This window comes from Panthera pardus, unplaced genomic scaffold (assembly GCF_024362965.1).
Source record: "Panthera pardus isolate Hobbes unplaced genomic scaffold, ASM2436296v1 HiC_scaffold_22, whole genome shotgun sequence".
Classification (NCBI taxonomy): domain Eukaryota; kingdom Metazoa; phylum Chordata; class Mammalia; order Carnivora; family Felidae; genus Panthera; species Panthera pardus.
The window spans coordinates 43,056,926-43,201,104 of record NW_026526788.1 but is presented as its reverse complement, the minus strand read 5'-3'; positions in this window follow the sequence as shown (position 1 = coordinate 43,201,104).

Below are 144,179 nucleotides of genomic sequence, written 5' to 3'. Positions count from 1 at the left end.
AACTGGTGGGCAGCCCTCAGAGCTGATGTTAGGAATGGGATACTCCAGATATTAGAAAGATGGCCGAATCAGGCAGTGGAGCTCTCGGTGACAGAGGAGCTGTGTGGTGCAGAGCCACCTTGTGCAAAACTGGGAGGGTGTGCCATTTCTGTATTAGTTGGTATCTGATTTTTATGTGCAAGTGTTAGTGTGTCTGTGAGAAGGCCAGCTGTCTCCACTGGTACAGGACAAAAAGAGTTACTTTAGTTTGGGCATACTAAAAAGACAGGGAGAACACTGCAGAGGGTAACTAGGAAGCTTCTTGTAGGGTGCTTCTTGAGATGATCCTTAAGGATGAAAAGAATTTAATTTGGTCAAGAGCACGCAGAAGTTATGCATATTTGTGAGAAGAAGTGTTCAAAAAAGTAACCTAGTCACAGGAGGTAACCCGAACCGGCTTGCAGAGAACTTCAAATATTATTGGTGTAATTAATGTGGGGGTAAGTGCCCATGGATCAAACTGGAAATGCAAAGCCAGAGCTGGCTCCGTGCTCCAGGAGCATTCCATGCTTCCTGCTGAAAGAGAAGGAGCCAGGCCATCCGTGTTGGAACTCCGTGTTCTAGGTCAGTCCTCAGGGAGGGTGACTCAGTGCCCTGCCACCTGACTGCCCTGGGAATTAGGGCAGGACAGCTCCTGCAGGTGGAGAGATGAGAGGCTCAGCAGGAGTAGGCAAGGCAGGACTGGCTGGCTTCTGTAATCGCCTCAGTGGGGTGTATCCAGCTTGTTAAAATGCAGGTTGAATTAAGCTCGAGGCGTTATCTCCTTTCTGTCCTCTGATCCTGGGTTAACTTTCTTCAATTACTGCAAGAGATAAGAAAAAGCTCAAATGAGAGAGAGGTGGGTGGAGGCCAGCGCCTCTTCACCCCACTAAGAAGGAAATGGAGAGGGAAGAAGAAGGGCCTTGGGGAAGTGGATGCACTCCTGAGCAAATTAAAATCAACAAATTGGCCAAACTCTGGGATGTGCTCATTATGTCTGCTTGAGACAGGAATTTCCAGGTACATGAGCATTCACCAATGACCTCCAGAGATCAGCTGGGTCATTCCTACCTACTGGAAACTTTTACTTAAAATTTATGTCTTAAAAAATAACCTTTTTTTCTTATTATTCAAGAAATATATGCATTGTAGAATCTTTGGGAAAGAGAAAAATATTGAAATCATCCATAATACCTCACTTGGCAATAACCAGTGTTAAGATTTTGGTTTTAATCCTTCCAAAATTTTTACATACACACACCACCCTATACACACATACACATGCACACACACACACTCACTCATTCAGTACTTCTTGTTTTACCAGTAGAGTGAGATGTTACTGTTTAGAAACCTGATTTTCAGCATTAATTCATTCTTAAAGCCCATACTCAAGCCTCTTCGTGCAGGCCCCCTCTTAGACTTGAGGATGCAGTGACATCAACAGCCCTCCTGGAACTGAATGGCTATAATAAAATACAGCATCCTATAAACCCAGACCAGAGCTCATAGTCAAGTATTCTGATGGAATGAGGTGCTGACTCTGAGTCTAGCAGGGCCGGAGCAGGGCTTCTGGAGCTAGGTGATATGATACCTGAGACCCGTTTCAGATGGGATATTCAGAAGTGGGTGCCAGGTAGAGGGAACAGTAACTCCAATCCTGCAGGCCTTAGTGTGGGAAAGAACTTGGTATATGTGACACACCAGAAGGAGGGTAGTTCAGCCAGAGCAGAGAGAATTAAGAAGTTAGAAGTCAAGCTGGATGGGGAAGCCAGGGTCTGGTGAGCCACAGGAGGATTGAATTTAAATAAAGCAGGAAGACATGAAAGATTTTAAGCAAGAGAGCTTGTTACACAATTTTAGGAATTATTTTTTAAAATATTTGTTTGTTTTGAGAGAGAGAGAGAGCGCACATGAGCCGGGCAGAGAGAGACGGGGAGAGAAAATCCCACATAGTCTGTGCACTGAAGGCACAGAGCCTGATGTGGGGTTCGATCTCACAAACCGTGAGATCGTGACCTGAATCAAAATTAAAGGTTGGATGCGTAACCAGCTGAGGCAGCCACGCACCCCAATCTTAGCCCAAATGTCTATGCTAACGGCTTGGATGTGAGTGATTGGTTATGTCTTCAAGGTTTCTAAAAGGGTATGATATATACTTATATGTATCAGGTTGGAGGAAGACTAACTTTGAGTAGGTTTCTTTCTAGAGGTATAGGAATGGGGAAATCAAAAGATCCATTTTGGACATTTGTTATTATTTGAGATACTTTGAAACATCTAAGTGGAGGTTTTAAAGAGGCAACTAGATCTCGAAGCATCTTGAGGCATCTCGAGTTTATAGGAGAGGTCCAGACTGGATATATGAAGGTGGGACACTGACCTGGGCACTAGTCTCAGTACTAGAGTTGGAGAACAGGGTATATTCAGGATCAATGGAGACCCTGGAGGGAGTTCTGCAGTTGACAAGGGAAGGAAAAGTCAATCAAGAGGACAAAAAAAGGAGAGGCCAGTGGGTCAGGATGGAAGACAGAATGAGAACATGGCTTCATAGAAGTAGAAAGAGGAGAGTATCTCACCATTCATGTGACTAAATATCTCAACCTTAGATTTTAAAGCATGTATGATACTTTATTGAATGGATGTACCACAAAGTATGGAAGTCCCTTTCACTCCCCCCACCTACATGCACTCACCTGGATTGGAGGATATTTTGATTATTTACAACTGTTTTGCTCTGGTAAATAAGAATGAGATTAAGTTTTAGCAGTAAACATTTGGGCACATGCACAATTCATTTTAAAGGTAGATATTTAGAAGCAGGATTATAGAGTAAAAAGTAATGTATGATATCTTTTCAATATTGTTTATGAAAGTATTGAGGAAATTAAATGGCATAATTTCCATTGGTAAAATGCTTATATTCTAACAAAGCCAATCCAGAAAGAACAAAAATAAAAATGATTAAATACCTATTGTGTCCTATACATTGTGAGATACATTAGAATTCCTACCTTCTACGTACAGCACTGAGATTCAGGGAACTTCCTAACGCTCAAATTACCTATTTTGTTATAAATTTGTAAGGATTGGAGGCAATGTGTGTCTGTGTCCGCATTATTTATTTAGTTAACTAAACTTCTCCAATTACTTTTCCTTTATCCATTCCAAACTCTGCATCATCCCTTCCCATAGTGGGTACACTCACACTTCAGTACCTTCTTTTCAATGTTGAATGGCTCCTTCTCTTTGTCCTAATCACAATCTCCTGTCCTCATCTTTTTTCTTCCTTAATGTTTGTTTGTTTGTTTGTTTGTTTGTTTGTTTGTTTGTTTTTTGAGAGAGACACACACACAGAGAGAGAAACAGAGAGAGAATGAGTAGGGGAGAGACCGAGAGAGGGAGACAAAGGATCCGAAGCAGGTTCTGTGCTGTCAGCACAGAGCCCGATGCGGGGCTTGAACTCATGAGCTGTGAGCTCATGACCTGAACCAGAGTCTGAATGCATACATGTTAGTTCAGACTAATCGATATACATCTTACAGATTAACAGATATAATGACTATCACATAATGTTAATCATTTCTCCAGTGTGTCATGCTGTGTGCTAATCAGTTTACATAGAAAAGTACTAATCCTGAGGCCAACACTGTAATATAAGTGGGATCCTGATTTCAAAATAAGGGAAGGCAGCCTTATTATAATTTTAAAAAAATTGTCTTCAGTTTAGAGGAGAAAAGTTAAGAGAGCTGAAATATGTTATCTGAGGAATCACTGGCTCTCTAGGGGCAGAATTTAACACAAATCTGCCTGACTCTGAAGCCCATGCATTTTATTATCACACAACCTTGCTTGCATGCATACAGAAAGTGCCATTTACAGATTTACCATAAAATTGTTATAACTGAGAAAAATCTTGAAATTTTCAATTAACACAACCTTATTTCACATCTTGCAAAGACTGGAACATTTTTCCGTGAATAAGTATTGCAAAATGCCTTATTGCCTTCTATGAAATCTGAGAGATAGGATTGCTTCCATGAGACCTGAGAAACTCTGAATTAATGTTTTATAAATGAATGACTACAGCCACAACAATGGAGTTATTACCTCAAGGGAGACCTATCCATTTTTACCTAAAATAACCTTTTCTTTTCTCATTCTTGCCCCACTCTCTTTTCTAGGGTCTTAGAATTCTGGGGTACATTTGAAGAGAATGGAGTATCTTATAGGACTGATAAGCTTAACTCACGCATGAAAGTCAATAGGCAACTTGCTATCTACTGTCCATAAGACGTCTTCATAGATGACAGTGGGGAAGAAATTAAAGCAGCACCTCCATATGGGTAATACACAGCACTTCTTCAAAAGGAAACTGTATTAATTAGGGTTCTCTAGAGAAAAAGAATTCAACAGGAGATTTTACATATATAGATATAGATAGATATAGATCTATATAGATATATATAGATCTATCTATATAGAAATTACATATATAGATATAGATAGATATAGATCTATATAGATATAGATCTATATGTATATAGATATCTATCTATATCTATATCTGTAATTCCATGTAGCCAACTATATCTATAATTACATGAGCCAACTTCTGTAATACATCTCTCCCTTTTGGATAAGAAGATATCTATCTATCTATCTATCTATCTATCTATAAATATATCTATCTATATCTTCTTATCTGAAAGAGAGAGATGTATTGTAGAACTTGGCTAATGTAATTATAGAGGCTGAGAAGTCCCATAATCTGTCATCTGCAAATCAGAGAACCAGGAAAACCATCAGTATAATTCAGTCCAAGCCCAAAGGCCAAAGAACTAGAGGAATCAACGGTGTAAACCCCGTCTAAGGCTGAAGGCCTGAGAAGCAGGGGAGCCACTGGTATAAATTCCACAGTCTAAAGGCTGGAGAACCAGGAGCTCAGATGTCTGAGGAGAGGAGAATATGGATATACCAGCTTAAGAAGAGAAAGAGATAATTTGTTCTTCCTTTTTGTTCTGTTCGGGTACTTAATGGATTCAATGATGTCCATCCACATTGGTGAGGGTGGATCTTCTTTACTCAGTCTAAAGATTCAAACACTAATCTCTTCCAGAAGCATCCTCACAGACACACCAGAAACAATGTTTTACCAGTAATCTGGGCAACCTTTAGTGAAATCAAATTGAAACATAAAACTAATTAAAATTATCACAGTAAATCTTGGCAGGTGGGCTCAAGATGCGCTTTCATGATTCTCTTTCAGATGAAGACTGGGGCTTTTCTTGATGCTAACATTAATGTTTCTCACAGATAGCCACTCATCTCCTCTTTCCAGGCATGTGGAGAATGGCATCTCTGGACTATTGAGGTTGGGCAGGACTATATGACGAACTCTGGCCAGTGAGTTCTAAGTATGAATATGGAATATATAACATCCTGGCTGGAGCATTTAATTCTCAGTTTGAGAATTCAAAGGAAGATAATTCTGATTTCTCTTCCTCTGACACGGCAACTGGCCACATTTAAGATGGTAGCTGCTCAATCAGCTACGTGTGAATAACTTGAATGACCCTTGATAGGCATATATGTATATATATGTTTATATTTTTGTTTATGTTTAGTAGTTTAGTGTCTGTTTGTTACTGCAGAATGTCCTAACCTGTTCTGACTGATTCAGTGTTTCCTTTTCTGCCTCTTTGTTCCCTTGAGGTCTAGTCACCTCAAATGCAACTTCATCAACCTCTATTCCAGGCCATGTCCTTCTTAACCTTTTTCCTTTCCATGACCTGGGGAACCTTGGATAGCATGTGGCTGGAAGTGGAATCCATGTTCAGACCAAACATGCTTTTCTTTTCTTTTTCTTTTGATGCCGTGTGCCCTCTTAGGATTAAGGTTTTGAAGCTTTATTAAGTTCTAATAACCCTTCTCTGAGGCTTAACTGGGGAAGGCCAGGGAATAAAAAATAGCATCAGGAAAAAAAAGAAAAAAGAGACACACTATTTAATATATTAAAATGCTGTTCCAACTCAGGTACATCATATTGAATCCCTATAAACCACTTTATTAAACTGTGCTTTTGTGTGGTACCATTTGATTAAATTTAAGGACACTATAAGGAATAACCCTGTGAAATTTATTATTGTGAGTGCTGTCAGAATGTTGCTGAGGACACTGTTTATTTTATTACATATGGTTCTCTGTGTGAAGATATTCATGAAAAATTCTGAACTCAGAATGGTCATAATTCTTAGCACTTTCAAAATATTATTGATACTGTGAACTATGTGAATAATTAGATGTGGACCCATTTACCCATCTATCTACCTATTGTTAATCAATAAGATAATCCTCAATAGATATTAGTAAAGCAAAACCTAGCAGTAGGATTGGACTTGGCTATTCCTGCTCCACAGTGCACTGGGACACTGGATTGTTCTCTGAGCCAGGGCCAGCTGGCCTTCAACTTTTCCAAGGGCTCTGTCAAACTTGACTTTGCACTTGAATGGATTAATGGAGGCTGTTACAGCTTAAGCCCAAGATTTAAGTGTTTCTTATAAAGAGTAAACGGATTGAGCAAGGAATTATCCCAGGAAACCCAGTGTTGTTTTGATGCATCAGGTATCAAGCTACAATAGGAGTAATCAAACCTCAGAGCTTCCAGGATCCTTTTCTTTAACATCAACATTTCTGAGAGTGTGACTTTGTAAGAAGGTGTCAATGTGACTAGACTTCCCCAAATTCCCTTTCATCTGTGTTTGCCATTAGGATGGGCCTCAGGGAGGTTCCTGAAATATTGGGGTGTAGAAAGGAAGCAGCAGACATCTGGCAGCTCACACACATTGTTGCTGATCAAATGACTCCCCTTGACTTCAGCTAAGTCTGCCATTGCTCTACCTTCCCCTGGAGCCTCCTTCGCTTCTCTGGCTCTTGGGGCCAGGTGTGCATTTAGTTCCATAACAAGGTGCCCTGACTTCTGCAGGACATCCATACCCCTACAGTTCTGTTTCTCTGGCTGAGCCCTAACTGGTACATTGGAATCCATATGACACAGGATAAGGAATCTGCATGGAATGGCTGCAATAAGAGCCTCTTCTAAGTCTTTCTCAGGCAGCTCCATTCCCCAGGATGTTCTATTTCTGCCAAATGCATTGTTTCATTTTTGATTCATAGCCTTGCCTGCTATTGCGTGGATTTGCATGTATCCATTAATTCTGCAAATAGGTATTGAGCATCTAATATCTAATGTACCTCAGTCACTTAGATTCTGGGAATACAAAGATGAATGATGTGAGTAGAGATAGTCTACAGATAACTTAAAAAATGGTAGGAGGTAACAAAGAGATACCAGTTTTCAAAATAGGAAATGGAAGAGAATGACTGCTGTTTCCTAGGAAAGATCTGAGATCAGAGAGGACTTCACAGGGAGACAAGCAATGCCACATTTTACATGATCTATTCATTGGACATTACTATTCTTTGAAATGACAGAAAACTCTAGCAGCGCAAGGTGATCCTGTTAAGTGAAGGAGGGTGCATAGGAGGAGCAGTGGGGTGTAAAGTGATAGAAGATGCTAATTCTCTTTTGTGCAAGTAAATTATCAGATGCCAGGAGAGCAGCCAAATAAAGATGTCCCAGAGAATGTTGTCTATTTCAGTCCAGGTCTTCAGAGAGAGTTCCGGGCTAGAGATATAGATTTGAAAGCTTTCAGCACAAAGGTGGAAGATGGAGTCATGGACAAGGACTCAATCCAAAGACAAACAGCTTGCCTCAGCCAGTGTCTCTGCTCACTGCAGCAGGAACCACAGACCCCAGTTCCTAACTCGTTTTAATAGGATCCATGTCTTCCTGTTCATCCTGGGCTTTGACTCCCCAGTTCCAGACTCTGTTGTCTTCTTGTCTTGGTTCATGCTTTTCATCATGTGTCTTCCTGATACAGTGCCCTAGTCTGCTTGTATACTTCATTTGGAGATCACATAGGATCCTTCATTTGGAATGTCCCCTAGCATTCCTGGGATCTGGCATTGTTGAGTCTTCTGTTCTCTGCTCCAAACTTAAAAAGATTTTTTTAACGTTTATTTTTGAGAGAGAGAGAGAGAGAAAGAGAGAGAGAGAGAGAGGAGGAGAAGGAGAGGCAGAGAGGGAGACACAGAATCCAAAGCAGGCTCCAGGCTCTGAGCTGTCAGCACAGAGCCCGATGCAGGGTTCGAACCCACAAGCTGTGAGATCATGACCTGAGCCAAAGTTGGATGCTTAACTGGCGCCCCTCTTTGCTCCCATCCTGAATACGTTCATCTGTTCTGCTGATACTACTTCTAAAACATACCTCTGCTTCTGTAAGTGCCATTGCTGCTGCCCTGGTCTAAACCACCTGTCATATTTCATTAGGGCATGTCTGTGGCCTACTCACCATCTCCCTTATTCCAAACATGGGCCCCTATAATTCACTCCCGATGCAGCAGCTAGAGTGATCCCTTTAAAAATAAATTTGATCATTCCCTCCCCCACAGTGGTCTCCATTACACTTAATATAAATCCAATTCTTCACCACTGCAGGAAGGCCCTGCATGATCTGTCTCCTGGCCACTGGTCAAAGATCATCATATCTCTCTTCCATCCTGGAGTGGCACATGCTTTGGCCACAATGGCCCCTTTTCTGTTCCTGAAACATGCTAAGATCTTCGTGACCTCAGGCCTTCACATTGGTTGATGGTTGTACATACAACCTCTTCTCCTAGCTCTCTGAAAGGCTTCTTTCTATTCCTCAACTATCAGCCTAAATATCTTTTCCTCGGCTGAATTGTTTCCTTACCACCCAATCCAGAGGAACCCCAACGCATTCACCAGTTACACACTCCCCATTGCCACACTTATGGCTACCAAACTGATCACAACCAGCAAATATCTTGTTCATTCTCATGTTTTCTTGCTGGTCTGCTGTGTTCCACACTCCACTTGGTTTATGAAGATACCTATTTATCCTTTTCTTCTTTGTGTCTCCATTGCTAAGTGCAGTGTTTCACATATGAGGTTGCTCAGATTTTCTGCCATTATGTCAGTTGTTTGGAAATAGTAAGGGGTGTATGTATGTGTATGGGGGAGTAACCTTCCCCATATCTGGGGAAGATGATTTGATTTATAGTTTTTGAGCATATGAAGAGAGGCTGAGCTCTAGAGAATAATATGTTCTTACCATTTTGTGTTCTACCGTTTTCATTTCACTTTATTTTATATTTATTCCAAGCTGGACAGAGTCTTAATATATTTTTTTTTTCTTACTTGGAAAGGCAACGATGTTTCTTTATGTTGACTTATCATCCTCTCCATTTGCAGTAATTGGATTATTTGCCAGGTTTTCCTTTTCTATTTCCAATTGTATTTCTATGAATACCTAAATTTTTGTTTACTTTTATTCAGGAGGATTTCTGTGCGATATAATCACAGAAGTAGAATTTCTGGGTCAAAACTGTGAACAATTTTAAAGGTCTTATTACACAGCAGCAGATTTCTCCTCAGAAAGATTGAACCAATTTGCTATGCCAAAAGCAACGCGCAACTGTGCCTGTTCCCCCACAGTCTTGTCAACATTGACTTGAAACATTTTTTATCACTTGTACCTTGTTTGCTAATTTAGGTATATTGAGAGGCACCCATGGACAATTTCACAAGGGAGAAGTCACAAAGCAGAGTCCCTGTGTTCTGTGGTGAGGCCATCATTCCCACAATTCTACAGACTTGATCTTGTCAGAGCCTATATCTGTTTTAATGTTTTAAGCCGCAGAGAACAGAAAAAACAATTCAGACTGGCTTATTTCATGAAGCAGATTTCTTGAGTCAGGTAACTGCTCTGTTCATCAGGGCTCTGGCTGCATATCTCTGGCATTCTCTTGGCTTTGCTTTCCTCTTGGTGTCCACTTGATGTGGAAGGGAAGCCCGTCGAAGCCACTCCAAGCCTCCCATCTCCGTATGACAATCCCCAGCTAATGAATGAGCTTGGATTTCCAGTGACTCTTTCTTAAGATTGAGGAGACTTTTCAAAAATAACTCCTCTCCCCTCTCAGATATATCCCTTGTGTCGCATTGAACTGAAGTGGATCTCTTGCTTATTCCCAAGCTAATGACTGCATGTCAGCAGTAAATGTGGGTATTATCTTAGGTCTCCTTTATGGTTCTTTCTCTTTAAACTGCTCATGACTCTGACTTTCTTTTGCAGGTTTCCCCACTCTGGTTTTAGTAGCTGTGGGTCATTCAAACTTTGTTCCCAGGTTTTCAGCCAGATAAACTACTTTATTTTTTGTATTTTGCCCGTTATTTATATTTATGATCTCCAGGATGTTTGGCTCAAGCAGGGAATTTACTTTGCCATGGTAGTATCAGTAAAATTACTTTTGCTGGTGTTTTTTTAAACATAGAATTGTCAAAATTTTCTTAATGATTTGTAAGAATTCTTTTTTTTGGATACAAGTCTTTTTGTTGGATATATGTGTTGCAAAGAGTCTTATCTTTTCACTTTTTAAAGTGTGTCTTTGAGGTTAATCTGAAAACATCTTTACTTACTCCAAGACATGACAATAGTTTCCTGTTTTTCCCAGTTTTGTAATATATATATAAGGTTTTTTTGGAGTTTAATGATATATGATAAACTTCAAAATTTGATAACTTTTGACATATGTTTATACGTATACGTATATGAAACCACTACCACAATAAAAAAAAAATGAACATATCTATCCCTTTTAATAGTTTCCTCCAACCCCTTGGTAATCCCTCTCCCTCAGATCCACTGTCCTCCTTAGGCTTTTTGTCACCATTTATTTCTGTTATTGACATGCTTTCTGTCATTGGTTATCAGTTTATTTGTTCAATATTTATTATACAATATATAAATGTAGGGATTTTTTTGTCTCTCTCTTTTTTTTTAATTTTTGCTCCGTTCCTTCAGCATAATCATTGTGAAATTTATTCATGCTGTTGCTGTTTATTGCTGAATACTCACTCTTGCATTGACATACAACAATTTGTTTATTTATTAACCTGTTAATGGACATTTAGGTTTTTTCCATTTGGGGGCCATTACAAACAAACCTACCATAAACATTTGTGTAAAAAAATATGCTTTAATTTCTCTTGAGTAAATACTTAGAATGGGTATTGTTGGATCATGTGGTAGGTATATAATTAAATATTTTAAAAACTACAAAACTTTATCATGCTTATCTTGGGCCTTATTTCTTCTTCTTCTTCTTCTTCTTCTTCTTCTTCTTCTTCTTCTTTTCCTCTCCTCCTCCTCCTTCTCTTCCTCCTTCTCTTCCTCCTTCTTTTCCTTCTTCAATTTTCCTGAAGTGGAAGTTGAGGTCATTGATTTAAGACCTTTGTCCTTTTAAAATATAAATGTTTAGGGGCGCCTGGGTGGCTCAGTCGGTTAAGTGTCTGACTTCGGCTCAGGTCATGATCTCACAGCTTGTGAGTTCGAGCCCTGCATCGGGCTCTGTGCTGACACCTCAGAGCCTGGAGCCTGCTTCAGATTCTGTGTCTCCCTTTCTCTCTGTCCCTCCCCTGCTCATGCTCTGTCTCTCTCTGTCTCAAAAATAAATAAAAACATTAAAAAAATTTTAAAAATATATAAATGTTTAGTGCTATAAATTTCTTTCTAAGCCCTGCTTTGGAAGTATCCCACAAATTCTATGTTGTATTTTAATTTTTGTTAATTTCAGAATGAGTCCTAACTTCCCTTCTGATTACCACTTCGACTCATTTACTATTTAGAAGTGTATTAGTTAATTCTTTGTTATTGATGTCACATTTAATTCCATTGTGGCCATAGAACATACTTTGTATAACTAAAGTCATTTAAAATTTATTGAGACTAACTTTGTGACCCAGAATATGGGCTATCTTGGTAATTGCTTCACATGTACTTGAAAAGCATGCACGCTTTTTTGTTGTGGGGTAAAGTGTTATATGTATTTCAATCAGGTCAAATTATTGCTAGGGTCACTCAATTCTTCTATGTCCTTCACAGAATTCCTGTCTAGTTGTCCTATCAATTATTGAAACAAGGGCCTTGAAGTCTTTGACTGTAATTGTGGATTTATAGTTGCATCAATTTTTGCTTCATGTATGTTGGAGCACCTCTATTAGGTGCATAAACATTTAGAATTATACTTTCCCTTGATGAATTGACTGCTTTATCATGAGGAAATGCATTTATTTATTACTGGTAATATTCTTTGCTCTGAAATCTGCTTTACCCAATATTAATATACCTACTCCAGCTTTCTTTTATTTAGTTTGACCATGGTATATTTATTCATCCCTTTACTTTTACCTGTTTGTTTAATGATTTTTTAAAGTGAGTTTTTGTATCTAGTATTTCTACATTGCTTTTTAAATCAATCTGATGATTGCTGCTTTGTATTTGGGAGATATATTGGTTTAGACCTTTTTTTTAAGCTTACTTATTTATTTAAAAAAAATTTTAATGTTTATTTATTTTTGAGAGAGACAGAGACAGAATGTGAGAGGGTTAGGGGCAGAGAGAGAGGGAGCACAGAATCCGAAGCAGGCTCCAGGCTCTGAGCTGTCAGCACAGAGCTTGATGCGGGGCTCGAACTCAGAGCTGTGAGATCATGACCTGAGCTGAAGTCGGACGCTTAACCAACTGAGCCAACCTGGCACCCCAGTTTATTTATTTATTTTGAGAGAGAGAGAGAGAGGAGTAAGCACAAGGGAAGGGCAGAGAGAGAGAGAGGGACAGAGAGAGAACCCCAAGTGGGCTCTGAGCTAACAGTGCAGAGCCTGATGTGGAGCTCGAGCTCACAAACCATGAGATCATGACCTGAGCAGCTATCAAGAGTCCGACGCTTAACTGACTGAGCAAACTCAGGAGTCCCAAAATTGAAAGTATTTATTCATATGCTTAGGTTTACACTTACCATCTTGTTACTTGTTTTCTATTTTTCCCATCTTTTTTTCCTCTATTCCTTTCCCTTTGTTCCCTCTTTTGGAGAAACTGAATATTATTTGTGATTCTATTTTGCTCCTTGCTGGCCTACTCGCTATAATTCTTTGATTTGTTATCTGCTATTTGATTTGTTATTCTCCAGCTGCTCTAGAGTTAGAAGTGTACATTTTTCCTTTAATACTGCCTACCTTCAAGTGACACACCATTTTCTGTGTGGTATGAAAGCCTAATAAAAATCGACTTCCATTCCTCCACTCTCTGATTTTTTTACTTGTTGTCATTCATTTTACTTCTACGTATGTTATAACCTCTCACCCGCATGTTATTGTATTTGTTTAAATAGTCAATTATGCATTTAAAGTATTTAAATAATAAACATTTCTCCTATATTTTCCCTCAGAATAACCATTTTTTATTTTCTTCAGTCCTTTATGTAAATTATTATTTTTATCTGTTATCATTTTCCTTAGGCCCCCCAAGGACCTACCTACCTACCTACCTACTTATGTTTGAACATCTTTGCTTAGCTCTTGTGTGTATCACTTTCTCTCTGATAATTTTTACCTCTTTATTTCATTTTTTTATTTTTGGAAATTTTCATTAATTTCTTCAATATCCTCTTTATTGTATAAATTCACTGTCCTTTGGGCATCATGTAATTTAGTCTTTGTTACTGAGATGATAGCTCTGCTTATTTAATTTTATTTCCCGAATTTAATCAGCTCCTTATTCACATCTTTTTTTTTGAACGTTTCTAATTTGAGTTTGATAGCAACAAATTAATTTATATATTTGTGTTTATAATTTTCAATTATTTATTCTTATTAACCTCTTTCATTTAAAATAATGATTTTGAGGGGTGCCTGGGTAGCTCAGTCAGTTAAGCGTCTGACTTCAACTCAGGTCATGATCTCACAGTTCATGCAGGCTCTGTGCTGTTAGCACAGACACTCAGAGCCCACTTCAAGTTCTGTGTCTCTCTCTCTGCCCCTCCCCTGCCCCTGCTCACACTCTCTGTCTCTTTCAAAGATAAATAAACATTAAGAGAATAATAAAATACAATAAAATAATGTTTTTGAGAGTTATTCATACAGCTGCATGTATCATTCTTGTTTATTGTATGGATATGCTAAATTTACTCTCACCTGTCAGTTGTAGAGAAATTTGAGTTATTTCCGATTTGAGGTTATTTTTGATAAAGCTTCTACAAAATTTTGCATGCAAGATTTCATGTGGACATACGTTTCATTTCTTTTGGAGCAGGATTCCTGGGTCTACTATTGAAAGCATGTATTTAACTTTATAAAAAATTATCAAATTGCATTCTCACTAACAACAAATTATTGTGCCCATTACTCCAAATCATTAGCAAAGCTGGTAGTGTGAATCTTTTCTAGTTTAGCATTTCTAGTGACAGTGTAGTAGCAGTGACTCATTGTGGTCATGATTTGAATTTCCCTAATACTTAATTTTATTGTTAATCTTTTCTCCTGCTTATTTGCTCTTCATATATCTTCTTTGGTAAATTTCTATTTTAATCTTTCCCCTGATTTTTTGAACTTTTTTTTTTTTTGCTTGTTTTATATTGAAATGTCCTTTACATATTTTGGATAAAGATATTTGTGTTATAAATATATTCTCCTACTTTGTGTGACTTGTCTTTTCATTACTTGGCTAGTAGTGACTTGAAATGCAAAGGAAAATTGGGTCACAATATTTTCTCCTATATTTTCTTCCAGGAGGTTTATAAGTTTAAGTTTTACATTTAGATCTTAGCAACTTGGATTAGACAGATTTCTTAGATAAGACATAAATACATGAACCTTAAAAGAGAGAAAAAATACATTAGACTTCTTAGAAATAATATAAGGCAGAAGACAGTGGAGAAATATCTTTAAAGTACTGAAAGAAACAAAACAAAACTGTCAACTTAGAATTCAATGCCTAATAAGATATTCTGCAACGTTGAAGGTAAAATAAAGATTTTTTTCAGAGCATACAGAAGCTAAAGAATTTATGAGCAGCAGATCTACACTATAAGAAATATTAAAGGAAGTCCTTCTGACAGAAGGAAAAATGTGAGATGGAATTTAGATCTCCACGAAATAATGAATACCACTGAAATGGTCACATAGGTGGATAAATGCAAAAGATTTTCTAGTTTTATAAAAATCTCTTTATAAGATAATTGACTATTTAAAGCAAAGACAATGTATTATATGGTTTATAACGTGTAGAAATAAAAGTGTGATAACAATAGCACAAAGTCCAGTAAAGGGAAAACGGAAGTGTACTGTTATAAGGCTGTTACACAACGTGTCAAGTGTTATGATGTTACTTGAAGGCTGACTGTGTGAAGTTAAAGATGCATATTGTAAACCCCAAAGCAACCATTAAAAACACAAAATAAACAAGTATAGCTACTAAGTGAATTAAAGAAATCAAGTAAAATTTTAAAATATTTTATGTTTGAACACAGGCATACACACACAAAGTGAACACAGCCATACACACACAAAACATACAGCTCAATTTTTTACATGTTCAGGATTTTTCCAAATACAGAATTTCAATGGATGTTGAGCAAATTTATTAAAATATCAAAATGAAATATCTTCTCATTAGTGTGTAGGAATTACTGATTGACTTCAGGAATCGTGGAAATACACAAATCCAATTTCTACAAATACCACTGCATAATTGGACTGAAAACTGATGCTGTGATCAACTATGCACAGCCAATGATGACCTTCTTCATTTAGATTCACGAATGTTTGTGAGCTCTCTTTTTCAGATACTACAAGCATTAAACCGAGGGTCAAAATAAACTGAACTTAGAACCAGACTTTGGAATTTCTACATCACCAGTAGTGAAACAAATATTATTTAAAAATGACACATAGCCACACACATTGCTTCTATTACAATTTTATTATTTATGGGAATATTTATTGCGAATAGGTTTTATATATATTTAATATGTAAAATACATTTTGAAATATAAACATTGGGTATTTCATCTTCATCTCTTTTACTTTTAATTTTATGTGATTTATAATGGACAGAATATAATATTTACTTCCACATTTTACAACTGCAATTTATCCTTTTATGTATTATTTAAGAATTGTTTTACATGCAATATATACATAGATGGCATCAAATATGAAATAAACCTATACTTTACAATGTCACATATTACTATGAAAATTAGCATTATATAATATTATTTGGAGAGTAAAACAAATACACATAGTAAGGTTTTAACGTATGGGAGGCTCAGTTCTTTTTTTTTTATAGTAGTAATTTTTTTTCCTTTTTTCTTTTTTTTCTTTTTTTCAATATGAAATTTATTGTCAAATTGGTTTCCATACAACACCCAGTGCTCACCCCAACAGGTGCCCTCCTCAGTGCCCTTCTGCTGTGAGAGACACTGTAACTGGATGGCCAAGTATGAACTTCCAGGGAGAGACTTGCATGGATTCAGATCCCGTTTTAGCACTCTCCAGCTGTGAGAAAGTGCCTTTGCAGGTCTTTAATTCAGAAAGTATGTTTAATTAATGCATTTTAGCCTTATTTTCCCCTTCTTTTAGAAAGAGAATGCATTAATACCTACCTCAGTGAGTTATTGAAAGGATTAAATAACATAAGCAAGATAATTGACACGTGTAATTAATATGTGCAAATTAATTCGAACAGTGCATGACACACGTTGGTGTTTACAACTATGACTACTGTTACTACTATTAATGATGACTGCTAATATTTATATAGAAGTTAATAAGTGCTAGGCACTGTTTAATGGACTTTGCATATACTAACTCACTGAATTCTCATTAAAAAAAAAACAAGGTGTATATGCATGAGATAATATTCCCACTTTAGTGATGAGAAAATTGGCATACAGGACTTAAATTTCATTATTATAGTGTGCTTGTGTTAAAGCAGCCTTCTATTTGTAGAATAAGTGATTTTGATCATGGTAGATAAATAAGGTTTTAAGTTGGTTAAGATAACCTTGAAAAATAGTTTTGCATTGTTTGTCATAAGTTAGGTGAGAATATAATGTTCTTTTTTGTTGTTGTTGTTCTTATCATATTTGACAATTAAAGTCAGATTTGCTTCATAACAAGGGAACAAATCAGCCTTAATCTTTCAAATATACTTTGAAATGGTTTGTGTAATATAGGAATTATTTTGTCTTTGATATTTAAAAAAAATCCAGAATAAATTAGATTAAACCCGGCTCTGTATGAGAGAGTATGTGTATGTGTGTATATTAACATACAACTAATTATAACGTGTTGTGAGGCACATTTCTTTGAGCTCAAATGATGATGGAAAAATATAACTACTCCATATATATAAGCACTCAGCAACTGAAGACTTTTAAGGCACCTTTGGGTATACTATATGAGTGATCATTATGATTTCTATTAGCTCTTAATAAGTAGTGTTTCTCTAGCCAATGATTTATTGAGGTCATAGATCCATGGGATCAATGCCTGCAACCTTTATGTTTAGAAATAAAGCGGTAGATGTCTCATGTCCTCTTTTCAATTAGATTTATTGTGCTCCTGCTTTTATGCCTAGTACGGTAGCAAGTGTTGGGCAGCTAGCAATGGGAGGAATCAGAATTCTTGTCTGGAGAAATTCACAGTAAGTGAGACAGTATTGTAAGAAGATAATGACAATACACAGTTATAGGTGCTATAATAGGTGAATACAGTTATAGATTCAAGAAGATCTGCATAATGGAGATGATATTTCAGCTTCATCCTCAAGATGAAATTCTTTCCGCAACATGAACTAAACATTCAACAAAGCAAGTTTTAAATAATGTCAGATTTTGGAAGAACAGTGCAGGTATAGAAATAGTTCAGAGTTACTAGATCTAGCTGTAGAAGGTGAAAATGGACAGGCAAGCTGGGATTCATTCATCATTTATGTAGTTTTTTTTTCCTATAGAAAACAGAACAACAATTAAGGTAATTTACATAATCAGATATGTTCCTTTGATCAACAAAAGGATATGTTGAAGCCTACCCTGGGCCAAGCACTATGCAAAACCCTGGAGGCACAGTAGTGTATAACAAACAAAGCCTTTCTGCCCTCAGGATACTTATAAGGGTACTGAGCAGGTACTGAGCTGCTATTGTACTATGTCCCAACAATAGGTGTTGAGAACTGCTGAGATTTTTTGGGGGTAGACTCAAGAGTGTTTATCTGACAAATGTTACTAGTGAAAGAAGGGAGGAATAGGAGATTTCTGTTTGAGGTGAATTGGATAGTGACATTACTGTGACTCTAGGAAGAGAACCAGAGGTAGAGGGGAAGAAGCCAGCTCAGTCTTCGACAGGGTGTGCAACTCTTTCCTATGACTGAACACACAGTGGAGCTGATTAAAATAATACTTCCCACCGACAAGGTGTCAGTTCAAATGTCATCTCCTCAAAGAGAGCTTCTCTGACCACCTTAGACAAAAAAAAATGCTCTCCCTAGTCATTTTCTACCCCATTACCCTAACTTATTTTCTGAACACTTTTCCCTATCTAGAATTATCTTATGTATCTATTTGTTCATCTCCTGTTTTCCCCAGCTGGAATGGGAACCGAATGAGGGCAGAGAAGTGGTCTGTTATGTTTTTGTTCACCACTTTATCCCAGGGATGGGAGCATAATAGGCTTTCAATACATTTTTGTTCTATGTTGAGTTGATGGATATAAGAGAGGGCTCAGGTTAAATTGGAGGTCATTAGTATTTAAGCTCCAAGTGACTGTAGGTGTTGATGAGTATAAACTCAGTCTTTTGAGACACATTTATGGTATTTTTTACCTTCCCCTCTTCTCCAAAGGGAAAGTTTATATACAGAGAAAGGAACATAGGAGGCATCATGGATGTAAGATGGAGGGATCTTGGTGCCACGTGTGCAGCTCATGTGTTATTCTAAGGTTTTCTTTTTTTTCCTCTGTCCCCATATCTATACCCTTAGTCTCTGCAAGACACTTTGTGAAAACATGACCACTGGCAGGTTGGCATTATTAATTTTATTCACCAGAAAAAGAACAGCCATACATACCACCAGTTATAAAATCCCTAGAAAAAGACTTCGATTGGCCTAGCTTACATCTGATACCAACCTTCGATCCAATCCAAAGAAGCATCATGCATAGTGTGACTGTGTATCGTGGTTTGCCTAGGATGATTCTGTTTACACTTGTTATCCTGGTGTAATTATCAATAGCACACTTCCCTACTCTCAAAAATCCTCTATCTTGGGTAATGAATAATATGGTTCCTCCAGTCATAGTGAACAAAATGGCTTCCCCTGTGGTCACCAGGTGGTTGGTGCTCAATGTCTAGAAACATGGTTGGGATGGACAGAAGTACGAGGTAGCTGGAAACATGAGATGACCAAGAGGTGGGTGAACCCTTCAGGAAGGCTGATTGCCTACCTCTGTCCCTCTGGCCATCAACGCAACCCCCAGTGTGTCTCTTCCAGACATGGGGTCAGGAGTTAGAAGAACCCTGGCATACTTCATGATATGCCCATAGGTGTGTTGATTACTTAAAAGCCTCACTCTTCCCCTGATACCTCAAGGAGGGGATGGGTGGTAAATCATGCAAGAGTATCCACTTGAGGTCTACTGATAAATGTCTTCCCCACTTTAGGACTTCCCTGTCCTGGAAGAGTCTGTACTTGTCTCTCATGAGTGAAATGTCTGATCAGGATTTCCTGTGTAAGGCTCCTCTCAGGCCTGAGGGTCTTGAGATTCCTGGAAAACAACTTGGAAGTAGTTTTAGAGCATTATCTAGGATATCATTTACACTCTCATCTAATCTTTTAACCCCAAATATGTGCCTGAAAGCAACTGAGAGTTCTGGGTAAGTTTCCATGTTCTCCCTGGAAATCACAAAAAGAGAACAATCAAGACAAAAAGCAGCCATAGGTATCACCCAGACAGATAGAGGGAACCAGGAATCCTGGGACAGTTGCAACCTTCTCTAGTTGTTTGAATTTTGTTTCTTAAATAATTTTCAATCCTTGTCTTTATGTTATTTATTTTTTTAACGTTTATTTATTTTTGAGACAGAGAGAGACAGAGCATGAACGGGGGAGGGTCAGAGAGAGGGAGACACAGAATCCGAATCAGGCTCCAGGCTCTGAGCTGTCGGCACAGAGCCTGACACGGGGCTCGAACCCACGGACTGCGAGATCATGACCTGAGCCGAAGTCGGCCGCTCAACCGACTGAGCCACCCAGGCGCCCCCCTTGTCTTTATTTTATATTCTTTTGTTTTATATTTTCCCCCTCTCTTATTTCATTCTCATTGTTCTTTTTTTTTCTCTTTGCTGTTACACCTTTATTCCCCATTCTCCTATTCCTTTGCTTCTTCTGTTCCTTCCTCCTCATTCTCTCTCTCCCCCTCTTTTCCTTGATGAATAGACACTCTTCATTTATCAAGTAGATTTCCCCCTGGACATAACTGCTGCTTATAAGGAGATGCACTCCCAGGTCTGAGGACACCATTCTGCTCCACTATTTAAGGGTCGTGGAATCAGCAGTGGTGTAAGTTAAATAAGAGGTGGCCTTGGAGGAGCACCATCCCCAAAAGGTACTTTAGAAGGAACTCTGAATCACACAGTGCTAGGTCCTTTCTATACAGCTGTGCTTGGATTTCCAGAACTGATTGCCAGTGTTCCTTTGCGGGGGGGGGGGGGGGGGGGGGGGGGTCGGGCATTTCCTGATGCCCGATCCTTTCCACAGAACCTGCCTTCTGAGCTGAACTCCAGCCCCCTGCTTTAAATTTGGGGTATGATTTGCCCATTGCCTAGATGCATATCAATTAGTACAAGGTCAGCACAGATCTGAAGTAGCCACTCCACAATTTCAGCAACGGACAAGGAAGCAAGCAGAGAAGGGAACACAGAAACTCACTAATAATTGTGAGGATCAGGAAAAGATTAATTTGGAAAATGCAGAAGAAACCAAAAGAGACTTCTACCTTCTCCTGAGAAGAAAAAGCTATAGTCACAGACTTTATTGTCAAATTTGAAAAATAATTCATAATATATTTTCTCTCATGTTACAGTAAAAATTTTATATTCAAGGCTTCGGATGTGGCATGTGCTTTACTACTTGGCCATGGTGAATACCATTTATTCATTTGTTTGACAAACGTGCCTTGAGTGCTTACAACGTGTCAGCCACTGTAGCACACAGAGGGTTTTAGAGGTAACCAGGACAGATAAGTTTTCTGCTTTTCAAAGAGCTTTTGTTCTGTTGATTGAAGATACAAACAAGTGAATCAATGTGAGATTTCAGATTACTGTGTTTTTGAAACAGAAAGCAAATATGGCTGAAGTGTTGTGAAAAGAGTCTTTATATAGGATGAAGCTGGAAGAATAGACAGGAACAGGTTATGACGTGTCATAAAAAATATAGACTTTATTCTAGGGGTAGGTGATGCTTCAGAATCATGACTTCATCTTCAAGGCCAAAGCTAGAGATCAAGTCCCCTAAAATCCCTCCCTCTGGGACTCACTAATACCACCTTTAGTTGAATGTGACAAAGCCACTCACTTAAGAACACCTTTTAGCAGGATTAATTCCAATTGCTCCTTGATCTCCAACAACCTGTTTCACAAAACTCAGCTCCTTTCCTGAATGTCTGCTTTCAACTCTGGCTTGTGGGGTCTGATTATCTCCTCCAAATCTCCTGTTCACTCTGTCTCTGTGATTATGGTAAAATCTGTCATGTGCATTTTTCTGGCTCTTCCTCCATCTAGTGCTTGAGATATAAAATATGAATTAAAGTATAATCTATTTCAGTTACTTTCCTTTTAATCTTTACAGACAGTTGGGGAATGTGCCATATTCTTGTTTAGAGTTCCCTTAGAGACATGAAATATCTCTAGTTCATCAAACCTAGAAAGTATGAAAAAGTAGACTGAACATTTTTCATGTCTTTTTCACTCAAATAGACCCCTTGACCCAAATATCAAAATTATTTAAAATTTGTGTAATATTTCACACAAATGAAAGGTAAAACTTGGCTGCAGTTTCCCAGTAGTTAGCATCTAATTTAGCTTATCTTGGCTTATTGTTTACCCTGTTTAGCTCTTATAGAGTTTTCATATTTAATATATATTTTAATTAAAGGAAAGCTGCAGAATTTCGATCCACATATTCAGCTATTCTTCATGGAGTTGTGCCTTTTGATAGAAATCTTCTCATTCTAAGAGCTCTACTCTGAGAAACTCCTTAATGGAGGAACAGTCTCCAGTAAGATCAAGAGTCAGTAGATGCCAGCACTCTGCAGCTGAATTGAGGCTTTCATGTGGCTGGGTTACTATGAGCCATCCATTGTTCCTATTGTTCTGTAGATCTTTGTTGGAATGTTGTTGATATTCATTGATTTCTCAAGGCAAGTACTGGAGCTCAGTGAAATTTCCTTCTAAAGAGAAAGTGTACAACAGGAGAATTCAGATGTCCTTACACTGCCTTCTTCATGCTTCTGACTTCCCCCTCCCTCCAAGGAAGGAGAATTTTGTGGGAAACAGAAAATATGGAATGGTGGGTAAAAAAACAAGATACAGGAAAGGGGAAGAGTCTAATGGGCAGGTAGAAAATGGGGAAGAGAGACGTGAGAGGGAGAAGTTGGAGGAGGGCCACCTCCAAGGTAGGAGGTGGAGGAAAGTGAGGGGGGGAAAGCTGAGGGAGGTAAGAGCAGAGCAAAAAAGAGATTGGGGACTTAAAAATTAATGGGGAGAAAGAATGCAATTTTTTTGGACTGAAACTGACTCGACCCTTGCATTTGTATCCTATGGCTGCTGTAACAAATTATCACAAACGCAGTGGCTTAAACACTATAACTATATTGTCTTACATCTTTTGAGTTCAGATGTCTGAAATTGGTCTCAGTGGGCTACAGTTAAGGTGTTGGCAGAGCTGTGCTTCTTTTTGGAGGCTCTAAGAGAGAATCTGACTCCTAACCTTTCAGCTTTCTAAAGGATACCCACAATCCTAAATTGTCAAAGCCAGCAATGCTGGATTGTCTTTCTCAATCCAAATTTCTCTGACCTCTGCTTCACATCCCTGTCTCCAACTCTCTTCCCTTTGCCTCCCTCTCCTATTTATAAAGACACTGGCACTTACATTGGGCCCATCCAGATTATTCAGAATAATCTCTCCTATCTCATGGTCGGATGATTAGCCATCTTAAGTCCATCATCCACTTTAATTCTCCTTTGCCATGTAGCCTAACATATGCACAGATTCTGAGGATTAGTATGTGGACATCTTTAGTTGGGGGAACATTATTCTGCCTATAGCAATCCTGGTAGTATGACAGGGATCTGCCTTATCCTTGGATTTCTCCGGCCAATAACCCTCTCACCCCCATTGATCCATTTGTTGTCACATTTTCATCTTGAGAATGAAGGCTGATATAAGGTTGATCTTTAGGGGCTTCCTTATGGAGGTCACAAGGAATCCCTCTCCCCATACTCCTACTATCTGGAACACATTTTCTAATTTCTACTTCTGTTCACAACCTCCACCAACTGTGATAGAGTTTTTAAGCAAGAGGACTCAATTAGCAAACTTAAATCCTGGGGAGGTCAGGATAAGGTGAAGGATATGAGAATGCCTGTGGATGTTTTGATCTCTCTGACTGGTCACCATGTTCTGTAGAGAGAAAGTCCCTGCATTCTATGTGAGTGACACCAACTAAAGGAAGAACTAGCCCATGAGGCTGAGGAACTTGGGCTGGGGTTAGAGAAGGTGCTTTAATTAAAACCCCAGGAAAATACCACAGAAAGTATTACATAACTGCTTTGCAGTTTGTTTTTTCTCCCTAGCTGGAAGGTTATAATTATTATTTAATAACTGATATATTAATTGATAAAATAAGACAAGCTAATATGGTTATGGTTGAGAGAGTAATATGTTAGGTAATACAAAAATAGAGTAGAATTTCAAAATTAATGGGGATATTGAAGACAAAATGGTCTAAGCCAACAAAACTAAGGACACAAAAAGGAGCAAATGACAACATCAGTAAATAGTAGACAGTTTAATAAATAGAAAATACAAATTAGGATGAAAGAAACATAACCAAATATTTTAGCCAACCTGATAAATGCTAATGGATGAAATCTTTTTCTGAAGAGGGTTTTCAGAATATTATTCACAAATACACATACACATACACAGTTTGCTAGATATTTTCAAGTAGTATGCTCAATGAAAACTATCAAAGAAAAATTTTAAGGAAATAGTCTAGCAAGGATAAGTCAAACAAATATAATACAACGAAAGTAGGATGAATGGCCAAGGCCAGAGCTAAACACAAAGCTGATGTATCACACTGGAAGAAGAAAGATATGATGTGTAAAGAATTATGAATACATATTTCTTTATGAAAAAAACAAAATGGCAGCCAAATACATAACACAAAAACTCCAGGAGATAAAGCTTGATAACATACAATTATAGAGGAAGTTATCAATAAAACTTTCAGAATGGAAAAATTAAGTAGACAATAGACACAGATAAAGAGGATGTAGATGATCAAATAAAAGAATTTCAGGGGCTCCTGAGTGGCTCAATGGGTTAAGCATGGGACTCTTGGTTCTCAGCTCAGGTCATGATCTCACGGTTTTGTGAGTTCGAGCCCTGTGTAAGGCTTTACTACCAGTGCAGAGCCTACTTGGGATCCTCTCTCTCCCCCTCTCTCTGTCACTCCTCTGCTTTCTCTGTCTCTTTCCCAAACTAAATAAATAAACTTAAAAAAAAAAAAGAATTCCATAGATGATTTTATTCCTTCCATTGATTATGTATTGCTTTGCATTTACAAAATTAAATAACATTTAAAATTCCAAAAAGTTGAGATCTTACTAGCCTCCTTAACTGCTTATAAATTTGTAAAAAATGTCAATCTTTAAATGAAAAATTAATATGCCAGTTAAGACACTCCTGAAATAATCTCTGAAGCAAAAAGTCTATCATTAAAACCTAAACTATCTGAAAAGGAGACATACTAAAAATATATATGGCACAGAAAAATATATAACTAAAAGAAATTTAGAATGGCATTTTTATTATTAAAAATGATTAAAAATACAATGAGCATTTGCCTACAAAATGTAAAAAAAATTAACAATACAAGAATAAAAGGGGGAATTATTCAAGACTAAGAACTAAAATCGAAGGAATAAAAAACAACTAAATGGTGAGACAGGACAATTAATAAAATCCCTTCTCTTCTGGCAATAGTAAAATAAATAAAATTCCAACAGGCTTAGTTTACAAGAAAAGAAGAGACTGTAAACATTAGGAATTATAAGGGAGGTATAAGCTCAAATACAAATAAAAGATTATTTAAAAATTATTAAGTTTAGCACTATGAATGTTACAATCATGTAGAAATAGATAATTTCCTAGCAAAAAAGAAAATTTCCTATTTCACGATGGCAGGATGAACTTTATGACAATCACTTAACCCAGCACTGTCGTGAATGGCTTCATATAGTAGGGGATATTAAAAGAAAAACCAACCAAACTAAACCAAACAACAGCCACCATCAACAACAAAGAGTTGGAAAAAAATACAATTCATCCAAAAAGTCACTGAAATCATAAAAAGTTATTTTGGGGAGAAAGTCAACAAATACCAGAAACCCATAAGAGAGATAATTTTACTTATCTATTTTTATTTTTTTTTGTGGAGAGAGAGAACCTGCGTGAGAGGGACAGTGGGAGAAAGAGCAAGAGATCTTAAGCAGGCTTCACTTCCAGCACAGAGCTGGGGGTGGGGCTCAATCTCAGGACCATGATATCATGACCTGAGCTGAAGTCAAGAGTCAGATGCTTAACTGACCAAGACACCCAAGTGTCCCAAGAGAGAGACTTTTAGATGAAAAAAAAGAAAAGAAACCACAGCAAAAACAGGCACAGAAGAGGATTGCTAACATGGTAGAAGTGTTTTTAGAATCTCTCTGATCCTGGAAATGGAAGATTCTGAGACTAGAAGGTGCCCAGTGTCCCTGACATTTTTTACTGACATTTATTTATCAGTTGTGACACCCAACTAGGCCAGCTTTTTGACACCTATACAATTCATCTTTCCTGTGCAGCATGTGCAGTGACACAAAGCAGCCTAGCTCAGGGCAGAAGAAGTGAGTTTGGACATTGGTGTCAACATGGTGGGACTATCCCAGAAATTCATAGAAGGAGGTGGTACCTGTTGGAATGGTAAAGGTGTAATAAGGTAGATACACAAAATGTGCATCATCATAGTTTAAAAATTAGTATATTAAATTTATTCTTAAGATTTAAAGTGAAAGCAAACCTCTGATGCTCACAGATTTAGACTTCTATCTGCTATCTCCTCTCACATATCTTTCTAATTATTTTCTTTTTCTTCTCCATATTGCTTTCTTCCTCCTTTTCCCCTTTCTTCTTTGGACTTCTACTTTCCACATCGTCTCTTCACTTGGTCTCCCTCTCTCATTTGTATTACGCTCCCATTTAGTTCCCTCAATGGATCTTTCTTTCCCTTTTTCTTTTCTTCTGAGGCATCAACCGCCACATTTCCCACCACAAATGGACCCTCTTCATTTTCTTCTTTGCCTCAATCTCTCCCTTTATTTTGTTTTTTAATATAATTTATTGTCAAATTAGCTAACATACAGTGTGTAAAGTGTGCTCTTTGTTTTTGGGGTAGATTCTCGCAGTTCATTGCTTACATACAACAACCAGTGCCCATCCCAATCTCTATTTTAAATAGCACATTCAGTGTATGTGTATATGCACAAATAATATATATTATTTGTTATATGTAACAAATAATAGTGACTTTGTTTAACTCACAAAGAGGCTGAATCGAATATCTTAGGTTCCTATCACAAAAATATAAAACATAAATATGTTCTTGGTCTAAAAAAAAAAAAAGAAGAAGGAGGTGGTGCATAAAAACTCCCTTCAGGCGCAATGTGTAGACTCACAGAGTATTCCCAATCGGTCCACATAACTCTCTTATACAGAAATACACTCAGAATAACCAACTAAGAAAAATTTTTACCATGATAGAAACCACAATCAACCAATACGAGAAACTTCTATCCAGTAGAAAATAAAAGGGGTTATTTCTGTGTTGTCCTGGATAAGGATTTGAAAGGGTTCGTGGGAGGAGGGTGATACAGATATGGATTAATGCTAGCCAGATTTTGTTTGACAAATATAACTTCAGGTTTATGTGTTAGCACCTTAGGGTAAACACTTGAAAAATGGAAATAGAATTAATGACTTGCAGATCATTAGAGGAACAAAAACAACAAAAAATGTTTGAAGGAAGTGTGATAAAGACATATGTAAAAATCCAAAAAGTAGGGGGAAGGGGAAATCAGATATCAGGATAACCATCAATCAGTAAATAAGACAGAGAATATGTCCAAACATATGAATAATCATATTATTTTTGAGTGAATAAAATTCATGTATTAAAAACAGATTTTTAAATTGCAAAAAAAAATAAATAAAGCAAGTGGTATTAAGTAAAATTCAAGATGAAAATCTTTAAAAGCAAAAAACAAAATTTTTCATCTTGATGAAAGGAACAATCCAGCGTGAAAATATTACAGTCAATGATATTTATGTACCCAACAACATAGCTGAAATATATAAAGGAGAAATGATTAGCCATGGAGAACAAATTGATTAAGCTGCAGACCTAGTGAGAGAGTTTATTACACCTCTCAGAAATGACGGAACAGGTAAGTAGAACAAAATAAGTCTAGGTGTATTGAATAATAAAATGTTTGAACAAACAGAATGTGGATTAAATAGAAATTACACATTGTTTTGTGAATTTGGATAATGAAAAATTTAAGCAAATAAGGATGTATTACTTCAAATTTCACAAAACTTTACTTCTAAAAAATATGTACAAAACATCCACAGATATTATGAATTAGAACCCAAAAGAATCTCAATAAATTAAAAAGGCTGATTTCATGTAATCTATCACCATTACACAAAGCATAATACAATTTAGAATTAACAGCAAAAGAGGAACAAAAATGGCATTCACTAAAAAATAAAGCATATAAGTATAGACACACACACTTTTTTTTTTTTTTAATTGGTCAAAAAGACTTTATTTACAACTTAAGTCCTGGGAAGTTTGTTAAAAAAAAAAACAAACACAAGAAGTTATAAAGTACAAGGCTTGTTTACCATTAAACCCAAATATTCTTAGTTTCTCTGCAATTAAGTCAAAAGCAGATAAATCTTATGTTTAGTAATTAATTAATTTATTTATTTATTTATTTATTCATTTTTTCATGAAATTTATTGTCAAATTGGTTTCCATACAACACCCAGTGCTCATCCCAAAAGGTGCCCTCCTCAATACCCATCACCCACCCTCCCCTCCCTCCCACCCCCCATCAACCCTCAGTTTGTTCTCAGTTTTTAACAGTCTCTTATGCTTTGGCTCTCTCCCACTCTAACCTCTTTTTTTTTTTTTTCCTTCCCCTCCCCCATGGGTTTGTGTTACGTTTCTCAGGATCCACATAAGAGTGAAACCATATGGTATCTGTCTTTCTCTGTATGGCTTATTTCACTTAGCATCACACTCTCCAGTTCCATCCACGTTGCTACAAAAGGCCATATTTCATTTTTTCTCATTGCCACATAGTATTCCATTGTGTATATAAACCACAATTTCTTTATCCATTCATCAGTTGATGGACATTTAGGCTCTTTCCATAATTTGGCTATTGTGGAGAGTGCTGCTATAAACATTGGGGTACAAGTGCCCCTATGCATCAGTACTCCTGTATCCCTTGGATAAATTCCTAGCAGTGCTATTGCTGGGTCATAGGGTAGGTCTATTTTTAATTTTCTGAGGAACCTCCACACTGCTTTCCAGAGCGGCTGCACCAATTTGCATTCCCACCAAGAGTGCAAGAGGGTTCCCGTTTCTCCACATCCTCTCCAGCATCTATAGTCTCCTGATTTGTTCATTTTGGCCACTCTGACTGGCGTGAGGTGATATCTGAGTGTGGTTTTGATTTGTATTTCCCTGATAAGGAGCGACGTTGAACATCTTTTCATGTGCCTGTTGGCCATCCGGATGTCTTCTTTAGAGAAGTGTCTATTCATGTTTTCTGCCCATTTCTTCACTGGGTTATTTGTTTTTCAGGTGTGGAGTTTGGTGAGCTCTTTATAGATTTTGGATACTAGCCCTTTGTCCGATATGTCATTTGCAAATATCTTTTCCCATTCCGTTGGTTGCCTTTTAGTTTTGTTGGTTGTTTCCTTTGCTGTGCAGAAGCTTTTTATCTTCATAAGGTCCCAGTAATTCACTTTTGCTTTTAATTCCCTTGCCTTTGGGGATGTGTCGAGTAAGAGATTGCTACGGCTGAGGTCAGAGAGGTCTTTTCCTGCTTTCTCCTCTAAGGTTTTGATGGTTTCCTATCTCACATTCAGGTCCTTTATCCATTTTGAGTAGGTCCTTTATCCATTTTGAGTTTATTTTTGTGAATGGTGTGAGCAAGTGGTCTAGTTTCAACCTTCTGCATGTTGCTGTCCAGTTCTCCCAGCACCATTTGTTAAAGAGACTGTCTTTTTTCCATTGGATGTTCTTTCCTGCTTTGTCAAAGATGAGTTGGCCATACATTTGTGGGTCTAGTTCTGGGGTTTCTATTCTATTCCATTGGTCTATGTGTCTGTTTTTGTGCCAATACCATGCTGTCTTGATGATGACAGCTTTGTAGTAGAGGCTAAAGTCTGGGATTGTGATGCCTCCTGCTTTGGTCTTCTTCTTCAAAATTACTTTGGCTATTCGGGGCCTTTTGTAGACACACACACTTTTACAGAAGTTTTATATCAAGTTAGAGAAAATATAAAAATGGAAATTATTACTTATAAAACTTTTGTCAAAGATAATACCTAGGTATAAAAAACAATAAACATTGAATAATTTATGCCCTTAAATAATATGTCAGAAAAATATGAAAGTTTGGAAGTAATGAACTGACCTTTCAATTAAAAAAGCTAGGACAGTTCAGTGATTTAAAAAAAACAGAAATAAAAAATTGATAAAGATAAGAGATAAAAATATAACAACATAAAAAGGTAAAACATAAAGTTAATCAAAAAAGACAGAGAAGTCTTAATAATTTATATTAATATGTATAACAATAACTAATAATACTTATAAAATTTATATCAATGTGTTTGAATTAGAAAATCAATTTGGGAATACTTCTTAATGTCCTGACTGACATTCAAGAAAGTGACTGGATTACATAATCCTTGGCAGAAATTGAGTGCTTTACAGCAAATAATCCCAACCATCTCATCAATCTTACTTTCCATAGGTCCAACACACTGAACCACCCTCGTCCTTACAGAGAAAAGCAGAGAAGGTGAAAAGCTCCATTCACCTGCTGAAAATGCCAGATGACCAGAAGCAAAGCAAGACTAGTTGGGGAGCATTGAGCAGAGTGATGAACTGCATTTCATCAAACCCAAACTAGTCTGTGCCCATTTACCATCTTGAAGGGCCCTTGTCAGGTTGAGGGAGTTCTGCCAGGAAGCAGGCACTAAAACGGTGACCTTGAATCTTGGCTGGTTGATAATGGGCCACAAAGAATTGACAAAATCCAACTGCTTGCTGGAAGATACATGGCTTCCTTCAGCAGACAGTGAAAGATGAAATAGATTGGCTTAAAAAAAAAACAAAACACCAAAGAGCTTTGGGCTTATTGATTTTTATAAACAAAACCCTTTGGGTGCCCTAAGAGTAGAAAGGTACTATGACAATTTGTCTTCTTAGAATAAAAATAGAGACATGTATAAACTAAATATGTTTTATCCCTGAAATATATGCTAAAGTAGAAGTAGAATTAACTACCACTGGACCTTTTCCTTTCATTTTTTGTTAAATCAGAAAGAAGCTTATTTATCTCTTTCTTTCTAATGAAGTAGGGAACAAGGCAGTGTCCCCAGATCTTTGATTTACTTACACAGGGACCAAGAGTTGGATTGAAGCTGGATCTTTCAGGAAAGAGTCCCACCCTCATCCACCCTCACTCTTCACTAGACAAATTCATATACATTCTATAAGTTTTAACTAAATGGACATTTTCTTTGTAGTATCCTGGATACTTAAAATACTCTCCATTTTTGGGTTTATAAACTTTTTGTTCATTTCACCATTATATAATTTGCTATATGATATTGTCTGTCAAACCCCCCCACACAACACCTGACCCCCTCCTTGATGGAGCAAACCAAAGTCACTGTGTGCACCCAAAGATGAAAAACCACATCTTATCTTTTCTAAGACTAGGGAGGAAGAGAGCAAAGAAAGGAGAGAGCAGGGTCATGAAGCTAAATTTAATTGAGTGATTACTCCACACAAGATATTATCTAGATCATTTCACATTTTATTATGTTTAATCTGCACACCCACATTGCTATATTAATACTGATCTCTTCAGATCATATATGAAGCTTACAAAATTTAAGGACTTTAGCCCAGGTCACAGAGTTGGTTAACATTATACCCTTCATCTAATTCCAAAGTGTGTGCTCTCTTTGCTACTACATAATTATGTCAAATTTAAAAGCAAAATAAGTTCCCTTCATATTGTTGTTCCCTACAGGAGATGGGCCTCTAAAATGTACAGCGGACCTTTCAGTTGCCAATGACCATGAGAAAAATCAGAGCAGATGATATAGCACCTTTTGATGATGGTGTTTCTTTAAGTGGAACAAGTCTGAATTTAAAACATAGTTGAGAAAAAGGTGGAGAAAGCTTTGCTAGTGATGAATGGAGTTGTCAAAGAAATGCGCAATTTAACTGTAACTCAGTAGGAATTGGAATACACATCTATTTAAGGCATTTCTAGATCTGATTTGATGTCCAAAGTTATAGCAAGATCAATCTCTTTGGCAGGATATTAAATTAATAAAATAAATATATAAAATTAATATATAAAGTTAGTTTGCTAACTCTATAGCCTTCAAATTATGATAAAGCTGAATGCACATGTAAATTTTTTTCTGGCTACAAGAAGATTTTGATCACTTAATCTCAGTTCTACATTTTTTGCCTTTTGTTAAATATATATCTATATTGTACATATACATATTTATATACACATATATAGTAGTATACTCTATATGGTGTATATGTGCGTATGTATATATATACATGCCTATGTACATATAAAGATTATTTTATGTCAAAAGACATGAAGCAGTTGTAACTAGCTTAAGTATAAATGGGAACTTTTGGAATCATACTCTGTTGTCTCATGGAATCAAAGAAAGTAGTGAATCAAACATTACATCAAACAAGAGCTTATCTAACCCAAGGTGTTTGATATCAGAAATATATCAAATTTCGGCCCAGTTGTTAAAATAAATAGATTCAGATCAAAATATGATAAACCCATCTTGATTGCAGTGCCTAATTCTGGACCAATCAAAACTGCCTGATGATACAGTCATTTAATATGGACATGGCTGGTGGGGTGGTTCCCCGTTGTTTCAGGGGTAGTTACCAGAGAAGAAGGAATCATGAATCTGAATGACAAATCCAGCTATGAGAATTTTGATACAAGTTTTCTCCAAACTTTACTTTTAGGTTTCCAGTATGTTACACATTCAAAATGATGCATTCAGTAAGCATTTTGACCAAACTAGAAATTTGATTCTATTTAGTTGGTCCCACCTGGTTTAGTGAATGTTTTAACGATGACTTGGTAGAGGAAAAAAACAAGATGATGTATTCAGAATGACTAAGCCCATAATCTGTAATAACTGTCTAGATTGCAGTTCTTAATCTTTGCTCAATTTTCATTCATTTTTTTTTTTCAAACCATGCCCACAGTGTCTGGCTTCTTTACCATGTGCACTGCAAACCTGCTGACTTCCTGCTTCTCTCATTAATGGCTGGATGAAACTGCGACTCTCTGTCTCCTTAAAGTGGGAGCACTGTCTCTGTGGGGTCTCTGGCATCATCAGCATTCTGCTGCAGCTTTGGAATAGCAGTAGTGCTCTATAGTAACGTTAGCAGGGAGAAGCTGATATGAAAACAGATATGATTGTGCAGAACACTGGTAACTTTTGCATTCTACCTTTTAAAAGAATGTTTATTATTATTTTTAAGAAAGAGTGCAGGTAGGGGCAGAGAGAGAGGACAGAGAGAATCCCAAGCAGGTTCTGTGCTGTCAGCATACAGCCCAATTTGGGGCTTGATTTCACAATCCTGAGATGATGACCTGAGCTGTAATCAAGAGTCAGACCTTTAACCAACTGAGTCACCCAGGTGTCTCATGCATCCTACCTTTAAATAACCCTCCAGATGCCACAGCTCAAGGGCATCCTTGTTTGTTTTATACCCAATGTCATGGTAGGTTTTGTGTGCAATTAAAATCATTGCTTTAATCGAAGTGTTCATTCTATTTTTCACCCTTTTTTTCAGTTAAAATTAATGTGTATCAATTTCCCACATGATTCTTGAAAACATAATCTTAACAATTGCATGTAGTATTTGATTTAGTGAATCAGCTGTAACTTGTTCAACCATTCCACTATTACTGAAACAGTAGATTGTGTCTTTTCACTACCATGAATCCTACATACATGGAAACCTATATAATATAATAGGTCCTTCCCAAATAGTGGAAAATTTATTTCACCCTGTCAAAAACTAAAAAACTATTTATGCTTCCTAACACTTATTGTTATTTTTTATTCTTGACGTTTTCTGTTCTCATTTTCATGGTCACCTTCATTATATAAGAAAAAAAATTTTCTTTCTAGGATCAGATATTTACTTTATTTATTTTGCCAGTTTCATAAATGAAAAAAAGTACCGGTTGCCTTTTTTTGATGATTAGCAAAGGTAAACTTTTTTCTCATGTCCTTGATTAAAATATTTACTAGTTCCTATTTCTCCTGTGATTTGTCTGATTTTTTTTGTCCATTTACCTTTGCCAAAAGTCATGAGAACAACTTCCCTGCAAAGTCCAGGTTTGAAGCCAGGATTGTCAGACCTTGGGCAAGTCATATCATCTCTTTTCTCATCTATATACCTCAGGGAGATATGGCATTTTAATGACACAATAGACATATAAGACTAAAACTTGATAGTGGTGGATATTCAAGAAATGATTCTTGATAATAATATCATTATTTTTGTTGTTATTACATAAGTAACTTAATTATCCAGAAAATAGTAAAGAGCAGTGATGGCAGAATTGTCCTTACTTGATTCCCCATGTTTATGGAAATGCTTTCATTGTTTCACATTGGTAATCATTATTGAATGATGAGAAAGAATTAAAATAATTCTTATTAGAAAGAATTGAATAATTTAGCAAGGCTTTTTGGTTTCTACTGAGGTGAATTTTGTTTGGTTGTGTTTTTCCAATTTGACCAACTGATTTGATGTTTTCTTAAAGTTCTTAATATTTAACCATTTTCATGTTTGAAAGATTGAACTTTATTTGGTCATGGTAGAATTGTTTTAGTGAGACACTAGCTTCTATTAAGAAAGAACTAAGGGTTTTCAAATCTATATTCATTGATCTGTTTTTGGCTTGTATTATCCTGATATTTTTTGATATCAGGATTATATTTCCTTTATAAATCAAATTGGTCTGCTTTATTTCTTCTGGGTTTTAGATCATTTTCTGTTGTGTGAAAATTTTCTGCTGCTGGATATTTAGAAGGACTAGCTTTCATAACCAACAAGACCTGAGGCTTCATCTGGGTTGCTGTTTAACAAATTTCTGAGCCACTTTTCGTGTTAGGTATTTATTCTGTTTTTCTGCTTTGTTTGGTAATAACTTAGGTATTTTGAATTTTTAACATTCTATTAAAATTATCTGTTACATAAAATTTCAGATTCATCAATAAATGCTGTTTTATTTTATTATAAATTAAACATCTCGTCTGAAGTAACTGTCACTCCTTTTTTTCCTCTCACTTTATTTGCATATTTTTCCCTATCTTAATTTATTTTGTTGGATATTTATTTTTTAAGATACAGAATATCAGGGCACCTAGGTGGCTCAGGTAAGCGTCCAATTCTTGATTTCAGCTCAGGCCATGATCTCATGGTTTGTGGGATCACACCGCAAGTTGGTCTCAGCACTGACAGTGCACAGCCTGTTTGATATTCTGTCTCACTCTCTCTCTCTCTGCCCCTCCCCTGCTCATGCTCTCTCTCTTTCTCTCTCTCCCTCAAAATAATAAAAATTTGTAAAACAACTGCAGAATATCTCTGCCTTCTAATTCACTTTAACCTTTTCAATATTCATTTTTATAAGCTTGAATGGCTTCTTTTTTAAATTTCCAGTGCATAACATTATTATTATTTAATCATTATCATTATTATTAAAAGTACTAATCTAGAAATTCACCTTTTCTTGCACTTTTTCTATGAGATATAACTCTCAATAAGGTGTGTTTATAAATTTCATTCATTTAAGCCATATTTATTTATTACCAACTCTGTACCAGACCATTACTATGAATTTATGGTATAATTAATGATGACTATGACGTTTATCTTACCACTTGGAGCTTACACAGGAGAAAAAGGCATTACTGAATAAGGATGCTTAAACCACCATGATAAGTATTAAAATAATAAGCACATGATCCCATGGAAACAATAGAAAAGGAAGCACAGGTGAGAAGTACCATCAAATGCTATACAAATATTAAATACTGCACTTTTGCTTTGCTTTTTTGCCCGTGTCATCTTTAAGGCATTACACAAAATACTTGATGCTGTGTCTTTCCTCTACCACCCCCCTCTCACTCCTCATTTGGTAGGACACTAATGAAATATATCCAAGCAGTGGCTCTTATCTACCCATCTACTCTCCCTCTTTCTCCTCTCTCTACCTACCTACCCACCTACCTATCATCTATTTGCATACCCAGTCGGTCTATCTATGCAGCTATAAGCTCAGAAAGCTTTCATGCAGGGACTGGCCACAGTGAGCTATAATCCAGAATGGAATAGCAGTATTCCAGTTTGTCCCTTATGAGATATTCTGTTTATTGGAGCACAGTATTTCCCCAACTGGCTTCCACAACTGATAGGAATTATATGGAAAAATAAGCCAGGGATCTCTAGGTCAAATAATTGTATTTCCCATTAGACTTTTAAGGACTTTAATGTGCTTTGAAACCTCCAAGAAAGGAATATAATATACAGAATTTTTCACGTTAATTTCATCATGGTTTTCTTTGATCTGGGACTTTCTTGAGAGAACAACGCTCTTTGCGACAGACTTTGTGAAGAGCTCTTTTATATTACCATGGATGTATTTGGTTTGGAATTCTGCCAGCCTCAGAAAAGGAGACATAGAAAGGCCACTGAATGTATCTACATGTATTGGAAAATGTTAATTGTAGGATAAATCACAAGTAAAACAAAAGGCATACACACACAACAAAATATGTAATACAATATGTAAATATGTATACTATTTAGAATACCAATCCTATAGTGCCTTGCAGTATCATGCAACAAAACTGTTTTAATGAGACTTAGCACATGTGTGATACATTTCATAGGGAATGACTGACTATTAGACAATTTGGGAGGAAAAAAAAAAGTTGCTTTTTTACAAGACAGCAAAATGGCCTGAACAATGTAAAAAATGATTGGAAGACTGATTTTTTTGTTTTTAAATTGGTGAGACTTACGATTCACATTTACAGGAACCAAACTACATCCAGCTGGGTAAAAGGCATAAAAAATTGAACCCACCCCTACTTGGATGACACCAAAGAGAAACTCACAGTGAGAAGAGAATTTCTATACTCTTAGGACATAGAAACCACAACGATTGGCTGAAGTTGGGTGATAATTCAAAACAGGACAACTAAACAGACCATCAACCCTGGAGATCTTTATTTACAAGTCTATTATTAGACTCCATATCACTTTTTTTCTTGAATTTTTTAAAAATAGTTTCAGACTGGGGCGCCTGGGTGGCGCAGTCGGTTAAGCGTCCGACTTCAGCCAGGTCACGATCTCGCAGTCCGTGAGTTCGAGCCCCGCGTCGGGCTCTGGGCTGATGGCTCGGAGCCTGGAGCCTGTTTCCGATTCTGTGTCTCCCTCTCTCTCTGCCCCTCCCCTGTTCATGCTCTGTCTCTCTCTGTCCCAAAAATAAATAAAAAAACGTTGAAAAAAAATTTTAAAAATAGTTTCAGACTTAAGAGTAATTTCTGTATGCCCTGCACACAGCTTCTCCTAATGTTATCTTCCATAACCATGGTTCAATTATCAAAACTAAGAAATTAACTGAACAATACTAATTATGAAATTACAGACTTTATTTAGATTTCCACAGTTTTCCCCATTATGCCTTTTTTTTTTTTTAATTCTAGTATCCAATCCTGCATTGTACATTGTACATTTAGTTGTTAGATATCCTTAGTCCAGTCTATGACAATTTCTCAACGATTCCTTGTCTGGTGGCCTTAACACTTCTGAAATGGTCAGGCATTTTATAAGATGTTCCCTGATTTATGTCTGGATGTTTCTTATGATTAGATTGAGGTTATACATTTTGAGGAAGAACACCTGAGAGATGATAGTCCCTTGATATGGTATCGTTATCAGTCCCACGTGATACCGATATGACAGGTGATGTTAACATCGATCACTTGGTTACGGTGTCTGCCAGGTTTCTCGATTGTAAAACCATTATTCTTCCCTTTCCTCACTCTATTTATTAGATGTGACTGACTAAATTTAACCCATGCCTATGGGGTGAGGAATTAACCACCACTCCCTGGAAGGAGTATCGAACAATTGGTGGACCTATGTTAAAATCACTGCCTGGGTGGCTCAGTTGGTTAAACATCTGACTCTTGATCTCAACTCAGGCCCTGATATCAGGGTCATGAGCTCAAGTCCCCCCTCCATGCCGAGCATGGAGCCTACTTGAAAAAATATACATATGTATGTCGCTTCCACTAAATCTAGCATTTATCGGTGGATTTTGTTTGCAGTGATTATTACTGTGGCATTTTAATGGTGATTTTATATTTCCCTCTTCTATGTTTATCGCTTGGGGTTCTTCTGTAAGGACACATGGCCCTTGATACCTCATTTATTTATCCAGTTATGTATTTACACAATTATTTTGGGGTTATAATCTAAAACTACCATTTTTTCATTTTGTTGCTCAAATGGATTCCAACTTTTGTCAATGGGAGCTCTTTAAGATTGGTTCCTGTGATCTTTTGACATGCCCCATGCTTCGTGTTTATTTTTTTAATCATTTCCTTAATTCTGGCATCAAAAGATGCTCCAGGTTTACCTTGTTACTCATCCTTTCCCAGCCCTGGAATGGTCCACTTCCCCAAGGAACCCAGATGGTAGCTAGAAACTAAGGTGTCTGTTCATTTCTCTCTTTCTCTTTTTCATTCTGTTCCAAGAAATAAATAAATTGTATATATGTATATGTATCTCTGTATTTGCACATACATTGTCTTATCCTCTACCAACTGAGCTACACAGGACGCCTAAGTGCATATGTTAAAATATAAGTATACACTGATATATTCAACTCCAGTCCAGCATCATGGGTTCATTCTAACATTACCTCATTACTTATTTGTTCCATCTTTCTCTGACAGTGAAAAACCTGGCTTTCACTGTCTAAATACACACTATTTTGTCCAAACTTAGGGTATATGTAAGGTAGTTTCAGTATGACTAACTTGTACCCATGTGGGAAACAAATTTACCAATTAAAATACAGTATTTACTTACAGTTCATTTTGTTTTCAGCCTCATGATATATCTGGCTGAACTTCTTGTTTCCAAAAGATAATTAGGGCAGATCCCTTCTTGCCTACATCCTTCAGTGTGGTTATGTTATACATTTGTAATAGAGTTAGAGTCATTTGTCAAAGTCTAGATTGCATTTCGGATTGCTGGGATCTACTGATTTTCTGCCTGCTTGTACTATCAGGAAAGAAATGTTGAAGCCTCTGATTCCAGGCATGGATTTATCCCTCTCTCTCTCTCTCTCTGTCTCACTCTCTCTCTCTCTAAATTCAGTCGTATCAATTTCTCGTCATGTATTTTGAAGCTCTGTTGCTAGATTCACATACTTTTAGAATGAATATGTCTCCTTGGACAACTAAACTCTTCTATCATTAGCTAATGTCCATCTTTGTTCCTGAAAATGTTCCTTGTTTTGAAGTCTACTTTGTGTGAAATTAATACAGCTACTCCAACTTTCTTTCTGTTGGTTAGTCTTTGGGTGGTATATTCTTTTGTCCTTCTACTTTCAACTCATCTATTTTTTTTTTAATTTAATGTGATTTCTTATAGATAGCAATAGTCAGGCCTTGCTTTGTGTCCAGTTTGACAGTCTCAATCTTTTAAATAATTTGTTTGTACTGTTCATCTTCAATGTGATTATAGATAGGATTAGATTGATATCTACCACCCTTTTGGCCACTTTATATTTGTTCCATTGTTCTTTTTGTCCTCTTTTTCTGACTTCTGTTGGGTAATTTGAGAGTTTTATTTCCTTTATTGATTTATTATTTATGTCCCATTGTAAGGGTGGCCCAAGGGTTTGAAATGTACATTTTTAATTAATCTTAGTCTACCTTGAAATAACAGTATACTGCTTCACATCGAGTGTCAGGACTATATGAGAGTATATTCCCAACCCACATCCTTTGTGATATTGTTGTCATATATTTTACTTTTATACTTGTAATAAACATACAATACACTTATATTAAAATTACTTCAGGATGTCAATTATCATCTACAGTAATTAGAAATAAATTCAACATATGAATTTTATTTTACCACTATATATTTTATTGCCAATGAGATTTTCACATCTTTTTCTAGATCCAGATTTCCAAACAATATTTCATTCCTTTAGCCTCAAGATCTTCCGTTAATATTTCCTATTGAAAAGGTCTGTTAGCAATGGATTATCTCGGGTTTTGTTTGTGAAAGACATTTTATTTCCTGTTCCTTAAAATTGTTTTTTAGTTACTATACAGCAAAACTGACCCTTTTCTGGAGTGTATTTCAATGTATAGATTTATGTAACCACATACACAATAAGGAGACAGAATAATTTTTGTTTCTGAGCAGTCTTTCATCCCTTTATGGTGATTCCTTAGGTTTAGAGTGTGGTCTTGTTTTCCACAGGTAATTTCTCAATGTCTGTTTCCTTCTTGGCTTTGAATTTTCCCTTTTGCTCTATGCTTCAGGAGGAATTTGTCTCCTACAGTTCTACAGGTAGCTAGCATTAGACTGTTATTTTTTATTCTGTACTTATTAGCCTGTTGGGGAGCAGCACGTGAGGGGGGTAGTCTCTGATGTTCTGATTAAGCATCAATCTTGGGTAGGCATTGTATCCCTACCTTCCTAGTATGTGGCCTTCCTTGTGATCTTGTACCTCCTCCAGCTTTTGTGCTGTGCCTAAAACACATTCCTGCACCTCACAGAGAGTTAGTTTCTTTTTTTGTTTTCATTTTGTTTTTTCTGTCTGCTTTACCCAACTGTCAGGGATGCCTATCAGTGCCTCCAGGCAACACTGTATGATCATCTCTCACTGCAGACAGGGTTTGTAATCTGTATAAGCAGTAGGGGACATGCAAAACCTAGAACTTAAATAAACAATTGAGTTTAAAAACTTCTATTTGGGTCTATCAGCAAGTTGATCACAAGTGAAGAGAGAATTAGTCAATTAAACATCAGAAGAAGCTGTTTATACTGAAAAATGGGAAGGTAAAAGCAAAGAAAACACAAAAAATAGAGTAAAAGGCAGATGGAACATGGTGAAAAGCTGTAATATATGCATAATTCAACTCCCAGGAACAGAGGAGAAAGAGAAAATGTGGAAGATCAGTATTTTAGTACATAATGGCTTAAGATTCTCTATAAACTGGCAAGTAATATAAAGCCACATATAGCTGAATCTCAAACAGAAAAAGTTCTTTGGAAACCATACACAGGCACATAATAGTAAAACTATGATCCAAAGACAAAAAAAAAATATCTTAACATCAGCCTGGAGTTGGGGGTCAAGATATATTCATTTAAAGCAGCAATAAGGCCAGCAAATGATTTTTCAACATAATTGATGGAAAAAAGGAAGACAATTGTATTATATGTTCAAAGTGCAGAAAGAAAATAAAAACCTGCCAGTTTAGAATTTAGACCCAATGCAAATTGCCTTCAGATATGAAACAAAAATAAAGATATTTTAAAATACAAATAGATATATAAAACTAGGAGGCTTTATCACCAGCAGGCACACCCTAAATCATATGTTAAAGCAGGTTTTTGAAGAGGAAGGGAAAAGTGATCCCAGATAGAAGCTTAAGAGAGTATAAAGGAATAAAAAGCAACACAAAGGGGAAAAATGTAGATAAATGTGAATGCATGGGTTTTTTGTTGTTGTTGTTTTCTGGGTTTTTTTTTTTATTAAAACAGTAATAATATATTACTGGACTTAAACATACATAGACTTTAAACAATTTTAAAAAGGGCATGTATGGGATGGCGCCTGGGTGGCTCAGCCAGTTAAGTGTGAGACTCCTGATTTTGTCTCAGATCATGATCATACAGTTCATGAGATAGAGCACCGTGTCAGGCTCCGTGCTGATGGCACGGAGCCTGCCTGGGTATTTTCTCTCTCTCTCTCTCTCTCTCCCTCTCTCTCTCTCTCGCAAAATAAATAAACATCTAAAAGAAGGAGCATGTATGATAGGAGATGATTAAATATAGATACAGTGTTATAATGTCCTTGCCTTGTCTAATAACTGCTAGAAGTACTGATTTATGTTGGACTTTCATTAGTCAAGCATGCATGCTAAATTTTTAGGGTAACAAGCTAATAAAAGTGAATGCAGGAAATGGTAAGTAATAATAATAATTCCTTAAAAAAGGAAGAAGAGCTAGAAAAAAGCAGATGGGGGATGGTAGAGCAGCAAATAAGAAAATGCTACATTTAACCCCAAAATCTGATATGGGTTGTAAGAAAACTAAGTAATTCAATAACAAAGATCATTTGACTTACACTCTTTTTAGTCTGATGAGACAAATGAATGTACAAAATCTAAAAATGAAAAGATACAGGGGGCACCTGGATGGCTCAGTCGGTTAAGTGTCTGACTCTTGATATTGGCTCAGGCTATGATTTCACGTTTGTGAGATCGAGCCCCATGTCGGGCTCTGTGTTGACAGTGCGAACACTGCTTAGGATTCTCTCTCCCTCTCTCTCTGCCCCTCCCCTCCACTGCTCATGTGCTCACTCTCTCTCAAAATAGAGTAGTAAACTTAAAAAAAAAAAGATGCAAGAAGACACATCATGCAGATATTAAATAGAAAGAAGGAGGAGTAATAATAATACCAGAGTTGACTTTAAGGTAAAAGCATTGCTATACAGGAGTATGTAATAATGATAGAAGTTTCAATTCACCGGGAAATTATACAAATCTTACATTTCTATGCATCTAGTAACATACCCTGTCCACTGTTTTCCAAGGGTTGCTGTTTAACGAAGCATTGACTTAAAACAACAGAAATTTGTTCTCATGTGGTTCTGGAGGCTGGAAGTCTGAAATCAAGGTGTCTGCAGGGTCATGCTCCCTCTGAGATTCGGGGTAGACCCCTTCCTTGCCTTCTCCTAACATTTGGTGCTGACTGCCAAGCCTTGGCTGGCAGCCACGTCAATACGGCCTCTGCCTCCACCATCATGTGACTTCTGTCTGTGCACCTCTCGGTCTGCACATGGCTCTCTCTGCCCTGTATCTGTCTTCTCTCCTTATAAGAATGATCATTTGAGGTTAGGGCTTACCCTAACCCAGTATGACTTCATCTTAACTTACATCTGCAAAGACCCTACTTCCAAGTAAGTTTATATTCACGGTTTCCAGGGGCTAGGACTTCAAGATATCTTTCAGGGGGGATTCAATTTTAACACACAATAGCTTCAAAATATGTAAAGCAAATATTGGTGGAATTAAAAAAAACCCACAAATATGAAACCAGGATTGATGTGGGGGATAATAACTCATCCTTCTATTGGTGGCAAGAATAAGAATCCAACAAATCAGCAAGAATCTTGATTAAAATAATGATTAAAGGCATGCATCCAACAGCAGTAAAATATATATTCACTTTTAAGAGCACATGGGCTATTAAACCAAAATTGACCAATTGCTGGTATAAATTTAAATTCCAAATAACTGAACTTTTCAAAGCTCTTAGTGGAAAGAAGGGTTAGATACCAACATTCATTGAAATGCCTTTGGAAACAGATTTCAAAGATTCAGCAGAAAAATAGAAGACAGATACAAATCAGAAAATAGAGAGAGAATATAACATATTTTCCCTTACTAGACAGGAGTTACAGTAGAAGTCAGTAGCAAAGTGATTCTTGAAATTTCCTATATGTTTGGAAATTAAGCCATATGCTTCTAAATAATCACTAGTTAAAAGAAGACATGATGGGCGCCTGGGTGGTTCAGTCAATTAAGCATCCATCTCTTGAGTTCGGCTTGGGTCGTGATCTCATGGTTGGTGAGATCAAGTCCCACATCGGTCTCTGTGCTGATAGCAGAGAGCCTGCTTGAGATTCTCTCTCTCCCTCTGTCGGCCCCTCTCCCACTCACACATGTACTCTCTTTTTCTCTCTCTCTCTCTCTCTCAAAATAAATAAATAAATAAACATTAAAAAAAAAAGAAGACATGAAAATAGAAATTGGAACAAAAACAGACCGAACATCATGAACTGAATAATAATAGAAATATGATGTATTTAAATTTGTGATACATGATGAGAGCTGTGATTATAGGCATATTTATAACCTTAGACATGTAGAATATAGGGTAAGGCCTTTATTTCAAGAAGTTCAAAAAAAATCATCAAATTAAACCCCAAAAAAGTAGAAGGAAGGACACAGGAGGCAATAGAACAAGCGTACTAGAATCAAAACGACATCCATCACACAGAGAATCAGCACAGGCAAAGCCATTTGAAAAGACATAATTGATAAACTGCTAGAGGCAATGAACACACAGAAAAGTACAAATGGCATGAATGACTCCATGGTTAGAAATGAAAACTGTCCCAACAGCATCCATAGTCACTCTTTTTATAAAGGTAGGAAGAGGACAGTCTGAACAGTTGTCTGCCAATAATTTTGAAAATTTGAGGCGATAAGTTCCTAGAGAATACAACATAACCACACGTGACACGAAGAACATAAATAATCTGCCCAAAAGAAATGTAAGTAAAGAAATTCAATCTCTAGGAGATACAGTACCCACCAGACACCAACGCAACCACCACAGCTGCTGCCTGACAAACTTTGACCGGCGAAATCTACCGGGTATCTACGAAAGCAATGACCCAGATGTTAAACAAAGTTGTCTAGGTAATAGAGTAAGAGGGGTTCCTTCCCAACTCATTTTACGCAATCAGTATAACTTGATATCTAAAGCTGACGAGGAGTTTACAAGGAACGGCAACCTCTTGCACACAGGTGCAAAATTCTTAAATACTCATTATTAAACTAACTCCAGAAAATTAATCCAGAGTTTCAGAAAAGCAAATGTATTCTTTTAACTGAATTGGGATTTTTATTCCAGGAACTAAAGTTTGGCTTAACGTTTGAAAATCAATCACTGTAATTTGTCACATTAATAAAGGAGAGAAACCACATGATAATACTTAAAAGATCAATTAAGGTAGGAAAAAGATTTAATCAGTAAATTCTAAAACGTGCATGCTCACGAGTGTGTGTGCATGTGTGTGTGTGCATAAGCATTCTACTCTTCAGTTCTTTATGTCCTTTGTGAATTTTCAAAGTCCTGGAAGAAAGAAAATTTAGATCTTGAAATTTGTTGGAATGCCTTCAGAAGCAATGATTTCAAAGATGCAGTAGAAAAGAGAATCCACTTGCCAGAACAAGAAGCAGGGTATTTAAAATTTTGGGTAAAATTGCTACTTTTGAGAGGATGAAAAAGAAAATTCCAAGTGAAATTATGCCTATTCCCTCAGATGGAGCCCAGCGAAGGGATCAAATTCACAACAGCGTCTCAGAGTTTTTCTAGCACAGGAAGCTTCCAGTGAAGGAGAACATCCCTCTGCACCAGGAGACACATGGCCAGAGTAAAAGGCCAGTTTCTCAAAGCCAGGGTGATGTAGTTACAAGCATCATTTCTCCTGTACTACAAAAGACACCATAGTCAGCTGAGAGAGAGCTGAACTGTGTGTGAGGACCCTGAGAAAAGGAACCCAGTCATCTGTGTGGACTGACCACCAAAAACCAAATGCTCAAACCTAAGTCTGAGCATATGCTGTGGTTGGTTGCCATCCTACCCTAAAATCTTGACACGTGCAAAGCTTTGGAAACCTAGACAAAACTTTAAGCAAAGGTGGTGGGTATCACTGAGTTGACTATTATAATGGTCTTGAACTCTAAGGTACTGATAAATCATGTCTCGTTAGAGAAAAAAAAAAAATAAAAAGAAAGCTACACATTTCATACACCTAAGTTTGTGAACTGCTGAGTGAGCATTCTGAAACCAAAAATTTTGGTAGGATAAAGGGCCTGAGTTTTGGAGCAGTTGGGAATCCCGGTGGAACTGTAGTCTGCAGTCATAATTTGACCTCCTAGGTCACAAGTTAGCCGGGGTGAGGAATAGGGGCCTACAGCTTAGGCACAGAGAAGGGCTAGAGTCTGGGGTCCTTGGACAGAGACATGTTAGTAGCACCATGTGACATGTTCTGTGGGAACTAGTCCACTTTCATTCATGGGAAAGATGTAGAGGATTTATTTCATTTGATTTCTCAAATGTATTTCCAACTAGCCTCCCAATAGGAATGGCTCAATGGTCTGTTGAGTGCTGAGTCTGGCTCATACAGAGCGCTGTTCCCCCTACTGGGGCTCAGGTGCCAGGTCCCCATCACTAGCCTTCAGCAACATCTGTCCTTCAGCTCAGCCCCTCCAAGGGGTCTTCTCCCAACCCGGGATCTGGGAGGGTTTTGTCTTAGAGGTACACCGAGTTGTTAAAAGTTGATCCCAGAAAATGAGATTCATCAGGAGAAATTAGTACCCTGGCTCAGATTCTCATCTGTACTCTGCTTTCAAATAGCTGGGTGACCTTGGGCAGTACCACTTGATTTCTTCAAATCTAATCTGCAAAATGGGCACATGGCCTCCACTCTACTGATAACAGGATCGCCCACTGAGACCTTCAAATGTAGCTTAGCTCCTCTTTTTATATCATTAATTATCATAATATGGACGTCAGTATTTGTCATCCCAAAATAGAAATGGCCCATATGTTGGGATTTAAACATAGAATAAAGTTCGCATGTCTCGCTCCCCCTTCCCTCCAATTCCATCCCCTCTGGGCTGACATATTTTTTGTTTGCTCTGAACTTAGAAATAGAGTGTTTGTGGCTCTGACGCTCCTCTTGTCTCCTTCTTTTATGGGAACAGTGTAACACACATTTCTATTTTGGACAGAGGCCTTCTGTTTTGAAAGTTTTGGGGAGAGAAAGGCCTGCGGCCCTTTGTCAGTACAGCATATGTCCGTGCGAAGCAGAATTAGCCTCCTGAAAAAGAGAACGTGTTTGTCTTCAACCTCTTAGGGTGCTATAGCCGAGGACGGATGGCGGTTTCGGGACTCTCAGGGAAGCTGGCTCTGTGGATAAGTAATTAAGAGGTGTGGGCAGAATCCAGGTTGAAGTTTCTTTGAAGGGGGTCTGGGTGTGAAGCAGGAACTTCTAGAGGCTGCTGCAGCATGCGTGCTAGTGAAGGCAGCTGCAAAAGCTGATGGGCGCTGATGTCCAAGACAGATGGAATGCAGGAGACCAAAGATGGGCAGAGGGCTTCTATCTCTGAAAACAGTGCCACCTCCTTGACAGGTCCACAGTACCCAAAAAACAGTTTCCCCAGAAATTACAAGAATGAATAGTGTTTTAACTCTCTGGATTCTGGTTTCTCTGATTATCCTCGGGCAGAGGGTGCAGTGCAAGTGCATTAGAATCCAGGCTTGGAATCAGACTGCGGGCTCTGGGTACACAAGCCACCTTAGCGGAGCTGCTTTTCCTGTTCTGTGTAATAGGAATGATCATTAATAAGAATAATTTGCTGTGCAGATTCAATACAGGAAACATATAGCATACACTTTGAAAGCAGAAGATACAGAATACGTGGAATATATGTTGGCTATTTTTATTATGAAAATAAGACAGGCATCCTCTGAGAAAACTTCTGCTACCCGACTGAGAATATCACTGCTGATCGTCGTTTTTGATGAATCTAAGTAGGATAACCATGCCCTTCTCCCCCACTGGTTTAATTAATCAACGGATCACAGGTCAGGAGATACAATGTATCTCTCCTTTCTCTGATAAATGGGGTAGCCTGCTGAATGCACTCGTGTAGTGTGGCTTTTGCACAAGGTAGACTTCAGTGTAAGTTTCATTTATGGTCTCACACACATACACATCTATGAAATGGGAAGCATGTGTTTAAGCTTGGGAAACAGCAACACTGAAAGTTCAAATAGAGGGTGGGAGCTCTTCACAGTTGGAAATAACCTCCAGAGAAGCAGTTACTTGCTTTGCAAATTGCATTTCTTCTACATCATCCTTGACAAGTCTGTTCCTTTCCTATGTTAATTCATCTCCAGAAACAGACTACTCTGGAGGTCACCCCACTATTGGAGAGCTGGGATGGGCTACTAGTTTGCTGTCAGTGTCTAATAACACCCGACCTTCCAAAGCTCTCAATCTCATCCCAGCCCTGGGTTCCCCGAGGGACTAGTGTGGCCCTTCCCCCACATTCTGGCGCCTCAGGGATTCCTTGGTGGCACTCTGCCCTACTGTGTTTTTCCTGTGTCAGAGGCTTTCTCTGTCACCTTCGCCATCTTGGCTGGTGCTCTGAACTGGCTCAGTGTGTGACAGACAGAGATAAGCTGTGGGGATTTGGCATCAGACATAACCTATAAGCTCAGATTCCTGATTTGTGAAATGAGGTTAGGGGTCACCACCTCACCTTTGGGCATATTGTGGGAAAATGCAGCAAACTCTTTGCCCCCTCCCTTTTTTGAACCTGTATGATTTAACCTGAAATGTGTCACTAACTGAACTACGGAGGAATGACTGGTGGAAATCCAGGAGTTAGCTCTTCTTCCATGGTTAAGGATCAAGCCCAAAATTAAGAAAATGAGAAAGAGAGAGAGAGATCCCCTGTGTTGTGTTCACTCTTTTTCAAAAACTGTTGCATAATTACATTGCCTCAAAGCTATATAATTAGAGCTTATAATTCTTATCCCATTATGGTAGCTTTGAGCTTTAGTGAATTTTAAATTTAAGCAATATTTATATGGCCTATTATGTGTATAAAAATAAGAAAAAAATAAAAATACAATAAAGCTGCAGTTTAAGTAATGATTGTTTTCATTGATCCCCCCCTCTCCCTACCCCTGGCTACAAGACAAAAGCAAGATCTTATGATTGTAGATGCTCTCCATAGTTTGGCTATATGGTTCCTTTTTTTCTGAAAGTCACAAAAAATGAGGCCTTGGCAAATGATCTGAAATTTAAGTTTTTAAACAAACTTTACTGAAGGTCTATCAAGCACCAAAACATAGTGATGATTGTGTTGGGTTCTTTCCCTTCCCTTCCCTTCCCTTCCCTTCCCTTCCCTTCCCTTCCCTTCCCTTCCTTTCCCTTCCCTTCTCTTCCCTCTGCAGCTGCTAGGTAGTATCTAGTGTAAAGGGCAGGGAGGCAGGGTACATTTTTCCTTTGCCTCAGAACAGAGCCCTGGCCTGGGCCAAAGTCTCCTGCCCTAGCTGGCATGATCCAGGGTGCAGGCATGCTGGGAGCTTCCAGCCAGAAGCAGAGCAGGCTGAAGAAAGCCTGAGGAGTGGGCAGAATAATGTCCTTCCAAGAGGGCAAAAACCTCCTATTGCTCAGGAGGATAGAGCAGAAAACCCAGCTCCACTGGAGGCTAGAATTGTGTCTGCTCGTGGTGTCTAATCTAAGTCTCGGGGACTGTGAGGCCACAGGGTTTGGAGGCAAAGAGGTCCTAGTACCCTGCAAAGGTGGAAAACATAGGTCTTATCAAGTTCTGAGTTGATATGAGTCGTGCCAGAAACTGGATCCCACCACAGGTAGAAGGAAAAGTAGAGGTGAGCAAATGAACATCAAGCCAAGAAGTGGGGAGACAACTCATTAGCAGATGGAAGGTGCCCCGTGGGGCTCATCCGGTGACTGCTCCTTGCTCCAAGATGGCACCTGGGGCAGGGGGGAGGTCCTCAGCTCAGGGCCATCATGGGCCTTATTCCCTGTGGGAGGAGGAGTTCCAGCTACACAGCCAGATGGGTGGCAGTTTGTAGGCTCTCTGGGAATTGAAGGTAGACTTCTCACTGCAGCTGGCAGGTCCTGTGCCGGCCCAAGGGGACAGATTATCCACTGGCTCCCAGGTCCTAAAGCCCAGGGACCAGACACAGGAAGCAGCTTCTGCTTTAATGATAAGGAGTGGCCTCAGCACCTCACCCTGATCCCCTGACCCCCTCCAACCTCATGGTACTTCTCTTGCTCAGATAAGATGCTCACACAGGGATGCCAAAGATTAATCATTTAGTGTTAGGAGAGGGTGGTGTTTCTGATGATGAAGAGTTTCATGTAACTGCTAAGTATTATTATAATTAGGGAACTAAGCTGATACATTTATCCTGCATCTAGTAATTAGGCAGGCAAGTAAATTAATTTTTCCCTATCCATGCTCATTTTGCTCGTTGGTTATTTTTACATCTAGTACAAGGAGAAAGCCTTATCTCCTTCAGTATGGATTATATACGCTGTGCTCCTCTGTCCAACCAATTTAGATAAAGCTGGATCCGCCCTAGAGAAATTTCATTTGGAGAGGAGGAGGAGGAGGAGGAGATAAGACCTCCTTGTCTGAGTGAGTTATAAATAGCGGACAAATAAATAGAAAGTCCCAGCTGCTGCTGGGGGGAGAAAAAAGTGTATTTTTTTTTCTCCTGTTACTGTATAATTAGCCTGAGTCACTGTCCTCTCACTGGGAGTGTGTGAGGAAGAGAAGGAGGAGGTATGGAGGAAGACAGCCGGGCCTGGGCCTGCGGACAGGGCGGTTCTTCATTGAGTTTCCTGGAGACAGGAGTCCAGAACTGATACTGCCCAGACAGCATTCCGGTCCGAGTAGGGCAAGCTAAGAGGAAAGGAACATTTTTCATTGCTCACTGCGTCCACAGACAAGACGCTGTGGGTGTACACACATGAGGTATTACGTCTGCATGTCATTTCCTGCAGGGGGCCTCATTCCCCAAGAGGTTCAGTTAGTGCCAGTCTGCAGTCTGCCCATCCCTCTTCCACGTTGTAAGTACCTCCCAGACGGTTTTCATCTTGTCCTTGGTGCAGTCCCTGCTGGCAAGCTCTGAGACTACCTTGTTTCCACCTGGCCTGGGATCCCATTCCCAAACGGAAGCAAGGTGTCTCCAAGATTGGCTTTGTGTGAGTGAAACCCGCTCCAGTCTGGGGTGTAACTAGAGTGAGGTGTTAGGCTTGTGATCATGGGGAATCATTCTGCTGTTTATATCTTCTTCCTTGTCTGGTACTCTATCCCCTGCCCCCTACCCCCCGGCCCCCCACATGCAAATGCACCCCAGCTCCTGGAACCAGCAGGAACTCTACTGGACTGTCTCAGCCTTGCTGCCTAGACATACACCCACCTAACTCTGCTCTAGCTCTGCTTTGCCATTGCTGAAGCACTGGACCAGTCCAAGACAGGACCTGGACTGGGGTGAGGTGAGCAAGGCAACAAGGGCCCAAAATTTAAGGGGCTGCTCATTTTCAGGAGCTGATATTTCACTCAGGAGGACCCTGAGAGTGTGAGCCACCTTGGGTTATGTGCCCTGAGTGCCACACTCGCCTCACCCTAGTCCCCTCTGCCCCAGGGCTCTAGGGCCTTTGTTCATTAAAGGAGCCCTGGTGGGCTGATAACTAGCTTTGAAGGATTTCCAGGTTCTTGTACCCAGAATTTGTGAGTATGTTACTTTAAATGGAAGCAACCTAAGTGCCCATTAATAGATGAATGAATACAGAAGAGTATGTATGTGTGTGTGTATATTTATATAAAGGTATATTACTCAGCCATAAACAAGAATAAAGTCTTGCCATCTATGATAACATGGATGGACCTAGAGGGTATTAAGCTAAGTGAAATAAGACAGAAAAAGATACCATATGATTTTACTTATATGTGGAATCCAAAAAACAAAACAAATAAACAAAAAATAGAAATGTACCCATAACTACAGAGAAAAAGAGAACAAACCGGTGGTTTCTAGCAAGGGGGGGGGGGCAGGGAGAAGGGAAAAATAGAAGATTAGGAGGCACAAAATTCCAGTTATTAAAAAAAAGAAGTCACAGGGATGAAAGATACGGCGTAGGGAATGTAGCCCATAATATAGTAATAACTTTGTACGGTGACCGATGGTAAATACACTTACCGTGGTGACATTTATAATTGTCAAATCCACTATGTTGTACACCTGAAATGAATATTATGTGTCAACTATACTTTAGTTAACAATTAAAAACAAACAATGAAACAATACACAAAATGTATTTGTAGATGTTGGTTAACATAAGGATCTTGAGATGGGGAAGATTGTCTGGACCCACCTGGGCCCTAAATGTGATCATGGTGTCCTTATAAGTGGGGAGCAGAGCGACATTTGAGGACTAGATGGAAGGGAGGAGACAATGCTGTGACCTTGGCAGAGAGAGTGAGATTTGAAGATGCTATTCTGTGGGCTTTGAACGTGGAAGAAGACACCGGCCAAGGAATGGGGACAGCCTCCAAAATGTGACAGGGAAACATTGTCCCATAGAGCCGTCAGAGGGAGCATGGCTCCTTTGATTTTGACCCACAAAGAACTGTAAGAGAATAAACATGTGTTATTTTAAGCCACTGACTCTGTGGCAATTTATTATAGTAACCATAGGAAATGAATCAGGAGCCCAGGCTCCCTCTACCCTTGACTTCCCCAAAACTATCTTGGAAGCTGATCATCATGCCCCCAGAAAGCAGGCAATAGGATAGAAGGACACACACACTAGAGATCTCAGCCACACACGCTAGAGCCTAAGGCTTGCCTCCTCTCATACACTGACTCCCAAATCTTCAGCCTATTGCTAGAGATGTGGTTTTTGCAACTCCCAAGCTCAGAATTGACACAGGTGGTGAAGGTGGAAAGCCGGGTAAGGGGGCAGCGATGAGGGAATCTTGGTAAATATCACAGTGTGCTTTATCTCCACGAAGACAGCGAGCAAGGCATTTTATACACTGAGATATTTACCTATCAAGGCAGCCCAGTTCACCCTCAATATGCAAATAAGTAAACAGAGTATGAGAGAGTTAATTTACTTGTTCTGGTCTCACAGTTAATAAATAGCAGAACAGGGATTCTGTTTTCTCCTCCTATTTCCTCCTTCAAACCAGAAATTTAGAGCCCCCTCCTGGAGCATGCAGGATCTGGAAGTCAACATCCACCACCCATAATGAGCTCTGGACCAGGGAAAATACAGCCCTGTGTTTACATTGCCACACCTGTGAGTGACCAGCAGAGTAAAGATAAGCTCTGACCACTGCTTAGGGGGCTCTCTATGGTGTGGCCCTGGTCTGTTACCTCACTAGGAATGGCCATTCCCCCATGATCATTGTGCTGCTCCCCACACTCTCCTCATGGCTTCTGGCACCAGGCTCTGTCGTCAAAAGAATCATGCATTCCCATCTACCCTGGTTCTAGTAGACACACGTGCTTTTGTGCATGCCCTCTCCAATTTATTCTGCAAATACTAAGCCAAAAGTGCCCTCTCTGGCTAAATCTCTTCCGATACACTTTGGGCACAATGAGGGTGCCCTTCTAGGCACCCCCAAGTATCCACCTGAAGCCCTATCTCACCTCTCTATGACTGTCCACTTTCCTTCTTCCTAACACAGACAGAATCTCTATCTTACAAAATTCAGTATCTTTTCCCTTCAGCGATTTGCAAAGTGCCCAGTACATAAAGGTCACTCCATAAATGTTTCCTAAGTGAGTGAATGAATTAAGACACCGATATAATAAAGTAGAATGTTTTATTGATAGAAAATTAATTCTGGCATCTCCAAACAGCACCCTCTAAGATGTGCCCCAGGGTGAGATAAAGCCTAAAAGAACCCTTTGGAGGATAAATTCCAGTGTGACCCTTTGGAAATGGGGTGAGGGAGCACGGCAGTGATTTTTTCCTCTTGGTTTTTACATTTCATTTCAGTAACTATATCCCATCGCACCCACAGTGGAGCCGTACGTCTTGGAGAGCACATCAACGTAGAATGAGTGTGCCTGGAGATTATGTGGGCAATTGGAGATGAACATCAATTTACTCGGGCTAGAAAATAAAAGTTTCAGGGTAAGAAAAATCAGTCTATGTGAATCTTCCCTTGAACGTGGAGGGAGATGAATGGATGAGTCGAAGTAGTGATACTTTAAAAACATTCAGCGGAATCTGGAGGAGTGGAAGACTCATTTTGACCAGTCATGGTGGAGGTGGGGTGGGGAGGGGAAGCCTGAACACAGAAACACAATCTGGAAGGTTCTTTGTTTTTTCCCCTTCTACTTTATTTCTCTTGCCTTCACCTGAGGCTGCCCTAAAAGCAGGTATGGTTTAGAAAACTCATATTTTAATAGTCTTGTCCCTTCAGCCCTTTATCTTAGTGATTATATATCTTTGTCTCAAAATTCAGTAATTTCAAAAGCTAGGAAGTCTGGCAGAGTGTGAGTTAGGGGAATAAGGACAAGATGAGTGAGGAATAGGTTTCAATCCTTGATCATAAGAAAACAAGCCCTACAAAATATGTTTGGCTTAAGGATAAGTCAAAAAAGACCCCGAGCACAGAAGCACTTTCTGCCTCCAGGTTTAGTGGAAATAGAAACATGTGTAAGTCAGATGGAAGAGGGGAAAGAGCATGGCACCTGGGGTTCCCAGTGGCTCCAGGCTCATATTCCAGCTCTATCACTTGCTAACACAGGGAATGCAGGCTAACCGGGTAACATTGCCTCAGTTTCCCTCACAGGTGGAAGTGTGCTCATCCCTACCATGAAGAACTCCTGCAGCTCTAATCCATGGGGGACACACGCAGCAACCCTCACGCTTGCAGGACACACTGAGGAATCATAACCTGTAAGTTCTTGTTTCCCTGTGATCACCTGTCTGCCAATTCTGGTGCAGAAATACTATTGTGTAGCATATTAATGGTTTATTATAGGTTTTATTGTTTTAATGCCGTGACATCACCCTCCCTCACTTTCTCTCAGGAAGCTGACTTTAAAATTCTCTGTGTTAAGTTACAGATTTGCTACAAACATCGTCTGCGTTCTTTTATGATATTTCCCCAGGTCAGGTGATAGAATCGCTTCTCCTTACTCTCTCTGGGTTTCAGGACACTGGACGGTAGCATCAAGGCATATCTGCAGGTAATGAACATGGGCCTTCAAATCTCTGTTGAGTCTTTCTATCAGAAAACTAGTCGTGAGTGTGTGTGTATATGTAGATATATACACACACACACATATATGTGTAGATGCATAAAACATACACATTTATATGTGTACATATAGTGTATGTTTGTACATAGAGACTGAATGAGTGGCTATTAAGTTGATGTGAGCCCTGAAGCAGTAATCTTATATCCATTACATTTGGCTTCTCTAGAAGCTCTTGAGAAATTGCAAACAGTTATATACAAAATGTTGTCCCTTTTTGGCACCGACATGTGCTTTGTCAGGGATTTTCTGTTGCAAGGAGCAGAAACACACTCAGAGAAGCTTAAGGAAACAGGAGGTTGATTATAAGAAGAGGGGAAAGTGCAACCAGACCTCCTGGGGAGTGTAAACCCTTTAAGCTGACGTGATTTTCTATCTTAGGCTCTCCCCGCTTCTGGAGCCATGTGACCTCTTGCCTCAGTACAAACTGGCTTCTGCAAGTCTCCTCCTTTTCTCCTGCGGTTTCTGGGTCCTCGTCCCGTATGTCTTTGGCTTGCATGTGATGTGATTCCAGCCAATGATGACACCACCACATACACTGCAGAGCAGAAGTCTACTGTGTTTTAGGTTTCTTAGAGCAACATATAATGCAAAGAGAGAGAGAGAGAGAGGGCGATTTTTCTTAGGTTGTGTCAGGTGCTGTCTGCTGTGAACAGGGGTAAGTTTAAAGTCAGGGTTGGTGAAATATGTTCAATGAAAGACTCAGGCTTAAGGAATTTATCTGCGTTTCTATTATATGAAGTAAAAGTACATGGTCCGACTCTTTTGAAAAAGATATTGTGGGGCGCCTGGGTGGCTCAGTCAGTTAAGCATCTGACTCCTCGTTTCGGCTTAGGTCATGGTCTCATGGTTCGTGGGCTTGAGCCCTGCATCGGGCCCTGTGCTGACAGTGCAGAGCCTGCTTGGGATTCTCTCTATCCCTTTCTCTCTGCCTCTCTCTCACTCTCTCTGTCTCTCTCTCAAAAATAAGTAAATAAACTTAAAAATTTTTTAAAAGAACAAAATATTGAAAGTTTGATAAAGGAGTTTTACATTTGCTCTGAATTTTTGATCCAAACATTCTACTGATGGGACTGAAGAGTAAGAACATTATCCTGAATTCAGAAACAAATAGTCACAAAAATGTTTAATGACGCATTAATAAAAGTTCAAAAGGAAACTAATTCTAAATTCTGAGCAATAAGGAAATGATCATTTAAATTATAATCTGCTCCTGATGCATGATTTTACCATTAAAATGTGGATTATCCCTTGAGTTAGCTTTTAAAAATTGCACAATTTGGGGTGCATGAGTGGCTCAGTCAGTTAAAAGTCTGACTTCAGCTCAGATGATCTTGTGGTTTGTGGGTTCGAGCCCCACATGGGGTTCTGCATTGACAGTGAGGAGCCTGCTTGGGACTCTCTCTCTCCCTCTCTCTGTCCCTCTCCCACTCACACTTTCTCTCTCTTTCAAAATAAATAAACTTAAAAAAACCCTGCAAATTGTACATATAGTAACATCTAAAATATGCTAAGAATAAGCATAAATGAAATATAAAACATAATACATCAAAATGTTTGCACGTGGTGGCTTTAGCATATGGACTTCTGTTTCTCCCCCCTTTTCCCTATACATTTTCATGTTCTACAAATTCTGTATTATGAAGATATACACTTCTTACTACAAACTTACCCTACGTTCTGTGACTATTTGAGAGAACCCTTCTAGCTCCCTCTTCCATTTTAGCTCCTTTGGGATTGAAAAGGGATTGGAAACATAAACTGAAATGTGTGAACAGAGGAGGTAATGAGCAAAGTCATGCTGATACGAGGTTCAAGAAGTAAATCTCTAATTTGTGGCAAGAAAAATATACTAAGCAGGGCTTTCATTTTTCCAAATATCAATTAACCTTAGGCCCTTTTTAGATATGTTAACACTCTTTTTGTCAGCTAAATGATGATTACTCAGGCTGCGTGTCTCCAAATCCTCATTAAGTCTTGTATTGAAGTCCTCACAAATTACAGCATTGGAGAGATACATTCTGCTACACAATTGCAAGAAGCCTTAGAAAATGTCATTGATCACTTGTTTCTCCCTGGGGAGGAAAAAACTTAATTATAGTTATTGGAGATCTATCAATATAGTCTAAGATAGCATCCAGTCTGGCAGGATTTTTAAGGTGATCTCTGAAAAAGGGCTGGTGATTATTTGCATTATAAAAAATGCCTTCCCTCCTTATCTGCCCCCATCTGCATTCCCCTGAAAAGTCAGGCTCTTTCATGAATGAATGCCTCTTACCTGCATACCCCATTTGGAAACTGATGGTCAGTAAGATACATTTTAACACCTCAGGAGGAAAGAAATGTCAACACAGAACTGTCATAGGCCAAATAGTACTTTTGTCTCTCTCTGAAGCTCACATAGTACCTACGCCAAATAATTTGCAAAGTTCTATTTTAATTTATGCATCCATGTATTCCCTCATTTACTCAACAAACATTTATAGAAACACCTAGAAGAGCCATGGCAAACACCCAGAAAACTATTAGAAGAACTATTTGATGAACTATAAAGAACGTTTTGCATACTTGGGCCAAGCAGTCCTGGAGTTGGGGTGCAGGAGTTAACAAGGCAAGATCTCTGCCCTCATGGAACTTACATCCTATAGAGGAGATGCAACAAAGAAGCAAACATATATAATACACGGAAGGTGTTATATATACACATATATATAGTTATTATATATTATATGTAGTAATATATACATATGTAATGGACATAATATCTGTAAGTGTGAACGTACTTATGTTGAGCCTCAACCTTGGAGACTGTGTGCTGCTAGAATGGGTTTGAGAGTCACATAGTCTTGTTTAAACTCTGGCTCAGTTAAGTACTAACTTCACAGACTTCAGGGTGGGTAATAATAAACTTGAGGCAGGAAAGGGACAGATGACACCCAGGGCAGCGTTCTCAGCCTCTGAGGCCAGGCAAGAGTCCAGTGGTGGACCAGAGTTCTCACAAGGCCGAGATATAATCTTCACCTGAGCCCTTATGCTATTCCTGGACCATACCAGGTATTCTTTTAACACTTCACTTCATCATCATCATCATCATCATCATCATCATCATCTGTTATGAAGGTACTGTGTATTCATTTAAGAAATGGAAGAACTGAGACTCAGAATGTTGAGGCCAAAGAGTTAGCTGTAGTAACACATGCCTTTGCCCTCTTCAGATTCTATGTTCTATTTTCCCATATTGAAATATTAATTGCACTTCATTGATTAAAACAGATTACCGGACACTTGTCCAAGGCACAAAAGAACCAGAGACATTGTTTAAGGATGTTGGACATCAAGCTTCAAAATGAAATAAACAAGATACTTAAGCGTCTAGGCTGTGTTTTGTTTTCTGATACCCCACCGGTTGGCTTAGGTACCTTTGGGCACTTGGTGGGACAGAGCACCCAGGTTTTCAATGAGACCCCAAACACCCCCTCTCTCCACAGCCTGTGTTGTGCATTCTCTCAAGTGGGGAAATTAATTGTAATTATTATTTTCTAAGAATGTGCATCTTGGTAACTTTTTATTCATCATGGAAACCAGAGAGCCACTCTGAGAGATTGACATGTCAATGAATGGGAAAATGGAAGTGTTTCAGCTTTTAAGCTGTTCTTGAAAAACGTTGCAAGCCATCCGCCAAGAGAGGCTTTAGTTTGGAAAACCAGGTGGTCAATATCACCATAAGAGATGTGACAAAGAAGAGGATTTAGTGAAAGGTTAAGGAGAGGCAAACCTCTTTGGTTTCCATGATAATAACTTCCAGGATATTTCACATCACTGAGGAGGACTCACAAGTGCTCTGTAGATTTTAACCTGTGTACAAGTCCTTGTAGGTGGGAAGGACTTTTCAAGAACACTTCCATCACTGGTACTCTTTGTTTCCATCTTTCAGTATTTATAGTACTGAGATTTCTGATACTCCCTATTTTTATAATCAGTATTTCTTATATTCTATATTTCCATTTGGGGGAATTCTTCTACTCCACAGTTTTAATAGTAAATGTTTCTATGATTTGGGATTCCTAGTTCTGAGACTCTTTTTCTTAAAGGTCTCTGCACCTTAGTGTAACACTCGGATAAAATGTACTTTAATTTTGGGGACCTCTAGGTCACTGACTTAGATCTACCACATTTGTGGGAATATTTCTTTCTTATAACTCCTAGAAATAGCTACAAACTGGAACAAATTGTATGTTTCACTAACAGTATTGGGTAAAAAAAATATCAACAGACAAAATATAACCTCAAAAATGTTGCAGATGTTACATATTAGGGGTAAAATTCTCACTAAATCTCTATTCTCCTTGTCTGACCACCATTACAAAAGATGAGGTCAAATGTCTTGGGCACTAGCACTTCTGAGCTTCCTGGTGGAGTCTTCCTCTGTCCCCAGAATGACACATCTCCCTAAGGAGTCCCTTTATTAATACGGGTCACCAAAGACTAAGGATATTTCAGTAGGGTTACTAAGTTGAATTGCAGAGTTCAGTATTTTGAAGTTATTGTTTTTGTCATCTTTAATATTTGTATGGTGGTAGTGGTCTATGACATAGCACAGATCCTCATATTCTTGCTTGCTCTCTGATCTTGCCTCTAGATTAGTAGCTTGACTTGTGGCTTGTGACTTGTGCTTTGGCTTGTAGTTCACGTAGAAGAGCTTGAGACCTTCTTAAGCATCAGAATAAGTGGTTTTGTATGCAGCACAGACCTCACACCCATGCAGCAGAATCCACTTCATCCCCACTTTCCACTGTTTGGTCACTGTGCCATTAGGCTGGAGTGTGTCATATTTTCATTGTTTTAAATGGAAGTTCAGGACAATATTGTCCTTTGTATGGCCTCCATCTTTCTTGATTTTGCATTATTTTTGAAGATAATATATTTAGCATGTCATTTAGCCATTCTTTTTTTTTGGGGGGGGGGGGCAGACTCCAGAGTTGTCTTGATTCAAAATTATTGATCTTGGGCTTCTCAGCCTCCAGAACTATGAAAACTAAATGTTTGTTCTTTAAGCTTTTTAAATGAACTAAGACACTAGGTATGCTCATTTCCTTGATAAAAATGTATTAGGTACTTTAGATATTTTTATTGAAGTCCTTTGGCACAAAGCCAATCAGAACTTTTTCTTTATGCATGATAGCAACTTTCATATTCTTTGGTGTGTTGACTCTCCTTTGTGGTATTTTGCTAGAAAGAAACTTAATTTTTGACTTTGACTTTGTACCCTTGGGAAAGTTCTTTTTTTTCTCATTTAAAAAATGTGGTTGCCAGAAATCTTCCTTGGTGTCCATTATTCCCTTAATGGGAAGGTCTCTAGTCAAACTTGTTGGCTAATGTTTAATATCTACTTCCCTGTGCATTATTACTGCATAAAAAACATACCCTAGTACTTTATATTTCAAGTTGATGCTATTTTTTTCTCTATAAGTCTAAGTCTGGGTTTAGGAACCTCATGATTTGTGATTTGCAAAACCGTATCTCATCCTCATATTGTAAGTTAGCTCCACATAACTTGTCTCATTATTATTGGTGATTATATTTCTGGTAATCGGAATTTTCATTAAGCCTGCTTTAAAAACTCTGTATGAACATCATAGTTAATAGAGAAACTTGAAGCTTTCCTATTAAGATCAGGTACAAGACAAGGATGTCCCTTCTTACCACTCCTTTTCAACATTGTACTGCAGGTTCTGGTTAATGCTATAAGTCAAGAAAAGAAAAGAAAATGTATACATATTGAAAAAGAAATAAACTAGTTTTGCTCACAAATGACAAGATCATAAGAATTGATTAAAAAATAACCCTCCTGAAACTAATAAATGATTATGGCATGGTTATAGGATACAAAGTTAACATATAAAAGTCAATCACCTTTCTAGATATGAAGAAGTGGAATTTGGAGATAAAAATATAATAATATTGGGGTTCCTTGGTGTCTCAGTCAGTTGAGCATTTGATCCTTGATTTTGGTTCAGGTCATGATTTCAGGATGATGGGAACAAGCCCTGTGTTGGGACCAGCACTGAGCCTGGTACCTGTTTAAGATTCTCTCTCTCTCTCTCTCTCTCTCTCTCTCTCTCTCTCTTTCCCCCTGCCCCTCACCACCCCCCCCCACCAGTCATGCACACACACACACACACACACACACACACACTGTCTCTCTCTCTCTCTCTCTCTCTCTCTCTCTCAAATAAAAAATAAACATAAAAATACAATAATATTTACATTTGCACTCCCCAAAATGAAATACTTAAGTATAAACCTAACTTAAGGTTTGAGGAAAACCACAAAACTCTGATGAATACAATAAAAGAACTAAATCAGTGGAGAGATATTTCATGTTCGTAATAAGAACACTCAATATTGTCAATATGTCCGGTCTTTCCAACTTGATCTATAGAGTCAGTGTGATCCCAATCATAATCCCAGCAAGTTAATTTGTGGAGGTTGACAAAATGCTTCTACAATTTATATGAAAGGGCAAATGACACAGAATGGCCAACACCAGGGGCTCCTGGGTGGCTCGGTAGGTTGAACGTCCGACTTCGGCTCAGGTCATGATCTCACGGTCCGTGAGTTCGAGCCCCACGTCGGGCTCTGTGCTGACAGCTCAGAGCCTGGAGCCTGTTTCGGATTCTGTTTCTCCCTCTCTCTCTGCCCCTCCCCTGTTCATGCTCTGTCTCTCTCTGTCTCAAAAACAAATAAATGTTAGAATGGCCAACACCATATTGAAAGAGAGTAGCAAAGTTGGGGGACTGACACTACCCAACTTGAGACTTACTCTACAACTATAATAATCTAGGCAGTGTAGTACTGGCAAAAACATAGACAAATAAGCCGATAGAGCAGAATAGAGCACCCAGAAATAGTCTCACATAAATATAATCAACAGATCATTGACAAAAGACCAGACAATAAAATGGAGCAAACATAGTCTTTTCAACAAGCAGTGTTGGAACAACTGAATATCCACATGCAAAAAATGAGTCCAGACACAGACTTTATACCCTTCACTAAAAAAATAAAATAAAATAAAAAATAGGGTCACAGATCTAAATGTAAAACACAAAAGTGTAAAACTCACAGAAGACAACAAAGAGAAAACCTATATAACCTTGGGTATGGGGATGACTTTTTAGATACAACACCAAAGACATGATCTAGTAAATAAATAATTGATAAACCGGACTTTATTAAAATGAAAAACTCTGTTCTGTGAAAGACAATGTAAAGGGAATGAAAAGATAAGCCAAAGGTGGGGAAAAAATATTTTCAAATGACACATCCGATAAAGAACTGCTATCCAAAATAAATAACTAACACTTAAAGCTCCAGAATAAGAAATCAAACATCATACTTAAAAAATGGACCAGAGACCTCAACAAACACCTCAGCAAAAGTGATGTACAGACAGTAAATAAGCATACTAGAATAGGGTCCACATCATCTGTCATCAGGGAAATGCAAATTGAAACAACAAGATACTGCTACACACCTGTTAGAAGGAGCAAACTTCAAAACACTGACATCAAATGCTGGTGAGCATGTGGAGCAAGTGTCAGCGAGGAAGTCCCATTCATTGCTAGAGTGAAATGCAAAATGGTGCAGCCAGTTTGGAGGACAGTTCGCTCGTTTCTTGCAAAACTAAACACACTCTTTCTATATCATCCAGCCAGTGTGCTCTTTGGTATTTACCCTAAGGAGATGAAAATGTATGTCCACACAAAAACCTGCACGTGGTTGTGCATAGCTGCCTTATTCGTAGCTGCTGAAACTTAGAGGCAACCAAGGTGTCCTTCAGTACCTAAATAGATAAATAAGCTGGTACATCCAGACAGTGCAATATTATTCAGTGCTAAAAGGAAATGAACTATGAAGCCAGGAAAAGTATGTAGGAATCTTAAATGCATATCTCTAAGTGAAATAAGCCAATCTGAAAGGGCATATACAATATGATTCCAAATATATGGCATCTTGGAAAAGGCACACTTTGGAGACATTGAAAAGATCAGTGGTGACCAGGAGTTGGAGGGAGAGGGGGATGAATATACAGAGTACAGAGGATTTTTAGGGCAGTGAAACTCTCCTGTGTGAATCCACAATGATATAATCCATATCGTTATACTTTTGTCCAAACCCATAAAATGTACACAAAGAATGAACTGTAGTGTAAAGTATGAACTTGGGGGCGGTAATAATGTGTCAACGTAGGCTTAACAATTGTAACAAATATATTACTCTGGTAGAAGATGTCGCTATAGGGGAGGTTGTGCATATGTGCAGCAGAGGTTTGCAAGAAATCTCTATACCTCCCCCTCAATTTTGCTGTGGATCTAAAACTTCTCTAAAAAATAGTCTTGAAAAAGCCCAGTGTATGCTGGTCTTTGGTATTATTTTTGGAAGAGAGAATTGCCATCCTCACTCCCCATATTCCTAAGCCTGTTTGCATTCAGTGGATGTAATCAAACCTTAGAGAGGCACATTCAATATAAGCTGTTTGTCCTCTTTCTCCCCTTTGGCCATACCTACGTCCTTATACCCGTATTTTGCTGCAGAAAACTCAATTTAGAAAACAGAATGAACTGCTATACCTCAAAGATATTATAGTTTGTCATTAATTCAGTCATCTGACCATCTTATATTGTATATATACTATGTCTCAGGTCCCTTGCTGTGTTTTTAGGGGGATCTTATATAGAACAAACCATCATCACTTTTATCAAAGAGGGTAAAAAAAGAGAACTATTAGAAGTGGGGAGTATTTGGAAATAAAATGCAAAAACAACAGAGAAGATTAAAAAAAGACCAACATTTGTTTTTTGAAAAGATTAACAAAATAGACCTCAGGCAAGACTGAACAAGAAAAATTAGAAAATACAAATAAATAACAAATGAAATGGGGCAATCAGTTAGAGACATTAGAAATTTAAATACATTAAAACCACAATTAGGGAGAGGAAACCAGATAGCATGTGCGTGACAAGCTGCTTCGACTCATTAGTAATATGAAAAATGCAAATTAAAACAACAGAGATATCTCTTTGAACTTCGAGGTATCTCTTTAAATCTTGTAGACTGGCAGACTTAGAAAGCTTGATGATGCTAAATGTTAGCAGGGATTAAGAACCCTGGGAGTAAACCCTGATTCACTGTGAATAGGAGATGACTAAGTATACCAATTAGGAGAGCAACAGACAGCGTGTGATCAAAATAAGGGTACACATACTTCCTGATTCAGCATTTACATTTCTGGTTTTAACATGCTGTGATAATTAACTCTATGTGTTAACTTGACCAGGTTATGGGATGCCTAGATATTTGGTCAAATGTTATTCTGAGTGTATTTGTGAGGGTGTTTTTGGATGAGATTAACATTTAAATTGATAGACTGAGTAAAGCAGATTACCCTCCATGTGTGGGTGGGCCTCGTCCAATCAGTTGAAGGCCTAAAGTCAGGGGGTGGGGGTGGAAATTGCTCTTTCCCTGAATAAGAGAGAATTTTTCTTATCTGACAGCCTTGAAACTGGGATATCAGCTTTTTTTTGCCTTCAGACTAGAACTGAAACACATCACTTCTTCCTGGGTCTTGATCCTGATCCCTTCAAGTCTGGAACTACAGCATTAGGTCTCCTGAATCTCTAGTTTGTGACTCACCCTGCAGATCTTGGGACTTACCAGCTTCCATAATCATGTGAGCCAATTCCTTGTAATAAATTTCTACACACACACACACACACACACACACACACTCTATTGGTTCTGTTTTCAAGAGAACCTTGACTAATACACATGCCAAAGTCTTTATTTCCAAGTCCAAAAGAGGACATAGATAAGGCTGTGTTCATTTTATTTTTGGAGGTAGCGAGTGGGTTGGTCAAATATGGTGCAGTTCACACCATGGAGGGCTATACTGTAGTTGGAAGCAATGAACCAAATATAGCAAAATGGATGGATAGTGAAGAATGAGTGCTTAATAAAAAAGTTAGAAACAGAATGAGATTATATTACATAATATCATTAGTGTAAATTGAAAATGAGTGCATGTAAAACAACAGTATGCATTTTGCAAAATGAATAAGTATTTTACGAGGATACAGTTTTGCATATAAACAGGAAGATATATATTAAATATATTAGAATTTTGCCTAATGTGAGAGAAGGCAATGGGAACAGATTATGTAGAAATAAGAGGGAATAAATAAACCATTGAATTAGTAAATAAGAGGACAGCTTGGCATAGACCAGAGGAAATGCTGTACCAAGAACTAAGTAGTATGAGTAACTCTACTGCCTGAACTTTAAAGGGGATAGATAAAGTCTGATTATCAACTAATATATAATTATATTGCATTAGACAAGACAACTAAAAAAAGTCAAGCCTCCCAGATTCTTGGGGTTGGGAGACTCACTGATTCTTGGAGTTGGAGAGGTCCCTTGTAGCCACAGCCCAATGTGCCATGTGACTCTAACTGGCCTTTCAAACCTCTCTGGGAACAGCTGTGCAGCCTGGGCTGACCATTGTGATGGTGAAGAGATCAGAGCCATCTGCAGCAGAGACAGTTTTATCTTTGGATAACTGTAGCTTCTAGAAAGATCTCCAAAATGTGATTGAAAATCTATCTCCTCAAGGTTCCTGGTTGGATCTAGGCTCTGGCTCTTAACTTCTTAGTTTCTTTTTCCCTGGTTTCTTTTACCTCATAATGGTCCCAACATAACACCATAGATGTGAAAAATTGCCTTTTACTTCACTGTCATGATACTAACTGTCTTAGGAATGCATGGATAAAGGATTTCCCCCCAATCTCCCAACCTCACTGTACACCATGAAGACATATTTCTAGAGCTCAGAAGAGACCTTTTGAGGCATAGAATTATTCTTACTTCTTTCCTAATTGGATTGGAAGTGTAATCAAGAACCTCATAGATGAATAGAACTGGGAACCAACATAGAAATAATACTTAAAATATAAAAACCTAATCTCAAAATTTTATCTATAATTCATTAAATGATTTTTATTCTGATGGGTCATGGTATCTAGTCAGGACTGAAGCATCAACTAGAAATGCAGTTGGATAAGTATTTAGAACTGGATCAGCAAATATGAGATTTAATCAATCATGGAGGGAATCAATCATTCTCTATCATTGGTGTCCATTCACTTAGAATGACATAGATTTGCTCTTAAAAAGAGTCAATTAGATAAGTTAGCATGCAGTAACTAAAGTAAAATACCAGATAACTGAAACACCATTAAAGCATGGTTATGCAATGTCAGACTGGATGTTTCAAATTAATAGTTTCACTTACAAATAAAAAAGGTAGAAAAATTCAGAAAGCTTTGTCTTAAGAACATCAAGGAATAAACAAGATGCTGAAGATTACTGGACTAAGTCACAGGCTGAAAACAGGAGCACAAAATGTAGAGCAGGAAGGTCTGCCCACGGACATCTCCCCAGGAATCAAGAGGGAGACAACCACTGGGCGAAGCTCTAAGGGGACACAGGAGACAAGGGTAGTGTTGAGTCAGGGACACAACATGATAGGGATGAAAGAGAGTCCTCTGTGACACACACACACACACACACACACACACACACACTGTGATCCTGTCTCCTCCCTGAGCATGCATGACAAACAGCTGAGAGATGAGTAGAGGTTTTGGTTGAACTTGGCATTGACAAGATACAAGGCAAAAGCCAAGAGTAGCACCCCATACTGGAGAGGTTCTTGATATTTTTTTTGTTTTTCTCACAAACCCCTTCAACAGTCTGATAAAGCTTATGGATCTCTTCTCTGAATAATTTTTTAGATGCATGTAATGAAATAGTTAGAAATACAAAGAAACAAATTATACTGAAAAAGTTATTAAAATGTTTTCCAGTAAAATTTATTCTTGCTAGTGTATAATTCTATTATTCTTGACAAATACATGTAGTTAAGAACCACCATGACAAACAAGATACAAAACAGTTCTATCATTTCAAAAATTCCCCTTATCTCTTTTTTCTCAACCCCTCCTCCAAACCCCAGCCCTAGCAGCCATTGTCTGTTTTCTCCCCCTATAGTTTTGCCTTTTCCAAAATATCCTATGTTAGTGGATCATAGTAAATAGTCTTCTGGGTCAGTCATCCTTCATTCAGGACAATGCATTTGAGATCCATCTAAGTTAATTTCTTTGTAGTATTCCATTGTATTGATGTACCATAATTTATTTATCCATTCACCCCTTGAAGGGCATTTTGTGATTAGGAAAAGCAGATGATTATAATATTGTTTCTCTTGGGTAAATAAGGACTACCGGGTCTATTTTTTGTTTGTTTGTTTTATTGAAAACCCTAAGTTTTAGAGTATTCTGGAAAAAAAATCCAGAGCTATTTCTTTCAAATCCTAAACAAGTCTTAAAAGGTAAAACTACTTCTTCCCTTGGATTTTCTATGTTTTAATCATTAGATGGGGGTAGGGACTTGGAAATTAGCAAAGTCACTATTGGCTTATAATAGCTCTATTCATAATAATTTCGTTAGCACTTAAAGAAAGTTTCTTGGTCTCCGTTGTGAAGGATTAACATTTTCCTTGTTTCCTTGTTAATTCACCTGGTAAACACTTTTCCATTTGAACAGTGTAATTATCTTGTTGTGGATGAGGTCTTACTGGGCTCTGATTGGTCATCGTGTCATGACCAAATTCAGGCTCAAGGTCTTATCCAGGCTAAAGGACTGACCACTCTGTCTTGAGAGAATTTTCCTGAAGCAGTGCCAAGGGTGAAGGCAGCCTAATATAGGAGGGAAGTTTCCAGATCTGCATTAGAGAATCTGTATTAGTTCGAGCTCTGTCGAATAACATGCGAATATGTCTCACTAATACTAGTCTTTTTTTCCCTCAGCATGTAATCTTCCCTTCTACTTTGAATATAGCATTTTTGGGTCAGTTTTTAATATAATCCAAGTTATCTATCTTTATTTCTATTTGTTGCTTCTGGAATTTGAATAATAGATTTAAAAGATTTCCCAGCTCACAGGTTATAGAAAGTTATCACTAACTCGAGTTCTGTCACATGAACTAACTAAACCCTTTGTATCCATAGGCACCAGTTTCACAGCTCAAACTAAGATGAGGTGCGTAAGGTGCTCAGGGCACAAAAACCTGGGGAGCAGTCACTTTTAGGGCAGGCCCTGTACCCACACTCTCCTCTAAACAAATGCCTCTCAAATTTTGCACCCTAGGTGCCTTACTTGCCCAATTCCAGTCCAGGCTATGCACATTTCACTCATCAGTACATTAAGCAGTGCTAACATTTCATGCCCCAACCTAAAGCCTAGGCCAACATAGAACTAGTCAGAGTAAGAATTATTCAATTGAATTTGGTCAATAGTCAAGCTCAATAATTCAGACCAAAATACTGTCTTTTCCTATAATAGGAGGGTGGATTTTCTTTGCTCTCCACTTCGGAAAGGTTGTATGAAGGTTGCTCAAATACCTTATGATTTAATTTTATCCATAGTTCTCAGCTAACTGATGCCAGTAGTTTTCCCTGACATTTAGCCCAAGCCATGCCTTCTCTTATCCCATGATGATACATATTCACTTGGCAGTCAGTCTAAAAAATTTTCAAAATGTGTTTGTGTATACATTATGTGTGTTGAGGGAGGGAAGGATCTTATGAGGTTATGATAGCTGCACCCCTAAGAGCCATACTTATTTTATTTTGAATTTCGAATAACATTGAAAGAAGGGTATCAAAATATTTTCAAAAAACTAATTAGTGATATGATAGTATACTTGCTTTTTAATTTAAACATTCAATAACAAGATCAAATGGTGAATCTTTAAAACTATGAACATTTCAAAGCAGTGATAAGATAAATGATATTTTGAGGAATTTGCAATCACTGTAATGTGCATTTTCGGGAGAGACTCTAGAGGATGAATTGCTGGGTCCAAGGGTAACTGTGAATATGTAATTTTCCTAGGCATTGCCAAATTCCTCTCCAAAGACATTGTACACTTTTGCATTTCCACCAGCAATATACAAGAGTACACAGTTTCATCATGCAGTATATTGGCAAACTTTGGGATTTTTGTGATTCTGATGGATGAGGAATACTATAGCATTATAATTTAATTTACATTTCTCTTATTGTATAAACAAATTTGAACATCTTTTCATTGGTTTACTTGTCCTTTTCATTTCTTTTTCTGTAAATTTTTTAGCCTCCTTTTCCATGAAGTTGTTGACTTCCTTCTTCCCTATGAAAGCTCTATGTTAAGAAAATCCAGAATTTAGGCACACCTGGGTAGCTCAGTTAAGCATCTGACTCTTGATTTCAGCTCAGGTCATGGTCTCCTGGTCATGAGTTGGTGAGATTGAGCCCCATGCTGAGCGTGGAGCCTGCTTAAGATTCTCTCCCTCCCTTTCCCTCTGTTCCTCCCCTGCTTGTTCACATGTGCATGCTCTCTTTCTCTCTCTCTCTCTCTAAAAAAAAATGAAAATTTTAAAAAAGGAAATCCAGAATTTGTTTGTCTCACTAATACTAGTCTTTTTTTTCCCTCAGCATGTAATTTTCCCTTCTACTTTGAATATAGTATTTTTTGTCAGTTTTTAATATAATCCAAGTTATCTATCTTTATTTCTATTTGTTGATTCTGGAATTTGAAAAATAGATTTAAAAGATTTCCCAGCTCACAGGTTATAGAAAGATTTATCCATATTTCCTTCTGATACTTTCATGATTTCATTAAAATGCAGAATTCCATTTGAAAACCTGCACATACAGTGTATCACCAAACTTTATCTTTTGCCAGCTACTCCAAAACCACTAATTTAAATGTCTGTCTTTTCTACTGATACGAGATTTTTTTTGGTATTGTGTCCTAAATTCAATATTCAGTAAGGTCTACTTACAGATTTTCTATTAAGTTCTAATAGTATGTCTGCCGATACATCACTATTTTAAGCATAGAACATTTCGGGTATGTGTAAATATCTGATAAGGCTGGAATCCACTCATTGCTCCTTTTGAAAAAGAATAAACTGGAGGAATCGGCCCCCCTGATCTTAATCATTACTATATACCCACAATAATCAAGGCAGTGTGGTCTTGTCAGAGGGGTAGATACAGAGATGAACAAACAGAATAGAGATCTGAGAGATGGTCTCATACAAGTATGTCCGATTTTTGATGAAGGAGCAACAATTCCGTTGATGAAAGACATCCTCTCAACAAATGGTACTGGAAAAATTAGACATTCATGGACAAAGAAAACGAACCTCGTGTACTTTATATACTTTATATGTATAAATATATATATAAATATATATATACACACACACACACATATATATATATATATATATATATATATATATATATATATATAAACTCAAAATGGATCACATCCTTAAGTATAAAATGTACCCACACAAAATCCTTTAGAAGAAAACATAGGAGGAAATCATGGCCAGATGAAGGTGTCTTAGATGTGATACCCAAAGCATGGTCCTAAGAGAAAATACTGATAAAACAGTCTTCATCAAAATTAAAGCTTTTGCTCTGCAAAAGAGCCTGTTAAGGGAGTGAGAAGACAAGCTACAGACCAGAAGAAAATGTTTGCAAATTATACACATCACAAAGGACTCATATTTAGATTATGTAAACTATATATAAAGTTCTGTTTACAACTGAGCCAAAAATAACTCAATAATTAGAAAACAAATGAAGAGATGTTTCACTAAAGAGGACATATGGATGGCAACTCAGTACATGTTCAACTTAATGAAGGAAATGCAGATTAAAATCATGAGATATTACTATGTATCTATCACAACAACTGGGGAAAAAGAGTGACAGTATCAAATGCTGATGAGGATGTATAGAAATTGCTCTTGTGATTATAAAATGACAGAGCCACTCTGGAAAATAGTTTAACACTTTCTGTGTAGGCAGAATAATAGTACCCAAAGATGCTCACTTCCTGATTCCTAAATCTGTGAATATGTACCATTACTTAGCGAAAGGGCTTTGTAATTAAGGTTAAGGACTTTGAGAAGGGAATTATCCTGGATAATCTGGATGGGCCCAATCTGATCACTGGAGCCCTTAAAAGCAGAGGACTTTCCCAGCTTTCTTTTTTTAAATATTTATTTATTTTTGAGAGAGAGTGAGAGAGAGAGCACACGTGTGAGTGGGGGAGGGGCAGAAACAGAGGGGGACAGAGGAGCAAAAGCAAGGTCCTCTTTGACAGCAGAGAGCCTGACATGGGGCTCGAACTCACACACTGTGAGATCATGATCCAAGCCGAAATCAAGAGCCACCAGGCGCTCTTCCCAGCTTCATTCAGAGACAAAGATTGAGGGCAGAATAAGAGTTGGAGGGATGTGCATTTTTGCCTTTGAAGATTGAGAAATGGAGCCATGAGCTAAGGAATACAGGCAGACTCTAGAAGCCAGAAAAGGGGAGGAAATGGATTCCCTCCAGCACCTTCAGAAAGAAACACAGTACTGCCACTCGCTTGATATGAGTCCAGTGAGAAACATTTTGGACCTCTGGCCTCCAGAACTGTAAGACATGAGATTTGAGGTGTTTGCCACTAAATCTGTGGTAATTTGCTAAAGCAGAATCAGAAAACTAGTAAAGTTTATTTTTAAAAAAGCCACTAAATATAAATTTACTGTACAACTCAGCAATCATATTTCTGTACATTTATACCTTGGAGAAAATTTATGTCCACACAACCTTTACGTGAAAGATCATAGCAGCTTTATTTATAATAGCCAAATATTGACAACAAGTCAGTTGTTCTCCAATGGGTGAACACTTTAACTACATTACATCCAAACTGTGGAATACTACTCAGCAATAAAGCAGGGACAAACTATTGATACAAGTAACAGCTTGGATGGATCTCAAGGGCAATATGCTGAATGAAAATGTCAATCTCAAAATGTCATATATGGTAGGACTCGGCTTGTATAGCATTCTTGAAATGACAGTATTGTAGAGATAAAAAATGGAACTGTGGTTATCAGCAGTTAGGGACAAAGTGTTGGGGGAAGGGGATGGGTGTGACTGAAGAAGAAGTTTCCATAGAGTGTTTGAGGCGATGAAATAATTTGAGGCGGTATTTGAGGTGTTGGTGGTTTACAAATCTATACCTGTGATAAAATTGCATACAATTACATGCACACAAATGAATGCATATAAGCCTGATGAAATCTGAATAGGGTGTGGAATGTACTCAGGTTAATTTCATTACTTGGATATTGTACTATAATAAGTAAGATGCTGCCATTAGGGGAATCTAGGTGAAGGGCACATGGGACCTTTTTGATTAATCATGCAATCTTTTTGTGGATCTATTATTATTTCAAAAGTTTAAAAATAGAATAGAATAGTATTTGGGGGGAGTTTCTTTGTCATCTGGTACCGTGAACAACTTTTCTATTACTCAAAATCTAGAGGTCATAAGTGAAATGATAGATAAATGTAGTACCACAGGAATAAACACTGCAGAGTTACAAAAAAGAAAGCCAAACAAAGTAAAAAAGAAATTTGCCAAATTGGAAAAGTATTTGCAATCTGTATCATCAAAGCTCAATATTTCTAATATATAAAGGGCTTATAAAAATAGAGAAAAAAAATGAGAACATCTCTACGAATAGTGGATTAACAATGTGAACGTTAAGTTTATTGAAAAGAAAATGTATATAACAGAACCATTTGAAAATATGCTTATATCCACTCACAATAAGAAAGATGAAAGTTAACATTGTAATAAGGTACCATTTCTCACCTAGTAGATGGACAGCATAATACATGTTTGGCAACATGTTTCGCTGCCACAGCTGTGGGCCAAATTGGTCATTCTCATGTATCCCTGGTGAAAATGCAGATTGATAAACACCTGTAGGCAAAGGCAGTAATTTCTAGGAAATTTATGTATTCATTTACCCTTCGACTCCACATTTACACTTTTAGGAGTTGATGCCAAAAAATTCACAGGCAAAAATATGAAAATGTGCTCTAGCTTGGTGTTATACATACGGGATGAATCACTGGAAACTACTCCTGAAATCATTATTGCACTATATGTAACTAACTTGGATGTAAATAAATAAATAAATAAATAAATAAATAAATAAATAAAATGTGCTCTAGGCACTCTTTGTGGGAATATTTGAAATATCAGAGTTGAAACAAGTCAGGTGGCCATCAGTCTCCAAATAGGAGATAGCATGATACTCCACAGTGGAGTACTAAATAGTCATGAAAAGTAGCCAGGAATATCTCTATATTTTAATTTGGAGAGTTCTTAAGAGTAACTTTTTTTTTAAGATTTTATTTTTAACTAATCTCTACAACCAACGTGGGGCTTGAACTCACAACCCTGAGATCAGGAGTCACACACTCCACTGACTGAGCCAGCCAGGCACCCCCAAGAGTATAAGAGTATCTTATTGTCTTAAAATAATAAGTAGAAAAGGGTATAGCTTGCTACCACTTTTCTAAAGAAAAGTGAGAAGTGTGTGGTGTATGTATGTGTGTGTACTTCACTTTAGTTGGGGGGTGAAATAGGAATATGATAGGAGGAACAAACATTGATTTTGGAATCAATCCTTGAAAACTTGAAAAGTGATATTGAACAAATGATTCTAAATGCCTGTCCTTTGGTGACTAATCACTCAGAGTGAAACTTATTCTAAAACCTTAATCACTGGACTGTTCATGTCTTAGTGGGACAGCAATAAAAAAACATACCATATCAAGTAAGCATATTGTTGGTAATAGTGCTGTTATTTGTTATTTGTTTGCTTTTGAGACTGTTCGGTATGTATTCTTGGGGATTCATCAAATGAGTAAATATATGATATTCTATTATTCCTGTGCCTTGGAGTCCTGGGATCCAAACTAAAATGTCTGATAGAAAATAGCTAGCTAGGTAACTATAGATAGATCGATAGATAGCTCTAGACAGAGGTAGATTTACACACATACATACATGTATATACATACACACATACATATATAAATATGCACATACGTATATGGACACCTACTTTCTAGCATTGCTCCCTGAAAATGCCTCAAAAACATATCATAGTACACCAGTAGCAAGGAACACATAGTTCACACACTGTAGTCTTGAAATGCCATTTCTCATCAAAGGAAGCAGAACTCCTTTCAGAATGACTGATTCCAAGTCAGGGGCAAGAAATATACAAGGTGATCTTGGAATATCTTGTTATACTGGGTAATAAGAGCCCCATCAAGACGAGTAATGTTACGTCTAAACAAATGTGAAGTCAACTCAAGTAAATCTTTATTGGCCTAAAATGTTGCAATTTGAGAATCACTAAAATTAATTTCTGCTATGAATTTAAGCACATGAAATATGTATAAAACTATAGAGTGCAATATGATACTGAACGAAAAAAATAACCTTGGTTACCATTGGAAACTTGAAAATACAAGGAAAGAATTCAGCGTTTTATCATGTCTTCCCACACTACTAGGTCACAAAAAAAGTAGATGAAGCAAAGTTTCTCTTTATAGAAGTATTCTAACAAATGAATAAAGAAGAAATGAAAGAATTGGAACATTATCGCTGTGTAACACATTATGAATTCTTGTACAAAGCAGTGGTCATTAGCTACTGCTAACATTACAAAAAGTTGCAAGTAAACACCCCATATATCCTTATGGGGAAAACAAATCTATGTGGAAACTAGTCACCCAGATCAATCCCAAATCTGATCAAGCCTCCAGTTTCAATTTAGGAAAAAATACCAAAGAGAGGACAATATGTCAAACAGCATATTATATGTTAAATGGCAGATGTTAAAAAACAACCACAGGGCTGTACTCGGCAACATGTGGCCTCTGGGAAGCTCCATGGGACAAAATGATCCAGTCTCTTCAACAAATACATTGCAAAGTGGATGGAGAAAGATGGAACAGAACCTGAGGTCTAACAAGAGTCTTCAGAGACATACAACCAAATTTTAACATATGGAACTTATTCGAATGCCAATTCAAAGAAACTTTTTAAAGTGACATTTATGAGATGATTCGAAATTTAAACACTGCCTATTATGACTTGTGGTGGTGGCTACCCGACTCTATATATTTATCAGTACTCATAGAACTATGCACCAACTAGAGTGAATTCTCCTATTTGTAAATTTTTAGAAGTTCTTAACAAATGGGAGCAAAGCAGATCCAGAAATATGCAAGACGAATAATGCATCAAAGCCTGAATTAAGTTTATCCCGTAAACACAAGGGTTTTTTTTTACCTTTAGAAAAGTCAAGCAATTTAATGTAGCCATTAATAAATTAATAGAGAAAAAACATAAACAGCTCAATAATGTTTCATAGAACCCAACATTTGTGTTAGGACTCTTACTAAAATATGAATAGGCCTTCCTTCATCCGACAAGTAAATCTAAAAAACTCATAACAAATATTACATTCAGTGGTGAGATGTTGAAAGCTCTTTGAGATCTAGAGCAAGACAAGAATACCCACTGTCACAGATTGGGTCTCCTGAAAGCAGACACTGGGATAAAATCCTAACCAGTATCTAAAACACGAAATAGAATGAGGTGGAATTAATAGGAATTTAGGTACTTAATGAGGTTAAAAAGTGTTTCATGAAACTTTTGTTTCAATTCTATGTATGTCTAGTAGATCCTGATGTAACACCTATTTCTTGTTGTGGTTCACATCACAGAAGTCTGAGGAAAACCACGGAGAACAGAGTCCAAATACCTGTGTAAGTTAGGGAAGCCTCCCCTTAACCCTCACTCAGCCTACCCCCACGTCCACACTCCCCCCACCTCCCATTTCCATACCTCCTTTAGTTTTCTTTCTAGCATTATTTAACTACTTGCAATGTTTAAAAAAGTTTTTTTTTAAGTTCCTGTTAGTTAACATGTAGTGTAATATTACTTTCAGGTGTAATATTTAGTGATTCGAAACTTCCATACAACCCCTGGTGCTCATCACAGCAAGTGCCCTCCTGAGTCCCCACCACGTGTTCAACTGGCCCCAGCCCACCTCCTCTCTGGTAACCACCATTTTGTTCTCTGTAGTTAAGAGTCTATTTCTTGGCTTGTCTCTCTCTTATTTTCCCCTATGGTCATTTGTTTTGATTCTTAAATTCCACACATGAATGAAATCATATGCTATTTGTCTTTCTCTGACTGACTTATTTTGTTCAGCATTATACTCTCTAGTTCCATCTATGTTGTTGCAAATGGCAAGATTTCATTCTTTCTATGGCTAAGTAATATTCCATTGTGTGTGTGTTTGTGTCTGTGTGTGTGTGTGTGTGCGCGCGCACCACATCTTCTTTATTTAGCTATTGGACATTTGGGCTGTTTTCAGAAATTGGCTATTGTCGATAATGCTGCTATAAACATTGGGGTGCATGTATCCCTTCGGATCAGCATTTTTTAATTCTTTGGGTAAATACCCAGTAGTGCAATTGCTGGATTATAGGATAGTCCTATTTTTAACTTTTTGAAGCACATCCATACTGTCTTCCACAGTGGCTATAGCAGTTTGCCTTCCCACTAACAGTGTAAGAGGGTTCCCCTTTCTCAGCATCCTCATCAATGCCCATTGTTTCTTGTGTTGTTAACTTTAGTCATACTGGCAAGTGTGAGGTAATATCTCATTGTAGTTTTGCAACTTTTAGAATTCACGGTATAACTTGAGGTCCTGCATGTTTTCAAAGGAGAATCCTTTCCTAACTCACCCACCTAGTGCATTTCTACAGGTGGTTTAATGCCTGGCTCTGGTGCATTCCCTGCAAATCCGATTCACTTCCACCTCTCTGCCCCCTTGAATACACCTCCATTATAGTTGGCTCAGTATGTTTCGAGACAGAGAGAAACAGAGCATGAACGGGGGAGGGTCAGAGAGAGGGAGACACAGAATCTGAAACAGGCTCCAGGCTCTGAGCTGTCCGCACAGAGCCCGACGCGGGGCTCAAACTCACGGACCGCGGGATCATGACCTGAGCCGAAGTTGGCCGCTTAACCGACTGAGCCACCCAGGCGCCCCATGAGTATGTTTCAATTATTTGCTGCAAGCTTCTTTATCTCTGCACAGGGTGCTCTTTGAAGCATTGTGAAGTACCTCAACTATCTTCTTAATTGGGATAATAGATATTTGATGAATGCAGGGAAGGGAGAGAGGGAGGGAGGGAGGGACTGAGCCCAGAGTAGCAGAAGAACGTTTCCGGTAATGTCTTTATTTAGGCTTGAACAGAGTGTGTGGGGTTGAAGAAAGCCTTAGAACGGGGAATCCTCCCAACACCTCCTGTCACTCACTGCCTGCCAAGCCCAGCAGCAAACACGCTGAGCCGTGCTTTCCCACGTAGACCCCTGTCACCCAGACACAGTGACATGCCCCCACAGGGCTACTTTCCATAATGAGAAATGAGCCACAGAAGTATTTTGGCAAACAGGCGGTGTTGAACTGTCAAATTATCCTCTGCTGTGGGGTGGCAGGGGAAGCTCAGTTTCTGTAGTCATTTCCTTCTCATTACTCTGTCAGCTTCATTACCTTCGTGACGCTGTGTAGACCCTGCTGATGAAAATCTACAGAGACCTACCTGATCTTGAACTCTAGCATTTTCCCCACCAGAGTTCCAAAGGTGGTTCACTCGTGAATTGGAAAAAGAAGCTCTTCTTGGGGGAATGTAGAAACTACTGTTTCTCTAATAATTCTGAAAATATTTTCTGAGAAGAGATGAGCCCAAACCTTGTCCTTTGGAAAGGAGTTATGAACTATAATGATCCAAGTTCTAGTGACTTTATGAAATCGTATTTGTAATTATAAAGTGGAGGCAAAAGAATTCACAATTAGTTCTGTTAGGAAAATTGTCCATGAAATCCATTTGGGGAGGTGCAAAATAGTGCATTTAACCAAGATTGAGTAAATACGGGATTTACTCTCCTTGGGTGAACATAGAAAATTGCACAAAAATATGAAAGGATTGTTTCATGTGGACAAGAAGAGTCTGTCATCTTTGAGTGAAGAGAAACAAATGAGGTGAGTCCTATAGTCTCCCTAGATTTCTGAACCACTTTCCAAAGAATGGCTTTCTTGTGGGAATGCAGAACTGTGGTCTCACTGAGTTGAGGACAGAGACCAGAGTTCGTGGAAGCTCAGCCGGCTAGAATTCCAGAGCAGATACCAGAGACGAAGAAGCCACAGAGAGAAAAAGCAACAGACATTTTTATAGGTTTCCCTTTGAATCCTTGTCTGTGTATACGGAGAGCAATTCCCCACAAGGCCGGGCCAAGAATGACCAAAGATTTGTAAACTGAGCCATTGTCAGAATTCACAGGGATTCACAGGATTCACAGGGATAAGAAACTTCTTAGTCCCCCTCACCCAGCCAGAGTAAAGGGGCCTCACTGAATGTCTGAGACATACAGAAAGCAACCAAGGAGGGAATCTTACTAGTTGGGCTACAGTATTTAAAGACAAACCTGGAAGGAAAAAAATATTCAACATTTTAAGTTTTACTGAGATATAATTCCCCTATTTAGATTATGCAGTTTGGCAGTTCCTTGAAATGCTAAACATGAGGCTGTCATATTCCCAACAATTCCACTCCTAAGTATCTATCCCAGAGAAAACACAAGTCCACACAAAAACTTGAACACAAATATTCATAGCATTAACCATAAATACCTATAAAGTAGAAACAATCCAGTGAATATCAGCTGATGAATGAATAAACAAAAAAAATGTTATATCCATACAGTGAGATACTATTTGACAATAGAAAGGAACAAGGTGCTGACTCATCCTCCAATGTGGGAAATCCTTGAAAACATGATGCTAAATGACAGAAGTCAAACACAAAAGCCACATATTATACAGTTTCATTTTTTCAAATGTCAGAACAAGCAGATATATAGAGACAGAGGGCAGCTTAGGGCTGGGGAGGGCCAGGTGAGGAATGGGATATGACTGCTAATTTGGGGAGTGATAAAATATTCTAAAATTAGATTATAATGGCTGCACTATCCTAAGAATATACTGAAACACACTGAATTGTACACTCTAAATAGGTGATTATATGCCATATAAATTATGTCTCAATAAAGCTAGGTTTCTTCCCTGTGAGTTTTTAAGGGCATAAAAACTGGATATAATACCTGGTCCTATATTGGGTGCTTGCAGACAAATACTGAATTATTACAGATGGTTGGAGAAATTTGAATATAGAATGGGCATTATTGAAGCAAAGAATATTAAATATTGGCATGGCTACATGGAGAAGTAAAGTTAGCTCCTCCCAAATAATAACATAAATGCAGTAACAATAACAGAAAAGTCCCAGATAATTTTTTTAATGTATACTTAAAAAGTGGTTAAATAAAGGACAAAACAGTAACAGTGTGTGTGTGTGTGTGTGTGTGTGTGTGTGTGTGTGTGTGTGTGTATGCATATATAAAGGTTTGGAAGGACATACCAGATATACACTTGGTAAACTCTGGGTAGCAAGAATATAATGCTGATATTTTCTCATTATCTCTTTCCTTCTTCAATTCTTTACAGTGTACACATTATTCATTTTATATAATATTGTTTTTCATCTTCACACATTTTGTATCTTTCAAACATATGCACTGTAGAGAACAGAGTGACCCATCATGCTGCTTCAACAATTATCAACACGGCCTATTCTGTTTTATCTGAACCCCAACCAACCATCTCTTCTCATGACTCCTTGTGTTATTTGGAAGCAAATTAAAACGTTATTTTTAATTCAAATATTATTATCAACTTGATACTTTGTTAGCCTTACATAAATGCATAGAAGAAGGTCCATTAGGGTACATACATGTCAAACTGTGATTGAGAATGGAATAGGAGTACAGGGGAAGGACTGGATCTTTCATGATGACAAAGTACATGCAGGATTTTCTAAATCATGAAGCATAGAAAGATAAAAAAAGAAGCATCCGTCCATATGTACAAGAGGCATAAAGTTTTTCTCAAATTAGTAAAGGTCTATGTAAAGTAATGGAAGGTGTCCTGAACTAGAACCCAAGAGATGAGAGTTTTACTTCTATTTCTGTCCCTATGACCATCATGTCTCTGAGTCATTGTTTGTAATTGCTCGGGAGGATCAAGTCTATTATTCACCCATTCCAATATTATCGTTGAGCATCTACTGTATGCCCTGCATTGTCCTCGTTGCCAGAGATCCAGCATGACTTCATTTCCATATTAGGCAGGAATCTTTTGGTTGCAAGTAAAAATAATTCAAACTCAAAGTAAGCTAAAGCAAAGAGAAGATGCAACGGTTTGCACAACCACAGAATCCAGGGATGACCTGACTTCAGGTGCACCTGGATTGAGGCTAGCAGAGTTTCATCAGGATCTAGTCTCCTATCCCATCATCCCTTCTAGGCTCTGCTTTTCTCTGTGTAGCCTTCTGTTTCATGCCAGCTCTCTTGATATAGTGACCCCTGGCAGCTCCAGGATTATATCCATTGCACCAAGACCAAGTGCTCTGGGTAGTACCCTTCTTCCAATAGATCTATCGTGATCTGTCTCAATATTCTCTTATATAGAGTCCAATCAATGTACACCAAACACAATGCACTTTAGCTGCTATGTAGATGTTCCCTCCTTCCACCTTCTATCTACATGGCTGTATTCATCATGTTTTCCAAGCAAGTTGTTTCTTTGTTTTATTTTTTTAATTATTTTTTTTTTATATTTTTATTTTTATCTATGACCTGCTTTCTGAGGCCACCATTTGGGAAAGATCTGTGGCTTATTTACTCATGAAGATATTGTGGGCTAATTTCCAGGTAGTTAATCATCGCGGGTTCATTTGAACCATCAGAGATCCTACATGAGGCTACTTTGCCAGAATGCCCCACATTGTGCACACTCAGTACTGACTAAAGAAGCTGTACTCCTGTTCTCACAGTTATCATTTCAGGAGATACATGCCCATGATTCCCACCCCTCTTCTGTAAATTGCTTATAGTTTCCCTACTATCCAATGTAAAGGTAATCACACAGTTCTTTTTTCCCCCTGAAGACCAATGTAAAGATATTCCCTCTCTACTTTCTGTCTCCTGAGAGCCAAAGAGGTTTTCCAGAAAGGGTAGAACTTAAAGGCAGGCAATGCAAAATCCCTCTCATCATCTGCCATTTGGGGCTTCTTGGAAAGTCACTTGGTTCTTCTGAGCCTTGAGTTCTTGCAATTATTAGTGGGGACTGTAATGGACCTACCCCACAGTGTAGTTGTCCACGAAATAAGGCTTGCAAGCTTCTAGCATAGTGCCTGGGGCAGAGTAGCCACTCAGCACACAGAGTCCCCTGTCCTCCTACAATGGCAAAGCATGTTCAGATTTCTTTCTATAGATCTCACTTTACTTCTTGTCTATTATTTTTCTTCTCTCTCCTGCTCATTCACAAATCTCTAGAGCTTCTGAATCATGCCTTTCTTTTTATTGCCCATGGAGCTGAGCACCATGTCTTTTCATGAGAGGGGCCCTTACAAATGATTCATAGCTATATAAAATAGAAGAACTTTGATACTCCTATTCCCAAACTCCTATTCAGATGATACAGGCATCTAATAATCCTACTATTTGTAAGACTGTGTTATGTGATGTTTATTTGTTTACTCTAATGTTGTGAACATAGGTATGGTCCCTTTCTCATTTACAAATGAGGAAACTGAGGTTGGTGGATGCTAAGAACTTGCTGCAAAGTCATTCAGTGAGTGTGTGGTGGGGGCTTGACTTCAGGTGTGGTCATTCTGGACACTCAGCCCCTCTGACCCAATTGGACTGCTACACATCGCCCACCTTCCAGGCAGGCCGGTGCCTAGGACATTGGCATCTCAGCCTGGTGCAGTCTTGGCAGGATGAAAAGATCAGGCTAAGTCATGAGGAGACGTCAAGACCCATACTTCATGGTACAGGTGTATAGCAGTGTAGAAAGGGAAATGTGAGTACTCACAAAGGCAGTCTTGGGAGAAACCCCGTGTACAAGAATTCCTCTCCAGCCCTGGAGCCCAATCAATTATGCACAAAGATCCTCTTGTTCCAAGGCTCAGGCACAGTGCCCATTCCCTGCTCTGTTCCCTTCTCCAAGGATACTTTCCATGTTATGGCCACAGCCCTAGCCTGGATTCTCAGTGGATACTTCATTTTGAATCTTAGCTCTGTGCTCCACAAGGACACCATCCTTGCCTTCCTGTGTATCTCAGCTTCTTTCCAGTTTTTGACTTCCCAAGAGGTCCAGTTACATTCTATATTGTTTTGGGAACCCGTTTTTCCCCACCTTTCTTCTTTAAAGTAGCATGATGCCTCCCTCCTGAGACCTAAAATTTAACAGCATGCACATTCCTAACAGCAGGAAAACATTTTAACTCCCTTACCACTGGCTTTTTGCTACTTTAAACTTTCCATCTTTCTCTTCTCAATATCACATTGGGTCATTGTGAGCGCAGCCCATTTGCAGGTGAGTAAAGTACAATCTAGGGTTCCTAAGCAAGAGTGGGCCCCCAAGTTCTACATGAACTCTCAGGCATTTGATGCTTTAATCTGGATTCAGTAGGAGGCAGGGAAAATGAACCACCAGGAGGTGGGTGTGGGAAAAAATGAAGCAGGACCCTAATCCTGTTCATATGACTGGAGATCTAGGTAAGCATATGACTCTGGGAGACAGCAAAGGAGAAACCTATAGATATAGGCAAGAGGGGTTAGACCAGGAAATGTCCAGCCTACCATGTAGTATTAATGAAAATATTTGCTATCACCTTACAAATATGACCTCTTTTCATCTTCCAAACAGGTCTTCAATATACATTCTGGTGAAAAATTTGAGATTAAAGGAGGTTAAGTAATTTGTCCAATTTTTCCTAGAGAAATGAGTGGAAAAAAATTTAGTTTAGGGGCACCTGGGTGGCTCAGTTGGTTGAGCATCCGACTCTTGATTTTGGCTCAGGTCATGATCTCACAGTTTGTGAGTTCCAGCCCCACATCAGGCTCTGCTCTAATAGTGCAGAGCCTGCTCGGGATTCTCTCTCTCCCCACTTTCTCTGCCCCTACCCCAATTGCTCTCTCTCTCTCAAAACAAATAAACTTAAAAAATTTTTTAGTGTAGCTCTGTCTGATTCCCTAACTCATGCTGATATTCCAGAGATCTTCTGAGGACTGCACTTCAACCCCCCCTGGAAGCCAAGACGGTCTCCAAATCTAATGAACTGATGGGGCAGGAGTTTGCTGATGTATTGCCCAGTCAGATGTGCCATGGTGCTACTCAGGTGACTGAGATCCTGTATGGTGAGAGGAGACAGGCCTGGATCCTGCAGGAGCTCAAACACATGGGTGAAGGGGTAGCACTAGAGGTCTTGACCTGGGCAGAGACATTCTACTTAAAGGCCCTGGTACCAGGCGAATAGCTCCACCTTTCTTATTCCCCTACTCTTTGACATTTCTCTCCCTTTGCAGCTTTCTCTCTCATGCCCCCATAACATGTCTGCAGTGATTTAAGAAGGTTCATGTGCTTTCCTATGTCCCTCCAAGCTTGTGATTCCACAGGGCATGTTCTAAAAATAAAATAAATCTATTCTGAAGTAGGAACATTCATTTGCTCAGAGCTCAGCTTCTGGGAAGCTCCAGGCAGTCACCAACATATTTGCAGAACCTTCCCCATCTCTTATCAGCACTGCATCTACCCCCCCTAACCTAGAAACACCGAGGCCCGGCTCCATAGCCCTATATGACTGGTGTGGTTTCTCTCTCCATGTTATGAAAGATAAAATACGGATTTCGTGAGGCTCCAAGCAGATAATGCTCTAAGCATCTCTAGAGCCGTGGTGGTAACTTGGAAGCCACCAGTGAATAATTTGGGGAGGAAGAGGTTGTAGGGAAGGGAAGTCAAATGGGTCTGCAGAGACGGGAATTGTGGGCAGATGTTACAGAGAAATAGATTGCGGTCGTACGGGGACATTCAAACAGCCGGGGCTGTTTGAACATGAAATGGAGCACTTTGGAAGGTAGTGAGTTTCTTGTGGCTGGGAGTGGGGCTGGAGCAACACTTACGTTTGTTGGGAAAAGGCTCACCCTGTGCAAACATGTTCCACAGGCAGGCTAAGATTTCCATGCTGGGCTTGGGTCAGGGACTTGAGTAGCCAGGCACAATGCAGACAGGGCTAGCTATTAGCCCAACCTTGTCATCTCTAGGGGGCCATTCCAATCTGGACTGCTGTAGGGAGAGGGCAGTAGTTCCCAGCAACAGGGATCTGCAGGGTGATATTAATGCGCCTTAGTAGGAAGCAGCAAAATGAGTGAAACAAAGCAGGACGTTTGCCAGATTCTGAAAGAGTAGGGCTGGCTTCTCATTCTGAGCAAAGTATTAGGTGAGGTCATAGACCCAGCCAAGGGAAACTAGAATGATGTGCCCTAGATATAAATGGTGTGGAGGAGGGTGGAAGAGGATGGGAGGGACTATTGGGGTCATGGAGGTCTCCTTTGCTCAGTGCCCCTTGCCAGAGGGCATGAGGTTCTTACGGAAGGAGGCCAGCATGACGCCACACAGGGGAGAGCCTCTGTGTCTGAGCCAAGTGAGGCAGGAAAGTGGGATCTGACTGCCAGCAGCACTGGGTGATTGCACCCTACCCACCTTCAGCCCTGAGACCACAGCATCCCATGGCCTGCAGGATTTGAGATTCAGCCTGATTTGTGTTACATTTGCTTAGTGGTGTCAGTTCTGGGTCTAAAGCAGTCATTCTTGAAGTTTAGCATGTGTCAGGATCACCTGGAGGGCTTTTTAATCCGAGATGGCTGGCCTTGCCCCCAGCATTTCTAATTCAGTGGGTCTGTAAGGACTTGAAAATCTGCATTCCTCACAAGTCCTCAGGGATGCTTATGGTTCTGGTCCAGACTGCACCCTTCAAGTAGCTCTGACCTAAAGTAATGCTAAGCCAAAGAGTACTTTGTGATGTTTACTTTCCTCTAAACCTTATTCAACAAAGGTAGCACCTTTTCTATTTCAGTTACCGTGCCAAGACCTTGAGATATTCCAGGAAATGATATAGACTCCCTGATGTCAAGTGGCTTAGAGTCTACCGATACAGGAATGGGCAGTTACAAAGCAGGGTAAGTGCCAAGGTGGGTAATTACTGGGGCCAGTAAGCATGTGAATATTTGTGCATATGTGTACTGCAACATACAGTCTTGGATATGCTAGAGAAAATTTCTAGAACATGTGACCTCGAACCTGGAAGCTGTTTTTAGGGTCGGAAAGCCCTGCATCAACTTCTGGCTTTGCCCCTTAGTAGCTGGTTGACCTTGGGTGAGTTAGTTTTCTTTGAGTCTCAGACTCCTCATCAACCGAATGGTCCTGAGTCATTCATGGTCCATGACCATGGGCATGTTCTAAGCACAGAGCCACAGAGTGAACAAGCCTGATGTCCTGTCCTTGCTCCTGAGGAGCTCACACTCTGTTAGTGGCAGCAGGATTGGAGATAGGGCATTACCTCCAGATGAATAAATAAGCTGTGACAAAATGCAGACAGGGTGAGAAGAGAGGGTGAGAAGAGAGGGTGAGAAGAAAGAACGTAGATGACTTTAGAGGAGATTGTCATGGAAGGCCTTCTGGAGGAGGGAACCCTTGAACTGAGACCTGGACGATGAGAATGAGGTTGTATTTGCCGTGTAAGCTGTGCTATGGGACTTTCGAGTACATACATGGGTTAAAGAACCCTGATGGTTATAACTATCAACAAAATATGCTTATCATCCTCACCATCGTTCTCTTCATTAGCATAACTGTTGTTATTATCATTATCACAATCATTACAGTTACTGCCAGGCTCTGAAGGCAAGTGCGCCAGCAAGGCCCAGGGATTCACAGACTTGCAGGTACATTTGGAAAGGTCAAAGTTCAGTGGCACTCAGGCAAAGAGCATTCATAGGGGGTTACATGGCAACACTTGAGAGCTCAGTAGAAGTTCTGTGGACCGGACCAGACCAGACCAGACCCTGGACACTGTCCTCAGAAGCTATTGGAGAAATCTAGGTAGCAAGGTGACATGTCCATATTTGTGTTTTAGGAAAAGCTTCCTGTCAGTTCGCTGTGTTCTGCCTGCAGCTGGGGAGTAGGGGGAGATGAACAAGACTGTGGGCAAGGGGGAGAAGCCAACAGTCTGCACCGGGATGCAGCGGTGGGGCAGATTGTGACAGAGGTATTTAGGAGAGGCCATAAGCCGAGCGCAGCTGTCCATTGGATTGGAGGGTGAAGGGACGTGGCCAATGGAGGAAGACCACCCGGCTGACAGGACCCGCCTCTGCCCCACCCCACTCCAACCTACAACTGGAGGAAGGCAGATCCTGGAGGCAGGACTTAGGAGAACCTGCTGCGGCGGGATGTCGGGCAGGTGACTTTGCCATGCAGTGCTTCTTTCTGTCAAATAGGATATTCTCCTGCTTCCCGGAGAAGGGTATTGTGAGGACTGAGTCAGATGACAGGTATGAAAAGCACTTTGGCAATTGTAAAACACTTTTCAAATGCAAGGTGCTATTTTTATTACCCTCGGTTTCCCTGTATAGAATGTGACCCAATAACTGGATGACGGCGTCTGGCTGCTCTGGAGGGAGCGACAAAGGAGGAGATGGCAGGTCCCCAGCTACACCTGCCGGGGCCTCTGGACAAGGCCTGAGCTAACCCGCCAGGGACGCACCCTTTCCCACACTGCCCTTAATGTGTCTCTCGTTTAAAATGATTTGCTAGGCAAAGCTGTGTACATCATTAGAGAAAGGTGGCAGCCTCGGATGATTCAGTGGCTGCAAGGAAATTCTCCCCATCGTCCCTAATGGGCGCTAAGAAGGCAATGACATGATTACCATGCATCCTCCCATTATGAGGCTGCGCAGGGCAGCTGGCGCCCGATGCAGACAGGCGCTCTCAGCAGGGAGAGCGCAGAACATTAACAAGAACTTAAGATGAATTCTTCTTCCTTGGCCTTTGGAAATGGAAACTTATTTCGGGCTAGGCTGGGCACGCTGCGCTCTGGAAGTCATTTCACTTGTAGCTGAGCTCCTCCTTCCCTCTCTTTCCTCTCCCCCCGCCTCCCACTTCGACTTCCCTTTCTGCTTCGCTCCTCAGGTTTGTCCGCCTTCTGTTGTGACATCGCAAAGTAATCCCTGAGGCAGGAACCCTGATGCGTTCGGGCCCAGCGATTTAGCGACTGGGAGCTCCGCAGCGCCACCCTGCGGAGGTTCAAGACCTGGGTGCTGTGGGTGCGAAGCGTAGGAAGCCTGTGTTCACACTCGCACTTGCTTCTGTCCCTCGGAACGTGATCGCACAGATGGTCACGTGGCTCCTCCTGTTCCTGTGTGTGTGTGCACATGTGTGCACTGTGGCTTAGCACGCCCCCCCCCCCCCGCCCCGTTCTTTCACCTGAGCCCAGCGTTCTGAGGACTTGTTCCAAGCGCAGAATGCTTGCATTGTGAGTCCCCCGAGGTTCCAAAGGGATCTGCAAACATTGGCAAACTCATTTGCTGTGAAGGATTTTATATCAAGACTCCTCCAAGAGCCAGGGCAAAATAGCTCAATCCCAAATTGCAGAAGTAGCCGTGGGTCTGCCCAGGCTTCCCTCGCGTTACTGCTGAGCGGTCTTGCCTGGCCGCACCCAGCTCCTCAGAGCTCTGCTCCCACCTTCTCTCAAATTGAAGATGCGAACCCTCGAGGAAGTCCTGAATCTGTGCAAACAGTCCCTGGGCCGGCTCCCCGCTTCTCAGGGCTGCTTGGCATTCTCCTGGCGTCTTAGTTGGAATGGGTTATTGCCTTTTCCCCCAGAGCTCATCCCCTTTCTAGGCTAAGCCACTGTCCGTTTGAAGCTGAAACCGTTTCCTGCAATAGGGAACCTCTGTCCTTGTGTGAGCCTCCGTACTCAGCTGACATTTGCATTACTTCAATAAATATTTACTTCTTAGCAATTACTGGGGATACAAAGGAAAATAAGACATAGCTCCTGCTTGTAAGAAACCCATGATCTAGAGGAGAGAGAGATGTAAATAAGTAGGGTAGATTGTTTTCAGTGTCCTTTATAATTTGTAGATGTTTGCATTTACTGATATTTGTTCATCTCCGAAGAAGTCAAAATGAAATAGAGCATCCGATTCACAATTCCTGGGGATTTCCTGTTATTACTGAGAGTGGCAGTAATATCACAAGCCTTACTACCATTTCACCATGTCCGTGGCACTAGCTCCATTATACAGCTGAGAAAACTGAGGCACAGAGCAGTTAAATGACCTGCCTGAGGCCAGACTTTGAGAAAGCGGCAGAGCAATACATCAAATGATTGCTGATTTGACTCTATAAGTCTCCCTCTTGACCCTGCCCTAACCTGTCTCCCTCTGGCATTCTCCTTTTCAGATGGAGACTTGCCACCAGTCTGCCGAATGGTGGAGAGTGACCCTTTCCAGGTCAGCATCGTGAAAGACTTTCAACTTCTGAAATCAGGCCAGCATCAGACATGTGACATGACAAGGGAACATTTTCCCCATTCAGAGGATCGTTAAAGGATATGAAAGCCAGCAGATCATTGTTATGCAAGAGGAAACAACATAAATGGAAAAATCTATGAACATCATATCCATAAGTCTCTGGGAAATTTGCAGTGGAAACAAATGGGCCAGAGTATGAATGGGTAATGCTTCACCAATGGGAACCTGGGAACCATGGGGCCAGGCTCATGGCATAATGATCCTTTCTGTTCAGCATGAAATGATTCTTCTGGTGAAACAGAGGAAAGGCAGTTTAACCACCTGCTCCTCGACCGTAAGATCTAAGCATCTGGGCTTTGACTTCTGGAAGATGAAAGAATGCTTAAGCATATTCATCTGGGAATAGGGCAGGTGCATGGTGGATTCTTCTGCAGGTGAGTGGAACCCCTTTGGCCATGTCCCCGCAAACTTGGCAGTGTTTGGAGATCGGGGTTTATTCCACACTCCTCAGGTTTTTTTCGGAAGCTGGAATTAGGAGATAAGGCCACTTCAGAAAGTTGGACATGGTATCCAACACAATGCTTCTTAGAGCAAGTTCCAGTCCTCCCTGATAAAAGGATAGCTCCTGCTTGATTGGGGAGTATTTGGCAACCAGGCCAAAGTCTCCATTCTGTCCCTTCTTAAGTATATTCTGGATTTTCTCCAAATCCCTGCCTACTTGGGAATACAGTTCTGCGTCTCCTTAAATCATGTGTTCCTCGTGTAGATTTGATTGATCCACTAGTGGAAGCCAACAGCCCCTCCCCCTAGGGTCCTTATGCATCCACTGGGAAGTATGCATCATATGCAAAGCACTTTGGAATCTGTTTGTTCCTGCCCAGCATCCATCCTCCCTTTGTGTAATAGCTCCAGGATTTCCCAACAGGAATCTTCTGGACAGCTATTCATTTCCTTCTTAGGATTCAGTAATTTTACAGAAGAGAGGCTCAGGGCAACTTTCATCTCTTTTTGAATAATAAGAAATAATAATAATAATCATGAGTTAACCTTTATTGAATGTTTAAGTGCACATACTGTAGTAAGTACTTATCATATATTATCTCATGTAATCCTCACACATACATTTATCAAGAAAACACTACTATTCCTATTTTATAGAAGCAGAGACTGAAAGTCAAGAGGCCGATATTGCAGAACCAGGCATTTGCACCCAGATGCCTCTGACTTCAAAGTATATACCTTTGGCCACTATGCTCTGGGCTGACTCACAACTCGTTTTTTTTTTTTTTTGGATTTACAATACAAATCAGAGGATGCTCTGAGATGCACTCGGTAAAGAACCCTATTTAATGTTGCTTAACTTTAAACAACATTAAGAGCTCTGTTAAGTTCTGCCAGGTACTATTGCTACAGTGGGAAGGTACATCCCTTCCTGACCTATGTGGTCAGAACGGGACAATTGTGTAGAAGTTGGAATAGTGCTATTGCTTTTGGTGGTGGTGGTGATGGTGGTGATGATGGTGGTAGAATTTACAGAAAGAGTAGTTTGTTCTAGGCACTGTCCATGCTTTATCTCATCTAATCCTTATAATTACGATGAAGAGTGAGTATGTTATTGTCCAATTCAGTAGATGGGGACACTGGAACATCAAGAGCTATCTTGCCCAAGGTCACACCACCAGGAAATGGTAGAACAGGGATTCAAACCCCGATCTACCTAAATTCTCAGCCACCCTAGTAGCTTGAGCTAACTCAAAGGACCTGATGATTTCTTTTCAAAGTCTTAAACGCACCAGAAAAGGCAGGTACCCTTGTCCATCTGTCCCTCTGTCTTCTAGAACTCAACACATTAGAGCCTGTGGAGGCTCTGCTGTCAGCAAGAGAGCTCTTCTGCAGGAGCCTGTGAGGGGAAGGGAGTCCCACAAGCCCCATTGCAGCAGTGTGGCCATTGCTCTATGTGGAGCCTTATAGACCGGGAGTAGATTAAAGCTCCAAGATACACGAATTTCAAAATTGAAGCAATAAAGCACATTTTTTTCTTGGCTTGCAATTGCCCCTTAATTGGACCATGAATAGCAATTACACTATAAAGCCTAACAGGAATGTGTGGGTAATTAGAGTATGTCTTGGGCGGTGGGTTTTAATGGAGGAACCCGGGTAATCATTGAGTGACTTTCACCCTCTACCAAGTGATAAAATCATCATGAAACACCTATCAATCACTCAGAAAAATTGCAAGTGTGATTTTAGTTCCTGCTAGAATAGGACTAAGAAGGCTGGAAAACCACTCTGCCCAGAAGGCTCTGTCTGTGTCCTTGAAAAAGTGGGAGAAGCAGAAGCAAGGTGCTCCCATGTTCCTTGTCCTTGCTCCTACAATATCCTGTCTGCAGCTGCTTTGCACACATCACTTATTTCAATCCTCAGCATGGCTTTATGGGGAGAATATCTTTATGTCCATTGCACAGATGAAGGCAATGAGACTCAGGATAATTTCAACTCATATAGCTACTAAGTGACAGATTCAGAATTTAAATCCAGGTGTTTAACTTACATCAAGCTTAATGTTCATGGCCTTTGAACTCTACAGCTGCTCAACACTTATTGAGCACTTATTATGGGCAGCACTTTCTATAAATCATGTGATTTAATACTTTCGATAGCTATGTGAGGCAGGGTTTTTTAAAATCACATTTACAGGTGAAAAAGTAGGTATTTGATAGGAGTGGTTATTTTCATATTGGGCTATCACCCTCTCCAACCCTTCTCATCACACACACACACACACACACACACACACACACACCATATTTCTTCTATCTCTCTATCTCTATTTTCCAGTAGCTGAAGCCACATTTTTGAGGTTCCTCAAAAGCAGTCCATAAGACAATACAAGAGATAACCTAAGAAACACCACTATGGGGATAGAGAAATGGCACAAGAAGGAGAAGGCGCCCACAAAAGGATAAGTTAGCGAAGCAGCTACTCATCAGAACCTGGGGCTTGGCCTTGGGAAACTAGAAAACAGTGTAGACTGCACACACCAGCATTACCTTAACTGAGGAGAAACAGAGTGCGTGTTCATCTACCAATGTCACTAGTCATGGCTGGGGGATCCTGGGGGTGGGAGAGTTAATTCTTCCATGCTTCCAAATAATAGTGAGGATAGCAAAACCAATTCAGGCACTTGTAGGTGGTAAGGACAGGGGCGGGGCACCAGTCCAACAGCAAAGGAACAAACTGGTCTTCAATGAGCCAAGAAGCAATGGAGAGGCAAGAGAAAGAAGAGCTTTGGAACCAGATAGACCTGGCGAGGTATGCTTGCTATATCATGCCCTGGCCAGTGATTGATCTAAGCTAGTGTGCTTTCATTCAGTTCAGGTCAACTCACATGTGAGCCAAGGGACTGTTGCCTATTCGCAGAGTAGAGTAGAAGATTCCAAGGGATAAAACTTGTCAGATCTTGACTCTGCGCTTACCTGGCATCCAGTTCAAGATATTAATTCACCTGCACCTTGGAAACTGCCCTAAAACCAAATAATAAGAGGCAGTTTCTGGTCTATCCAAAATGCTAAAGTATGAAAGTATAATTTGTAGCTTATCTATCCAGGGAATCATAGATTTCTTTGACAATCTATTGAAATCTCCTAGCTCCCATCCCAGAAATGCACACAGAAGGCACAAAAAGATGACTTATAGAAAGAAGAAGAGACACTTTCACAATTGTCTGGGGGAATCAATATGTGAGCTCAAGTATATTTAATGAATTTTCTGGGTTTTTGCCTGCTGTGAACATTCCCAAGTCCTAATCCTGGTCTTGGTGTAAGCACGCTGCATGTGCTCTCTTGGAAGAAAAGCACCCTGAATGGTGTCTATGAGTGGCTGAGGGCCAGACTGGACCCTTATTATTTATCCCAGTTCCCAGCAACATCAGGACCACATGCTTCAGCAGGGACAAAAGCATTTTGTGAATCGTTTGCTCAGTTCGGCTTTGGGCCATTGGTTTCTCTTCATGTCAGCGTCCTCCCAGAAAATGATTTAGGTCAAACTCAAGGATAAATGCTGACTGGTTTATTTCAAGCTCTCAAGTATAAGAAAAGCAGTGATGGAAAATAGAAGCCAAGATTGGAGTTACTTAACCTAGCTAAGCGACGTCAGTCTTTCATGGAAAAAACAACAACAACAACAAAAACACAAACAAACAAACAAAAAACCCCACCAGTCTGCTAACATCTTGGATCTAAGTTTTGGCTTTTGGAGAAGGAAACCTTCACATGGGGGTGATATAATATTTTACTACCTTTTTATAATTGAATTCCTAAATTTTGCCTGTTAAGATTCCTTTTCCTTATGAAGCAGAATAGGTCAGAACTACATAGCACTGGGACCCGTAACTTGACATTGCCCTGTGTCCTCATGTTTTTCTCCCTTTATTACCTTCTACAATATTCCAGGACAGAGAGACCTGTTCAAAGCATCAGAGGAGGAGTCCTACTATTTCTGCTTGATGCCAAGGGCTTCAGGGTAAGAATAGACTCTGTCTTACTGGGACTTTGGGGGACTGAGGAGGGATCACTTGACCACAGTTTACTGCAGAGCAATCCCCCATCCCCCCACTAAGCTCCCTTTCTGTGGAAGAGGAATCTGCTACCATCTGTATGTGACAAGAGCAAGTGGCTAGGGGACTCTTTGAGTCACTGGTAAGGATTTATTCCTTCTTTAGAGATTAAAATAGAGGCATATTTTATGTCTTTTCCCCATCTTCCTTGTTTCTCTCTTACCTTCATTTGTCCACCATAAAGCATATAGTTATCAACAGGCCTCTCAAATGTCATACAACAAGGAAACACACTGGAGACATAGAGTGACAGAAAAATAACAAGAACTTTCCCCATCCTCACACCCCCAATCTCTCATATCATGATCCCTACAAATCAGCATGTTGTGGAACCATGGACACACAGGCTTGGGAACCAAGTAGTTCTGGTGAGAGAGCTAACCCTCAATCTATTTGTGTGACCCTGGGCCAGTCTTTCTCTAAGTGTCTATTTCCTCATAGCAAAGTGGTGACACTCACATCTGTTGGGGTTGTTGAGAGGATCACATGAAATAACATACGTGAAATATTGGATGTATTTTAAGTGCTCTGTAGATGGGAAGGCTCTTCCATACTGCTCTGGGTTTCTGGAAATCTGTATCACCTTCCCCTTCCCCTGTGTCACATGTTAAAGCATAACCACATCATAATGGATCCCACAAAAGTAGAAAAAGAGACACATTTTTAAAAAGGATGCCTAACCATTGCAAACATACTTGGCTTCCTATATCTTACTGAGATGTAGGATAGCATTGCCAGGTAAACATCCAGTTAAATATGTTTTTAGTTTAAGTATGTCCAAACATTGCATAAGATATGTTTGCACTAACAAGTTATTTATTGTTTATTCTAACTTCAAATTTAACTGGATATCCTGTATTTTTCTTCACTAATCCTGGCAATCTAATTGTGCGTGTATCTCACCACTCTGAACTGCCATACCTGGTTGAATGTGAGACAGCTCAAGAGCAGCTGTCAAATTAGGTTGCCTTAATTTGGATCCTGAGCCATGATGACTGTCCTGCATAATCTTAATCATGTTTTAGGCAACTGGAAAGATATTAACAAGCTTCAGGCAAGCAGAAACAAATATCTTTTTATGATATGTAGATTTGCCAAAAGCAATACAATAGTAAAATGAAAACAGAGCAGCTAGGACCAGATAAACCACGTTACCTCTTCATTCAATGGCATCAATCTGTAAAGGAAATTTAAAATTTTTGTCATAAGAATGTAGAGATATACTTTTATAATATGTAGATTTGCCAGTAGCGATATAAAAGCAAAATGAAAACAGAGCGGCTAGATCCCATAGAATGTTTGTTACTTCTTTTTCCAGGGGCATCAATCTCCAAAGGAAATTTCAATATATATATATTTTGTTTTAAGAGCATTTCTTTGTCTGTGTTAACATAAGTTGGAGAGAAAAACTTTGCATAAGACAGACAAGGTTTGTCCAGATAGAAGATTCAAGGTGTCCTTGAAAATACCAGATTTGTGGCTGCCCTTCTTTAGATGAAGATGGTTCTTTGGAGAGGGGTAGAGACAAGTAGACTCTTAGAAGTATGTGCGGTGGGGAAATCTGAGCCCATGGGGTAGATTCTATAATCTTGCTATTAGATTAATATTTTTAAGGTATTTCCAAGTCTGCTGTTCTCTTGCTATTTCATCGATCTGTTGGGAGGTAAGGACTCCCCTACCCATGACTTAAAAACAATAACTACCACTTATTATCTCTTGAAATTGTAGAGCTCACCTGGGCTTAGCTGGGGTGCTTTTGCTACTCATTTGATTAGCTGCAATCATTGGCAGGCTTGACTGGGCTGGAATAACCAAGATGATTCACTACAATGGCTGATATTTGGGGGCACTGTTGGCTGGGAACTCAGTTGGGGCTGTCAGCTGACTGGTCCTCTACCCAGCCTCTCTGCACTGCTTGAGCTTCTCACAGTGTAGCAACTGGGTTCCTAGTACACAAATGCTGCACATCTCTTTAGGTCTAGACTTGCAAGTTACACAGGGTCATTTCCACCACATTGTAATAGTCAAAGCACATCCAAAGGCTTTGGATTCCTCCAAAATCCCAATAAAGACTCCAATGGCCAGGCTATATTCAAGGGAAGAGGATTAGTTCTCACCTCTGGATACAGGGGATGGCAAAAAAAAAAAAAAAAAAAAAAAAAAAATCACCTCCATCTTTAATTATCCAGAGTTCTTCCTGTGGACACAGATTATTTATATCTCTCTCCCATCTCAGCGACCATAAAAGTCTTATTCAATTATGGCTTCAGACGTGGGCTTGAAGACCAGGATCTTGCCATTTAACTGTATCCAAGAGTGTATGAGAAATTTACCCTGATTCCTTGGGGATAGGTCTTTAGTGAGGTTCTTCTTGATTGGGTGGCCTGTGAGTTAGAGAGACACAGCCCAACACTCAATGATAACAGACATAAGACAACTTCCATAGAAGCTCACGTTCACAGAGGGAGGAAATACAAGGCATATAAACATCAATGTTCCATAGCAATTCTGAATTCTGGCTGGGCATGGGTCACAACTCCCTCTGCTCTGTGGGTAAAGGATGTATATTGATTAGGATCTGGTTTTGCTCCCTCAGATCTTAGTTGTATTATATCTGTTTCTCCTCAGATCTTACCTTTGTTGTCTAGGATGTTGGTTCCACCCTCTGAGTTACCTCTCCTGTATTGACTTATTTTCTGCATTCTCAGTGCTTTGGTATTTGGAGCCTTTATAATGGATAGATTGCCCCTCCCAGGGAGAGCTAACTGCTAGATATTGTAAACTTCCTGCTTTTCTAGTACACCTTTGACATCAACCAATCCAGAGCCAAGACCCCCAACCATCTCTTTTACCAAACTCTACACCAATACTCCTTCTGCCCTAAACCACCCCAGGACCTTCTATTAGACAACTGGGGACCACCCCTATAGCTCAGAGCCCACCTGAAATTATTCAAACTATCTAATCCTACGTTTACTCAACATCTATTCCCTCCCTCACCCATTCTTTCCTCCAAAATCCCAATAAAAACTCTGTATCATTATTTCCCTTCTTGCCCCTCTCTGCCTCCTGACCATCTCTGGTCCTTCCTCATATGGCCCTGCGTGGTGTGGCCTGCCTCCTGCTTTTAGGATTCTGTGAGTATAAACTTCATCCTTCATGACAGTTATTTCAATGTCTACTGTCTTACCATTCATGATTGAAACAAATCCTGAATACATTTTAAAACACCTCCTTTCACCTAAAATTGATCCATGTCTACAATGGAATAGCTTTCTCAGGCTCCTTCCTGTCCAAAAATGATTGGGTTTATAGAGGCCCCCTCATTTCATGTTAGTCAGGGTTTGATCATGAAGGAGATCCATTACAAATACTGTGGAATATGGGATTTATTATTGTAATTAGCCTCCACAGTTGTGGGAGGAACTGGGTCAGTGAAGGTCTAAAAGAGAAAGGTGGATGAACAGAGAAAAGCCACAAGTGAGTCTCCTGGACAAATAGGGCAGGTGGGCAGTTTGAAGCTTGCTGAGAAAGTCTACCAAAGTGGACTGTGCAGAGGATCCAGAGGGAGACTTCCATGGAAGCTATCACTTTGGTGTGGCTGCTGCCTTTGAGGAACTATAGACAAGTATCCGATGGGACCACTGGGACATTACTGGCTCACAGAGCCAGCATCTGGAAGATCTGGCACAGAGCGGAGGAGCACAAGGGTCAGTTGGAAGCCATCTGTGTTTGACCTCCCTCAAAGCTTTGACACACTTGCCTTTATGTCAGACATGCAGTTTTTCTCTCTTTTGCAGAGGACAGGGCTTCTTATGCCTGTGACCGGGGACTGTTTCTTCTTCCTTGACTCTCTGTGAATAGAGTTGGTTTGTAGTGCCTGAGTCATTCTCACTGTCTCAGCATTATCTACAGTGCCTTTGCCCTGTGGTCCAAGACAGAACATGCAATTGACAAACTGTAACATAGTTTAAATCCTGACATCCCTGGAGCTCATTTCTCCCTTTTTTCCTTTCCTTTTCTCTTGCCTTCCTGCTTTCTATCCTTTCTTTATTCAAGGCCTACGCGTTGAGTACCATAATGTACCTAATACTGGGCTAGGTTCTGGGGCAAATCATAATATGAATAATTGAGTGAAAGTGCATCTTCATGCATCTGTGCCTGCCTTATTCATTCATCTAACAGCTATAATTTGAGATAGCATTTGAAAGACTTTGTGTTGGGGTCAGGGAGGCACCCAGCTCATTCTCTAGCAGAGGACAGAAGACACAGGCTCTTGCTAAGAGACAAAGTGGATATTGAAAAGTCCACAGGGGAGTTGAAGACAAACTGCTGGAAGGCATTGAGGTTGAAAAGATACATTAAAGTCATATTATAGGAGTCCTTTAGTGCTTGTCTAAGGATTTGGGCCTGTTTCTGTGCCTAATGAAAAGTCATTAAAAACTTTGAGCGGCAGAAACCTATGGGAAGAGTTGAACTTTAGGGAAGTGCAATGCCATGGGAAGATTCAGAGATGGGGATAATCATTTGCACTCATCAGTTGGGGCCTGAGGAAGGAGGGCTATCATCTAATCATTTGTCACGTGAATCTTGGAGCGGGAGTCCCAGTGCTGTGCATGGTGTTGGGCTGATTGTCAATATCTCTGAGCTTTTACAGCTGTGGGTGTGGCAGGTACTGAGGGAGTTCTGCCATCCTGTTGGTGGTAGTGAGGCCTCAAAATTGTATTGCCTGGATGCTGAGATTTAAGGTTTGCTGGAAGGCAGTGTATGTGCAGGACTCAGGAGACTGTGTCACACAAGACAAATTCACTTGGTCACACAAGGCCAGTAAACTGTTCTTTTGGCCATGTCCGCTCTGATAAATGAATCTTTTCTTGCTACCAGATCAATAGTCACTGAGCTAAAGAATTGTTGGGAGATAATTTTTAACTCAGCGGAGCCTATTTTGTATATATCATTTTTATTTATACATATATTCATTCACAAATATTGGCTAAGCACGTGCTGTGGCCTCATGATAGGTAGCACATTGATGGTGGGGGTGGGAGTATGCCTGTCCTTTTTCCTATGAAATGATGGTGTTGGTAGATGGCAGTGTTTTCTTTTCTCTTGCTCCTTTCTTAAAAAATAAATAATGCCTTTATGTGGCAAAATAAAATATTGACAGCCTTATGTTAATACCCCATTTCCCTCCCTAGTCCATGATTCTCAGGGTAGAAATCATTGTTTTGTGACAGAGGCTGCACATAGTTTTTATCCTGTTCAAATGTTTATTATGGACTTATAAAGGCAATGATGATATTCCTATCAAGTTTCTTCATGACAGGAATAGGAAAGGGTTCTAATATGCAGGTATCCAATATGCTGGATCACGGTCCAGAGCTTTCTGAAAAAAACTGCCAGTGCCATCAGGAGATGGATTATGGCAGCAGCCGACAACACAGAGGAAGGTGGTGGTTAAAGAATAGGCACCATGGTTCAGACCACAGCCGGATGGTGGGTGCGTAGCTGGCCAGCATACTCTAAAGAGCAACGCTGACAGACAGGGGGAGTCTAGGAAAGAGTGGCCAGCATGGGGAAAGCATTATCTCAGAATAGAAACAAATGAAAGACTGTTGTTTCATTAAAAAAAAAAAAAAAAAGTAAGGCAGCAGGAAAAAGGCAAAGAGTAGTCTAAGAGTGCTTATGAAAAATAAATGAAAAACAAAATTATATTGTTTATTATAGACACCGATTAATGGTTTGTGGATCCCACCAGGAGACAGAACTAGGGATAGTAGATGGAGACTACAAGAAACCCAGTTGGTCTTACTATCAGAAAAAAAAAAAAAAAAAAAAAGGCAAACCAACTATTAGAATCTACCCTACATGGATTATATTGTTGTTTTGTCTACTTCCTCATTCAGTCTGTAGCTCCTTAATGAACAGACCTCATTTGGAGCATTTGGTGCATCTTCAAACCAGCAGCCATTAAAGTGTCTGGCTTCTAGTGGGCGATGGCAAGCATGTTGAATTTAACTAAATAATTCACTGATCAGGTGTTGATTTGTGTTTGGCACAGCAGGTTCTCATAAAATTCTTTTAGGGCTCACTCAGTATAGTTGATCCATAAGTAGGGATTGCCCAGCACACTAAAATATTAACTTGTATTCCCTGTGGTTCATGATTTCCTGAGGCTAAAAGAGCACTCTGCCTCAGTTTCTCCATATGTACAAAAGAAACTCCCAGGAGTCCATAGCCTAAATGGTGAGTAATTGGAGATACAAAACATATGCCACTTGTGGGCACTGATGGACAAAGATTGAGGCTCAAGAGGGCAGGCAGAAAGAGCAGGGAGAAAGGACACACCGCTGCTGTGGGGTCAGGAGAGGTGATATTTGTACTGAATTTGCTAGAGGAGAGAGGGGTAGAGGGTTGAGGCAAAAGTAAGAGACAAGAGCATGGGTAGACTCAACCCGGAAATGTTAGGAACAGGATGGTTTGGGGAAGCTGAAGACATGATTTGATATGAGATGAGTCAAATTTTGAGAGGGAAGGGGTTGAAGTGACAAAAGACAAAGTTGTACCAATAGAGAAAGGATCATGATGGTCTTCCAGGGCAGACTAAAGGGTTAGTGATATTTTGCATGCAACTGGGCTTCTTCTCAGGGTGGAGTATTATGTGGGCCATGGAACCTTCTAATGATGTGACTTTCCCAACTTTAATGCACATCTACTTAGATAATCTTCAAAGTATGATGTGACAAAAGGGGCTACCATATAATGACTCAGATTTCTGGTATGTCGTCTGCCATCAGAGAGATGGAACATTGGTAATCATGTTAGAAAAAGACCTTTATTTTCCCTTTCAAAATAAACACTTTGTCTCCTCTCTGTTCTGCCTGTTTCTCTCATTTTGTTGGAAGAATCGTGGCTTTGACAAATGATCAGTTGGGCTGCCTTCAGAGTAACAAGAAAGGCAGTTTTTTAAAAATTATTATTTTGCATTTAAAAATAAGCATGGCTCCTGTAAGTGTTCCTGTTTTCTAAACTTATGACATTTCAGGTGGGTCTCTATTGTGAAGAGTAAACACTCCAAATTACACCTTCTCTTTGCAGACTTCTTAAAGCTGAGACTATTTGTTTGGAGAATCATGTTTTGATAATATACTTTTTTTTTTTTTTAAATACTTATTTATTTTTGAGATAGAGAGAGACAGAGCATGAACAGGGGAGGGCCAGAGAGAGAGGGAGACACAGAATCTGAAACAGGCTCCAGGCTCTGAGCTGTCAGCAGAGAGCCCGACGTGGGGCTCGAACTCACGGACCGTGAGATCATGACCTGAGCCGAAGTCGGATGCTTAACCGACTGAGCCACCCAGGCGCCCCGATAATATACTTTTTAAAGCTGAGTTCCCTTCACCTTACTGAAAAGCAGGTATTAAAACTTCACTGAAAATTGACATCAGAAAGTAGGAAGATTGTCCTGGGACCAGGGACATAAAAGGCTTAAGGAATTCAGATTGTTTTAATAAGATAATTAGAAGCCACAGCCTGAGTTGGGGATTAGACTTCTCTCTTTTGTTTTGTTTTGTTTTGTTTTCCAGTAGAAAGCACAAGAGAAATAATGATTCTTAAAACCATCAGAGCAAAAAAAGATGGGAGAAGGGATGGAGGAGGAGGAGGAGGAGTGATGCCAAGCAGAAAATTTGCAACCATTTGCATAATAAACTAACACATCCAGGCGGCTGGTAGGTTGTCCTTACCACAGGTGCTGGGGTAGAGGGCTAGCTGGTCTGTAAGAAGGTGGTTTGGAATCTTGAAAAAGCAGAAGGGAAGATGGAGTCTGTCAGCCAGGTCACCCCCAAGCCACACCTAAGCCCTGCCAGGATCAGGGCTTGTAACAATTTTCATAAGAAAGTGACCTTGCAGATAAGGTTCTTTACTCATCACTCCTGTCCCAGGTGGTCTGGATGCTCAACCCATCATTCCTGGGACCCTACCGCCTCCTGAAAGGCGATTCTGGCTGCCAGCAGCCTCTTGGACTAATGTGGTCCCACACATAGTAACGGGGTCCCACCTGCTTTCTGAAGCATCACTACCAGCTTTCCTGTCCTTAGTCTTCAGTCCCTTTCCTTCCCTTCTCATCTCTTCCTTCCAATGGTGACGCTAAACAATCCCAAATAAATATGATGACCATGCGAAGCAAACTGCTATGGAGTGAAATTACTATGGTTAAAAGTACTAGTTTTTCAACAACCAGCACTACTGCTAGGATTTTCCAGCACACAATACACACGGTACTCAAGGCTAGAAAACAGTGTCTCCTGTTATCCTCATAAGAAACCTGGGAGGAAGCAAGTTCTTATCCCCATATAGCTCATGGCCGAGAAACAGAAAGACTGGTTAACACGTGTGAGGTCACACAGCTAGTGACTGGCAGAGTCAGGTGTTGGGGCCCCATGCACATCATCACTCCTGAACGCTGACAATGAGCAGGTTATAGTCCACCCTCATTGTTCACTTATCCGTGTGAGCATCCGTGAGTAGATACCATAGTGCCTCTTTGGTATCTTCTGACCTCAGCAATTCTGACAAGTCTGATTTTCTGAATTTAATTTCTGGGACTCTTGATAAAAAGAATCAAGGAATTGCCTTCTGACCTTGCCCAAACCAGAAAAACTCCCCAGTGCTCAAGCGACAGTGAACATGGAATTTGGAAATATGCTGGGGACTATGCCTACCCCCGCAAAATCCACCTGCAGCCTGGGCAAACCCTCTGAGCTTTAGTTTCCTCATGACAATGATGTCTTCCTCATGGAACTATGATGAGGGCTAAATGAAATCTTGTATATAAAGGACTGAATACAAAACCCGCCACAGAGGATGTGCTCAGAAAATACAAATCTCTGCCCTCACTCCTTCTCTTCTTCAGTCATCCAAGGCTTGTACCAGGCAGTGCCAGGGACAGCAGCAGCCTGGTGGCACTGCGCCACATGGAACATTTCCCAGTGATATGGCCAGAGACAGGGACAGGCTGAACACCCCCTTCCTGGAGCCTGTACCGCTGGCAACAGGGTGAACAGGGTGTTGATGATGTTGAGGTGTGAGACTTGGGGTGGAGGGACCTGAGCAAGGCACTTAAGTGTGTTCAGATCATTCAGTTAGTCACCTTCCAGCCCCTGCTATCAGTGTTTTGAGAGTTATATACGATAACACGTGAGAAGTATTTGGTATGATGCCCGACCGAGAGGAAGGGGTTAATGCAGTAGGTTCCCTTCTCCCCTTTATTTCCTTTCGTGTTCAGATCAGGCCTCCACAAGGGATTGTGCTCTGGCCTAAAGGATTTGAAAGATGAACAAACTGAGCTCTGACTGTCGTTGGATCCTGGGACTCTGTCCAGGTGAAAGATGCACGTCACCCTGAGGTGAGAGCCGCAGAAGAAGGGGCATGAAGGATGAGCCATCTCCCTCCTCAGCACTGGGTCAGGGAGGTAGAAAATCACAATCACCAGGAGCCGTTCTTCATTTTCTGCAGTGAAATTTGGGAAGATCATCTTCAATCAGTGTCATGGCCAGGAAGAGAAGGAGCCACTTTATATGTTAAGTCAGATTTCCCACAAAAAAAGAAAACCTTGATGAGACCATTTGTTGGCACCTGCTGTCGGCCCTTCACACCTCCCCACCTGAACCACCCATCACCTTCTCCTGTCATGCACACTGAGGTGAGGCTGTCATTCTTTGTCAACCCCATCCCCACCTTGTTTCCCGGGGGTGCTCCTTTTCTGACATCCTCTTTCACAGGGTGGGGCTCCCTGAGGTTTCTAGGTTCACCTTCTGCAACACATATGACATCTGAGGGGCTCTGTAACACCCCCACACATGGGTATCCACTGCTAGCCTTGTTCCTGAACCATGCCACTCTGACGGATGCCCCCTACATCCCTTATTTTCTTTCTGCCTCACTTTTAGGGCTTGAGAAATTATAAACTTGTACTCCAGGCTATGATTCCAGTACGGTGCTTTGCTAAACTGCCTTGAGCTTCTTGACCTGAGGCCCTTTCAATTTTATTCAATCCATTGAAACTTCTCTTTCAGGGCTTTTCTAGCAGGGAGACCACTTGTTTCACCCCAGTCCATAGGTGAAGCCTGGGTAGAGTCTGCAAGATTTTGTAAGCCAGCAATTCCTCATCCTCTCCACTGCTGCCATCTTAGAATAAGTTGATTCCATGGGTCATCTGCATTGTTGTAATAACCACTTGCCTGGTCTGTTGGCCCCTATCTTGCTTACCCTCCCCATGTCCCTCCAGAGTTTATTCTCAGAGCAACAGCAAAAGAGGGCTCAATAAACATGAGTGAGAGATACTCAAATCCTACTGATGACTCCCTCTTCTTGGGGGCTTCTTTCTAGCCCCCATCACACCCTCATACCATGCTCCCAACTCTCTGACCTCGCCTTCTACTCTCCTACTCCACCCCTTGATTCCTACTTGCTCTTTCCAACATTTGAGACAGATCTCTACTTCACAGGAATGCTCTTCTCCCAGAAATCCACACAGGTTTGTTTTGTTTTGTTTTGTTTTTTTCCTTTTCTTCATTTCCTTCATTTATTTCCCCTCAAAAAAACCACCTTTTATTTTTTAATTTTTAATGTTTATGTGTTTTTGAAAGAGGGAGCGAGAGAGTGAGAGAGAGAGTGCACTCACGAGCAGGAGAGAGGCAGAGAGAGAGAGGGAGACACAGAATTTGAAATGGGCCCCAGGCTCTGAGCTGTCAGCACAGAACCTGATGCAGGGCTCAAACTCACAAACCATGAGATCATGACCTGAGCCAATGTTGGACACTTAACTGACTGAGCCACCCATGTGCCCCCCAAAAACACCTTTTCATTGAAGTTTTCAGTAAACACTCTTAAATTGCAACCTTTACTTCCTGTACACTGGCACCTATCATTCTTATTGCCCTTCCTGGCTTTATTGTTTTCTTAACAGGGCTTATCCTTTTCTAATATACGATATATTTTGCTTGTTTTGTCTGTCTCTTCCTGATTGATTTTAAGCTCCAGAGAACGGGAGTGTTTCTGTATCCCAGCAACTAGAACTTTCGGGCACAGAGTGGGCCCTCAGTAAATGCATATAGAATAAAGGGACTCTAGTAATGGCGGCCAAGACCAGGACCTGTCATCTCTTCATCGATCCTCTTGCAGTTTGACTTCTCACAGCAATGCACATGGTCCTTGACAGGTTCCCTAGGCTGTCCATAGCAGGAAAATGATAAAGGCAGAGACCCTTTCTTCAGGAAATAAATCTATACCAACTTTTCCCAGTCATTATTTTTACCCTAACTCTAACTAGATTTTTCATTACCATGTGTCACCAACTTTAAGCAACTCTTTCAAGTGCCGATGACCTTATACACACCTGTTCCCCATTCAAGGGACAGCATGGAAATGAAGGATGGCCCTGTTATTATTATACCTTGTCAAGGAAACTCATTGGCTTGATCAATCCAGACAACCTTCATTCAGAGGGAAGAGATGACTCAGTTAAATCACTTATTTGACAAAGTCAAAGACGCAATCAGTTATTTGGCTGAAATTCTATCAGGTGGGTTAGTTTTGTTTAGAAACATGCCTTCCCTCTAAGACTCTATAAAGTACACATATACCTAGTTATTCAAATCCTTGGAAAATAAGCCTAAACTTGCCTCTTTTTCTTGTCATAAAATCAGGAACTTCTATTTCTGGGTGGACATGGGGGGAACATTCCTAACCGTTCCCCTATAATAGTATTTGTGAGTTTCAATAGTCAGATAGGCTGCACCTGAGGTGGGGTGGGGAATATTAATTCACAGAGATTTAAAGCCAGTACTGTCTGATTCCAAGCCTGATTACTTTAGTCTTCCGATCCCTATTATCATTCTTTCTCTTCCAGGCTAGGTTTGTGGCCAGTTGGATAAGAGTTGTTTCTTGGATGTGCTCCTTTTCTGACACCCAAAAGTTCAGAAGGAAAAGTAGATTGAATATCCAATCCATTCCCCTTGCATGATCCTGGGAATGTATCTACTTTCCAGCTATGTTCCCAAGCAAGGAAGCCATTCTGTAGTTAACATCCAAGGTCCACCATTACTTATTTAATTCTGTATTAAGATTCATCCAGTTGCTAGAGAGAGAGATTCACCTTAAACTGTTTTAAAGAATAAAGGGGGGTGCCTAGGTGGCTCAGTTGGTTAAGCATCTGACTTGGGCTCAGGTCATGATCTCCTGGTTCATAAATTTGAGCACTGCACTGGGCTCCGCAGTAACAGTGCACAGCCTGCTTCGGATTCTCTCTCACTCTCTCTCTCTCTCTCTCTCTCTCTCTCAAAATAATAAACTTTAAAAAAAGAATAAAAGAAATGTCCCACAGGTAGCACACACTTCAGCAACAGTGGAATACAGGTGCTAAAATCATGACACCAGGAATATGTCCCTTTTTATTACTTGTCTCTATTTTCTTTCATGTCAGCATTTTGTCACCAAACTTTCCCCATAAGGTGACAACTTGGTTACAATTAGCTACGCTTGGCTCAACTGAGCAATCCTAGAAGAAAGAGGCATTTTCTTTTCTAACATTTCCAGGAAAGCTCAGGAACTGAGTCTTACTGGCCTGCTTAGGGCCATGTGCCCATCCTGAACTCTCAAAATGGCCAGGATAATGGACCAATTTGATTAACTAGACAGAATGGAATGGGGTCAGCCCCACTCGAGCAACATGGATGAAAAGTTGGGGAAAGGCATTCTCAAAGGCAAATCAGGCAAATCAGATTATGTTCCCAATAATGGCAAATAGATGCTGGGTATTCAGCAAAAATAATACAAAACAATACGAAACATCAAGCAAAAATAGTAAATATCCACCAAACTAGATGTGTAATATAGGGTAACTGACATATGCTTTCTGTCAGTTTTCTCATCCATAAAAGATGGTGTGTATCTCACAGCATTAGTTAAGGATCCGATGACACAGTGTTTGAAATTGCTTAGCACAATTATTGATGCTTTGTAAGTCTTCCAAATAGTGTTTTATTATTTTGTATTATAATGCCCCAGGCCTCATATATCTTCCTACACTTTCCTATATGAAACTTGATTGCCTTCTTTTCCTCATGCTTCTGGCTCCTTATTTGAATGACCTGAAATTTCTCAGACAATTTTGATGATTTTTTTTATTGCTATAGGGTCCATGGGAGGCTGGAACTTTTAGAAAGGCTGCTTCAAAAGCTGTGGTCAGCCATCATTTCTCAACGAGGGTTGTGTGTGCATGATTTGTGTAGAGAAAGTACGAGGCAGAGGTACGTATCTCATTATCCTGTTAATCTTCTCACATGTTGCTATATGACCACAATGTTGTTTCCCCAAAGACAAGGAGGAAGACGTAGACAACAATAGTAACACACAGTAACAGACTGTGCTTTGATATACACGAAAGATCCGGGGTGGGGAATAGCATCATCTGTAGAAAATACTCCACAAAATTTGGCCCCGATAGCTATTAACTGGTGGGGGACTGTCTCTTGGGAGAAGTCATATTAAATAAGCTGTGGTGATAAGCTTCTGGGGACAGCCTCTTCTCTCCCTTTCTTCAAATCTGTTCTGTAAATATTGCAGAATAAGTGTTGAAAGCTGCCTCCCTGGTGGTGGATATCATTGTTTTAGAAAACACAGTTTATAAGCAATGTTCTTTGGAATGCTTAAAAAAAAAAATCAGCCAACTTTCCACGCAACATGAAAATGGCACAGAAAACAAAGGCACTCCAGGGAGCAGATGACCACGACCCAGACAGTTCAGCATTCTCATTTTGTTTTTGACACGTTCTTTGTCTGAACATAAACTTTTTTTTTCCCCCATTTAGGAAGAAAGGAAGTGCATGGCAATTAGCATTCACTCATTTAACCAGGGTTTATTCTAGAGTCAGGAGATATATCCATGAACAAAACAGACAAGGTTGTTGCTCTCAAGATCCTCTAATCTAGTCAGGTAGACAGAAAATCAACAAATAAAATAAATAATTAAGCAAGAAAAATATCAGAGAATGCACACAAGTCAAAGAGTTGAACCAGGTTCATGTGACAGAGGGCGTACATGACAATGCTGGCCCAGGTGGTTGCTAGATCCTACTTACAAGCCAGGACACACATCTTCCAGCTGCTGGAGGGTGATTCTGTAGCCAGTGGCTGCAACCTGCAACCTTTTCCTGAGAATTGTCCTTTGCTGGTAGGAGATTCCTGTGAGGCAGCCAATGACTGATTGATTTCATAGTACAAAAGCCTGGCTCCTTACTTCAAGGCAGGCCACCTAAGAGGAATGAATTACGCTCCAGATCTTTCTCCTACTACAACCCATATATCAGTCCAAGGCTAGACATTACCTAAGACCACATCTAAGACTGCTTCCTTGTCCTCTTTTTCTCTTTCCCTCTCTACTCCCCTCACTCCATTGTGCTAGCCATTTTTAGAGATAAGGAAACTGAGACACAGATTGCTTTAAGGGAACTAATGTGAAATCACCCAGCTATTAAGTGGTATATCTGCTATTTAAACCAGTCTATCCGGTTCCCAAACTGATGTTTTCTTACCATACTGCCCTCCTCATCTGATTTCCATGTGTATAGTTTTCTCTGGAAATAGCTCAGTCTCTGGCTTGCCGTGTTTGGGTTATCAGAGGTGTTGAACCATTTCTGTATAACTGGGGATAGGAGTCCCTGCTGAAGCATCAGTCTTTTGGGCCCCCTGAAAGACTGGTTGCCATTATTCAAACACATCTGTTTATAATTAGAGGTGCCCTTACACTTCCCCTCTTTGTCGACATAATTACTCTCAATTATATGAACACTCTGCCCTGACCAGCCCAGGGATCCACTCCCCTGCCAACTACAATGGTTGATTTCCAAAGCCCCTGCCACTCCAGTCCAAACATATGGATCCTCTTCTCTGCTCCAAGCACATGAGGGTTCAGGTCCAAAAACAGTGTGAATAGAAGCTACGTCTTGCTTTGTCTGGATCACTGTGGCAATGCAAGAGGTGTTTAAATTACCTAGGGCCAGGTTTGCAATTTCTAATGACTTTGTCAACTACAGGGAAATTTTTAATGGGCGTCTAATTTGAGAGTGTTTCTCTTGCCATGAAAAGCCATGACAACCCAAAAACTCCTCCTCCCAATGTGACGCAGATAGAAAAAGAGAGGCCAAATCTACTTCCAATAGTCAATTTAGAATTAGGGCAGAGGAGATCTCCCAAAGTTCAAGTAGTGCACAGATCTGATGAATAGCAAATTAGGAAAAGCAGTAGCTAGAGATTTTTACATGATTGATGAAGATTCTGGATTGAAATTCAAACTTTGTTAAAGGTCAGGTTCTGTAGTTAGTGTAAAACTTTAAAGTAAATACAATATAAGTCCAATGTGCACTAGAATATGGAAGAAGAAAACGAGAATTATTACTTACTTAGCCTTCCTCTTGCCAAGCATGTCTCAAGGTGCTTTACCTCTATGATGACATGTAATCCCTATAGATGGGAGTGGAGAGTGGGGAGTGGGCAGTGGGGAGGGGAGTTATTATTCTGGTTTTCTAGTGGGGGAAATGGACTCAGAGAGTTTAACAATTTGCCAGAGACTATACACTTAGTAACCTCTGTTGTCTCAAAGGCTACCGTTACTTTCCAATCTGTGATAGTGAAAATAGAAAAGTATTCAAGCAATGGAGAAGTCAAGAAGAGGAAGAGAAGATGGCTAGAAAAGAGATTGTATTTGGAGGTACCCGATCAGGAGGCTCAAGCAGCTCTTGAATTTGTTGTTGAGGGAACGGTTAGGGTTAACACAAAATCCCAATAATACAGCTTGATGACTGTGTGCATGTGCTCACATGCCATCTAGCAACATATAAGAAGATTAACAGGATAATGAGATACACACCAAAAATAACCGTGAATAATTGCCTATCATTCATTTCATAGTGTCTGGTTCCAAGGCTCTCATATATTCCTCTTTGACCCTATTAATACTGAAGAACCATCAAAGTCTTTGTAATCCATGTACCATGCAGCTTGCAGAGCAGATTACCACATCCTGATGCAAGACAGGACCTAAACAACTCCATCTCCACTGGAGTAAGGCAAGACTTAATCCGATGCTACTCGAGGAAAGTCATTAATTGTCTCAGGTCTAATTCTAGACCTGTAGAGATCACTGGAAGTTAAATCCACATGCAGGGCAGAGCTGTTGATAGAGAGGAGTCGTTCCAAAGAATTTCCAGTGATGTACTTGGCCTCTCTCTGTTCTACCCTATATTTCTGTCAGTTTCTTTAAGCAATTCCTCTTGTTCTAGCAGGTATATAAGCATGAGTCTTTCTTGCAGACTGACTGTGCAGACCTGAGAATAAGGGGATGCTGTTTGGCTCCTACAGTGGAATTTCAGCCGTCTCTTTGTAATGTCCTATTTGGAGAAACATGTTGGGAAAATCTTGACTTTAGCATGGATTTCTCCCTAATTCTTCCCATTAAGGTGGTCCTGCTTCTATTCAAGAACTCAGATACAGTCTCCCTGGCAAAAAGTATATGTGTCTTTTTAAAAAAAATTTTTCTTTTCATTTCTTTTTTTTCCCCCACTTTCTTTGTTCATCTATTTGGCTCATCCTTCACAATTTTTTCCCCTTGTCCACTTAGAACTCAAGCTGGTCTCCTATGAACTCTTTTCTGAGTAATACATAGCCAACTACAGTGGATAGAATTTTCCTTTATCCTCGGGCATGTCCTTTGAGAATTGAGAAATGCAACTGCCAATCTTAGCAGGGTTCAAAGAGAGCTGTATTCAGAAAGAATAAGTGGGAATATGATCAAGCAAGCATTTTCAAGTCTCAGTAAAATGCATTTTGCTGAATGGACAAGGCTGAGAAGACAACTTACAAAAGGCCATCCTGTAACCAAAACAGCATGGTGATGTTCCCCTGGCTTTGAAGGACCTCTCACTTGGCCAGAGAGATAACCATCTAGTTGATTCAACTCTATGGGATCCTAATACAATATTTGGCTCAAGGCAAACTCAGGACCAGTCTTCATAATTCCTCTCCTATGTCTAATTGGGTCCCAGTGAGAGAGATAAATATAATAACAGAAACCACCAATTCCTGACCATCACATGTCAGAGACTGTTCTAAGCACTGTTCCATGTGTTATCATCGACAACTCTGTGAGGTATTATTAAGACTCCCACTTTACAGCTGAGAAAGTGAGGCTTAAGTGAGACCAAGTGTTATTGTGGCCACACTCCAAGTGAATTTGATGTCAAGGTCAATACTGCTAGTGCTTTGTGTCCCTGTTAAGGTTAATTGAAGATTAGAGCCCCATGCAGGGGGAGAATGGCCTTATAAGGTATGGGGGGGGGGCACATCATGGGCCAGGCATCATGTGAGGAACTTTATGATTTAATCATTAAACACAATCTCTCTGGCAGGTTACTCTCATTATCCTCATTCTGTTCTGCATATATGGAAATATATGTTCTGGGCTGTTAATATGTTCCCCAAGGACATTAATTGATTCAGCACCTATTCACTGGCTGTCTGTGAGGTATCATATCCTGTGCTGGATGCTGTGAATAAGTGAAGGTATAGCTCAGAGAAGAAGTTGGACACTAATCAAAAAGCTACATGAATGGGTATATGATTATGACTGTCACAAGTGCAGGCCAGGGTGCTCTCAGAGTGAGTATGTGCCTCATCGGCACATCAGAGGAGGCTTCCCCAGGGAAGTGATAAATGAGATCTAAAGGATCTACAGGAAGTAGTGAGGAGGAGAGGGAGGATCCTTTCAGGCAGATGGATTGAGCAAGTATTGAGACCTTGTGGGAGGAGGGAGTGTGACCCATGTGAAGAGTTGAAAGAGAGTCCGACAGTGAGGGAGGGGCAGGGAGCCATGGGACCAAGGGAAGCCAAAGAGTTTTGGAGGAGCAAGGCTTGGCCGAGCCAGCTAAAATCACACCGCTGCCGCCAGCCCTTGTTGTTTTCTCTGCCATTTTCCACGGGGCCTCAGCATTTGTCAGAACAGCCTACAATCTACTCCAGGGGTCACAGGAGAGGATTAAGGAGTGAGCACAGTGCAAGGCCGAGGCAAACTTAGTGGAAGAGGAGGAGGAGGAAGAGGAGGAGGAGGAGGAGGAGGAGGAGAAGGGTGACTGAAACATACCTGGCAGGAAAGATTGATGCGGCTAAGTAGAACAAAAGTAGTGTCCTGGCAAGAGACAAAAATGCCAGTTGTGGCACAAAGAGCATATTCCCAAGGGCACAGAAAGTGTGTGTACAGAATGAAGTGGTGGGGAGACTTTCCTGGTTTGATTTCTTTCATTATCAAGTATGGCAAAATTGGAAAAATTTTAAAAATCAGGAAATTCCTTGAGGGAGGAGGCTTGGGTTGGCCATCCTCACATCAGGATTTCTCAGAGATCTTTGATGGATGGAGTGCCACGTCATTTAGAACCACTGGGCAGTGTCTTTATAAAAGTCTTTCTGGGTCTAGAGTGTAATTACTTTCCATTGGTGTGGGCCCACTTCTCTCTGTGCAGGGCCTTGGGCAGTATGGGAACAGGTGCACAGGTAATTAGAACTTTAAATAGTCATACTCTCCAGTGGATTCAGACATTATAGTCTGTCCAACATGCCCATAGGGTTGAGGTTTCACAAGCAAAGTCCATGTAGCACTTATTTAGGAATCCTATATTCACTAATCTGGCATCTGGTCCTTCTCAGTCCTTCTAGTTTCAGGATAATCTAGTCCACAAAACCCAATCTCCATAATACTAAATCCATAAAACCAGAATTCCCACCCATCCAATCCAACCCTCTTCAATACTAGAGTTTGGGTAGCAGGGAGTTTGGATTGTGAGGCATACATGTACTTGTTGGTGGGATCCCACAATGCTATTTGAATGCTCGGTCATCCTGTGGTGCCATCTCTCCAGTCACCCGTGCCTCTGCTGATCTCTGACCTCATCAGTGAGTTTCCCAGACCTCTCATAGACCATAGTCGTGTGTTGCCAAATGTCCTTTTACCTGTACCTCTTGTAATCAAGAGGTACCATCTGGCTACCCACCTGTATATACCCTGAATACCTGATGTCACCCATCTGCCAGTTGTCTGTTCATCCTCTGCTTAAATGGCCACTCTGGATACTGAATTCCATCTCAGCCTTTTGCCAGGACCATTTGCCTGACACCTGCTTTCCCTTCCCTGGGACATAGCTTGGTTTCTTGCTTACATTTGCATACTTGTGTTGTATTCTGACCTCAGCAATCATGCTTTCTGAGTCCTCAAGACCTGGAACCTTCACATTCAAGCCATACAGACCCTGAGCAAAGCTGGCTGAATTTCAGCAGGCCAGGTCAGTTGCAAAGACCTAATTGGTCTTGCTGCCCTAACCTTGGATCATCGCTCATCCATGGTAGATTGTAGGCTTTCACTAATCCCCACCACATGTTCCCAGGGCAATTTGTCTCTCATTTCTTGCTTTGCTTTCTGGCTCTCCACACTTTTCTGGGATCCTAACTTTTTTATGTCACTGCCACATGCCTCTTACTAGGGGAGATCTTTGTCCCCTTAAATCCAGTCTCTAGCAGAGCTTTTCTACCAAATTAAATGGACTGCATTGAACTACAAGCCACATTCCACCTGACAGTAAGTCATTCATTTCCTAGGGATTCCCATGTCCATGTTCTTCCTCAAGGACCGCCTCCATCTTGTTGTGGTATTTGAACTATGGTTATTACTACCGGGGCCAGTCCCAGCAGGGTATCTTTGAGCAACTAACTTAATTTTTTGGAGCTTCAGTTGTCTCATCTGTTACTGGGGTTAATATTGTGTCTATATCATAGAGGTGCTATGAAGATTAAAAGGTTAAGAAATGAGGAACATTTGAAAGAAAGCCTGGGAGACAGTGTGCTATGGACCAAGTTTACTTATGATCCCTGCTTCCTGTTTTTTCACACTAATGTGCTGTGCCCAGGGACCTGGTTAGGCTAGATTGATATTGTAGACCTCCTGTCAGCTCTGGGGTGGTTGGCTACCTTAGCAAGATCACTTAGGATCCTTGCTTGGTCTCAAAAACATAGACACTACAGGAATCAGAATGTGTAAAGGAAATAAACTTGCATCTATCCATTTATTCACTCTTAATAATTCAAGAAATAGCTATTAAGCCTCTGCTCCACGCAAGGCATTGGACTTGGTGTTTTCCATGTCTTGTCTCCTGTATACAGCTCTTTGGGTTGGACATTTCCTAGGAGCTTGAATCATCATATATGGAAAACTAGACCCACATATCCTGCCCCAGATCTGCTTTATGAGCCAATGCATCCCCTGTTGAAGAGTGGGGTCTGTCCAGGCAGAGGGAGCTGAAATGCTCCACACATGCTACATGCTTCCCATCCCTGCTGATTTTTCCACACTCAGAGCTGCAGTGGGAGGGGGATTTAAACAAAATCTTCTACAGAGCTCCCATCACCTTTGCTTTCTAGCATCCATGAGGCTGTCTCATTTCCATCCTTTTCTCCCACAATAAACCCTACCCTGCTGTCCTGTGCCCTGTTTGTCTGCAGCCATGCTTGTGTCTTCCTGCACCTCTAAAGCCCTTCAAGGCCGGGTCCCCATCTGTCTGAATTATCCGTGTCCTTCACCAATCCAATGCTCTTGGTTATCATTATGCTAAACAAGTACTCTGGGCAAACCGAAAGCAGACATTTTCCTTCCTGGAATAAAACATAAAGCCACAGTCCAATAGATGTTGGATACTCTGATCAGATTTGGAAATATGTCCATAATTAAAACTGCCAAATTGAATGCTAGTTCTAAAAATTGGTTTCATTAGTAATGAGGAAACTATTTCAATTCATCAGATTATAGATAGTTTTGCTGCTTTTTATAAAGAAATTAATTTTTAAAAGAAAGAATAGAATAAGAAGCTAGAAAATAACATATCCCAGGCAATAAGAAAGTTCCTCTGAAGGTTCTCATGGCTGCCTCTTCATGCTTCTTTAAAAAAAAAAAAAACAAAAACAAAAACAAAAAAAAAACGTGCAAATGTTCTGCAGTGATAGAGGTGCTAAGAAGAATGATTGGAAGACAAGGGTGCCCTTTGGAAAATTGTTTCTTACTAATTTACGAAGTTGCTTGCTGGATTGATGGAAGGATGGATAAGTACTTAGGAAGAGTGAAGAACTTTTCAGAGTGTTCTGCCAACTGATCTGGATTGGCAAACATCCATCTGGTGCTTAAGTGGGTATTAATCTAGACCACATCTAAGTGCAGCTGAAAGGCTTATGGACACAGTGGCAGTTGTGAGCAGCTCTGGGAGGAGAGGGGCGAGTTCTCTTCTAAATGTAGACTCAGTCACAGGCTCACTGGGGATCAAGGTCAAATTGCTTCACCTCGCTTGGTCTTGTTAACTCAGATGGAAAATTAGGTTAGAAGCAGATCACATACATGGAGGATAGTGGCAGATACCCAGGACAGCTTTTATAGGGCAGTGTGGTCTCTGAGGAAGGAAGGACAGTTTAGGTGGATGGATAGACAGGAAAGAGAAAGTGGTACAGGCTCTCGAGGGAGCAGGGATCCCCATTACCATCAGGAGCATCATGCTGGAAAATCTTTTCCATTTCCTACCATGAGTTATTGCCAAAAGCCTCTGCCTCCTCCCAAGCCCACAGTGACCAGCCCAAGAGTGGGTTTGGCTTCTGTGGGCTGCAGGTAATGGGGGACATTTGGGGGATGAGCAGTGCTCGTGGCGTGAAAGCCAATCAGTATACTCCTGACCAACAAAAGCAGAAGGAACAGCCTCACTTCACCCTCCCCCTGTCTCAGAAATTAGCTCCAGCTTGACATTCTGGTTCCCTGGCTCTTGCTGGAGTGGCTCTGAACTTCTCAGGTTAAATTTGGCTCAACACGGATGCTGTCCCACAGACCTCAGAGCGCAACAAGCAACTGTGTGCTCTGGCTGTACCACCGCACCCTTCCCTACTCCTACAACACTCATTTCTGCCCACGGGATCTGGGACCCACGTCTGAGAGGAATGACCACTAAAACGTCCTGTATGAAGCAAATTCACTGCTGGATATTTTCCTAAAGTGGATTTATCGAATCCCTTTCTATGAAGATAGTGATGGAAGAGCCTAAGTTAGGTGTGCGCACTCTCTGCACCTTCAGTCAAGAATAACCTCTGAAAGAGAGATAAATTGGTGTCCTCTACTCACCATAGAAAATGAAAATTTTCTGCTGGGTACCTAGAGCCAGACAGGAAGTCATTGATCATCCTGAACAAACATCCTTCAATAAATCTTTATCTCTTCCGAAGATAATTGGGAGAACGGTGGTTTTTGAGTTTACTCTCAGCAATTGCCTCCCTTTCATTCTTCTGGGTATATTTGTTTTCAAAGCCAAAATGTACTACATGGTCCCATCCATCAAGGCGAAGGAACCCCAAATGATTTCCTGCTTCAGCTCCAATGTGTCAAGCTTGAAAATTCTCTTAATCCACTGGCTTTGTGAGGTGCCTGGCATTTTCCATTACAGGTAAGCATGTCATGCTTGCCTCATTCCTCACAAAGGATATGTCCACACTGCTAACCTCATTTCTCCACTAGGATTAAAAACTTCCTCCTTCTCTTCTTTTAATTCACGTGTTCATGTATCCACTTTACACGTAACCCATCACATGCCCGTCACTGTGCCACGATGCCCAGTTGTTGAAGTGGACCTGATGGCAGATGTGAATGTGCATGAGGTCTACCTAAATAAATGTCCCTGGGGTCCTGGCTTCCTTGCCAGTCACCCCTGAGCTATGCCACTAAAGCAAAGAAAATCATTTTGGTGGGCCACATTCATAATTAAACCTATACCTTTTCAGTTCTAAAAATCATTTGAAACATTCAAATTCTTAAACTTGGGATTTTTTATTTTCTGAACTCTTAATTCGCCATGTAGCTGCTACATCAATATCGCAAGATCCATATTCATGTTTTTAAAAATCTAGGTTATTATAATGTATAACTTTTAATAAAACTTTCCAACTATAGTAATGCAAATCATAAAAACCCTGAAAGGTCTATGATTCAAAGCCACCACCCCACACCCAACTGTGGTAGTTATTTGGTATTTGCACAATAACCTTTAAATCGAAGAGTGTGGTCTTAAACACACTGGGCCTCTGTAAGCCCCCTTCCCCCCACATGATGAAGAGGCCCAGTCTCTGTGTCGCACTGTTATGTGGAAATATAATGGAAAGGATTTTTCATGTGACAGAAACAAATGTCGACTTTTACAAGAAGATTTCACAAGCATCTACTGAGTTCAAAGGTCACCAGTACAATGCAGATTACTCTTTTTTGTAAGTGTATAAAATGCGGAAAATGATGGCTCCTATGAAGAGAGGAAGATGTCAGATTTCACTATGAAGGCTGTTTCAATAAGTTAGAAAATAATAAATTGAGAGTGATGAACCAAGTTACCTTTACAGTGGAGAAATCTGGAAAACCCCATGTTTACCAAGTGACCAATGCTAACTAACATCACTAACCATGGAATAAATTGGCATCATGAGCCTCTGATGGGATGTACTGAGTGAGACAGAATATCACTTTTATAGTAGTTCTACCAAAACTCACAGTGTGAATCTAATCCTGAGACAAACACAGATTGAGGGATATGTTACTAAGAAAGCCCAGCTTGACTCTTCAAAAATATCAACACCATGAAAGCGAGAAAAGAGGAGAAATTGTTCCCCACTAAAAGAGACAGAATGAAAGGCATGACCCTGGATTAGAGCCTGAATCAGAAAAAGAAGGTGATTAGATCAGATAAAGATCTATCTATCTACCTATCCATACATAATATTCCCTCTGTCTCTCTATTTATATGTATATATATGTATGCGTATCTCCTAAGAAGAAGGACATTCTCTTACATAACCATCACATAGTTATCAATTTTAGGAAATTTAACATTGACAAAACAAAACAAAAATATTATCTGATCCTCTATCCATATGCAAATTTTGCTAATTGTCCCAATGCCCTTTAGAGGTAGTATCTGTGAACTACAGCCCACCTGCCATCTGTTTCCATAAGTAAAGTTTTATTGTAGTAAGAGCATGCCCATTTGTTTACATGTTGTCTATGGCAGCTTTCGCATTACAACCACGGCATTGAGTAGTTGCAACAGAGACCATATGGTCCATAAAGACTAAAATATTTATTATCAGGCTCTTTACAGAAATAGTTTGCCAACAACCCCTGCTTTAGAGCTTGTTTATCTCTATCTAGGGTTATGCACTGCATTCAGTTGTCAGGATTTTAACCAGGATTAGTGCTTCACCTTTAATCAGGATTAGTTCTTCACCCTTCCTTTGTTTCTTAACCTTGACATCTGTAAAGAGTGGAAGCCAGTTATAGTGTAAGAATTTAATTCTACTTGGGTTTGTCTGCTGTTTCCCCATGATCAGATTCAGGTTATGCATTCTTGGCAAGAATACCACTGAAGTGACATTGCATCTTTTTCAGTGCATCATATCAAGAGGCACGTGATATGGTTGTGTCCCAACGTGGGTGATGTTACCTTTCGTCAGTTGGCTAAGGTGGTGCCTACCAGAGGAAAACAGTTTGCTCTAAAACATTATTAAGATTAGTAACATGCACACATAGGCTGTATATTAGGTGATAACAATCTACCAATATTAAATTTTTATTGTTTGGTAATTGTGCTGTGGTTCTATAAAGGAACACCCTTGTTCTTAGGAAATTTGTGCTAAAGTATTAGGGATGTAGGGTCATTATAATTACCACATATCAAATGATTCAATGCACATACTCACACTGCAAATGTGGAAAATGTTGCCACTTGGCCAATCTAGGTAAAGAGTAGGTGGATGTCCATGGTGCTAGTCTTATGTAACTTTTGTGTAGGTTTAGTTTTTTTTAAATAAGACATTAAAATAATAACGAATTTATGTGACCTGGCACACACGACAGAATAGGGTAGCAGAGGATGGTTAAGAAGTGAGGATGAACATGAAAAGCATCCTCTTAGTCTTGTGAGGATCATTTTTGGTGGCTACAGGATGATAAGGGAGGTCCTTATCACATAGTTCTGTGGCCATTGTCAAATCCCCAGCCATGACATTGACCCACTGCCTGGATAAAGTAGGTTTTTATTTAATGGAATAGAATGCTCAGTGTGGTTTTTATTTAAGCACAAAAGCTACAACTTCAAGATCACTTAGAAAAAAAATCAGGGAGGAAAAGAAAAAGGAAAAAGGAAAGTGACAGTAAGGAATTATAAGAAAGTTTAAGTAAGCCAAAAACATATTAGCTATAAAAATAATGCAAATTATTGAAAAGTAATGTCTCAGGTAGGGTCCAATACAAACAAACTAGAATGTAAGGCATCTGCAAACAGATAAGCCTGAAACATAAACTACAGAAAGGACAGAGAGTAGAAAAGTGGTTGCCAGGAGCTGGGGGTGGGGGACGTGGGGGGAGAGGTTGGTAAAATGGCACTAACCTTCAGCTATAGGATGAATAAGGTCTGAGAATCTAAGGTATAACACAGCGACTGTGCATGATAACACTTTATCGTATAATTAAACTTGCTAAGAAGAGTAAAACTTAAATGTTCTCATCAAAAAAAAAAAAAAAGAGGTAAATATGTCAGGTGATGGATGTGTTAATTACCTTGATGGGGGAATCCTTGCACATCCACATGTATACCAAATCATCATGTTGCACACATCACATATCTTACAATTTTATTTGCCAATTACACCTCAATAAAGCTGGGGGGAAATTGTAAGAGGGAAAAGCAGCCATAGATCAGGCAAATGAAAATGCAGAAAACAGATGTAGCAAAATTAATAACAGACAAAAGAGAATGGAAGGGCAAAAGCATAAAAGGATACCAACAGTGTTATTTTATATTTTAAAATAGATCATCCACAATGAAGGCATTCATAAAATGAATAGCAAAACATCGAAAAATATAAAGAAAAAAACTATTAGAAATATAAGGAGAAATGGACAACATCGTAATCATAATAAAAGTCCAAAATACAAATTTTGGTGTTTGACACACTCAGATGACAAAATTTTTAAAAGTGATATAGTTTCATCCCTTAATGTTTCAGTGCTATGTATATATCAAATATGTAACTATAAGAAATATCTACAGAGATATACTTTTTTTTGGGAAAATGCATTTTTTGATGCCAGTGTAATATTTACACAGGAAGACCATATCTAATACTAAAAATAAAGAGAAGTTTGTTGATCTCAAGAGTAGAAATTCTACTAGTTATAATTGACTAATTACAGGGCAAACAAACCAAATAGCTAATATTAAGTAACAACCTTTGACACAATACCCACTTAATAATTATAACTATAAAAACAATAGATTTTAGATTCCTAAATAACAGGAATAAGCAAAAATCTCCACTTAGTTTTTAATTTTTAATTTTGGTTGATACAGAGAACGAAATGAAAGATTCTGTCAAAATTAGTGTCAAGTGATCATTACAGTTCAGATTATCTCACACCAACCTAGTCTCAAGAAAATTCATATGCTTATACAATGTGCTGTTAGAAATAAAAAAAAAACCTGAAAAATAAACTCTCATTCAATTCTAGAAACAGTAGGATGGGGGGTGGGGGAAGTCCAATATGATTATCAGAAAGGGAAGCGGAAAAGGTATTTGATGAAAACTTGCATCCAATATATTATTTTAATATAGACCACCAGGAAGATAAGAAAAAGTCTTCAGTTTGAAATCAGTAGCCAGCATTATGCATAAATGATATATTAGTGCCACTGCCACTAGAGCCCCAACGGGTCTCGGGTGCACTGCTGTTACTTAACATTGCTACAGCCAGTGCAAGCAGCCAGGAAAAAGAAATATGACATACATACAGGAAAACGGAACAGGAACCAGCAATTAACTACCTGGCAAGGCAAAACAATCTATTCAACAAATTTAGATATAGTGAAATTATCTAAGAAAGCTACTTTACATATAATTACATTTAGAGATTTATCCAACAATTCCGAATCAACCACTTGGAAAAGATGAAAGAAATCCCTTTCCTGTATCTTATATATATGATATCCAGTATCTAGTATATATAGAATGTTTATCTATATTATAAAAATTTAGTAAGTAGTCTTCAGAATTCTTCTGAGCAAAAGCATACATTTTTACTGAAGAAAATACACTTTACATGCATTATATAATGTAATCTTCATAAGTAGCCTATGAGGTATATACTATTATCTTCATTTCACAAAAAATACTGAGGTTCAGAGTGATTAGGTTATCATCTCAAGGTCACAGGATTGTACCATATATTATATGTTTTGAGACCAGTAACTAATAAAAATAGGCAGTAACCAGGGCACCTGGGTGGCTCAGTCAGTTAAGTATCAGACTCTTGATTTTGGCTCAGGTTATGATCTTATGGTTTGTGAGTTCAAGCCCCGCATCGGGCTCTGTGCTGACAGTGAGGAGCCTGTTTGGGATTTTCTGTCTCCCTCTCTTTCTGCCTCTCCCCACTTGTTCTCTCTCTCTCTCTCTCTCTCTCTCTCTCTCTCTAATAAATAAACATTAAAAAAAGAGTTGGTTACAAAAAATAGGTAGTAACCAAGAGAGGGAAAGACAATAACAAGCAATAAAGGAAACCCCAAAGACATTCAACACAGTATTTAGATAATGTAATTATGATAAAGAAATTTTTGTTTGTTTGTTGTCACAGGGGAAAAGATTGCTTGTTGTTAAAATCAAATATCATTTAGATGCTCACTCCATAACATACACCCAAAATTTTCTGATAGGTTATGAGTTAGGTGATAAATAAAAGCATGAATACAACTAAATAATGGCCAATATATGTTAAATGTCAGGCTGAGAAAACCCTCTAAGAATAACATCAAAGACAGAATCCATTAATAGATTTTACCAAATAAAAATGGAAAAATCACATAGGAAGAAACTCACTATAACTCAATTACAGAAGTAAGCCGAGAATGAAACAACATTGTAAGACAGGCAAAGAGTCTATGTCTTTAATCTTAAGATTTTTTAAAGTACAAATTAATTGCAGAAGGCCAACACAAAATAATCTAGCTGACCTACTTTTTGGTAAATATGCGAGGTAAATGTCTTTGGCATTCACAATCACACTATAATGTGCCCCACAGCCTTCCACTCACTCTCCAGAGTGAAGGTGAGATTGAATCTGTCTAGAAGATGGATAAATCACCCATGGAAGGTATTGAGAGAAAAGTATAGGACCCAAGGGAACAGTAGGTCTCAAGTCTGGGAGGGGTGGGGGCAGTGGCTAGGTGTGTTGCAAGAAGGGAAAGGAGACAATGGTGGTTGGGAGGTACTCAATGTGGTAGGAGACTATGGCCAGTGCAAAGAGTTTAGTTTTGATTCCAATTTTATAGGAAGCTTTTCAGAATAACACAGGATCTGGTTCACCCTGGTGACTGTGTGGAGAAAGCTCAGTGTGGAGGGACAAGAGTACCCATGTTGGCTGGGAGGCTCTAGCAGTGGTCCAGTGTGAGACCTGTGGTCAACATTGCACAGGGTGTCAAGCAGCAATGGAAAGAAGATGTGATTGCAGGTAATGCAACCCATGACTGTAGGAAGAAAGAGTAAATATTATAGCATGAGAGGTGAGTCTTTCTAGAATTCTCTTCTCAACTCCACCTGGTAGCTTTTGTTCCCCCTGAATGCCAGTTTTTAAAGGGAATATAGACAAACAAGAAGTATTCAAAGGGAAGAAGCTGAGGTAAGCAAAGGGCTGAAAAGGGGTGACAGGACTGAGGATGGCAGTCCTGGTCTGAAGGGAAACCTCATGAGGGACATAATCACTGACAATGGACCATGACTTAGATAACTCACATGGCTGAACTTGAATTGGGGTCAGTGGGCAGAAGCTCCAAGAGCCTATTTGAGCTCTACATAATGAATAACCTCATAGGTAGAGTAGCCCAAAGAGACGATGATGGTGAGGGTTGGCCTACAGGTAGAGAAGAGAGTCGACCACACACTAGCACTTTAAGAACACACCTGATTTCCTCTCCTCCCTAGTCCCTGAGTGTTCACCATCTCTGTGACTGGCCATTCCATTACTGCAATTATCCAGGCCAAGATTTTGGAGCCACCCTTGTTTCCTAAACTCTTCGCTTTCTTTCTGCCACCCATTCAGTGTATAAACAAGTCCAGTTAGCTTTACCTTCAGAAGGTACCCAGAATTCAGTTACCACCTGTGCAATGGCCACCCTCATCTCACAGTCTCCCATTGCCCTCCCCAATACTTTCTTTGTCTTTCGGTGTTCTCAGTGTTCATATAACAGCCTACACCATCCCTAGAAAACCTAAGTCAGGTCATGTTGCTTCTTTGTTTAAAATCCTCTGATGGTTTTTTCATCTTATTGAGAATAAAATCCAAACTTCTTGCATTTGTCCTCATGCCTCCTCTACTCCTCTCTGACTTTATTGTATCCTCCTCCTTCTACAGCTCTACTCCTCAGCCACACCAGTCCCTCACTCTTCCCAGAACTTCACAAGCATGGCTGTGCCTGCAGGAAGGCACTGGCTCTGCTCTCCACCTAACGGGCTCTTTAACCAGAGTTGTGAAAGACTTGTTTCCTCACCATTCCCAGGTCTTTGCCCAAGGAGGAGGACTTCCTAAATACTTTATGTGGCCTTGCCCTCCCTCATTTTCTAGGTGAGCTCTGTGAGGTCAGTGAGCTCTCTTTGGTTCATGGCTGTATTTTCAGTGCCTAGGACATTATCTGAACTAAAGCAGGTCTCCTTAAGTAATGGTGGGATAGATGAATTCATCCCAAACATTCCTAAGTAAATGTTAGGGATCAGAACCCACATAGATGCTGAGGAAGCCAATACACATTAAACAAAAGTCATAGACTAGACGAGGGGATTTAGAGTGGCTGGAGAGTGGCCATGTGCTGGTGGCCAGCTCACGGATGCTCGCCTCATGGTGGCAACTCATTCACGGTCACTGCTCCACGACATGGCCACATGGTCTCCATCCTGAAGAGAAAGCTGGGGAACCATGGTAGGGTTTCCTTCCGGGGAAGTTTCATATTTTAGAAAGGTTGTTTTAAGGGCTCCATGGAGCTGGGAGGGCAGTGGGTGGGGTAGCAGGCAGCTGTGATGGTCCCTATGAGGAAATACCCTTGTTTGAAGGAAAACAATATATCAGTGGGGATGAAGAGAAAGAAATAGCTTTTAGAGAGAAGTAGAGGTGGAACTCTAGCATACAGTCACGCAAAACCATAAATCAAGCATAATCTTGGGAGGCAGATATTATTCCCAGGAGCCATCTCACTTTATCTGCTAGAGTTGTTTCTTTTTATCCCTTTCAATAAAAGCAATTAGAAATACTTTCAGAATGTCTTCTTCATCAAAACTGAAACTGTCATTCCACACACTCTGGAGAAATAGATGGAACCATAACAACTCAACCCTATATTCGGTTGCCAGCCCATCCTGCCTGGCGAGCAATAGAACACAAAAAGGGAGGACCCTGCCTCTCCAGCCCGGTGCCTGAGCCACAGAAAGAGAAATAGATACTTTGGGGGAGGTAGATACGTTTGCAGATGTGGTGTGTATTTTATCAAAGCTAAAATCTACATCTGTTGTCAGACTGAACGGAGGTGCCTCTTTCTCCTCTGGCAGCACCACCACCATTTTCTGACCCTGTGGGCACCCACATTCAGCCGGAGCCCTGCACCCCACGGATCCCGATCCACTCCAAATCCGAGGCCACTTGCTTTGGGTTCTCTGCCCAGAGGAAGTGTCTAAGTCAGAGGGACTTTGGCTGTCACATAGAATACTAAAGTCTGGGCAAATCTGGCACCAGAGCCACAGCCGCATGAAGGGGAAACATTGCAAAGTTTGAGGGGATTTTTCTTTTAACACAAGGATTGCAGTAAATCCTGGGGAATTTGGCTAAAATCAAAATAAAACCACAAAAATAAGCCTGTGTGCAGATGAACTCAGAGTGAAATAGACAATCAAACAAACATCAGGGGAACAGAGAAACACAAAACCCACGGAGAACCAGGGTAAGTGCTAGATGCCTTGTGGGAATAACTCAACTTTCTCAGCCCTTAATTTGTCATCGAACAAGATTGGGTTAAGCTGGGTGGAAATCCACGACCTCAGTATCATTCAGTAAATTCAGGAAATTCAGTAGATTTCCCTGGAAGGAGATTGAGCCCCTGAAACCAGGTCTTTGGCTAGCTGGGAGGCTGACAAAATGGAGCAGACGCCAAGACTGGATGTCTACCTTGTACGGTGGGCTCTACATGACTCAACCCCAGGCAGGTGGGTATCTTACAATAAGATGTCAGAAAGCAGCATACAAAAATTGTCACCACTATGCGTTTATTCATGCAAAAAAAAAAACCCCTTCGTGTGTACTCACTTCTGGGCAAGAAATGTGTCAGAGAATCATCCTCCTCCTGGCCCAGCTTCCCATCTAGAGGAGGGCGTGGCACAGGTGTATACGCAGCACCCCCAGAAGATGCCATCCTTTGTACCAAAGACCAAAGAGAGCTCTTTCCTGAGTCTTCCCTGGCTTTCTCTGCAGAAGTGCCTTTTTTTTTTTTTTTTTTTTTTTTTTTTTTGAGACGTGAGAAACAAGGCAATATGAAACTGCTCTGATTTGATGGAAGAAGTTGAGCGCACTGCTTATCTACACTTTAGTTCCTTGCTTTTGAATTCGCAGGTCATAATAAAGCATCGCATGCCCACAGTCCAGCAAGAAGAATTAATTAAGGGGAGCCTATTAATGTAGAAAGCAGCTTACTGAGATAATGGAAAAGACTTGGGTAAGACTTGGCTTAATTGGAATTTCAAGCAATTCCTCGCTTGTTGTACCAGGGATTTTTACTGTTAGAGACAGGATGAGCAAGATGTTTAAAGAGCTTATGGGCAGAACTGGACTTCGAGGTTTTGGGAGAGATGGCTTTGGCTCCAACGATCAGGGAAGCCTCAGAAAACAGTAAGCAGGGAGTGTGGACTTGTTCCCTTGTCACTGAATGGACATGGAAGTCTAGAAACCTCCATTGTCCCAGATATCCCAGAAACTAGGAGATGAACCAGAGGGTCAAGTTCTAGTGCATCAAACCTGCTGCCCATTTCTAGGTATAAATACAAGATGAGGCAAAGAGGGACCAAATGCACAATATGGACTTTGGAGTTTGAAATGCATGGGTTCGTGCCCCAATTCTACCTTGTGCATCCTGAAAAATTCCAGATGACAATTTATACTACTCCCTTACAGGAGCAGTGTGGATATTAACTATTAATAGAACATGTTAAATGCTTAGTGCTCTGCTGCAGTTCGCAAACTTCTCTGGGTAGGACGCATCTGTGGATACGACACAGACACTTCTTAAAGAAGTTTATAGTGGATGTAAATGGCAGACAAATTACATTGGCTGGGATGAAATCTCTTCCGTTTGAATCACTAACTGATCATTGCCTTAACTGAACAAGTAGAAGACAGAGGCAATTTAAATTACTCCCTTTCAAGGACATGACACAGCTTCAAGGAAGAAGACAGTGGCTTGTCCTTTTCGTGGGCTTGCTAAGGTGGGTAGGGGCACCAGAAGATAATTGAGGATTTAGTATTGTGTCCCAGTCCACTGCCCTACAGCACGGGTCTTTACTTTTCGCCTGGGTCTAAATGCTGCTCATCATAAACACCTATGCCTGCAATTCAGCGGGACCATCAGAAGGGCTGTTTGCTGAAAATTAGCTTGATTCATATCTGAATTACCAAGAATTACCAATGATTAGTTGATTATTGGACTTGAGCTCCAATTGGCATAAAGTGTTATATGTCACCCTAAAATACATTCCATGGAAGGCTGTTTCTATTTGCTTCTTGTTGTCTCACTGGAGCTAAACTTTTCAAAATTCTCTTAGCACACTTAATGGGCAGCTTTGGGGGACAAGTGTGTTCTCATCTCTTGTGACATTTAGTCTACTTACTAGGTCAGGGAGTGCAAAGAGCAATTCCTTAATTCCAATATAGGGATGAGAACTGTTTCAGAGGTGACAATTTCCCCAGTACAAGTACTATTTCTGTTCTCGTGATAACAAAGAGGATGAAACTGAATCCAGGGCATTGTCCTGAAGCTTTTTCCAAGTAGCAGATACTTACAACTTGAAAATAAGCAGTCTTAAATAAGTAAGACCCCGAGGCAAAAAAGATTCCAGAAGAATATGCATGTCCTGGAATAATAACCTTCTAAATATAGCAACACGAAGCTTCCCCAATGCAACAGAAAATTCCAGAATGAGCTTTTTAATTTTTTTTAAATTTTTTAATGTTTATTTATTTATTTATTTTTAATTTTTTTTTTTTAACATTTATTTATTTTTGAGACAGAGAGAGACAGAGCATGAACGGGGCAGGGGCAGAGAGAGAGGGAGACACAGAATCGGAAGCAGGCTCCAGGCTCTGAGCCATCAGCCCAGAGCCCGACGCGGGGCTCGAACTCACGGACCGCGAGATCGTGACCTGAGCTGAAGTCGGACGCTTAACCGACTGAGCCACCCAGGCGCCCCAATGTTTATTTATTTTTGACAGAGAGAGAGACAGAGCATGAGCGGGGGAAGGGTAGAGAGAGAGAAGCAGACACAGAATCAGAAGCAGGCTCCAGGCTGTGCGCTGGCAGCACAGAGCCCGACGTGGGGCTCGAACTCACAGACTGTGAGATCATGACCTGAGCTGAAGTCGGATGCTTAACCGACTGAGCCACCCAGGCACCCCCAGAATAAGCCTTTTAGAAGGCGTTGTAGCAGTTTAGAAGGATTGTAGCAGTTTAGAAGGATTGTAGCAGTTTATATGAAGGAGAAATGGACCCATATCTATTATTCTCCTCAATGTCTATGTACCAGTGCCTCATATGACTCTACTACTGGTAAACAGCTTTCATGTTTGTCCTCTGATTTTATGTGCATAGCAACCTTGAGAAGTATATTTTTAATTTAAAAAAAAAATTTTAAGTTTATTTATTTTGAGAAAGACAGCAGGAGTGAGGGAGGGGTTGAGAGAGAAGGAGAAAGAAAATCCCAAGCAGTCTATGCTCTGACAGCACAGAACCCGACATGGGGCTTGAACCCATGACCCAAGAGATCATGACCTGAGCTGAAGTCGACACTTAACCGACAGCCACCCGGGCGCCCCAAGAAGTACAAATTTTCATTCCCACTAACATATCGGGCTATTGAGGCTGAGAAAGGCAGATAATTTTCCCAGGTTCATGCAGTCATAAATAGTGCAAGTTGAGATGTGGAACATGGGCTTTTTCCTCCAATTACCAAAAATTTTTACGCCATGACTTCCTCAGTACTGTTTTGCTTCCATTCTGTGATTCCCCAGAATGGTTTCCCGGAGGTTCTAGCCTAAAACTCCTACGAGGACCCCTATCCCAGCAGCAGGCTGCTCTCAAGCCCCTCCCACCCTAGACTGGGGATTTTCAAATGTGAGTGCACTTTAGTGTTGCCAGGAGGGCTTGTGAAACCACATTCTTGGGCCCCACTCCAGTCTTCACCTTCATAGGTTGGGGAGTGGGGTGGCAGCCAGAGAACTTGCAGTTCTTTTTTTCTTTGTAACAGCTTCATTATGATATACTTTACATACCATAAAATTCAACCATTTTTAGTGTACCATTCGATGATTTTTAATAACTTGACCCACTTGTACAACCATCAGCACAGTCTCACTTTAGAACATTTCTGTCGCTCCAGGAAGATCCTTAATGCCAGTTTTCTGTCACTGCCGTTTCCCACTCCCAGTCCCCAGCAACCACTAATCCACTTTCCGTCCCTATAGATTTGTCTATTCTGGAATCACGTAGTATGTGGTCTTTTGCGTCTACTTTCGTTCACTTAGTGTAATATTTTTGAGGTCCATCCACGCTGCAGCATGCATCAGTAGTTCATTCCTTTTTGTTGCTGAGTAAGCTACCACTCATTGGATGTACCGCAATTTGTTTTTCTAAATTTTGCGTTTCTAACAAGTCCACTTGTTAGAGAGTGTTGTGAGAACCACTGATTTCGGCCAACATTCTCGACCTTGGCTGCCCACTGAAACCTCCAGGACACATTTCACAAAATACCATTACCAGGCCTCATCCATATTCTGATTGAAATGGTCTGAGGTGGGGCTCAGGAACTGGTACGTTTATAAGACTTCCCAGGTGAGGGGCACCTGGGCGGCTCAGTTGGGTAAGCTTCCGACTTTGGCTCAGGTCATGATCTCACAGTTTGTGGGTTTGAGCCCCGCATCAGGCTCTGTCCTAACAGCTCAGAGCCCGGAGCCTGCTTCAGATTCTGTCTCCCTCTCTCGCTGCCCCTCCCCCACTCTCTCTCTCTCTCTCTTTCTCTCTCTCTCAAAAATAAATAAACATTTAAAAAGTTTAAAAAAACAAAAACAAAAAAACTTCCCAGGTGAGGTGACTGCACAGCTGAAGCAGAAAATTACATCTTTACCCCCTTGCTACTCAAAGTTTTGACCGGCAACATCAGTACTTAACTTGGAAGCCTACTGAATTTTCCAGATCTCAGAACCCATTCTAAAACTTCTGACTCAGAATCAGCATTTTAGCAATATGCTAAATAGGTGATTCTTTTTTATATGTATAATGTCCATTTATTTCTTAAAACATTTTTTAAAGTTTTTATTTGAATTCCAGTTAGTTAACATACAGTGTAATATTACTCACAGGTGTACAAAATAGTGATTCAACACCATACATCACTGGGTGCTCATCACCACAAGTGCACTCCTTAATCCCCAGCACCTATTTCACCCATTCCCCCACCCACCTCCCCTCTGGTAACCATCTATTTGTTCCCTATAGTTAAGAATCTGTTTCTCGCTTTGCCTCCATCTCTCTTGTTTCCCCTTGCTTGCTTGTCTTGTTTTTAATTTCAGAAATGAGTGAAATCATACGGTATTTGTCTTTCTCTGATTGACTTATTTCACTTAGCATAAAACTCTGAAGCTCCATTCATGTCATTGGAGACAGCAAGATTTCATTCTTTTTTTTAAATTTTTTTAATGCTTTTATTTATTTTTGAGACAGAGAGAGACAGAGCATGAGCAGGGGAAGGGCAGAGAGAGAGGCACAGAATCCAAAGCAGGCTCCAGGCTCTGAGCTGTCAGCAAAGAGCCTGATGCAGGGCTCGAACTCACAGAGTGTGAGATCATGACCTGAGCTGAATTTGGATGCTCAACCAACTGAGCCACCCAGGCACCCCAAGATTTCATTCTTTTTACGGCTAATATTCCAGTGTGTGTGTGTGTGTGTGTTTGTGTGTGTGTGTGTGGTGCATTCCATTCATTAGTTGATGGACACTTGGGCTGTTTCCATATTTTGGATATTGTAGAGAATACTGCTGTAAACATCAGGGGGCATGTATCTCTTTGAATTAGTGGTTTTGTATCCTTTGGGTAAATACCTAGTAGTGCAATTGCTGGATCATAGGGTAGTTCTATTTTTACCTTTTTGAGGAATCTCCATACTGTTTTCCAGAGTAGTTGCACCTGTTCACATTCCCACCAACGGTGTAAGAAGGTTTCCCTTTCTCTGCATCCTCACCAACACCCGTTATTTCTTGTGTTGTTGATTTTAGCCATTCTGACAGATGTAAGGTGGTATCTCATTGTACTTTTGATTTGTATTTCCCTGATGATGAGTGATGTTGAGCATCTTTTCATGTGTCTCTTGGCCATCTATATGTCTTCTTTGGAAAAATGTCTGTTCATATCTTCTATCTATTTTAATTGGATTAAGTAGGTGATTCTTAGACATATGGGAGTTTGAGAGGTTCTACTCCACCGCACACCTAAATGCTGAGGAACAGAAGTTAGGAACGAAAGGAAAATTTCACTTTCAGACTGAACTGTAACAAAGTCCAAACAAAAGGCCACTAATGAACAGGTGGTTTTAGTATGAATTGCCAAGATTAGTTCTTGCATTGATTAAACTATCGGACAATTTCTAACCTTACTCTTTAACTCCTGTGGCTACAAATGAACTTAGTGAAAGAAACTGGGTTAAACTGCTTGCCCTAAATAGATCTCATTCTCTTTCAAGAGAGCACAGTGTTTGTGCACACCCTAATGAAGATGGGCTAGGATTCCTCCAACAATTTCTTTTTGTTTAATTTTTTTTGTTTATTTATTTTTGAGAGAGAGAGAGAGAGAGGTGGAGTATGAGTGAGTGAGGGGCCGAGAGAGAGGGAGAGACAGAATCCGAAGCAGGCTCCAGGCTCTGAGCTGCCAGCACAGAGCCAGATGTGGGGCTTGAAATCACAGACCATGAGATCATGACCCGAGCTGAAGTCGGAGGCTTAACTGACTGAGCCACCAGGCGTCCCGTCCTCCAACAATTTCTTGTGTGAACTGCTGAAGACATGTTTAGATTCCATGGAACCGCAACATCTTGATAACATTGACTGTGACAACTTATTCAGCAAACCTATTTAGTTCTGGGCATGGTAGGGGAGTATTAGGGTACAGAGACCAAGAAATAGTGTCTACCTGGAGGTATTTTGTATACTGAGCAGTGCAAAGGCTCAAAAGGACAGGTAATGCTCAGGGTGATGATGATAATGGAGGCCCCATAAGGGAAGATGGTTCCTTTACGGAACCACAAACTGAGGAAAAGCATAGTCAGGGAAGGCTCCTAGAGGAGGTAATTATTGGGATAATTATTGAATAATTAATAATAACCAGGTCAGGATGGTGAGAAGGTACAAGGGGTCACTAATGAAGCATAGGGAAGAAGTAGGGCAAAGGCCTAAAAACATGAAGATTTTGAAATCCTGCTTCATTTTTAGGACACAAATTTGTAAAAAAAAAAAGTTATTTTTTTAATTTTTATTTTTTTTTAACATTTATTTATTTTTGAGACAGAGAGAGACAGAGCATGAGTGGGGGAGGGCCAAAGAGAGAGGGAGACACAGAATCTGAAACAGGCTCCAGGCTCTTAGCTGTCAGCACAGAGCCCGACGCAGGGCTCAAACTCACAGACCGCGAGATCATGACCTGAGCCGAAGTCAGACGCTTAACCGACGAGCCACCCAGGCGCCCCCCCCAAAAAAAGTTATTTTAGATACAAAATCTCAAATTAATATTGTTTGTGGAGCATCAGGAGAGGAACTTATGCCATTTTGAGCTCGAAGCCAGAAGTGCTTCCAACACAAAATTAGAGTTCCTGAGCCCAACTATATTTCTAATGAGGCAGCATGCTGTAAAGAGGATAGGACTGAAATGCATAGGGCGTAGGGGCTCTGGCACATAACTCTGGAAAACACTATGGAGGTTCCTCGAAAAGGTAAACATAGAACTACCCTGTGATCCAGCAATTGCACTACTAGGTATTCACCCAAAGGATACAAAACCGCTCATTCAAAGAGATACAATGCTCCCTGATGTTTACAGCAGTATTCTCTACGATAGCCAAATTATGGAAACAGCCCAAGTGTAGGGGCTCTGTGTATGGGTCACGTCCCATCTCCTCACTCAGGGTGACAATCTGTTTCTCTCTGGAGCCTTGTGACTTGGGGACACCCAAGAACATGTTGTGGGCTGGCAGAGCTGAGAACCAGCCAAATGGAGAGTCCATTCCTCAGGACGTGAATGGTCCCAACAGGTGAAGGGAGGCTAGGCTGGAAGCTGAAGGTCCTGATACTAGGATTCTAAAATCAGAGACTAAGACATAGGTTCAAATTAGAGCCTTGCATCTCGCCAACTGTGTGAAAGAAAGTGTGTGTGTAAAATGTCAGACTTAGAGTCAAGTTTGATATAATCACTCAACGATAATTTCCTTCTCTGCCATGGCCCCTTTCCATGACAATATCCTGGAAATCATACCCAGATTCCAACCATCACTTGCACTATTCACTTTCCTTATATTTCCTGGTACCTTTATAGCCTGACTTATCCATACAGCCAAAGCCTCTTAACGTTGGTGACTATAGATCCATGTAGCAGTCAACTCCAGAATTTAAAGTTTGTTTCTCTTTCCTCCCTCCACCCCTCCCTTTCAAGTTAAATTTCCCTTCTGCAGCTGCCTGAATACTGAGGGCTTAAAAGACATTCAAAATGAGTGGAAGGGAATTAACAGTCAAGGGATTATTTCATTTCAATCCCCAAAATAACTCCCTGAAGGAGATAATAACATATGATCCCCATTTTATAAGTTTAGAAACACTGAGGCGTATTATCTTGCCCAAGACCACCAGATACTAAGTGGTAGGAATGATCAGTCCACAGTTTTGCCTGGATCAGGCCGCCCCTCAATGGGGCTGTCTTATGTGTTAGTGGCTCAGCAGACATGAGGGGGACATGCGTTCTCAGATGCCCCAGTTGCAGTGGTGGCTGAGTCACTACCCTCCGAAATAGGCTGTGATAATCTTGGGAACAGTCCTGGGCTTGTGAAATGTCACCTTGAATATGAGTTAAATAGGGAGTCCCTTCGGTTTGCTAGGTCTGTGACCTTGAGCCCGGCAGCCAAGGTGCTGGCCTGTGAGTATGCTCATTCCCCTTCATGTCTCCCTGTGCTCTATTTAGAATCCGTATTTTGGGGTCAATGCAGGACTCAGATCCAGGGAAGAGCACACGAATCACAGCTGCAAAACAATTCCATTTTGTTGGATACCAGGAGGCGAGTTAGCTTGAAAACAAATTATGCGTGCAAAAGAGTTGGATGAGTCCATTGTGGACAGGCCTCCAGTGGAGCAGGTTATTTCTTGTCCTTAATTACACTGTCCTCTGGTGGGGACAGAAAATAAAGCTAATCTGTTACACTCTGTCCTGAGAGCTGAGACCCCCCTTTGATTATTTCAACTTTTAAAAGACCTGATTTTGTTCGAATGAATGTGATGGTTGGTTTAAATTTGTAAATTAATATGATTAACAAAGAAATCCTAACTGAAGTGTGGGATTACATTTATTTGGCATCTACTCCATTAATGTCTAGCATAGAAAAAGCATTGTTAACCGTGTGCACACTGTTAATTATCTCAACATGTTTAATTGCTGTTTTCTTAAATAACTAGTAGGCCATATGTAAATGATCCTTCAAGCATTAACATTTCATTTTGTGAAGAACTAAAACACTGATTACATGATACATTAGACCAAACATGATCTTCAGGCCATTCATGCTATATTAAGAAAATGGGAAGCCAAGTGAATGATTCCCCCTTACCATCCCAAGCTAAAACCCAGAGGGGCAAACATAACACTTGGAAATACTATGGAATTGTTAAAAGAACAGTAAGTCTGCAGCATAAATTGTGAAACATATGTTAGAATTATGGTTTTTCCATGACTGTAAACTTTGCAATTTTTTGTCGAACTATGAAACAAAAATAATGCTATTGAATATCCAGGGAGCCCTTGTTGTATTTCAAACACTGCGCAAAAGCTTAGTGCATTTCACCTTTCCTTTCATCTCCCAAAAGACCTCTGATAAAGATAATGTGATTATCATCCCATTTTATAAACCCAGGCAGGGAAAAGTAAAGTAGCTTGCCCAGGGCCATGTACTGGTGTGGGGACGATTTGGGATGCTTGTCTAAATGTTACCCAGTTTCCTCCTTTTATGTGGGATTGCCAGCATTCTCATGCATTCAGCGTAAAGCAAGACTCTCCAACACAGGATTTAGAAGACCAAGAAAGATCCTACCAGGCTCTAGGTTCTAATCTTGTCCTGCTAAAAATAGGTCAGTGTTCTTCACCAACTTCCAGGCTTAATATGGATTCCATGACACTGGATGACTGCTTCACGGGGCTACCGGCTCATGGAGTGCGGTGCTGCCTTGAGTGAGACTGTTTTAAACCTGTAATGTTTCACAACTCTGATTCTATACATGCTGTTCACTCTGCTTTGGAGAGAGTTTATCTCCACATCCTTACCATTGCCATCATCCCCTTCCACCCTGCTTGGAAGATTTCTAATCATTCTTCAAGACCCACTCCATAAGTGACATATTCTGTGATGCCTTTTCTAATGGCCCCAGATTGCGTTACCTAAATCTTGTGTCTAATGTTTCTCAGTCAATCAACTTGTTGACCATCTACCATATCATTATTTTTCTAGGTAACCCTAGGATCTTGAATGCATGAGGAAAGGCAGTTAGGGAAGAAAAAGAAAAGTAAAAGAGAGGAGTGGGGAGTGGAAAAGGAGAGAAAGAGAGAAAAGGAAAGAAATGAAGGCTTACGTGCCAGCCATACCCAATTTGTAGTACAGACTGGGTCATGAAGCTATACCCCAGACAGCCCCAAGAGGCTCAGCATCCTGGGCTGCTTTCTCTATGGCCATCCTATGACTAGTGCCTGGAGGCTGGCAGCATCTGGGGAAAGAGGTTTTTCCCAGGTCCCCTCAAAGATTGTTGCAATCTGACTGGCGTGAAGTGATATCTGAGTGTGGTTTTAATTTGTATTTCCCTGATAAGGAGCGACGTTGAACATCTTTTCATGTGCCTGTTGGCCATCTGAATGTCTTCTTTAGAGAAGTGTCTATTCATGTTTTCTGCCCATTTCTTCACTGGGTTATTTGTTTTTCGGGTGTGGAGTTTGGTGAGCTCTTTATAGATTTTGGATACTAGCCCTTTGTCCGATATGTCATTTGCAAATATCTTTTCCCATTCCATTGGTTGCCTTTTAGTTTTGTTGGTTGTTTCCTTTGCTGTGCAGAAGCTTTTTATCTTCATAAGGTCCCAGTAATTCACTTTTGCTTTTAATTCCCTTGCCTTTGGGTTAGGGGAAGGAAAAAAAAAAAAAAAAAAGAGGTTAGAGTGGGAGAGAGCCAAAGCATAAGAGACTGTTAAAAACTGAGAACAAACTGAGGGTTGATGGGGGGTGGGTGGGAGGGAGGGGAGGGTGGGGGATGGGTATTGAGGAGGGCACCTTTTGGGATGAGCACTGGGTGTTGTATGGAAACCAATTTGACAATAAATTTCATATATATAAAAAAAAAAGATTGTTGCAATCTCTGGGATTCACATTGACAACACAAATGGATTATGGCTGCTATTACTTTCTACATCAAGAACTCATAACAATCATGAAAATCCAACCCTCTCTAATCAGTACCCTGCAGTCTCTGAGGTGTGCCTACCTTGAAACCTGACAGCAGTCCCCTGTTGAGTATCAGTATAAGGAATATCTCAAGGGCTCCTCAGATGGCTCCAGATCGTGGCTTGTGTTCTAGGAGCCAAGGGTGTAAACTCTCCAGAGCATCCAAATCTTTATTCCAGAATCCTGGGTTCGCTGTCAAGATAAGTGAGGCCTCCTCTAACTGGTTAATATGGCTAAACTATAAATAATAGATGGCCTGGCTGATGTCTCTTTGTCAGGGAAACTTGGAGAAGGAGAAATCTTTCAAACCTAAGACCGGGCTCACTTCTTGGGGTCCAAAGACTTAGAAACTAGGACTTGCCCAAGTGGCCAAATGCTGACAGACATTGGAGTGAGGCAGAATGGAACCCTTTATTTGGAGAAAATAACATAACTTGGACCTTTCCAGTCTTCACTCCACTGATGACATGGCAGGGGATGTTGCTATGCTTTAACAATTACCTCATTCGTCCTCATAGCAACAACAAATTAATTTTTTTAATTTATTAGGCCCCATTTATAGATGAGGAAACTGAGGCAGAGGGCCATGACGCTCACTGGTGAGGCTCTGGGCAGCGGATGTGGAGACGGGGTTAGGAGTAGAAAAGTTAATGGTGAAGTAACATAGGAGAAATAACCAGGAAGGCAGCAGGACTGGTCAAGGGCAGTCACCGGGCTACTGTGTGGACTAGATGGAGACTCTAGCCCAACAGGGAGCAGAGCCAAGGCTTCCCATTAGAGGAGGCCCCCCCGTTGAAGGAATGCCTAGGCCCCTGCCCACCACTGTGCTTGGTCACTGGCAGGGGCTGCGTCTGCAACAGTGTGATGTTGGTCTGGAAGCTGAGGTGGACCCTGCTAACAGCTGGAGGCGGTCAACTCTCCACAGTCCTCCCACCTGAGCAGGAGCGCACAGCTGAAGGGGAAGCTGAGTGCCCTATCTCCGTGTCTGTCACGGGCACTGAATTTTTCCAATCTAATAAGTGGTAGTAAGCAGCAGGGCCAGCATCTGAACCCAGGTGGCAGGACTCCAGCCCCAGCACTCATCGCCATGGCTTTAGTACAGCTGTCTCTGGCACAGAGTTGCCAGTACGGAAACTGCTGGTACTCCCACCTCACTCCTCCACCAACCTCCCCTGGGCCCGCTCAGCCCATGGAAAGGACCTACGAGTTTCTCTGGTGGCCAGGACAGCTCTGCTGATGGCCACCAGCATGAAGTCCTTATGTGGCCTTCCTCCCACTTAACCTTTGTAGCTGCTGATGATGAACCCCGAGCTCTTTCCAAAGGTTGCCTGCTTTGCGGGCAGCTCTCCTTCCTTCCCTTCTTGGTCTGGATCACCCCACTTTTCAGCCTACATTTTTCAAAAAAAGAGGTAAAGAAAAAAAGCTTTATCTTAGCTTTTATCAGTATCTCGGCACGCGGACCTCTCTTCACTTTTGCAGCAATTCCATTGGGGTTCTGAGCCTGCTTTTTCATACTACCCCTTCTCTCAAAAAAAGCCAAGAACTAGTCTGAAGAAAACATTTGTGCCTATCCCACACATCCAAAGTCAACCTTTCTGGCTACCCTGAGTCCCCGCATCTTTTTCTCCTGTTAAAGTGGAACGTTTACATCAGATTCCTACTGACCGTGAGTTAAACTCCAAAGAGACAGTGATTTCTGTCTCTCCCCAAATGCCTATAGGGCCCTTCTACAAATAAAACCCATGGTGGCCAGTCCTGATACAGTGCAACATGTCAGGGTCCCTAGTCAGATGGATTCACAGAAGAGAAATAGCCCTGCAACCATTGCTACATTATCAATGAGCTGAGCAAGGGGCCATCAGAGAAAGAGATAGAGAGGCACTTAGGGGAGATTGTCCCCCATCCCGACTGGGTATTTAATCGTTTCCAGGCAAGGACGACTTTCTACCCAGGCATTCTCCTACAGAATCAGCCTTCAGTGAATTAATGTGATCCCTGTGTAGACCTGAGTGAATAACAGTAACCTGGCATAGACACAATCACGCATTGACAATTTCAGGGCTGCTTCTGCTAACCCCATGCACCCCGGCAACTCACAGCTTTCAAGCCTCTGTCTTATGTGGTTTTTAAATCATTCATGTCCTGGGGAGGGGACAGCCGGCCAACAGGGGGATGGATCTTGCTTCTGTAAGGTCATTATGAACATGATGGGCTTGTACCTCGAATATCCTGTCACCTTCCCCACGTGGCAGCAAGGTATCACTGAGTCTGTCCACAGTATGATACTGTGCTTCCCAATTGTTTTGACATTGAGGCTAGGTCTGCAGCAATAACCCAGTGGAAAATGTAGCTAAAGAGATGATAACGTGCCACCCGGGAAATGAAGCAGCATCAAAAATCTAATTTCCATGAACAAATTTTCAGAGCACTCACTGATGGGACAATCATATTCACCTAAATCTTTAACTGAGCATTTACAAACTATAATTCCATTAGATTTTAAACCAGACTATACTTGCAAATGTGTTTTCATAGAAAAACTAATTAAAATAACCTGATATCATATCGTGTGAGAATTAAAAAAAAAAAAAAGACTATAAGCTACAGAACAAAAATAAGTCCTATTTTTCCTGGTGAATATTATGAACCAAAGAGATCTTAAAGCCCTCTTGGAAATTGGGATAAAACCTTAAAAATTTTGTGTGCCAATTTTAATCTTCTGGTCATGTTTAATTATACTGCTCCTCTCATGCAGGGGTATTGTTTTCATGTCTTTTGTGAAGGGCAAACTCTGGGCCCAGTGTCTCCTCAGGGACCTCTTGTTTCGATCTCTGAACTGGGCCTTCCCAGGGCCCAGGGGGGAGATCAATCACTCAGGCATCTCCCGGGACACCAGGTCAAGTGGCAAAAGTTCATCCTCCAGGATTTCTGGTCCTCAAGACCTTTGTGGCATCGATTGTCAACTTGACAAAGCAGCTGACTTTTTGTATGCAATCCACAGACAGCGCAAGGCAGAGCAAATCATGAGAGGCCAACACTAAACCTCAGGCTTTCTCAAGAGGAAGAGTGATGGGGCACCATTCTGCGATACAAAAAAACCAACAGCATGTATCCAGCACTATTTAAAAACTGCATGAACATGGACCAGTTTGATACCCCTTTGCGCCTCCGCTTGCTCATATGTGGATGGGGTGGTTGCCCCATCTTGCAGTGGGTGAGCTGCCTCTGTAGAGCTCTAGCCCAGCATCTTGTGGCCCTGCTGCATCCTCCTCTGGGAGCACTCAGAGGGGCTCAGTCATTAACAGTCCCTTTCTCCCCACCCACCAGTCATTCAGTAACATAGACAAAGGTCACATCAAACCTTTATGTGACCATAATGGAATATGGTGGAAGATCAATAAGCCATAGAGGAGGGTCTTAGAATAACATCCTCAATCCATCATTGTTCTGGGAAGATAAGTATCCAGTGACAAAACTCAAACGTATCCTGTTAGATGATAAATGCAGGAAGGTCACAGTGGAGCCCAGTCACCTTGGCAAAGATTCTAAGATTATCATAACCCTGTCAGTCCACCCCAGAAAAGAGTCACTAGGGGACCCCCAAAGAGAGTTCATGATATTTTGACATCCAACAGAGGTTGGCTAGCTTGGGACAAAGGAGTTGTAATGTCCCAGCATAAGGTTCTGCATCACATTCATATAGGAAAGGGGAAGGCTGAGAAATGGGGATCAATAGATGGAGATAGCTGGAGTTTTCCTATTTCTGGTGGTATAAATAGGAGTTAGATGAGAGAGAGAGAGAGAGAGAGAGAGAGAGAGAAAGATAAGGAGAGTTCTGTATTTATACAGAATTCCTTAATTGCAAAGAATCAATTCCTTAATGCTGGATTAAGGAGAATGCTAGACTTTTGGTGTGTATCATTAATTCCTCTCCTGAGTATTTTGAATTCCAAGTAGGTATCATCTCTCTTTCTCTATACTGGGAGATGCAGACTTGTTCAAGGTCATAGTTAGTTGGATTTTATCTCAAGTCTGCCTCACTCCCACACTGGTAGTTTTCTAGAAGATTATATTGCTTAAGAAGAAGAAGAAGAAGAAGAGGAAGAAGGAGAAGAAGAAGAAGGAGAAGAAGGGGAAGAAGGGGAAGAAGAAGGGATTTTTTTGAGGAGTGCTTCAAGAATTGAAAAGAAAACTTGCCAATGAAGGCCACAGAAATTACAACAGGGCCTGCATGTGTATGGGCAGTATGTATTTGATAGTGGCCCCATATACCTTCAAGCGTGGAAAAAATTGACATTCCAAGGACTGGCATAAGTCACATTCTCTGTTCCAGAGCAAGTGGTATAATGCGCTGTGTTGAGAACAGAGGCCCCATCCAACTGTCAAAAAATTTTTGTCCTGCCTTGTGACCAATCCTAGGGTAATCTCCTTCCTACTGGGCACCACGATTAGTCAGGTGGCCACAGGAAGGACCACGACTTTCCAAACCCAGAGCCAACCAGCCCATCAGGCCTCAGGGCTTACATCTAAATGATGAATGCCCTCCACATTCAGAGCAGCAGCCCAGGTTTCTCTGTCTCTCCGGTTCTTTGAAATCTGGGGAAACATGTGCCATGCCATTCTCCTGTCCTGGGAAAACTGCCCTGCCCTTTCCATCCAAGATCCTGTGTTTCATCGTCTATGCTGTAGCTTCAGTGGGCATCCCTGGACACAACTTAGCTCTTCATGCCTGGACTCTGAGTGTGAAGCTCACACCCTCCTCCCTTAGAATTACACCCCTCATGCCACCTCCATAGAAAATGGCGTGTGCCAATAAATGAACGCAAGATTTTCACAACCATGGGTCTTCCTTTGTTGTGATTTGGGTCTCCCTGGACTTGAAGGGCTGCAAGTTCTCATCTTTCCTTCTTAGTCTGTCCCTCCCCTTTTGGATGGCTCATGCAGGTAGATGCTTCTGGGGGTTCTGAGACCACAAATGGCCAGTACCTTTTCCCTGGACATGGAATCTCATAACTGATCGAAGCCTCTCAAAACAGATTTTAATATCCGGACAGAATTTTTCCAAAAAGAGTTTGTTTGAGCCTATAAATATATTTCTGGCAGCAACCCACTGTGTTTTGAAGCCTCCAGAGGACAGTATTCCTGTCACTCGGGTAAGGCATCAGTCATGTGGAGGATGCTTGGGAATCCATCGGGGGTGGGGGGCGGCGGTGGGGAGCAAAGACTCCTTGAGTCCAGAGCTCTCAGGGTGAGAGCAGGAGGGAAGCAGGTCACCTGGATGGTATTTTTCCTGAGGGATGGTGAGGCTTGGGAGGCCCTTGAGTTATGGCCTCAGAGGTCCATAAGTTATTAAAGGAAACGGGTATCTGTCTCTGCCTCCACATGGGGGGATATAAATGGCACCAGAGTTAGGTGGCAGGGGCAAAGACATTGTCCAACTGCTCATTATTTGAAAACCAAGTGCTATTTTCTAATATGGAGAAATTGCAGGTTGATAATGTGATCCCAATGGAAACAAAATATAGTGGCTGATCCCTTCCATCATTCAAAGCCTGATGTCAGCAGGGAATCCCCTTGCTGAGGGTTAAAATATGATGGTTTGAAAGGGTAGACTTTAAAACATAAATATCAGGTATTTGTGTTTTACTTTATGGAAATTCTTGACCATTTAGCTGTTTGGTAATTGTTATGCACAGCTGAGTAAATATATAGTGAGTTCTAAATCATTCAATACTAAGAAAATGGAGATCTCTCTCTTTACCCTTGTTCTGTATATATATATAACTTTTCCTTAGAACAACTCCTTTTGACACCGAGGTTTTCCATTCTCTCTGGCTATGACTGGAGGTCAGCTACAATGTTGTGAAATGTCAGAACTGCCAAATATTCTCCTTAATTTCCAATTCAGAAACGTTGACCAAAGTGATGGGAAATAGGAAACTAGATTTCTCTGAGCACTGGCTTATTTTTCCCATTACTCTAGCCTCTTCTTCTGAGCATATCAGGCATCTTTACAAATAAATCCTTTCATTCCCTTCCTTCCTCCTCTTCAGCAGCTGTCTCCAGGGCAGGGCAGTGACTAGGCAGGACCTACTGGGGGAAGGTTGACCCAGGACACACAGAACCAGCTGCCTTGCTAGTTTTGTGATTCAGGATCTTTGAACAGGCCATGCTTTCTGACTGGGAAACTGCCTGTACCCACCACCCTTCTCTTGGCTGAAATTCTCTCTCATCCTTCAGATCGCACGTTAGATGCCCCTTCCCACACAGGATTTATCTGACCCCTGTAGACCAGGGCATATCCCGTGTGATTGGTTCTCACTGTATCTTAGACTTCTCTTTACAACTTATCATGAGGAGTAACAAAGGGATTCTAAGTGGCTGGTAAAAGCCAGAGAGCAAGAACACAGGTGTCTTAGGAGGCCAAGGGAACCAAGTGGCATCCAATCCATATGCATGCAGTGGTTCAACCTCCTCTACAGCATCAGGATCAAAGCAAGCCATACGACAGCAACTTCCAATTAAAGATAGCTAGGATAGGCCTGTGGGCAAACTTATTTCTGTCTTCTTGCTCTGTGGAAATTTTCATTCTCCAAGCATCCCATCACTGCCCCAGACCCATTTTTATGCTTATGTGTATTTCAACCAAATTCTGCTGAATTAAAAAATGCGTATTCTGCTGGCTTTAAGATAATTTTCTGGCATGAATCTTTTTCGAATTCCTAACTCATCTTCTCTTTGTTCTGAGAACCTACATCCTCTTATAAGTTAGCTCAGCTCCTCTCCCCCTGGCCTCCTTCCTTGATGGCTCTGAGCACACGTGTCGTGTCCATAACGGGGGTTTGGCCCACTGCCAGCCATTCTCAGCTAGACCTTAGAAAAAGTGGTCAGGCCTTAGTTTGTACTCTGGGCTTTATGGGAGAATTAAAATCCATGAGAATTAAAAGCAAGACAAAGTCTCAACCGTTGAGAGGACTCAACTTTTGAATAAGTAATTTTATATCTATACTGTGAGGCAGACACTTAACTCTTAAATTAAATAACCAGAGTTCCAACCTTAATGATGGGTTCTGAGGGTGGGGAGAGGAGCTCCTCATTCCCTTTGGCCCAAGCTTAGAATTAATCCTGAGTCTGGTGTCCAAAGTCAGATGTCTTCCTCTGTGCGTCGATGTGGGTTGCATGGTCTCATAATGCGGCCATCTTTGTATCTTGCCAGGTCTGCTCTCTTGCTGATGTCCAAATCACACCTAGGGAATCGCTGACAACTTCAAAAGATCAGAAGCCTCAGTCGGTGTCATTTCTTTCTAAGGGAAGTTGTGGTATCTGATATGAATGGCTTTATTGCTACATACCAGGAATGACTGTGCCTGTGGAAATGTGCCTACCTTACCTTATAAGGAGTGCTACCCAACAGTTCCTTTGGGCTTTCACAGCTCATTATCACCTCATTAGGGAGGATTGCAGGTTAAACTCTGGCACCAAAAATCCACTGTAGATTGGTCCTTAGTGACATGATTATTTGTGTTCTCCTCTTCAGAATTCAATTTACATGCTAATTACCTTTTGTGCATCTAAGCACATTCAACACATTTACCTGTATATAGTAGTGATCCTCTTCTTCCTCCCTGAACTTCCATTTTGTTAGTTACCATCTCACTGAGAAGCAATCATACTCATTGGGCCTTTTTAGCCCACAATTGGAGGCACTCCTATTTCAAAACTCAGGAAGCCATCTTCATTAATTTAACTTCCAGAAATGAGGAACAAGGACAGAACTGCCTGCATTCCTCAATGCGAGAGGGCTTTTTCCCTGCCTGAGTCATTCTGCAAGGCAATATGGAAATTGGTTGTCTAACATTCAATACTGGAGATCAAGTGACTCCTCTCTATCCAAATGCGGCTCCTAAGTCTTCAAATAGTTACTAAGGGAACCATTTTGGCCTCTTCAGTGTATTTGTGTGCAAGCATTCTGAAGCACAAAATGCCAAACTGTGTGCATTAACCAAGGTCTGCTCCTTTGCAGATTTTACTCTACAGTTTTAATTCAAATGTAATTGACCATGACAATGCTGAAGGCGCTAAAACTCGTCCTTTATTGGAATTAACTACAAAACATTTCATCCATTCGTGAGATCTGCTGCATGGGAAAGGCTTATGCAAACATCTTGTTGAAAATTCATAGATAGGAAAATTTCCTGGAAAAGGGTAGAAATGGAACTCAGAGGACAGTGGCACAAAAGTAAGGGCCCACAGACCACATGGTCTGGCTCTTACTCCTCTTTGATTTCCATCCTGTATTTTTATGGACATTTAATAAGGCAGACTCACTGTGACAAGATGAGTTGCTCTTGTGATGCTGATGCCTCCCAATTGCCTTGATGCTGCTTTTCCCTGAATGATTTATAGATTCCGCCCACACTGGGCATCCTACTAGGGACCTCAGCGTGGGAGTGAGAAGAAGGATGACATATTTGGGATTCTTTGAAACCACTTTCAGCATTTCTCCTAAATTGGATCCTGTAAGTCTTTCTCAGAAAATGTAATTGAAATAGGAGTCTGTATCTCCAGTTGAATAAGACACTATATGAGAAACTTATCAAGACCCTGAAAGGCCAAATGGTATTTGGATGGGTGTTTCAGCAGGGTGAGAAAACCTTGATGTTAAACATGGAGTCTTGGAGACACCTCTTAAAGCATGCAAGTTAAGGGCATCAAAGCCACTCAGCATGGCCTCTGAGGATGCTCCAACTGGAAATTACCTCTTGATCACCACCATCCCCAGCGCTATCCTCTCTCTGCCCCGAATGATGCCTCCCCAAACGTGCCACATGGGTCTCCTCAGATTTCTATCACAATAGTTATGAACTAATCTGCACTTAGGTTTTTACACAAGTGTCTCTCCCACTAGAAAGAGAGCTTTTCACTACCATAACTGTGTTTCCTTTATCTTTGTCTTTCCATATGTTAGCACTTAGTAGGTGCTCAATCAATATTTGAGTGGAATAATACAAGGCCATATATATTTCTATGACTTATGGAAATATGTGTTTGTTATATTCCTTGCTTAGGTTTACTTTCCCACCCCCCATTTCCCAGGCAGGTTAGTATTGAGGGGAAATCTGTTACAACCTTTTTGTGACATTAGGTCCTTTGG